Below are 136,797 nucleotides of genomic sequence, written 5' to 3'. Positions count from 1 at the left end.
ACTGCTGTTCTAAACTCCTGTGAAGGCTACAAGCTATAACAAAATGTCACTGAGAAAATTACAGAGATTAATTATATTCAAGCAAAGGAGCAGCCCTTTGATTGCGTTACAGGCAGAGCCCAGCATACGCCAATTACCGGGAGCGGTGTTGCCTTTTTATTTTAGTTCTATAAAGCCAAAATATTAAATCAAAATGTTCAAAATGAAAAGAGGAAGAAATGCTTCCAGGGATGCCAGACTTGCTGTTCTCCGTCTCACTGACTCTTTCCAGTGGTGGTGAATAGTGTAGTGACGCCTCCTGGATCAGCTTGATGTGGCTTTTACATTCAGCACAAGAGCATTCTGACAGAAGTAAAACATGTCACAAATATTAGTCACCTGCTAGTTCAATGCTTAGATCCCTATGTGCTGACTACCAGCACAGACCATGCAACTTACAGAAAAGCATGTGACAAGTCAGTCTCCATACACTTACCTCAGACATGCTAATATCAGCATTTGCATATTTAATACCTAGCAGGTGAGGCAGAGGGATCCCTTCTTGCAGTGCCCCTGAAATGCGCAAACAGAAACCAGGGTGAGAACTGCCTTGGGCAGTTGAAGACACTAGCAATGTCTACAAAAAGAACAGGAGTACTTGTGGCACCTTAGAGACTAACAAATTTATTTCAGCATAAGCTTTCGTGAGCTACAGCTCACTCCTTTGCATTCGAAGAAGTGAGCTGTAGCTCACGAAAGCTTATGCTGAAATAAATTTGTTAGTCTCTAAGATGCCACAAGTACTCCTGTTCTTTTTGCAGATACAGATTAACACGGCTGCTACTCTGAAACCTAGCAATGTCTAGTCACTTCTCCCCTAGTCGCCTAGAAGATTTTTTATGTGCATCAGGAAAGAAAATTCCTCAAGATGGACTATTCTATTATTCTGATGGCACATTTTCCATTCTAAATATCGATCTAAAACCCAATAGCTAGAATGGGCCTTCTGTGTATTTTGTGATCAGCAAACGTAAGGAAAGCTAAGATCAGATGATCCCACTGGTGTCTGGAGATTTCCAAAACGTACTGAATTTATGAAAACGATCTCCAGTTTCCCATGGGATCTAGTTTTTATTTTGCCAGCAGGTACCATATTCAAAGAGCTTCCAAAAATGCACCTGTGGTGTATCTGTTTTGCATGCATAGACCTCAGGTTTCCATGAGCAACTGCACATGCAAATAAGCATGAGAACATACACACATTACCGGGTCTGAATGCCCAAATGCAAGTTCTGCATGCGCAAAATGGCTGTGTCTGCAATTTGACTGGGCACAGTTATTCACCGACTAGTGAAAGTGAAAGTTGGAAAGGCTTTGCTGGGTCAGTTAGTCCATGCCACTGTCAGAAAAGGTTATTTCAGTCTAAAGAAAGTACCAGTAGTCACGGTATCTGAGAAGGATAAACAGTTTACAAAATGAAACCATCTCATCGCCTTACCATTGATTGCTGGCACATACGCAGCTTCAATAATATTCTCCAAAAATCCCTTCACCGGCAACTCCTGAAAAGAGAGAAGTGATCTACTAATCCTGCCACAAGCAGCATCCATCCAGTCATTTTATATTGGCTCTGATTTCACGGGTGCAGACGTCCAGTTGCAATGGGCCCAAATTCACGCGAATTGCCTGTTGTTTTGAGAACCAGATGGATAAATTTGAAAAATTCAAAATTTCAAAGGAAAATTATCATCCCCCCCATTTTACCACCAGTTCTAGTATTTCCTTTGGCAATGACTCATGGCTCTTCCACGGGTCAGCTAGTAACCGAGAATTAGAGAGCAGTGCAAATGATAGATCTCCTCGGACAAACTGAGTGCTAAGAGCCTGCTGTGATTGTTATCTAAGTACACATCCTGGACATCAACAGCCCCTCTTTCTCAGTAATGAAAGCAGGATTGGAGTGAGTGAGGAACCTTGAACCTGCAATGCACACACTGTTAATGCAGAACAGATTTTCATTGCAGCATTGTTGCAAGCATTGAGGACGGTTATTTATTGACCAAAAGTCTTCCAGGAATTAAAGTGAGTGCATTAACTCACAGCGATCAGTCCAGATTGCTAATATTTCCTGGCAAAAGAGGTGGTGAGTTCTCCAATGAATTTGTCACTAGAACTTCTTACTCGTAATAACATTTTGATTTAGGGGATTATAGCACATTGATTTTTGAAATAAAACTATTACAAGGAATACAAGAAATCCAGCTGGGTTCCCAAAAATGAACTCCATGGCTAGACATTTTAGACCAACACGTCGACACTCCAATTCATAAACACAATTATTCTTCAGCATTTGCTTGTGCCGAGTATCACACACGCCACTGAACTCACAGCAAACGTGCCGATGGACGAAGCTGCCAAGGCCATTCCATACAAGCTGCAGAGAAAGGAAATAGGCGTTGTAATCGCCTCTCCACCCTTTGTTTATTTGTGGCTCCTTTTCCCTGCCACTGGCAGCATTTCCCACAACCCACTCCCTTTTCCTCCCTCCAGCCTCTTCTTTTGACTTGCTGCCCTGAATCAACATCTCCACTCACTACAAAGTCTCCACTCACGTCCAACAGAGCTTGGGCTTGACCTCTGCACTGACTCCATTGATTTACACCCAGGTAAGCAAAAGGAAAAGCTGACCGTCTCTTTACCAGAAAGACAGGTATAGAGATGAATGAACCTCCCCATTAACTCACAGAACCACTCTTCTCCCTTCCCCGACCTACAGCTAGGTAGGAAATTCTTTTCCTGACCCACAAAAATTGTTAAGATTTTGAAATTTTTTCCTGTCCTAAATTTGGAGGGAAAAATCAAAATCTTAAAATTTTTCATAAACCAAAAGACACTGGGAAAAAATTCAAACGAAATATTTTGTTTCAATTTTGACAAGGATGTGTCTGTGTACAGTGGGGTTTTTTGCTTTGTTTTTTAACTATAATTAGCTTAAATTTCTAAGCAAAAAATCATTTTGAATCAGGAAATGAGAATTTTTCATACTGATAATGTCCAACAATTTTTTTTGACAATTTTGAAATTTTTTTCAAAATTCTTTAGTCAAACAATTTCTCAGAACTTTTCAAAATGCTTCCATTTTGACCAACTGGAGTTTCCAACCAAAAAAATGTTGAAAAATTCCCAATCAACCCCCCTCACCTCTCCCAACAGGTGCTGGGATTGGCTTTTCTTGTCTCTAGATGGGTATTTTCTAATTGATAATTTTATAAGAAGTCCCCTGGAAGAGGTGGGGAAGGAAGAGAAGCTGATTTCCTTTTGTTCACTTGTCATTCTGATTTCTTCTTGGGTCTTTTAACTCCTTGGCTCCAGGGCTCCCCACAGCTGACTGACCCACCTTGCTCTGCCATTCTCCATGTCCACACGTAATACTTTTCTTTATTGTAACTATGGATGCGACTGGCCCTAATCAAGATCAAAATTCTGCACGTTTCCTCTTATTCACAGTTCATGCACCTCAGAACTGGGGTTTGCAAACAAACACTATGTGGCCTCAGCCCATCCTGCTGCCCGGCGGGGGCTCAGCACCATTCCTTCTACCTAATTCATCCTACTGGGACTCTACCCAGCGACCCCTCCTGGCACCCTAGCAATACCCAGGCACTGTTTCTCAGTACTTGGCCTTTCCAATGGACAGGAATCACCACACTCTTAACAGTAAGAAACAATGGAAGGAGAATAGCGAATGTCTGACCTGTCCAGAGCTAAGGAGATCCGCAGCTTCTCTTCTTGAATAGAGAATTGGGTATCCAAATTGATATGCTGCAATGAGAAAACTGAGTCAGCATCAGAAGTCGGTTCAGTCCTGCATGGCAGCATGTGTGCATGGAGCCAGATCTTTGGCCCTGTGTCACTCTCCATTGACCCATTTTAGCGACGCAAAGGGGTCTTCCAGCTGCCCCACAGGAACACAGAGGAATCCCCAGGGGATGCTAAGCAGGGCCCGGCCTCCTTCCTCCCATCTAGGACTGTGTGTTGGGGTCAGGCTGGGAGCTGCCTCCCTGGGGACGATGTAGCTGTTCCTAGAGCAGCCCCCTAACTGATCATTTCAACGTACAATGTTCAGGACAAAGAGGGATTCCCGAGCAGCGTTGGGCTGTGAAGTGAGGAACTCTGCGGTGCCGAAGAGATGCACGAGGCCTTTTTCCTGCCGAATGGTGAGCACGGGCTGTTTAGTTATTCGGATTTCAATAACCATCGGCTGAGACAGAGACAACGATTCAGAGAGCTGGAGAGATTCCAAATGCAAAGATGATAAAGTGACAGGCCCACCCAGCCACCTCTCTGATCAGCCCCAACAAAGGCTCTGGAAAACAGCACCCACAAGTCTATAAAACTTCCAGGTTACCAGAAAAGCGATATCCTGAGAAAAGCATCACACTGGCATTGAATTGTGTGTTGATTTGAGAATGGTACACGTCCCTTTCATTGGCATTTCCTGATGTTCCTTGGGCAAGCAAAACCTCTTCTTACATAACAGACACCCTTCCTCCTTGATCAATTAACAGGTACAACAGCTGGTTCTCATTATTCTTTTCCCCCTACAATTTGAGGCGTATCCTACAAGGGATTCAGCACCTGTGACTCCCTCCAAAGTCAGTGGAACTACAGATGCTCAGGCACTCTTGGGATAACGCTTGCAAGAAGCACTAGTACCAGTCCCTCAACTTCCGTGAGCACCAAACTCATTCATTTTTGCCCAGATATGCAGAAATGTGCATGCTTCATTTGCACATGCAATTAGCTCGATAGTGACTGCATGCACCAGTAACCAGCTAGGCATTTAGCTGACTATACAAAGCCACTGTCATCATCATGGCACATGCAGTCAGGGCCGGCTTCAGGCACCAGCGCAGGAAGCGGGTGCTTGGGGCGGCAAATGGAAAGGGACGGCACATCTGGGTCTTTGGCAGCAATTCGGCGGCGGGTCCCTTGGTCCCTCTCAGAGGGAAGGATCTGCTGCCGAATTGCTGCCGAAGAATGAAGTGGAGCAGTAGAGCTGCCACCGAAGTGCTGCTGATCGCTGCTTTTTCTTTTTTTTTCTTTGCTGCTTGGGGCAACAAAAAAGCTGGAGCCGGCCCTGCATGCAGTCACAGTAATTATGCAGGCAAATGTATCCACAAATCTGAAACACTGGTCTCAAAAATACCTGGATCTAAGTTAAACCTGGTGAGACAAGTCATCATTTTACTGAACGCCCATGATCTGTCTTGTTGATAAAACGAAGAGAAAGCAATGCTGGGTTTGGGGAAAGGTCCAAAGCAGGATCCTGGTGGAGGAGGCACCATGCTGCCTGCTTCCACAGGAACTAGAGTGACCAGATGTCCCAATTTTATAGGGACAGTCCCAATTTTTGGGTCTTTTTCTTGTATAGGCTCCTATTACCCCCCACCCCGTGTGTGAAATTACCCTGATTTTTCACACTTGCTGCCTGGTCACCCTAACAGGAACCCTGAGATGCCTCAGAGGCCAATGGGATAAATAAATAAAGTTCACCAACCGTGGGGATCAAGATGCCAAGTGTTGTCGTCATTAATGGAGGAAGCCCAAGAATCTGCCAATAAAATGTTAGGAGGCAGTGAGACAATAGGCTCACATTAAGAAGGGTGGAAGAGCAAAGAGAAATAGGCAACGGTTATATAGAAAACCTGAAATCAATGGGCCACAGCCTCAGGTGCATTGGAAAGAGGGCACAGGTAGGTTTCTACCATCTTTCTTCTTCCTCATCCCCTGGGCAGCTTTGGCCCCTGATCAAGTTAGAGCAGCATCAGCTAGAACTGCCCCCACGAGCCATTCTGGGGCCCAGCATTGTCACAATGCAACAAGCTCTTTTCCTCCACCATCTGGCATCCTGGCTCCAACACCCACACTCTGCTGGGGGGAACTTGGGGCAAGTGGCATTAAACTAGTAAGCCAGGTTTGTGCCTAATGCCACCTAGAGATGTCCTTCTACAAGGGAAATCTGCAGCTGCTCCATTTGGCAGCTTTGCTGTAGCATCCAGGTATATGGTAGATGATGAGTTTCTGAATTTATCTCATGGAGTAAATTTCTTTCCTGCTCCAAGATATTACAGCAGTTGGGAATTTATGCTCATGACGCCTGCTGCAGGGTCACTGCAGGGGAATGATGTCACGGAGTGTAGGGGAGTCAGGGCCCTGTACCCCTCTTCCTAAGATTCACCGTGACTCTCAGCCAGCCAGTAAAACAGAAGGGTTGTTAGATGACAGGAACACAGTCCCAAGCGGAGCATGTAGGTACAACCAGGACCCCTCAATCAAATCCTTCTGGGGGGTTCAGGGAGCTTAGACCCCCAGCTTGGGGTTCCCTGCATTGCACCTCCCAGCCCAAGACTGAAAACAGAATCTCCTCCAGCAGCTCTCTTCCCCTCCCCCCAGCTCCTCCTCTCCTTTGTTCAGTCTCCCAGGCAGAAGGTGTCACTTCTCCCAACCCCCCTCCCGGCTCAGGTTACAGCTCAGGGAGCTTCCTTCAAGGGAAGTCCCCCATCCCCAATGTAACCCCCCTGCGACATTCCCAGGTCAAATCCGCCCGGCTTCCTGCTCCATCACAAATGATAAACATATATGGATGGATCTTGCCTGAATAGGTGTTTAGGTTTCCTTATTAGCCCCAAAGGAAAAGCCCCAACTTTGAATTGCTCACTATGGTCTCCGTGACATCAAGGTTGAGGGATGTTTGCATGAGTGTGAGCTCGGCGCTCAGGAAATTCACTGACAGGGCCAGCTGGGTAGCGGAGTCCATTTTCGGCGGCAGGGAAGTAAGAGCTGGGGGGTCGGCAGGAAGGGCAATGAGGTTTCCGCCCTCTTGCAGGACCGTGGTCTGAAAGGAGAGGTAAAGAGACACATTCGACCATTTCCAGAGAGGGGCGCAGCGATCCAGAGGTTTTGCATTTGGACAATACGCAGGCCACGCTGACTCGCCTTGTCTTGTTGCTAGGATTTTATGTTAAGCAACAATGTCAGTATAGAACAGTGGAGCAAGACCACTGGCAACTGGGGCATGAGACTGAGCAGCTTCCTCATCCACGGAGCCCTCTGCCTAAGGCCATAAGGGCCCAGGCAGCACCTATAAGAATAAGGGCCCCTGTTATCCAAATCATCAGAGCCCCCCGCATCCCCTCACACCCAGCCCAGCAGTGGCGCTTACATTCAAATCCAGTTCTATGAAAACGTCACTCGTCACTGGTGGGCTCAGCAAAGCATAGTAGATGCTTCCAGCGGTGCCGACTGAGCTCGGGGCTGCAGAGAAAAAGCGAGAAGCCATTTAAACAGCAGCAAATGCTCTAAGTGCTGCAAACCCTCCAGCGGAGGGAATGGGATGCCCGATGGAAGCAGAGCAGGGTGCCTCCCAACGATGTTAACCAACCAGTTGGCACAGGAAGGCAGTAACTTGAGTGCCTTTGCCCTCACTGCTGCTGAATGCTTGGGCCTAGTACAATCCGGGGCTTCCAATGGGATTTCCCTGTTGCTCTCTGCCCACATGAACAAGGCCTGCCATCTGGGCTCTGTAAAGTAGCCCACGCATGCTCTTTGGAGTTCTCTCCATCAGTTTCCCCACAGACCCTTCTGCCACCCCTGCAATGGTCCTAGTGGCCTGGAAGGCTCCATCTGAAAACTGAGCCAACACCAATACACAGCCCTCTGCACTAGCCAGCCCTAGGAGAGAGTGAACTAGACCAGGAGAGGATTGGGGATTTGTTCTCGAGAGGACCCTTAATACCCAACTATCTCGATGTGCCTTGAAGAGCAATGACTTGTCTCCTTAGGTCCCACTTCAGGAAAGCACTTAAGCACATGCTGAAAGTTAAGCACATCCTTGAGTCCTCAAGGGGACTAAAGCACCACTCAGTGCTAAGCACCTGTTTCAGTGATGTACTGGAGAGGGCTGCTTTCTTGAACTGAGCCCTGTGGGAGAGGCGCGAGGAAACAATTGTGTGACCACCCTCCACCCCATTCCCCCCATTGTGGTACCAGGCCTTGTTCTGGGGGCGCCCTGACAGAGCAGCCCCAGAGCTCCCATGAGTGAAAGGACAGCGGCTGTGCCTGCAGCAGCACCCCTTGGCCTGCCCGCTCTGGCATCGTCCCTGGGTTTGTTCCGTGCTCTGGGACCTACTGAGAGGAGGACAAGATGAAGCCACAACTTACAAACCAGGGTGGTGAACTTTTGGTTCACGAGGGTAAGCACAGCATCCACTGCTGGGCACAGCTACAAGGTGAGAAGAGATACAAAACTCCAGTGAGGCACAAGCAGTAACAAGACCCAGAGCCAGACATTTCTCCTGCTGCGAAGCTTTTGGATTCGTCGGTGCAGGGCCAGATTCTCCTCTAGCTTCCAGCAGTGTCCCAGTGGGGTCACTCCAATGGAGCTACTGCCCAGGGCAAAGCCGAATCTTTGTGCGATGGGCATCATGCAGCTCAGAGCCTGGTCTACAGGCTCAGGCTCACGCTCCAGCACTAAAACCAGCAGGGCAGATGCTGCAGCTCAAGCTGGAGCTTGGGCTCCGGAGCTCCTCCCCAGAATGCCTACGCCTGCGGCAATGTTTAGCGCCATAGCATGAGCCCAAGTGCGAACCCTGGGCTGAGACGCTCTGCTTGTTGTGTACACGTACGCTAAGGGGCACAGCACAGAACTCACAGCCCATGGGGCTGGAGTTGTGAAGGCTTTATGCACCTTTCTGCCCTCACAATCCGGGGCTGTTTCTGGGCCTGGAGAGCCTGTGGGGAACCTGTCTAAGTTACAGCAGCCTCCCCAAAGTGCCCTATGCCCACAGTCAATAGAACCCTGCATGCTGTCCCCACACACACACACACCTACCTGGTCCGGGGGGGGTAGAGGGGGCAGCCTATGACTGTGTGTGCAATGCATGCACTGGGGGAATCCTCCCTGAGGTGGGTGCAGGGATTTTAAGACCCCTTTATGCCACGCTGGCCCTTTTCCATGCTGCAAGGGGCCAGAGCAGGGGCAAGTATCTCACAGTACAGATTAGCTGCCATTTCTTCCGGTTCAGTCCCAACAAAATCAAAGTCCTCCACACAGAGGAGACGGGTCTCAGAGAGGGACCAGCTGTGGTTTATTTAGGATCCATCTACACACAAACGTCCTCTGGTTTAATTGAAGTACTTTAGGTAAACCAGTGTAAAGCCCTGTGTGGACACTGACTCCGATTTAGCTTAAAGGTGTTTCTGATCAGTTTAAGCTGAACTGAAAGAAGTCTGATTTAAACTGAAGTATAAGTGTTCACACAGCATAGTGCATCAGCAAAAAATAGGAGTGTAAATGTGATGGTATGTGTCAGCAATGCAGGTATAAACCCAGGGTCCCTGAAGCATTGGAGAGTTGCACTGCTGCATCTACACTGCTGTTTGCAGCTGTGCTAGCAAGGGTATGTCTACCCAAGCTGCAATCCCAACTCCAGCTGGCAGTGTAGACGTGCTATCATTGGTCAACAACATATCTCCAGTTAAACAGCTGCAAACGTGTGTGTAAGCAAGTCCCTAAATATTGAAGAAGAAAAAAAGGGTTATCGAGACATGGTCATTCACCATCGTGACCACTGTAGGCAAATGTGTCCGTGTCACTTTGTCTGAGATTACAAGCTCTTTGGGACGAGGACTGTGTCCTCATTTAGATTCATACAGACCCCAGCACATTGCGGGTGTTACCAGAAACAGACAAATACTAGAGCACACTCACTGTTACCAAAAAGTGTCCTACTTCAAATACCACCAGTACGAGAATTGTTTACTGACCACCACCCCCGGGCAGTTGCTCTCTGGAGGAACAATGGGTAGTGGATGAACTACATGAACAGACTTACCATGTCTGGCAAGACTTTTTGAAGGGTGGTATCCAGGAATTTATTCACAAGTTTGGGCAGCATGCTGGGCAAAGGTGGCAAAGAAAGAAATCAACAGAGTAAATAAAGAGATTCAAAATGACAACAGTTGCTATGAAGCAAAAGGTCAGAGGCTTAGCACCGGAAGAATCCAGTTGGCAAACTAGTCAGAAGTGTTTTGTGCTGGCTTTATACAATGCTAAGAGGTTCCCAATCATAGAAGAAGCTCGGTCATTCTGGAGACCATTTCAGTGCACATAGATCAATACCACATGGAAATACAGTCAGTTGTCTGTGGCTGAAATTTACTTCAGTACCAAGGGGCCAGCACAAGGCTGTTGCTCTTTTCTTCTAGCACTCTGTGCTCTGGTTTTCACTCTGCCAGCGCTGAGCTGGGGATCTGCCCTCGTGGTTATAAGCGTTAAGTATTACAGATAGTGGCAAATCTAGTGAGCATTGTCCGCCATAGCAGAGGCTAAATCTCAGGCACTCACCTGCTGGGGAGATTGGTTTTAATACTAACGAGAGAAATCTGGCAGTCGCCAACGCTGAATTTGGGACAACCCGAGTCATCTTGCAACAGTTTATTCTTGGCGGTCATGTTCGCAACCACTGTGATTTCCATATTTTTACCTATAAAGCTGCACAGAGCAAACTTCAGTTACCTCCTGGTGAATTATTTACTTACATCCTCCTCCAGGGAGACCAGCTAGCATCCAGAAGGAGCTGATTGGCTCAGGGTCCATGCCAGCTGATCTCCTCCTTCTGATGTTTTAATGTAGGGCTGCTCATCCTGACCTTCCAGCTTGCTAAAGGGAGGAGGGGTCTTCTGGGGTGGTCCCAGGGAGTTGCCTTAGGGAAATGGTTAAGATATCACTGCCCTAGAGTCTGTGTGCATTGAGTCTAAGGCGACATGTCTAGCGCTGCTCTGGACTGTTTATCTCATGGCAATAAAACCCCTTAAAACTCTCCTACTTCTTGCTCATCTTCTGGCTACCTGATTTTAAGGAAACCTCGAACGTGCTCTTTGGCTAGGGACATAGAGCTAACGCTATAGCCACACTGGCCCACACATGCTGAGTTGGTGAGAGAGGCAGGCAATGCCGAATGCTGGGGTGGTGAGAGCTGCTCCCCTGGAAGAGATGGTTCTCCATCAGATCAATGCACTGTGCCTCTGGAAAGGTAGGCAGAGGAGCCAGAACAGATGCTGGATGCACCAGGAAGGGTACGAGATACAAGTCCAGCCTGGTGGTCTTTGACATGCCAGGGGTGACTTACACATAGTCCGTTTGATAAGGTGCAGAGGCCCCCCACCAGCACCTGCCACCCCTTCTCTTCCTTACCATTGCAGCTCTCGAGCCCAAACTAAGCCCGTGTTTGCCAAATGCTCTCAGCTCTAGCTAACCCATCTGCAGAGCATGCCACATGCTGGCCACTGCACTTCAGGGGTTGGACATTTCTGCAGAAGATGGGAAATAAATGTGTTGCATTCCTTGCTGTCCTGAATATAATTGTTTTTAATTCCTTATCAGCTTCCTGGGATCGTTAACTCAAGGAATTTGGGAAACAGTTTACCCAATAGATCTGCTCACACAGTGCATTTTCCCATGTTCCCCAGGGAGATCTTATTTGTTTTCAAATATTCTCAGTTCAATACAAATTGTTTAAAAGGAACGACACCTTCTCACACCCCAGGCAGGATTGCACTCACCTCTTCCCAGTGATGGTTATACGAGTTAACACAGCCATGAAGATCCCAGTCCCTGGTAAGAATGTCAGAGTTATCTCAGGGGGTTGCAAATCTTTAACTTTGACCCTATGGAATAAAACCAGGTGAGTAGTTAGGAGAGCCGGTACCTGCACTGGTGAGACTGAAGTCTAAAGGGATACAAATCCTGTCAGGATTATTCCATTTGTCATTGCAGCTGCATCTAAGGGCTCCGGTCAGGGATCAGAACCCCAAGTGCTGTAGAGACACAGAACTAAGATGTGCCCCTGTCGTGAAGCACGCAGACGAAACAAAAAATCTAGAACCCTCAGTGACTGGCAGACCACGTCTCCATGGCCTATGCAGAGGTTTCGTATGCAGGTCAAAAATTCCTAAACAAATGGGACAAGTTATAGTAATCATAGAAGTGTAGGCCTGAAAGGGACCTCGAGAGGCCATCGAGTCCATCCCCTGTGCTGAGGCAGGACCAATTAAACCTGGACCATCCCTCACAGGCGTTTGTCCCACCTGTCCTTAAAACACTCCAAAGCCAGGGATTCCACAACCTCCCCGGAAGCCTGTTCCAAAGCTCAACTACCCTCAGAGGGAGAACATTTTTCCTAACATCTGACCTGAATCTCCCTGGCTGCAGATTGAGCCAATTACTGCTTGTCCTGCGTTCAGTGCAGGTGAAGAACAATTCATCACCGTCTTCCTTAAAACAGCCCTTCACAGATTGGAAGACTTATCAGGTCTCCCCCAGTCCTTTTTTCTCAAAACTAAATATTCCCAGGGGGTTTAAACCTTTCCTCATAGGACAGGGGTTCTCAACTTGTAATCCTTTTTGTTACTTTTTCCTGGACTCTCTCTCCACATCTCTCCCAAAGTGGGGTGCCCAGAACTGGGCACAGGACTCCAGCTGAGGCCTCCCCAGTGCTGAGCAGAGCAGGACAATTACCTCCGAGGTCTTGTCTTGTTAATGCACTCCAGATTTCTATTGGTCTTGTCTGCAACTGCATCCCACTGTTGTCTCATATCAGTGGCAATGGAGTTTTCCTAAAAGTGGCAGGGCCAGGAGGCCCCATCCCTCCTTTTCTCCACAAGGTCCCGCCCCTCAGTCAAGCCAGAGCTGGGCCAGGGAACCTGGGCGCCTCTATCTGCCTGGGGTGGGGAGCCCAAGAGCAGCCCCTGGCTCATGTCCCCAGGCCCCAGTGGAGGGTCCATGGTTCCTCACAGCTGCCCAGGCTCCCTGGGCCGCTCTTCCCTAAGCTGGGCTCCAGCTTCTGGCCTGGCCAGGAGGCAGAGCCTCTGGGGGAAGAGAAGGGGCAGGGGTCAGGCCCATCCACTTTCAAAAGTAGGAGGGCCATGGCCCTTTGGCCCCCTCTGTTCTGGCACCCCTGACTCATATTCAATTTGTGATCTGCTACCCCTCCCCCAAAATCCCTTTCAGTGTTACCACCTAGCCAGTTATTCCCCATTTTGCACTTGATTTGTTTCTTCCTCAGTGAAGTATATGGCATTTGTCTTTATTGAATTTCATCTTGTTGATTTCAGATCAATTTTCTTGGTATCACCCATGGATTCTATAAGCGTACTTGCCACTCCATTATCCAAGCCATTAATGAAAATGTTGAACAGAACCAGACCCAGGGCAGATCCCCCGTGGGACCCTGCTAGATACATCCTCCCGGTTTGACAGCAAACCATCGATAACTACTCTGAGTAAGCGTCTTTCAACTAGTTATGCACCCAACTTTGATTAATTTCATCTAGACCACATTTCCCTGGTTTGTTTATAAGATCATCATTTGGGACTGTCTCAAAAGCCTCATTAAAATCAAAAGTTTCAGAGTAGCAGCCGTGTTAGTCTGTATCTGATAAAAGAACAGGAGTCTTTGTGGCACCTTATTAACTATCACATTTATTTGACCCATTCATTCCTAGTCTTTATTTAAACCTAATTTAACGGTGTCCATTTTTCCAATTCAGCAGTCTCTCATTGAAGTCTGTTTTTGAAGCAATACTCCAACAAAAAAACTGCAAACATAGAATTAATTTGCAAACTGGACACCGTTAAATTAGGCTTAAATAAAGACTGGGAGCGGATGGGTCACTACACAAAATAAAACTGTTTCCCCATGTTTATTTCTCCCTCCCCCCCTCCTCACAACTTCCTGTCAACTGCTGGAAATGGCCCATTCTGATTACCACTACAAAAAGTTTTTTTCTCTCCTGCTGGTAATAGCTCATCTTAACTGATCATTCTCCTTAGAGTGTGTATGGTAACACCCATTGTTTCATGTCCTTTGTGTATATTATATATCTTCCTACTGTATTTTCCACTACCTGCATCCAATAAAGTGGGTTTTAGCCCATGAAAGCTTATGCTCAGATAAATGTGTTAGTTTCTAAGGTGCCGCAAGGACTCCTGTTCTTTTTACTAAAAACTAAATCATGTTTTCAGAGCCCCTCCATCTACAGAAAGATATTAGGTTGACTTAGAATGATTTGCTCTTGACAACTCCACATTGGCTTTTACTTATTTCCCTATTATCACCAGCTGCTTACAAACATTGTTTAATAATTTGTTCCAATATCTTTCCAGGTGTTGAAGTTAGGCTGAGTGGTCTGTAATTCCCTGAGTCCTCTTTGTTCCCATTTTTAAAGATCAAAAGTATTATGTTTGCCCTTCTCCAGTTCTCTGGCTAAATGCAAACAGTGTCTCCTGATGTGGGTGATGCTGTATCTTCGCTTTAACTTCAGCCTCTAGTCTCTTCTGTATCTATTAGTGAACTTCTGATCTACGGCCACCCTGTGTTACAGAAATTTCCCGTGTCTACAACAAACTCCCTTGCAAAGTAAGCAAGAATTAACCTCTGATCTGCTTTGAAGCAGCAACTCACATGCTGTGTTGCCTTCAGGTGATGGCATCTCTGTATGTTTTGTAAGGTGCCACTAGCATGCTGCTTTCCATTAAAATCACACTTATTAATGGCTCCAGATTCATTTGCTGCTCCTCTGGGCTGATGCTTCCACACCTAATGCAAATAGCTAGCATTTTTCACCTGCAGAGCATTGACATAATGCTTGACAGGTCGTGTTCAACTCACCCTGAAATGCCCTTGATGGGTTTGACACCTGGCTGCTTTTTAGTTGCAGCTGCTGCCAGTTTCTGAAGAATGTCGCTCTCAGTCATTGCATCGGAGACAGCTGGAATATTTCCACAAGACAAGGCGTGGTTAGCACAGATGCCTCATCAGCAGGGATGGAGATAAGTGGGGAGGGAATCTTTTGTCAGGGAATTCAGGAGAGCATGCTGCGTAAATCATTCAGCTGCATGGCATTCCTATGCCAGTAAGCACAGGTGTGGCTGAGAAGTCTATGATGACCGTAATATGGCAAATTACAGCAATCTTTGCAGTTACTTCAGTGTGGTTGACTTTTGTGCAGGGTGTTCCACCTGAACCACCATCTGTTGTGTGTGCGCATTTTAATTCTAGACATAAAATAGATTTTACTCAGCTGCTCACAGGCAATGCCCTCCCCCTTCATTCTACCCATCAGGCCATCACGTAGCTAGAACCTGCAGTTCTCCCATCTGTGGGCATTGGTACATTGTCCCACCTCTGGAGAGCAGAACATGCATTTCTCCATGTGAGCGACTTTTATTGCAGATTATGGAAAACAACAAACAAAGGAAAAACAAATATGAAGAGTTGATTCTCGGGCCTGCTTGTGCTGTGCTCTGCACGCCGTGTCAGGTGGCTTTATACCCCTTTAGCACTTTCACCTTCCTGATCCTAGGGCTAGCTTGGCCTCTAGCACGCTTAAAGTAGCCGCAGGGCTTCTCTGCATTATGCTCAAGGGGCTGTTCTGGCCTCTGGGAACTGGGGAAGCTAATTGGTGCTTTGGCCATGTGCCATATACTGTGGGCTGCGCAAGGGAGCAGCACTGGTTCTACACCTGGGGATTTCCCCAGCGCCCAGCCGGGAATTCTCAGCCATCTAGACAAATGGGCTTTACTACCCTTTGCACCACAGAACAGCACACAGTTGCTATCTTGAACCCAGGAGTCCCCATATCAGAGAACCCGGGAATTCGCTGTCACATTCTGCAGCTGAAGTTAAACATGTGGCTGCAGCCTCAAGGGGACATTTCAAGGCTGTGGGCACAGAAAACAGGATGGCAGCAATCTCCTCTTTCCCACAGCCACCTGCGCCAGCCACACCAGCCTGATGCTCTGCACAAATGTGAGGGGTTCACTCCAGGCACAGCTGACTCTGACTCATTGCGTGACAGGCTTATTGACTCACCGCGATCTATTGTTCCAAGATCAATCTTCAGGATGGCCCCAGGGGCATCTGTTCTTTGAGACGTAGCCAGCCAACCACAGGAGAAGAAAATGCACCAAATCCTTAACATCTTTGGCTCCAGCACCATGGTGCCCAACCTTCCAACGAGCAACGTGCGAACAGATGGGCTGAAATGAGACCCTCCGCTAACATGACCAGAAAGACACTCTGCTAGGCTGAGTTCATCACTGCAGCAGAGCAAACGCAGCAGCTCAAGAGGCAGATTCTAAACTTACATGGATTGTAATCGGGGGCAACTCCACTGACGTCAAAAGAATTACCCAAGGTTAAAACAAGCACACGCAGAGAATCAGCCCCGAGTGATTTTACCTACAGAAATACAGTTTGAGAGCACAGTTTAAGGTGCATTTGAATCAGCTCTTGTGAGGGGTGGGAGAAGAGACTCCTGCAGCATCTATTTAACTTGCCCCATACAGACCCAGGTTGTAAGCGCATGGACTCACTCCGTGGCGCCTCCTTCTGGTCTCTTCCAGAGTGCCCTCTGCAGGCCGGTGATCCGCCTTACTGCTGGCCCGTGTCCCTCCCAGGACCCCAGCGCCCCTTTCTCTGGGGTGCTGCCCCTCTGGCAGTAACCCCTCAGTCTCGGGGTCTCCCCACCCAGGGGAACCCCCACCCCCTATCCCCCACCTCGCCTCAGTCGTAGGCTCCTGCCAGTCACCAACTAGCCCCTTTTCTCTGGGGCCAACTGCAGCATATGCCACTCATCACTGGCAAGGGGGGTTTGACCTGCTGCCTTCTTCTACCACCTAGCACCTCTATGGGCCTGGAACCAGGCCCTACAGCCAGGGCAGTCGCCAGCCTGGAGCTCCCCTGCTCCTCTGTTTTTTCCCCAGCCCTGCCTCACTCCCAGGTACCTCTCAACCTTCCCGCAGCCAGGCCTGTCTCCCTCCACAACTAGAGGAGAGACTGCTGAGCTTCTGGCTACCCTGGCCTTCTTATAAGGCCCGGCTAGTCTGTTTGGGGCATGGCTCCAGCTGCAGCCACTTCCCCCAATAAGCCGGGGGTTTGCCCCCTTCCCCAGCCCGAGCCCTCTGTGGGGCTTTTCCAACCCTTTCTGGCTGGAGCAGGTGCTCACCCCGCTACACAGGTACATAGGCTGAGGTATGCGCTGTTAGCTTCTCCTGTGTTGCAAGTATCAGAGTCACTCAGGGGTTCCCTGTAAACAGAAGAAAGGCAGTTAGTGGAGAGAATTAATCCTGGGGGTTCCTTGAACGCTGCATGGAGCAATGTCTACATCTGAGTGTGGCCGTCTACGTTTAGGTGCCACCCGCCTGCCCCACTGAACACTAAAGGTGCCAAAGGCCCTTTGGTGCAACCATCTGAGGAGCCTTTATTCAATCAAAGGATCTGTGCTCGAGCAAGGCTATAGCCACAGCTAGACGCTCTGTGCCAGTCTCATTGCTACCAGCGCAACATGGGTGTAAGATGCTACCAAGTCTGACCAATGGTAGCAGCAGCATTTCACAGCCCCATGGGGCAGGTGTTCCTGAGCACATGAGGTACAAGGCAGTGGAGAATCAGGCCCTGAAACTGATTAAAAAAATATTTTTCCTAGTGTTGTAATAGCACTAGAGACATTTCATTGGGATGTTTCGTGCTCTCACCTGGCCAGGCTGTTGTCCAGTGGTAGATTTCTCAAGAGTTGCCAGAGCCTTTCCCGGCAATATAGATGGGGCAGCCTTTATATACCACAATTTGGAGCAAAAAAGGAGGAAAAACGAAAGAAGTGATTAGACTGGAGCCAATTGTTGGGATGTAAAACTAACTCCCATGTGGTTTCTGACATCTTCCAATGTAAATAATTTTGCTAAGAAATGTGAAAGTCTGGGCAAGTCGTTAAGTCTGAGGTATCAAGTGAATGTTCCTCGTGTGCATGGAGCCAACACTCTTACTCAACAGCCATGCAGAGCTGCCTGGGAGATTTGCAAGCAAATCCAGAAGAGCAAGGTAAAAAAAGAGATGCTGGAATTGGCCAAAAAAATGAGATGAATAAGTGTAGGGAAGGAGGGAAGTGGAGACTCAAAGGATAAATTCTGCTGGGGGGGAAGGACACACGTGCTTAACTGTGAACCTTTCCCATGTGATTAGCATGGCACATGTTCCTGAGCGATGGCAGAGGTTACACCAGCATCCGGGTGGAAACAGGGCCCGATCCATGGTTTAGTGAAGTCAGGGGAAATGATTTCAATGGGTTTTGGATGAGACCCATAATGAGGAGAGGTCTTATGGACAGAGCAATGAAATGAGAGCCAGGACTCTTGAGCTCTGCTACAGCACATCGCTGGGACAGCGGAGCTCACAGCTGATGTTCTGGGTCAGTCACACCAGTGTTTGCGACTTGATATTTATGACCTGCTCTCAAAGGAAGAGAGTGGAGAGAGACTCATTGCAGGAGAGCAAGGGGGGAACTAGCATGAATCTCTTTAAGGGGCTGAAGATTCAGTTTGTTAAAACAATCTCACCTGCCTCCCTCTCTCTTCCCTGTCATTTCTAATTCCCGTCCTTCTCGGACCACATCAGGAGTGGAAGTGGAGCAGTGTTTCTGTGATACTGCCAGTCCGGACAAAACCCAGAATTGCAAGAAAGTGCTGTTTTTACTCTAGTTCTAGCCCAATTTTGTCATGATTGACATAAGGTCTGAATGAAAGAACCACCCTAAAACTGGATCATTACATCTTCCATACTGATTTCTCTCTATCCAGCTCTCTAAATCTGGCCAAGTAGTTACACCTTGCTCAGACCTGTGGCATCTGAGAGCCTGCTCAGCTGACTGTTTGGAGGTTTACCCATCATTCCTGTCAGACGTGCCATTGACTTGGCCATGTGCACCTCTGAAATTGGAGTTGCTGAATTATTTCTGTCCTCTGCACTATTTTTATGTAAAAACGTGTTTCCTGAAGCTTATCTCAGCATCTTCCTCTGAGTGGCAGGCCTGGCCTGGCAGCTTTCTATCGCTGCTAAGCCCCGTTTGGGAGGTTTCTCTCTTATCTATTAGGAATTTATGCTTAAGTGCCCATCAAGTCAGAAAGATGCTTTTGTGCTGTTAACTTGATCAGTCCTTAACTCGATGTCATCTTATAGGGTAAGTCCTCACTTGGACAATCAGGTACAGAACGGCTCAACAATAGGAGAAAATCCACATCTAAATAACAGAGAGGCGTCTTATCCCCTCAGCTTACCCCTCAGCCAGACTCTTTGCACAGGTTAAAATAACAATATGCATGTGACTAAGTCGTAAGTGCAGCTTTGGAACTTGCCACTGGTATTAGCTACATGGGCCGACACATTAAGCCAGGGCCATCCTTCCAGGTGTCCCTCCCCCACACAATTTTTGGGCATCGCTTCACTTGCCAGCAGTTTGAAGTGGAGGCAGAGAGGACAGAAACTGAACACCACAAGGAAGGCTTGTCCCAGTATTTCAGCCCAGACGAAGTAGAAGTCCTGGAATTCTCGGAACAAAGCCTGTTGCTTTGTACGAGATTTCAGATCTACTTCCAAGATCAAAGATGATGGGAAACGGTTCATTTCAACAGTTTTACAGGAACGGTTATGATGTTTTTCATTTTTTTTTCAGCTGAAGTTCTTTGCCAAATTCAGCTCAAAATTTGCAAATAGATTTGGTGCACCCCCTCCCCCAGTATTTTTGGATAAAAATTTACTATTTCCTGGAAAACATTCAGCTAGCTCTAGCCTGAATGCAGCTTAACTGTGTCTGTTCTCAGTGAGGAAGACTGACGTCCGCTAGGAGGAAACGGAGGCTGCCTCAGTTGTTGGTGGCTTTCAGCAAATGCTGGTCCCTGTGTCCTGGGGCTCTCTCGATGCACCCATAGCAATCTCGTCGCAGTGCACAGCTGTACTCCAGGAAGTGCTGCTGCTCATAACCTTGGCGTTTTCACTGGGGCAGATTCAGCGGGTGCTCTGTTGTGCTTGCTCAGACAAAATGCCCATTGAGCTTAATTGAAGATTTCCCTGAGTGTAGGATAAAGCCATGACCATGTGCTCACGCAGCAGAACAAGGACTAACATCAGAGGGAGAGCCAGGACTGGATGTATCTCTCTACAAAATATGCTCTAAGTCAATCATAATGACCAGTCTTCACGACAACCACGTGGTGGAGATCAATGGGCTGTGATTATGGGGGGTCCCTTCTAGCCTTAAAAATCTATGCACTAGCAGCCAATCAGCAAAAATAAATCAAACTCTACCCTGGTTTAGGATGAAGGCTACAAATGCCTTTGAAGGTGTGAGGTTGGATTTTGCAGCAAGATACCAGCAGTAAATGAAGCCAGTAGTGAAGGGGTCAGTAGAAACCCTCCTGACACCTACTTGAGAGTAATCTGTACATCTCCTAGAAAGGACTTGCAGGCAGAAATGCTCCACTCAGGGAAGCCTTTGACACTTCAGAGAACGTGGATGTTCCGCTGGACGGATGATCCCAGTCTCAGTTCTATTGGAGCCATGATGCTGAACAAACAGAAGAGGAAAACCCGACTGAGTGATTCCTGGCTTCCCAGACAGCCCAGAACCTCAGCCACTGGCACCAGGAACCAGTGAATTGGTTCATTCCATTCAGTGAGGCTGCACTGACAAGAGTGGGTTAAACAGCAGCCTTTGGCCATTAACGTTCTCATCCATCAAATCCGTGGTTTGAGCATTGGCCTGCTAAACCCAGGGTAGTGAGTTCAATCCTCAAGGGGGCCACTTAGAGATCTGGGGCAAAATCAGTACTTGGTCCTGCTAGTGAAGGCAGGGGCTGGACTCAATGACCTCTCGGGGTCCCCTCTGGTTCTGTGAGGTAGGTATATATCTATTTACATCCTATTGTCGTGCTGCTGAATACCAGTAACTTCCACTGACGTTTGTGCGCTTTGGTCTCTAGCTGTTTTAGAAGTGGGAAAGCTGTCGGCCTTCAGCACCCAAATATCTTTGCCTTAGAGACCCATTGCAAGGGCCTTCCACAGTGTATCAGTCTCTTGAAATGAATTAATAGGAGCTCTTTGAAGCAGGTATGCAGCACCTGGCACACTGCAGCCCTGGACCTTCACTGGAGGCCTTGGGCACAATCCCAAAAACAATACCTGAGCCCTCAGCCCTCTGCACTCCCCACCCAACATAACAGCCCTGCAATGACACAAGGCAACACACTCACATTTTGGCTCGGAGGTGGAGATCAGTGAGGAGACACAGTTGAACGCCAGTGTGCGAGACGAGTTTCACTGAGAGCTGAAGGAGCTGAAAATTCAGAATATTTATCCTGCAGGGATGAGACTGGCACCACTAAGAGAAAATCTCAGCTTTCCCTTAACACAATACGTACATTTCTAGCCCTCGTGGCTGCAGAGAAACATCTGAAAACCTGACCTTTAGAAGCTCAAAAGCCAGGAGGCAAATAAAAATAACCCAACATATATTCTGACAAAAAATCTCCTGATTTTTAGGCTAATCTCATGACATTTGAGGGGCCTGACTCCTGCTCTGTGCATGCCTAGGGCTGGCATTAGATGACCCTCCATTTTAGAGGTTTGGTGCAGTTTGTGCAATGCCGACAGACCCTGGTTGTCAGACGGTGGAATTGAACCTGGGACCTTGGGAGCTTAGTGCATGAGCCTCTGCTGTGTGGGCTAAAAGGCAACTGGCTGTTAGGTAAGGCTGTAGCGCAGACTCATTAATTGCTTTCTCTCTCTCTCTAAGTGTCACTAGATGGGACAGAACCCCACACCCAGAAGGTGTTTGGGTTACATATGCGCATCCTTAGTAATCCCCTTTGGCCTAGAACTGGTTCCTGAGGTCTGGTTCCAGAGGCTGGAAACCTTCTGGGAGCAGCAGGCCTCATGTTTATGCCACTGCATGGGAGTGAATTTCACCTTTAGCGAGCACACCTGCAATGAGCTGTTCAGGGGCTTGCCTCACACTACAATATTCAAGACTGATCCAAACAGGCCTTTTTGGCCAAAGAAATCCTGGATGTCTATGATCAGAATAGCCTGCTGCAGGGGGGCCCAGCCAGTCTGACATACTCTGGAAACACAACACACTTGGTAAGGACACTCCGTAGGAAGGAGGAGGAGTTATGTTGGGCACCACTTACCCAGTGCACGCAGCATCTCTGCTCTCAACAAAGACTCGCTGGAAACCAGCTCTAGGACAGCATGCACTAGAAATCAAGCCCAAACGAGTGGCTAGAGAAGAGCAATGGTGACAGTTTTCATCATGAATAGTGGCTGCTAGAAATGCATGCCCTTCTTCTGGCTGAGAATCATTTGGAAATCGAGTCAGATTTCTTTGAATAGATTCAGCATCAATAAAAACTTGCCAGATGATTTGAGACAAATAGGCCCAGACATAATCAGGTAAGCTCCACTGAAGTCAGTAAAACTACACCAATTACACTGGGCAAGGATCCAGCCCCTAACTTTTAGACAAGCGACTGTGTGTGAACTGCTCACTGTTCTACTAGGAGCAGCCTTGGTCCCGTGAGGTGGTTTCTGCTCGTTGACTAGCTGATTGCAAGGTTTTAAACATGAAACTAATTGTGGTGTTTAGATGCTGCTTGTGATGATTCGAACTGGGAGCTCTGGCTGTTGGGAGCGTGAAAGGACAGGAAACAGGGAGGAGTTGAGGAGGCAGAGTGAGAGTTACAGAGGGTGCAGCAGCAGCTTGGTAAAGAGGTTTCCACTGTAAAAATCAAGTCCTGTTGAAGCTTGTTTGTACCTTGCCTGGTTGACACAGCACTAATGGACGACACATGGTGATGAGCACATTTTGCAAAGTGACACATCACTCAGGCTGAAATCTGTGAAGACGCTGGGATTTGCAAACACTTTCCCATGTACCCACTGGCTGTCCAAATGCTCCCAATAGCCCCTAGCAAGACCCCATTGATCACCGTGAACCAAACCCCGGGTCCGACTTTGCCAATACTTTTGGGAATTTAAAGTTTTCAAAATCGGCTCAGTCCCAGCATGGCACAGATGTCAGAGTGCAGCGAGGCAGATATTTCAGTGACCCCAGCCCTTTGGAGGCCACCGCGGATGGGCCGTTCCCAGTGCTTGGCAGATGAACGTAACAAGATGATGTAAAGACAGGGGCAGCACCAGACGATTTGTGGGGGTCCTTTTAAAGTAGGATTTGCTTTGGGTTTAAAGCAAGCAGGAGGCTTCCCTCACCACAATCCAGTGTCTCTTCATTGACTCTCACCACAGTCCCAGGTATGGTCCCATGAGATGGGACAAGGAGACAAAGGAATACTCAAGGTACAAAACAAACATCTTTCCTCCTGGACGGCACAGCCACCTGGGGACAGGGAGCCAGAGTTAATCATCATGCAGGTCTTGGAGGCCACTGAGACTCTAGATCCTGTGGGACAGGGTCTGTGACTTCCCATGCAGGAGCCCGGCACTGCAGGGCAGGTTCTGAGGTGGGGGGGTCCTGACACTAAGAATGATACCAGAGAGTGAGCGAAATGTTGATTCTCCAAGGGGCGGTGTTTAGAGGAACACCGGGCTGGGAAAGGGATTGAGCTGCACAAAAGAGCCTTTCAAAGGGAAGCTATTGAAGCAGCTGCGGAGAGAAGAAAAGAACAGGGGGGCCTGGGGCCTCGCCCAGTTACACTGAGCACATGAACATACCGTCAAACACCAGCTAAGACCAGTGCGTGCCAATAACTAGATGAATTAGCAGAGTTTGTGTACCACAGGTGAGGTTAGGTATGTAGCTGAATGGCTAAACTCTGAAAACCTGGCACCTGAGGGGACAGTGTCCCAGGTGATTCTGAGTTTTACATGGGAAAACACAGGAGATTTAGAATAATGAACACGTGGTGTCCGTTTTGCAGTTTGCACCCAGAAATAACTGTGTGAAAGAGAAATTGTTGGTACAAATATAGTTAAACATTAAACTATTTGCTTTATAGGTGCAAAAAGGCACCATAGCTAGACCTCTAACTACTCATATTCGCACCTGCAACAAAGCACGGGGTTATACGTGAAAGCAAGCGAGTGTTTCCAAAACCAGAAGTCCTTCTCGGAAAATCAGCTCCAGGGCAGCATGGCTGCATGTTCTGAGACCTTTAACCAGCACGAAGAGGGAGCAAGCTGACAGGCACAGTGCGGACATGCTTTAATAGACATTTATTTAAAGCAGCTGTCCCCGGTAGAGGGAATTGCCAATTGCTTAGAGCAGGGACTTGCATCAAGGTTCACATGTTGTTTTCCTGCTTTTCTCAATGATTCACACACATACTTTTTTAAAGTCACTTAAGCTTTTTGTGTCTTGATTTGCCCAGTTCTCTGTGAAGCTGGAAGAGTTGTATGAACACATGAATGTTTGTGAAGCACTCGGAGAGTTGTGGACGAAGGGAGCGGTAACAGTACAGATAGAAACAAGGTCATTTACTCAGTCATTTCACAAATAGAGAAATTGTTCCTTTAACAAACACTTTATTTGCTTTTGGAATAATTTCCCATCTTGGCCCGTTGTAGCCATCTTACCCACCAATACAGCACAGACTTACCACAATGAGTGCACAGCCCAATTGCTAGTTCATTGAATTATTTGCCTTTTTTGATCCAGACCTCAGGAACCAAATTGTTCTTATGGAAACAATGTAACCCCAACTTACTCACTACGGGATGCTCTCAAATGAGTTGGGAGAACTTCATGTTGGGGTACCTCCGACAGCCCCAGTTCCAGATATTGCACATACACTATATTGGTCCCTAAAGACGACCCTTGTGTTGAAACTCAGAAGCAGATATTGACTCCCCCTTTTGTTTATAACAGTCGTGGCTCCACACCAAACAGCAGTCACAAGATACTTACTTCTGTTGGCAAGAGACAAACTTTTGAGCTACACAGAGTTCTTCTTCTGACCTGAAGAGCTCTATGGAAGCTTGAAATGTCTCTCGCACCAACAGAAGTTGGGCCAACAAAAGAGATACCCTCCCCCACCTTGTCTCTCTATAATGTCCTGGGAGCAACACGGCTACAACCACCCTGCACACACCCAGGCAATGCTGATGAAGACGAGCTGTACAGGACTCAGGATCAAACTGCTGTTTTGTCCTGAGGTTGCAGCTGCTACCAAAGATGGAAGAGTAGATTCATCCCGTACAGTAGTGCTGCCTTCAGGCCTTGGAACCCATGAAAAGGACATTCACGGCTTCCCTTTGGGATTTCACAAACCAAGTGAATTCCTCACGGCAGACCCTGTGGGAAGCTGTGTTCTTTAACTAAACCTCTCTTTGTATAACCTTCATGAGCTCAAACAGCACCAAGAAGAGGACAGAGCACAGACCTATTTTCTTCCGCATGTCAAAGTCAAAGATACTTTAATGCAAACAGGATTAACTTCTCCTTACAAACCGCAGGGGACACAGACGTACTTGCTAAAAAGCAAATTGAAAAGCCTGAACTTCTCAAGTTACACCAGAGAGATTTACCCTCCCCTCTCCTCCCCATTGATGAAACCCTTCCTGCCAGCCCATTTGTAGCAATAATGCACCCAACAGCCAGGCTGCCATAAGTGAGAGATTTTTATCCAGTTTCATAACCCTCAAATAGCAGAGCTCAGTCACTCTATAAAATCCATATTGTCCCCACATAACAGTCGCCAGATAGAAACCAATGGAGACCTGAGCATTACAGCAGCTAGTGCCAGCCAGTCGGTCCGCAGGAGCTGTGGGAGCTATGTGACTAGGAGCTGAAATTGACCATAAGAAGGAAAAGATTGGACACATCAATATGGCAAAAAGAGCAGGAGTCCTTGGGCCACCTTCGAGACGAACAAATTTATTTAGGCATAAGCTCTGTTAGTCTCTGAGGTGCCCCAAGGACTCCTCGTTCTTTTTGCTGATACAGACTAACACAGCTACCGCTCTGAAACCTGTCAATATGGCAATCACACAAGGTCAGAAGGGTAGCACAAAGCAGGACAGGAGAGCAGCAGAGAGCACCAAATAAGGCTTTTTCTACCCCAGAATATTAACCCAGTTTAACTAACGGTGTGAATTTAAACAGATGTAGTTAACCAGAGCAAAAACCTGTATGGACACACTTTTTCTGGTTTGGTTTAAGACAAGTAATGGTTAGTTTAAACTAAACTGAAACATGCCACACTAAACCGAAACATGCCACACTAAACCCAGCTAAGAATGTCCACACAGGGATTTGCATCAGTTTAACTAAACTGATTTCATAACCAATTTAAATTAGGGCTTGTCTACATGGAAACTGGCACCAAAGTAATGACATGGGCTGTAATTCATATCTTTCATTATTTCAGTGCAAGTCTGTGTGTCAACACTTAGTTCAGTAGCTATGTGACTGACAAATTATATCAGCCTACTCATGCTAGAGTAAAATAAAGTGGGGAGGGCATTATTTTGAAAATATTCATGTAATTCTTTCAGGTCCAGTTTTCAGACAGGCAAAAAGCCTTTAACCCAGTACAACTGCCTCCCATAGACAGGGCTTAACGCATCCAGTGCTCCAGCAATGCTGGAGCCAGGCGGTTTGGCAGCATGGGAAAGGCAGGATCCAGCCGAGTAAGAACTCACCTGAAGGGAGGCAAGTGGGAGGAGATTTGTGTGTGATGCTATGGCCCTGTCGCACCCAGTAGAATGGCGAGAGACAGACAGGGACAGCTGGGCAGCCACAGCCGTCACTGAAGCACAGGGGGAGCGGGAGTGTATTTGTACTGTAAAAAAAATAAAATTCTGTTTCCATGGGTTCCTAATCTTGTGACTCTCTTGAAGCATGAGCTGACCCCTCTCTAGCAACACAGGCACTCCTCCCTTCAATCTCTAGGGTTACAGACAGAGAAAGAAATCCATAAAACAAGGGGTTCCCCAAGCCCCTCTTGCCTCCCCAACAAGCCCCCTGAACCTCATCTGGCTCCCTGATTTCAGAAACAAACATCTCCATCTTAATTCAATTGCTCTTGCTTCTTCCAGGCCCAGTCCAGTGGGAGATTTCTCAGCTGTGCAGATCCTTCTCATTTCTCCCATGCTGCTGCCCTTACAGCAGAAAGAGTCTTTGAGTCCACAGTGTTCCCGACCTTAACATGATCAGATATGGGAGCCCACTTCAGAGCCCAGTTATGGTGTGTCCCAATTCTGATCCTCATTCTGCAGGCTGCTTTGAAATTAGTTGTTCAAGAACATATTTCACTTCTAAAATTACTCAGAAATTGCAGAGAGATTCAGAAAAATCCCCCACAAAAAGGTGTGGGGCCCATAGCCAGAGAACTGTCTGAAACAGTTTCAGAGTAGCTGCCGTGTTAGTCTGTATCAGCAAAAAGAACAGGAGGACTTGTGGTACCTTAGAGACTAACATTTATTTGAGCTGTGTCACTCCGGTCCGTTTCCTCATTCTAAAGTAGGTTTGTTTAGGAATAGAAGAGTAGCATGGCCCAGATCAGTCTCAAAGAAACAAACGGCAAAGGGTCTGGGGCCAACAGCTGATAAACCTCCCATGGCATGGCACATAAGAACATTAAAGGCCAGAATAAGCCATACAGGCTGTTCTAACTTGGCGTGACTGATCTGCTGACCCTCTCCCGCTCTCTGCTCAGCAATCACTTGGGTGCATTCGACGAGGTGGTTCTATTGCACGGTTGCCATTTGTCCTCTATCTGCATCAACAGTTTGGAGAAAAGAAACCTGACTGGCCAGATCTCATTCCCTTTTGGTTTTACAATGTCCGTGCATGTCCGGGGCTGTGGCCATCATAGGAAAGGTCAAAGGAAAATATGGCAGGAGAGGGAGCAGGCTCGGTTCGGACCTCAGATACAGCTCTTGGGGATGTCCCGTTGCAGAAGTGTTACAGCTTCATAGATTATAAAGCCAGAAGGAGTGACTGCGATTGGCTAACTTTGACCCCCTGCATAGCTCCAGCCATCGAACAGCCCTGAGTTAATTCCTCTTTGAACTAGAGCAGGTCGCGTAGAAAAACACACAATCCGGATTTAAAATGTCCAGTGCTGGTGACGCCACCACAACCCGTGGTGAGTCCTTCCAATGGTTAATCATCTTCCTTGTTAAAAACTGGCACCTTTCTAGTCTGAATGTGTCCAGCATCCACTTCCAGCCATTGATCTTGTTATGCCACACTCTGCAAGATGGAAGAGCCCTCGAGTATCAAATTATGTTCCTCACATGGACATATCAACTGTCATCAAGTCACCCCTTAACCTTCTCTGTCAAGCTGAACAGACTGAGCTTCACTACAAGGCATGTTTTCAATGCTTTAAATCGTTTTCAGCTGGATATTGTGATCCCAATGTGCTGACACAATCACCTATTAGACAAGACCAGATTTTCTGCCCAGGGCCCCAGCTCCGCCTGCTTGTGGGTTTGTCTGTGTTTTTACACACACTGAGCTGGCTGCTCCTGTAAAAAGGAGGCCTACGTCTATTGGTGCATGGAGCTAGCTGTGGAGCCGAGTAAGCAGACGGGCATGACCTGCTCATAGAAATGCAGCTTTGCACGTGCATGCTGGCAGCTTGCCCACTTTGGCAGGACAGCTCGAACCTGCATGCAAATGAAGGTCTCTGAATTGGATGCTGGCACACAGTGTGGCTCCCAAGGTGCAAGCAACACATGCACCTGGATCTCAGCTCCAGAGCGGCCCTCCAGCCATTCTGATGTGATGCTGCTTGCAACCACTGGCAAAGTTTCCAGGAGCCTTTGGCCATTTTGTAATTAAGCAAAACTCGATAGTCTCTGCCATAATGCTAGTTGATGCCTAGCTTGGACACATGGCAAAGCCTCATAGGCTGCACGTTAATTAGTGCCGCTGTAGAATCCAAAGTGCCCTATTGCATGTTACAATAGGTATTTAGAAATAGATGTTTGAGGTATTAGTAATGTTGATTCTGTCCTGTTACTCTCCAGTGTAACTCCACTGCTACCAACCAGTGCAGTGCAGGAGAGAACCAGGCCAAGAACCTATCTACAGATCCTTGCCCTAAATCCTTTTCTACACGTCAGGCTAGAAGAGGCCTCAAGGGGTCATCTAGCCCAGTCCACTGTGCTCAGGCAGGAGTAAACAAACCTAGACCAGCCCTGGTAGACGTTTGTCAAACCTGCTCTTAAAAGCCTCCAGTGACAGGGATTGACTCACCTGCTCCAGAGCATAACTAGCCCTTGCGTTAGAAAGGATTTCCCAGTACCTGCCATACCTCTTCCTTGCTGCAAAATAAGCTGAGTGCTTCGCGTCCTACCCCCAGACATGGCGAACAAAGATCTCCAGCCTCTCTGTAACAAACATTCATGTTTGAAGACTTGTGTCCTCCCTCCGATTTCTCTTCTCTAGACCAAACATGCCCAGTTCTTTCAACCTTTCCTCACAGCTCATGTTTTCTAACTTCATATCTCCCTGCTCTCCTCTGGACTCACTCTAACTGGTCCAGAGCTTTTTTAAAGGGTGGTGCCCCAAACTGGACATGGTTCCTCAGCTGAGGCCTCCCACTGCCAAGTAGAGCAGAACAACTACGTGTCGTGTCTTGCATCCGACACTCGTGTTAATACATCCCAGCCTGACATTTATCTTTTTTGCAATGGCATCACATTGTTGACTCATATTCAATTTGTGATCCACTGTAATCTCCAGATCCTTTTCAGCTATACAACCACCTAGCCAGTTAGTCCCTATATATAGTTGTCAGGGTTGGCTCCAGGCACCAGCGCAAGAAGCAGATGCTTGGGGTAGCCAACGGAAAGGGGCAGCATGTCCAGGTCTTCGGGGGCTGGTCCCTCGGTCCCCCTCTGAGGGAAGGACTGGCTGCTGAATTGCCACCAAAGAATGAAGCTGCGAGGTAAAGCAGCCGCCAAAGTGCCACTTTTTTTTTCTCTCTCTCTCCACCACGCTAAAAGCTGGAGCCGGCCCTGACAGTTGTGCATTTGATATTTCCTTTCTAAATGTCATATTTTGTGCTTGTCTTTATTGAATTTCATCTTATTGATTTCAGATCAATTCTCCAATTTATCAAGGTCATTTTGAATTCTAATCCTGTCCTCCAAAGTCCTTGCAACCCCTCCCAGCATAGTGACAGCTGCAAATTTTATAAGTGTAACCTCCACCCCATCATCCAAGTTGTTAATGACAATATTGACTAGTCCTGGAGCCAGGACAGACCCCTGTGGGACCCTACTTGTTGTGCCCTCCCAGGTTCATAGTAAATCATTAAGAATTATTCTGAGTATGGTTTTTCAATCAGTTGAGAACCCATGGGAGAGCAATTTCATACAAGCCAGAGATCCTTAGTTTGCTTATGAGAACATCCTGTGAGGCTGTGTCAAAAGCCTCACTGAAGACTGGACTGTGGGGGAGGGAGCAGTAGGTGTGATCTATCTACTAGGCTGGTAATCCTGTCAAAGAGGGAAATTAGGTTAGTTTGGGGTGATTTGTTCTTCGACAAATCCATGTTGGCTGGTCCTTATAACCCTGTTGTCCTCTAGGTCCTTACCAGTCGGTTATTTCATCGTTTTTTCCAGCATCTTCCCACATACTGAAGTTAGGCTGACTGATTCTCCTTTCCCCCCTTTTTAACGCTGGGGGCTATTGTTCACCTTTCTCCCATCCTCTGGGACCCCCACGAGTTCTGAAGAGAATCGCTAATGGTTCTGAGATTGCTTCCACTAGTTCCTTAAGTACCCGTGAATGAACGTTCTCCGAATTTCTCCAATTTACTGTAATTTCCTTCCGCTTTTGTGTAGCCAGTGTCACCAACACTGCCAAGGTCTGAGTCTCCTCTCACTTCCACTGGCTTTGGTGAGGTTAGTGCCAATGGACACTCGGGTGAGAGGAGAATCGGGCCCCCAGGTTCATTTTAACCAGTGGAGTCTCTTGTTTTTAACGCAAAATGTGCCAAGTTCAATTCTCTTTTCACAATGGTGGAGTCCAGGACATTTTAGCCTGTACAGGCACAGAACTTGGTGTGCATGAGTCCTCCTCCAGTGGAGAAGGATGGCATAGCCATCTCTAGTAGTCTCCCTCTCTCTCTTTCAGATTTTAGAAACCAGCACTCTCTTGGTGGCCTTTGAAATGCAGTGTCCTCCTGATTCTTGGTCCTGGATTAACATTTGGTCAGGTAGAGACACAAACTGCTACATTGTTACAGATCAGGACGAACAGTCCTATGGGAGTTTTCTGGTGAGCAACTTCTCAAAGATCTGTGTATTAACTACCAAAAGTGAACTCAATCTGCAGTGGAAAACTGAACACAGGGAGTTCTCTGGGAAACAGACAAGAGAAGCACAATTTGGAGTGTTGAAAAAGTAGAAATCTTATTAAAAGAGTTACAAAAAGCGAAACACACCCCTGCCAACCCATAATCCACTGCTTGGCACAGGAAACTCTCCTGACCCTGAGGGTACGTCTACACTACGGGATTATTCCGATTTTACATAAACCAGTTTTGTAAAACAGATTGTACAAAGTCGAGTGCATGTGGCCACACTAAGCACATTAATTCAGCGGTGTGCGTCCATGGTTCGAGGCTAGCGTCGATTTCCGGAGTGTTGCACTGTGGGTAGCTATTCTGTAGCTATCCCATAGTTCCCGCAGTCTCCCCCGCCCATTGGAATTCTGGGTTGAGATCCCAGTGCCTGAAGGGGCAAAAGTCATTGTCAAGGGTGGTTCTGGATAAATGTCGTCACTGATTCCTTGCTCTGGGAAAGCAACGGCAGACAATCATTTCATGCCCTTTTTCCCTGGTTTGCCATGGCAGACGCCATAGCACGGCAACCATGGAGCCTGTTTTGCCTTTTGTCACTGTCACCGTATGTGTACTGGATGCCGCTGACAGAGGCGGTACTGCAGCACTACACAGCAGAATTCATTTGCCTTTGCATCATAGCAAAGACAGTTATCAGTCATTCTGCACTGTCTGCTGTGCCATTGTAAATTGGCAATGAGATGACGGTTATCTGTCATTCTGTGCTGTCTGCTGCTGTCATGGGTGCCCCCAGCTGAGGTCAGCCGGGGGCGCAAAGACAAAAATGGGAATGACTCCCTGTGTCATTCCCTCCTTTATGTTGTATCTAAAAATAGAGTCAGTCCTGCCTAGAATATGGTGCAAGTGTACTAGAGAACCAGAGAGCACAGCTGCTCTGCATCAGATCCTGCAGAAATGATGAGCTGCATGCCATTCTAGGGGGTGCCCCTGCAACAACCCCACCCGTTGCTTCCCCGCTTCCCCAACCCTCCTGGGCTACCATGGCAGTGTCCCCCCATTTGTGTGATGAAGTAATAAAGAATGCAGGAATAAGAAACACTGACTTGTTAGTGAGATAAAATGAGGGGGAGGCAGCCTCCAGTTGCTATTAGCCCAGGCAGGACATTAAGCGGTGCTGGGGAGAGGAGCCCAGCATTCCACTGCTATGATAGTCCAGGCAGGACAGAATCTTTTCTTTACACAGGAAAGGGAGGGGGCTGATGGAGCTCAGCCCCCAGTTGCTATGATGAAGACGGTTACCAGCCGTTCTGTACCATCTGCTGGGAATAACTGGGAGTCATTCCTATTTTTACCCAGGCGCCCCCGGCTGGCCTCACCTGAGGCCAGCCAGGAGCACTCACGGGCTGATGATGACGACGGATAGCAGTCATATTGTACCGTCTGCCACTGGGGAGGGTAGGGGAGAGGATACTGCTGTTCACTGCCGCAGCATCGCGTCTACCAGCAGCATTCAGTAGACACAGGGTGACATTGAAAAAAGTCAAGAAACAATTTTTTTCCCTTTTCTTTCACGGGGGGGAGGGGGTAAATTGACAAGCTATACCCTGAACCACCCTGGACAATGTGTTTGACCCTACAGGCATTGGAAGCTCAGCCAAGAATGCAAATGCTTTTCGGAGACTGCAGGGACTGCGGGATAGCTGGAGTCCTCAGTCCCCACTCCCTCCCTCCATGAGCATCCATTTGAGTCTCTGGCTTCCCGTTACGGTTGTCACACAGCACTGTTCTTGGACTCTGTATCATAGCCTGAAGATATTTTTCAAATGCTTTGGCATTTCGTCCTCTGTAACGGAGCTGTGATAGAACAGATTTGTCTCCCCATACAGCGATCAGATCCAGTATCTCCCATACAGCCCACGCTGGAGCTCTTTTTGGAATTGGGACTGCATCACCACCCGTGCTGATCAGAGCTCCATGCTGGGCAAACAGGAAATGAAATTCAAAAGTTTGCGGGGCTTTTCCTGTCTACCTGGCCACTGCATCCGAGTTCAGATTGCTGTCCAGAGCGGTCACAGTGGTGCACTGTGTGATACCGCCCGGAGGCCAATATCATCGATTTGTGGCCACACTAACTCTAATCCGATATGGTAATACCGATTTTAGCGCTACTCCTCTAGTTGGGGAGGAGTACGGAAACCGATTTAAAGAGCCCTTTAAATCGATATGAAGGGCCTCGTTGTGTGGATGGGTACAGCATTAAATCGGTTTAACACTGCTAAAATCGGTTTAAACACGTAGTGTAGACCAGGCCTGAGATGGTGAGATTTACTTAACCATCTGTAACAAGTTCACTTGTTCATTATACTAAATCTATTGTATTTTCCCATGTAAAACTCAATCACCTGGGACACTGTCCCCCCGAGTCAGGTTTTCAGAGAGTTTAGCCATTCAGCTACATACCTAACCTCACCTGCAGTACACAAACTCTGCTAATTCATCTAGTTATTGGCACACACTGTTCTTAGCTGGCGTTTGACTGTGCAGTCCTAGTACTTACACGGGCAAATTAGGCCTAAACTACCTGAAAATCAGACTCAGTCTTGAATCAAGCTAGAAAAAGGAATAGGACGATATCAGTCTAGACGTTTCATTCTTGTGGGTCTTTCTGGTTCTCTTTCTGCTGTCAGTGCCATCACCACAAAGACTTCGGCAAGCTTTGGGCTTCCCAGGCTCACACACGCACCACAACCAGCCCCTGAGGAAGTTCCAAAAGTGACAAGTTTAAACTTCCTTAGCCCAAAGGACAGGACATTTCATTAAGTCTGTTCCTTTATCAGCTATGGGGCTGTAGGGGGTCTGGAGTGTTCCTGGAAGCTCCTGGTAAAAATTGTAGCACCGAACTTAAAGGAGGGCTGTGGAGCAATTTCCCTGCCTCTGCTGGAGACTGGAGACTCCCCTCTGCGGGTCTGGAGACTCCCCTCTCCGGGTCCTGATCCATAATCCTTGCTGGAGGTCAATTATTTTAGGGTCTCATAAAAATGTATCAGGAGCGTAACTTACCCACCCACCCCCCCTCCACTGCAAGCGGAACACTGAGCCATTCTCTCCAGAACGCTGTGAAAAGTGCAAACGCCCCCTGAAAAGCGCAGCTGAGTGCATCTCTTATTGCCACCTCCCCGGCCTCAAAAATTAGAAATGACAGATTCTTGGGGTAGTTCCAGCAGGAAAGGGGGCCCCATTGTGACAGACCCTCGCTAACACATTGGCAGCACACCCGAGCCTGTCCTTTGCTAAAAGCAGGCTCTTCACTAAAGAAATCAACAATTGCAGCAAGGAGGGACGACAGGCTGTGAGATGCACAGATGTGACACCAACAAGGCAAGGGGCAACTGTGGAATCATCGTGGTTTGAGGGCACAACTGTGTGTGGCCATTGCACCAGTACAGAAAGGGTAATGGCACAAAGACTCCCCCCACCCTTGTGCATCCCATGTACGGATGTGTCACAAGCCAGCCCCTGTGCTCCAGCAGAGGCAGTCTGTGCACACTTCCTGCACACTACGCTGCTCCAGGAAGCAAAGCTGGTCCCTGAGGTTCAATTCCTACAACCCCAGCCAGTGCCTTTAAAGGCGCAATATTCTCCCAGAGGAGTGTCCCTGACTCTAAAGGAAGGGAACATGGTGCAGCACCGACAACATATCTGACTCTCCAAAAGACAAACTCCCTGGCCAGTGACAAACTTCAGGGGTGAGCTGCTCCAAGCTCACAGACGGGAGAGGCAGCAGCGGGGCAGATGGAAATAGCCCTCCTGAATTCCTACCTCCACAATCTGAACAGCGTTAATCAGCTTAATGCCCAGCACGTTTGGCAGTGGGAGTCCGACAGCCAGAGCCTCTGGAAGAGACAAGTAGGTTTATTTCATCCAGCTGGTGAAGCTGTGCAGTTCCATGCACCTGATGAAGTTTCACCCTAGAGACGAGTTTACCCATCAGACCGGCACAGGGTTTTCTGGGTGGGAAGGCTGCAGGCACCAGAGCTGAGTCTCATCAAATACAAACAGTACCTGAAGCTTTGCAGTGCATCTATTTTCATTTCTGAGGTTACGAGGGCCACGAGCATCTTAGCCGGGGCCAGGTGCCTTAGGAATAGAGGGCTAGGTAATGGCTTCTAGCCACAGCTCTGGGGCTTTCACCACCCCCCGGGCAGCACTGAGAGGCCATTCACTAGCTGTGCTGAGGAAGGAGTAACATTTGACTCTCTTTCAAGAGGTGCGGCAGACTCCCTCTCATGCACTCAGCCAGCCAGCCCTGCTAGCTACAAATCTGGGAGTTGGGGGGAGCCCTGGCTCCCTCTACTCCCCCCTCCCATTCTGGTGAGAGGTTCCCCTGGGGAATAGGAGGGGGCACATCTTCTGAGTAGCCCATCCACTTCCCCAGGCATAGGAGCTGCAGCTCTGGTCCCCTGTATGCAGGCTGCTCCAGGAAAAAGGGGGTGCAGGTGAATTCTCTCTCCCCCAGGCAGCTGCCTAAGCAGGGGAAACCCAGAATTATCACCATCACCAATAAGGTTTTAGCAAGACAACTGACAATTTGTCTGCCAGGGCTCCAAAGCAGCTGCCGGCAAGCTGCAGGTTTGGTTCCTGCCCCACCTCAACTCTTCCCATTCAAATTCAAAAAGCACCTAAATGTGACGGTGAGTTAAGAAGCTGGCAGAGATTTACTGTCATAGCAGCAGAGACATTTGTTTTGGGACGTCCCTGGGCAATGTGAGCTCTGAAGATAGACCCGAGCTGGCCTTACCATTGATGAGAGGCACAAAAGTTTCCACCAAAAGTTTATTGATCAACGTCCCGAGACCAGAGACCTGAAACAGAGCAGAGTGATCCATTGAGCTGCTGGCCAGCACATGATAGCCAGGCACGCGCTTTAACATGGTAGCGCAGGCTGGAATTCAGCTGGCCCTGCAGCATGGGAGCAGCCGAATGCTTAATCTCCTAGCAATGCAGCTTATTGCCCGTTTTCTTCACCAAACCTTGGCATCCTCACTCAGATTTCATGCCCTCCTTTCTCAGGCAAAGCTCCCGCTCATTCAGTGGAAGCTTTGCCTGAATCTGGAGTATGGACTTCAGGGTTTGACCCTGTGTCACCTGATGGAGGCAGAAGGAGAATGACATGACAGAAGAAGAACTTCAATCTACAAACTGTGGCAGGTAGTGATTAAGAATGTCAGCCAGCTGAGGCCATCACCACAGGCAGGAGAAAGCAACGTTTGTACCAACAGCAGCCTCTTGAGCTACAGATCTTTGCTTGCTTCCTCTCTCCACAGATATGCGGCGTAGCAGCTGTTTGTTCCGACTGTGTATTTTAAATATTTCTGGGAAAACGAACTTACGCTAACGATGCCGACGCCTGGAGATTCCAAGACTAGAGCCGCACTGGGGGAAAACACAAGTGGTACCTCGTCAGCCAGCAAATTGTCTGATTTAATCTTTTATCTTCCAGAGACAAAAAGTTGGGTGAATATCTTTGGAGCAGTCACACACCCAGAGCACAGCGAGAGAGAGAGAAACACACACACACACAAAATACAGTCCAGTCACACACACACAGATATTTCAGCTTTTAAACCCTGAGCCAGATTTTTCATACACTGATTCCTGACTTCAAATCTCTATGTCCATATTCAAGCCCCTAACAAGTAACTGCCTGGCTTTCCTGAGCACCTGCGGCCCCTCGTCAAATCCCTGGGCACTGCAGGCGCTCCGTGCCGCTGAAAAGCAGGCCAATCCAAGGCAGTGCACTGTGTTCCTTCTTCTGGAGACAGCGCTGCCGAGATGCACAAACAGCGAGACAGGATACCTGCTCAGGGATACATTGAGCAGCAGCTTGCCTCCAGCAACAGAGGCCTGGGCATTTAAAACAAGGTCCTGCAAAGAGAGAGAGTCGTTAGAAGAGTTGGTAACAACCCCACTTGCAATTGGTTCAGTCAGCTGGGTGCAGGCTGTACCAGTTTGAACTTCGGACAGCCATGCTTACAGCCTTCAAGGCAAGGAGAGTCTGGATGGTTCCATCCGAATATTTCGTGAACACCTGAGTCCTGACAGAGAGCTTGACCGTGGCTTTGTTTGCTTCCAGAGCGACGAGTGGGAGCCCAAGCACTGTTATCTTAATGTTCAGAGGAGATACTACAGAGCAGCTAGGACACTGTAGGATCAGAGACACAGGGTAGGTGTGAACGGAACTGGATATTGCCCTCTATTAACACAAGCCAGCTGGAACATGATTCTTTAGCGCCCAGGGGCTAGCAGTTCATAACTAGACCCCCGCCCAGCTCAGAATCCCAGTGAGAGGTCAGTGCAACTTCCAAACCTTGCAGGGATCCTGGGTTTGAATTTCCTGCACCTTGCAGAGCGAATACAAGTTCTTTGGCAGACTGCAGAGAGTTTTGGGAAATACGAATGAATCCTATTCAGGGCAGCTGTCAGGCTTTGGTCTCAATACCAGATGCTCAGTGTGGCCAGAGAAGGGGGGAGTTGACTCCCTGCCCACTGATTCCACTACCCCTACTCCATTCCTGTCCTGTCACTCTGTCCATTCCTGTGAGGTGCCTTAGACTGGGTAGCACCAGTTACTTCTCCCAGCTTTTGAAAGCACCAATGCAGGGAAGTGATTGCAGATCCTTCTGGAAGGAGCTGGGGGCAGTGAGGGCCCTGTGGCAGAAAGCCCGCCCTGAGGGATATCAGAGTGGGGCGAGCCACCCAGGGGCGAGGGGGCAGAGCCAGACCAGGAGGCAGGGGCTGCATAACGGCGAATGCAGGCTGACAGGGGGGGATGTTTCCCAGCTTGCTCAGGGCAGCGGAGACCCTATGGCCAACCCTAGTGTAAGAGAAGACTGGCTGCAATGCCAGTCCCTCACAGGAGGGCAGTGCCTTGAGTACAGGCTGCACATGAACCACTGCCCTCCTCCCACAGACAGCAGGACTGGAGGGAAAGGAAGAAAATCTGCTTGTGGCCTGCTGCTCCCCTCACACCTCCTGGCAGCAGGGCTGTAGGGAGAGGAGCCAGACTGAATGAGCCACGCAGTATGTACTGCGTGGCTGAGAGCAGGAGGCAGAAAGATCCCAGTGCACTAGCATCAGCAGAGCTGACCTGGAATGCTAGGATCATCATGATGCCTAGTGCAGAGAGCTGATGGTGTTTACACAGGCACACCGTGTAATGTGACACGAATACGTCACTCACCTCAGCAGGAATCAGAGCCACGATGGCGTCCATCAGCTCTGTGGCACCAGAGAACTGGGAAAACAGAACAACATTCAGCTGAAAATGCCAAGCTCGGGGGTTAAGTGATGTAAATGGCAGATTTCACCCTCAGCAGCGACCCATTTGCTTCCCAGAGCCACTTTTCACTTTCAAGCCAGTTTGCTCACAGCCTCTTGCCCAGTCCGGCAATCCTAGCTCTGCAAAACTGCCACGGAATGCACGGAAGTTTGGGACACGAAAGCAATGCTGGTCGCACTCCTACATGCTCCTAGCTCCCTGGCCAGAGTAAATGTCTCTACTGTTTCAATACTTCCCAAGCTGTTAAGCACGTCTCAGTGAGTTAGGCCAGGTGAATTAGGAAATGCTCAGAGCATCAGGAGATACAACCAATGCTCCAAACAGATGCCCATGTATTTCTTCTAGCCTGGACGGAAATACCCTGGCACTCACCACATCCGATCTAGAAATAAATGTCTGTGGCTGGATCTGGACGAGGAGGGACGGCGCAGCATTGAGGAAAGCCTGGCTCAGCCCCAGGTTCAGAACATTGCCCTGCAGGGGAGGCAGGGTGACGGGGACGGTGCTGACAGGGAGGGAGATGTTGCCTCCTTCCACCTAATGGATCACAGTCTGGAAAGGGAGATGGTACTGAGTGAAACCATCACCTTCAAACAAGGAGAGTCACCTGCTGGGTTTACACCTTGCCTATTGGTCATCCACTCATGTTCTTATTTAAGAACATTTTGTTCTCTCAACAGTTCTCTTTACATTTAACAAAAAGTTAGTTTGCTAAACTCTATGATGCATAATGAAGGTTTCCCTGTTTTATTAAGTAGGCCTGAAATCAACCCCATGGATTTCATTATTTGGCAAATGACAGGGTTTGGATACGGAGAGCAGGTGGGTGGAACTGGCTGTTTCCTGCCACGCTGCGTGAACAAACATTCACTCAAAGATTGAACCAGTCATTCATGCTACCACGATATTCACTGTGCACGTTTTCATTCACACACGCCTGGGACATAACTAATCCTAACTCTAACACCTGTGTACTGACATGCAAATAAAGAGACCCAGAAACATTTGTCATTTGCTTGTTTTTTACTTGCTGGTCATTATTTGTTGTTCATTATTGGCCATTTGCGTTTGGCTAGTCACTGCTCCTTAGTCTGTGCTCTCCTGGTTAACAAGTGTTAGTCAGCTGTGAAGAAGCAGAAAAAACACCAAGTGACGGCCTAGCTGACAAGTCACACCCCTGAGTAATGGCAGACAGTGACACTGGATGGTTTGCAGACAGCCTAGCAGGAGAGGATGAAAATCGTTTGTCCCAGCCACTGGTGAATAGTTACCAGTAACAATTATCTTTGCAGTAATCAGGAAAGGTTTGTCAAAGACTTGCAAAGAGAAAAGCAAAGTGCTTGATCCAAAGTCCATTGATTTCAATGGGCTTCAGATCATGCCCTAAAAGTGCGGCTAGTATTTTAATAGTAATGAGGCCAGCTGTACTCAAGAGTTATGCTGTGCAGAACATTCTTCATTTATATTAACTGTATCAATGTCCCTGAAGGTAAACGGACTCCCCCTAAGAACAGTGATCAGAGTAAACACCATCAAACACCATAAGGCAGTCTCAGGGGTTTGTTATCCAAAGTCAACACTTACATTTAAATCCAGTCCGACATATAGGTCAGTTATCAGGGGAAGGCTAGCTAACTGATACTGGATCTTTCCTACGGCACCAAGTGGGACCAGCGCTGCACAGAAACAGAGTCCATCACATCAAGAGCAAACAAGCAGCCAACCAGCTCCTTTTCTTCCCAAGTTGCTCTGGGCTCAGTGCTGGGACTGTTACTCATGCTGAGTAGAAAAGGCCATTGGCTTTGGTGGGACTGTTTCATAGAAGAAATGTCCAGCTGGAAGGGACCTCAAGAGGTCACCTAGTCCATGCCCCCATCCTGAGGCAGGACCAAATATACCTAGTTCATTTCAGACAGGTGTTTGTCCAACGTGTTCTTAAAAAGCCTCCAGTGATAGGGATTCCACAACCTCCCTTGGTAACCTGTTCCCATGCTTAACTATCCTTATAGTTAGGAAGTTTTTCCTCATATCAAACCTAAACCTCCCTTGGTCAAGATTAAGCCAAGTAAATGCTACTCAGGGCAAGCGAAGGATTCCCAAATTAAGCCTTCTGTGAACTGAATATTTTTTTAGAATAGAGCCAATAAGGCAAAGAGCCAAATGCAGAGATAGTATGTAAATAGCGTAAGTGGGGGTGAGACTGAAGACACCTACAATGGTTTAAACCCCCCCCCCCCGCCCCGGGGAGTGGAAGAGACGAGTGTAGTAGGAAAAGCAGCTGACGTGAAGCTGGAAAAAGAATCAGTTACAGCAGACTTGGATTTACCCCTCCCTTTTTCTAGCTTTGATTCCTTTACACTCGCCTAGAAACGCTGGCCCTACATCCTGACATACAGCCTGAATGAAGGCTGGGCAGGAAATGGTTAAAAAAACCACACAATTCCCATCCCAAACTGGGACAAAAAGTTGAAATCTCCAAAATTTTCACAAACTGACACGGCAAAGAAATGTCAGTTCCAGTCAGTAAAAATCTTTTGATTTTGCACTTTTCTTTTTTTAACCTTTATGTGGGAGTGTGAATTAAATTACATTTCAAAACAAAGTTAATTTTGAAGCAAAAACCAAAATGTTTCATTTCAAAAATGACAAAATTGGATGCAATTTCAAAAAAAAAAATGTCAAGTCAGGAAATTCATCAGCACTGGCTCATTCCCATAAACAAATTCAAGGAATCTTCATTTTCCATGAAAACACGTTTTGTTGAAAAACTCCTGACCAGCAAACCACCTTTGGCATCATTCCTGAACGTAGCCTCTCACTCTCAGGATGGGTCTGAGCCCACAATGGTGCAGATCTCCCGCTGTGGATTGGAGAGCTTGCACTGACCCCCAGAACGACGACTGCTCTATGTGCTGGGATTACCGGGAAAGGAGAGGAAGTGGGAAAGAAGCTTGTGCAAGATACATACCATTCAGGGTGCCCAGCAGCTGCATGTTCACCAGCTTGACGAAGTTGTTAACTACTGGACACAACTATAAAAAACAGCAAACACTCAGCACCTGAATATCTGCTAGCAGACCCATCACCAACTTCATTGGGAGCCCTTGGGGAAAAGGTAGAGCCAATGGGGGTGCGGAGGGGAAGCCAGTACAAATTACCAGGGCCTGGTGGTCCAGAAGGGGGCCCGGGGCCCGGCTTCCCCAGCTTTGTCGGCCCTATTTAGCCAGTCTGCCCTCGCTGGGGGGCCCCAAAAATTTTTCACCAGGGCCCGAACCTGCTCTCGGCGGCCCTGGGAAAAGGTGTTATCAATGTAAGGGCAGCAGGGGCTAGACTTCTGTGAGGAAACCTTCTGAACTATGGAGAAGAGTTTTCGTTGTGAATTTCCATCTCAGAGATTAGTAATTGTTCTCACACACCCCAGGAGGTCCCAGCAGCCACCAGGCTGCCTACCTGCCCTCCGTACCTTTGCACAGGGTGGGACACTCAAACAATGACAATAAAGAGAGGGAAAAGGAGACAGGAAGAGAGCTGAAATTCCACATGCCCCTGTAACCAATCAGTTCTGATTCTTCAGGGCCTGGGCTAGCAAACTTCATAATGAATCTAATCAAACAACAATCCAGGCCATCCCTCATCCGCTTCTCAATGGCCCTCTGGCAGGATTGGTCAGTCTTTGATCTCACCAGGCTTGGCAGAGTTATCGTAAGGGTGCTAGACACTAATCCAGTCACTGATACTGGCAGCAAACTGCAAGAGAAAGACAACGAAGTATGAAAGCCAGTCCAGGGCCAGGGTGGCTAAAAACACGTCTCAAGAGAGGTACCAAGGGACTAGAACCACCCAGGTTCCACAGTCCAAGGTAGCATTAGCTGCCTTTAGTTTAGATAAAGAGTTTTGGAAGTGACACAGAACGTCATGATTCAGGTTTAAAACCAACTTCAGATTAGGATGAGACTTTCACCAGAGGAGTGAGGGGAGAATTATCCCACATTTGCTGCAATGGGAGGCCCCAAAAAGAAAAATGTATTATTCACTCAGCCCTACTGATGATCACTACAGAAGGCCGGAAAACCACTGGCACCTATCCTGAGAGAAGCCTGATGTCAAAGGGACCAAGCAGGGATTGGCAGTCTTCAGTTACAACTTGGAAGACACCTGCTGAATAGTCGGTCACTCTGACTTTTGCGTTAAGGTTCACGTCCACTGAAATATGTATCAGACCAGATAGCCTAAAGAAATAAACTCAGGTTAAATATAGCTCATCTCAAAGCAAGCTGCAATATGATTCATCTAAGGAGAGAGGTTTATAACCTCCAAAACCATGATATGATGTTCAGATTAAAATTAGTGAAATCTCACACCTTTCTCTATTGAAATTCACTGCAAATGCTATTAACTGAGTTCTGCACCTGCATTGTCAGCACAATGCTACATGTGGTGATCAGGTGAAAATCCATACGAGGTGTAAATTTCCTAGGTGCTGCAGTGCACACGGACGTAGGGTCACTTTGCAATGAGGAAATTGCATAAACAATATGGTGCAGTGCAAAAATATCCACATCTCTGTATTCCTGAGGTGAAGTAACAAGAATCGACTGGGTCTAAGTGGTTGCAGAAGGTTAATACACTAGCCTTTCATGTCTGAACCCTGATTTAATTGTGACAGTAAGGAAGTAATTTACACTTCTTACATTACAGTTTTTTTCCCCCTCTTTAATGTTCTTTAAGTTTTAACCCCCGAGTTCTACAGACCTCGGGTGTAGCAGAGATTTCCTATGAATTGCAGCATTTTGTGAAACAAAAGTTGCGGCAAGCCAGATTATGCCCTCAGATGCAGGTTCATGGCACCCATTGCCTTCAGGGAGAGCCACCAACAGGTATTGGAGGGCAGGAGAGAGTCCACTGCTTTCCTCAGCATTGTCAGGACTCCTCCAAGAGCATCTGACCAACTTATCCATTCATCATTCGGTTCTTTGGGCCAGGGAGAAGAACAAAAAACTGCAGAGTGTCAAACCCCACACTCACAACAAGTTGCCATTGATCTCCAGCTTAGTAGCAATGGTCAGCTGGCCCCCAATTCCAGGCAGCAGCATCACCGACACCGTGGACAGCTGGACATTAACAACTTCTAGTCTGCAGAATGAAAGCAGAGGCCGTGAGAAACGGCTGAGCAGTTACACACATTTGGGAACTGAAATCCTAGATTAACCCTCTGTGACATGCACTTTAGAATTTACCCACAAAAGTAACGTGCCAAATGCAGTGGAGACGTGTAAAACAGTGCACAGGGTGGAGAGGCGAAGGCAGTCTAACATGGCTGAATGCACCTCCCAGAGGAGCAGAAGGAAAAATGGGGGTAGGGAAAAGCAGCTTTCCTGGCAGAGCAATCACTGGCAGCAGGATACATTGTGTAGGATACAAACCTGAATGCTGGTGCTACACAGACCCAGTCCTGAGCAAAAAGTCAAAATGGGGTCCTGGAGTGAGGCTGATCCAGGAAGTTGCATCTGGTTTTTCATTCTGACCTATCATTGACCTCCCCACACACACACTGCTGCACACGCGCACACACAGGCTTCAAAGCTATAATTCTGCATCTGAAACTATAAACCACACCCCCGAGACTGTCATGCTGTTGTCCAACTTGCCACAGTGAGATGCAGCCTGGGCATCTTGCCCACAATGCATCGCACACTCATCTTAGCAACCCGTGGGACAGCTGGAATGACAGCCTGTGGCATGACTGGGGTAAGGAATGGTGTCCCTAGCCTCTGTTTGTCAGAGGGTGGAGATGGATGGCAGGAGAGAGATCACTCGATCATTATCTGTTAGGTTGACTCCCTCTGGGGCACCTGGCATTGGCCATTGTCGGCAGACAGGATACTGGGCTGGATGGACCTTTGGTCTGAACCAGTATGGCCACTCTTATATTCTTATAACAGCATAGCTACAGTCTACATTAAGACTATGTTTGGTGGGGAAGTGATCTGTCCTTTTCCTTGCCCGTAAAGCACCTCTTGCATACATGGAAATTCTTCAAGGCATTGACAGATGAACTAATCTAATCCTGGCCTCTGCACATCAAAACTAGGCATGCACTTACAGGGGTCTACCTTTGCACATGCACAGACCTGCACGTGCGCTCTCAATATCCCAACACCCGGACATCGGTATGTCTGTGAATTTGCACCTGCAAAAACTATTGGGATCAACATTCTTTATCACCAGAGTCTGTCATATTCTGACAAGCCAAAGAACAAGCATAACAACTTTTACAGTCTGGAGAGAGAAGTAGGCATGGGATGTCCTAATGAGTGTTGCCACCTGCAGATGATGACAGAGCGTCCTGAGGGTCAGACGGGGGGAGACTTGGACCCAAAGAGGAAGGAAGTTCAGAGGAAAGGCTAAAACTGGCTTCTTAAGTCATTCCAGTGACTTTAACAATCAATGATTCTTCTATACGAGATGCAATCATGGACCACAAGGGATGAAATCTGAGTCCGAGTTCACAACTGGCATCAGTAGGCACAGCACCAGCTGGGAATTTGGCACTGAGGGCTAGCTCCTCCCCTGGCATAAGGATCCATGAGATGGACTCTGACTGACTATATTCTTACTGATGGTAGCTTGTCCCCTGCTTCTCCCCTTTGGAGTCTCTCATAAAGACCCCATCGACTCTTGTGGGTTTTGGGTCAGGCCCCCAACGCAGAAGCTTTAGCATATTGTTCTCCGCTTACCCTGTGATGCTGATGAATGAACCAAGCAGGCCCCCTCCGCTCACGATGTCAGGGATCTGTATTGCCCGGAGATGCTTTTGGAGAAGCCCATCCTGAAGCAATACACCTGAGACGACTGGAACACATCTTTCCATGAGACCAGAGATCCTTGAGAGTGACCTCTAGTCAAATGGAACTCACGAAGCGAGTGTTACATCAATAATCCATATAACACCATATTGGGGGGGAGCAATATTTTACAATATGGACTGAACTGAAACAGTCCTTGGCTTAGTAGCTCTGAAAGGTAACCGTGAAGAGCATCCTCAGTGTGGTGTAGGGGAAACTGTGTTATAATTACAAGCTATCACCTTCAGTGAGAGGGGTTTCCTGGTCCTATTGCAGGCTACAGGACTTTGTAGGGAAGTGTGCGATCTGGGTCTTGTGCAGTCAGTTTGCAAAGAGTCAGCCTACAGTAAGGCAGGTGATTTGTGCATCTCTGCCTTAGAGAGCAGACTGTTTTCTGTCTCTCTGGCTTTGGTTCTTGTGCGTTAGGGTTCTGGATTCTAAGCAATAAAGTCATGTTATGTTGCAACCTTCTAGAAAGACAATTTTATGTTTTTATCTCATTTCTGTGTGTGCGCCATGAACTTAACACACTATAAATCTAATTTAAACGAGATTACTGTGTAGTTGTGTCTGCGTTACAAACTTGCTCTCACCCTTGCCAGATTAATGCCGAAAGCACAGCTTGTACCATTTGTGTTCCATTGGGGGCATAACCACAGTTGCAATTTTAGTATAATAAGTATGTCAATATATGTTAGAAACATTAACAGTTTATTAAGTCTCACAACAAACTCTGAGGAAGGAAAGTCAATTCCCCATCTTTTACAGATGGGAAACTGAGGCACAGAGAGGCAAATGCAGACCTGGGCCCAGGCCCTAGGATGCTGAGCGGCTGCTTTGTGCTGCATCATCTCCTGCTTCTGACACTTCTGGGATTGCACAGGGCCCTACAGAGACCCATGATCACTTCTGAGTCTCTTGCTGGGACAAGGAGCTCTGAGGAGCCAGGGCTGCCTCCGGTAAGTGAGTAAATACAGAAAAAAGTAGGAACAAGGAAGGTGACAAAACACAGGGGCTGTTCAGAGAGGCTTTGTTCCCACTCATCATCCCACACAGTTTGCAGCAGAAGCGTGACTCATATTTACAGTAAATATGTATGAGTAAACTGCAAACTGTGTGAATTCCCTCTGGACTGACCACAGAAAAGACTCCAGGGACCACTCCCTGAGATAGGGGCAGCAGGCTACAGAAGAAGACAATGCTCAAAACCTTTAACATCCTCAGCTCTGATCCCTGCAGAGAGAATCTCCAGTCAGTGCAACTGCAGTGTAACCAAGGAAAAACAGGCCCCTGCTGAGAGATCCAAGGCCGTGGGCCAAATCCTGGCATGCTGCTCAGTCCTTTCTCAGCCAGAACCCTCACTGGAGCCCATGGGAGTTTCACTTCTGTAAGGGATGAGTAAAAGCTGAAGTGAGGACATCAGGGTTTGGCCCAAGAACAGCATATCACCATTTATTGCACCACCAAAGCATTTTAGACACCTCTCAGAAAAGGCAACCAAGCTGCCTTTCATGGAGACGAATCCTTAATCAATGTTCTAATTATTAATTACTTTCTATAGCCTTTATTCATGAAGAGCAGATTTGTTCCAAGGATCCCTACCAAAGGATTTATCCAAGAGCCATGCTAGAAATAGCAGTAGCTCGAGCCTGACATGCTAGTTTATTCTTTTCAATTTTCACAAGTGACAAAATAATCAACTGAAATAAGTAATGTGAATGATAGAAAAGTCACAGATTTAAGAAACTCAGCATTGAACTGAGCATCCACGTCATTCGCGGATTAGAAATGTAATGACTGCATTATCACTCGCTCGTTTCAAACTCATTCACATCACATGATGAGCAGCGGAGCTGGTAAGGTAATGTCATAGGTGTTATAATTACCTAGATCCGTTCTGGCTCCTTTGGCCGATGCCTGGTAGCTGTCCAGAGGTTCTTGCTTTCTCTGTTTTTGGGTAGCTGAGGTGAAGCAGGGAGCCCTTATATTATCAAAACCTATGTAGAATGAGGAAAATAAAACGAATGATGAAACATGAGCTAGCCCCTTGGGTATAAGAATTCCGTGGGAGAAGGAATTTTTTCCTGTCTCTCAATATAACTGAAGACATTCAAAAAATTGAGCATGTTCTTGAACAACAGGTTGTTCAAACGAAGCTGCAGGATAAGGGTCACCACCACCACCAAGCAGCATTCTCACTCTCCCATGCGTAGTGCTCTGAGGTCAGGAGTGCTGAGGACTTGCAAAGCACACGGCGCTGGAAGGGACTCCTGTCCACCGGGGTTGCTTGCTGGCTGTAGGACAGGTTGTAAGGTCTTTACGTGAAGCTGTGGAAGTCAAAGAACAGCACTACTACGAAGCAGGCACTGAAGAAGGTAGCGTCCCCATGAGTCAGTTGTCAAGTGTCTTCATACTCCGTCCCAGCTCTGTTTCTGGAGAACAAGCATGGATGTAAACTCAATTTTTACGGCATATGCCCAGAGCATCAGTTTACAGTAGATATGTGAGCCAGGTTCTTCACATAGAAGAGAAAACAACATAACTACTGCATGAAGGAAACATCTTAATCTCCTAGGCCTCTGCTGATTTCTGATGTATGGGGAGGTGCATTCTCCCATTGCATATCTTGTGAAGCCAATGATTGTGCATGTGTGTGTGCAAACACTGCAACAAGTCTTAACCTGTGCAATGTCACAGAGAGCTGGGCGCATTCTGCTTTGCAAGTCTGGTCGTGGAGCCAGAATGTATCAGCTCCTTACATCACAGTGCTGACAGACCTGGAACCGAAGAGCCAGATCCTTAATGGGCATAGATAGGCATAATCCTAGTGAACTCAGCAGGTTAGATCCCCATTTGAAGTAACCAGGCAGAGCTCCATTGAAGTGAGCTGAGGGTCGATGTAACCAGGCAGAGCTCCATTGAAGTGAGCTGAGGGTCGATGTAACCAGGCAGAGCTCCATTGAAGTGAGCTGAGGGTCAATGTAACCAGGCAAAGCTCCATTGAAGTGAGCTGAGGGTCAATGTAACCAGGCAAAGCTCCACTGAAGTGAGCTGAGGGTCGGGCCCAGAGATGTTAACATGAAAGATACAAACATGGACACTTTTATACAAGGCCCTAAGAATATAGAAAGCCAGAATAAAGCCCTATAGCCCTTGCTACAGCCAAGTTGCAGCCAATAAGACGCCTTCATTCATCATCCCAATCTAATAATTAGCTCTGCCACTACATTCCTGCTCTTGCAGTGTCCAGCTGCCTCTTGGATTGATTTATACTGCACTGTTTTATTGCTGACATCCCTGCTTGTTTTGTTTGCCTTGATGGCTTGGAAAACCTGCCAGGGCAGCTCTTTGTGTTTGCATTTGAAAGGAGCCTCTTCAATTTAATAAGGCCAAAGCAATCACCATAAATGTCAATGGAGAATTTTCCAAGAAAGGAAAAGGGGTGGCCTCCTTTTGCACAGATCTCAGCCGAAGGATGCACACGGCCACGTATCCAGTAAGGCAAGTCCTTGTGTGGATGTGCGAACAGCATGCCAGTTTTACAACAAACATCACACACACCCCTCCGAGATCCCAATCAAGCCCCTAATAAGCCAGTGGGGATGAGAATCTACAGCAGCTGTCAACAATCCCTTTGGTTCAAAATTTCAAAGGCATTTAATAAAAACAAGGCAGATGAAGGCGGAATGCTAACGAGGCGCTAACAACATGCAGGGGACTTTTGCAGAGCCTAAGACTTATACACAGTTTTATCCATTTTGTCACCATGGGTCCGATCTGGGCAATGGTCCAGTGCTCAGGACAGTGCAGGAAGGGGACATGTCAAGATGGCTCTTAAGGTCCAGTCCTCAGTGTTTTGACAGCGGGGCGTAGGGGAATCACAGCCTTGCTTCCCTTGCCCCGCACACCATTGACTGGGGGTGATGCTGGCGTCAAAACACTATAGCAGTTCTGAAGATTCTCCTACATGGAGGCAGCCACCTGTGGTGGGACAGGTCAGCTACAGGGTAGCTTTGCCCCAACATCTTCAAGGATCAGGCCCAATACCACGTCCTTCATACTCATACAGCAGACATAAGAATCAATGTTTTCAGTTCAATCTATGGGGAGCGTGGATCAGCGGCCACGTCACACTCCCCATCAGTACCAGGCCCAGCCCAGGGAAGTGAATGATCCAACCAGTGGGCCAAATTCAGTGATGAATCCTGGACACGTGCCACCTCAGGCAGGTCATGCGTAGCGAAGAAGTAGTTCAATCTATGCATGGATGTGCACCCATTACTGGGCATTGCCATGGGAAATGGCTGCATTTAATAGAGTGAAATGAACTAGAGCTGCCGAAAGGACTTCCGAACTTTCTTCCTATTTAGAGGTTTTCCATGGGGTTTTAGCTGTAAGTGGCATGCAGGCCAGGAGCTCGCCATCAGCAGGGCGGGTGAATTTCACCCTAGCAGCACAGGTGAGGAGGTGAAGACAACGACAACTCTGACACCCTGAAAGAGACTGAACCCCAGGGCTGGGTGTAAGTGTCTAGCCTCAGCAGTGCACGTTGGCATGTCTCCGCTGAGGTCAATGGGGATGTGCTGATTCACACAGCTGCGGCACTAGTCCCAAGCAGTCCCACTTCACTCCATGGTGAACCTAAGGCTAAGGCCTACTTAGAGGTTGTGTGTGCTCTCAGATACAGGCCTCGGTGGTTTAACTTGATTCTCTCTCCGCTTGGTGTAAGCTGTTGCTTTATTTAAGGACCTGGACAGTTCTTGGGCTACTGACTGTGACATGTTCTCAGAGACGTAGAAAAGGAACATTTGTTCCCGGGGCAGAGACAAATGGGTTAGGCAGGTACCTAACTTAGAGCATCCAGGGCTAAGGGGGAGCCAAACATTGCTGCCAGGAACCTGGCTGCAGTCATGCTTAGAACCGGGTCAGGAAGTAGCAAGGGTCACCCCAAGATGAAGCAGGAACAAGGGACCAAAGATAACACCCCACAAGTGAGGTATCACAGCCCTGGAGCTGAGGAGCTTCCTCACACAACTGCACAGAGACAGTACGGCCCTTCTGAAAGCAAAGAACCCAGGCAGCCAAACTCCCTCATCATCATAACTTTCACATCTGATGATTAGCTCAGCCACTGTGTTCCCGATTTCTTCAGACTGTGTCCGGCTATCTCTGGGATTGATTTATAGTAGCTGGCTTTATTGCTGACATTGCTATTTGCTATCTGCTTTGATCACTTGGAAAAACCTGCCTGGCATGCTCGCTTTCACATGCTGACTTACTCTGTCTTTTTTTTCCAGTGTAAAGAAACCACTTTGAGTTTACAAGGCTGAGGTTACCATGAATATCCAAGGAGAATTCTTCACAGGAGGCCACAGAACCGGTAGGGCTCAACTCTGACCTCATCTCTGGTACAAGAGAGGTTTTTTGCTACGTGTCTGGTAAAGTCAGCCATTGTTCATGTGCAGGGGCTGATGTTCAGATAGTTCAGACAGGCAATTGTGTATGTAACATAGACATGGAATTGTGTGATTGGTCTGTATAGTATGACTGAACATGCAGAAATTGCCCAGGTAATGACTAATTAGTTGCATTTGTGTCTGTATTTACCTGACTTATACACACAGATATTACAATAACAATTGCAAGTCTAACCTGTAGTGACCATGTGTTTTATACACGATTTCAGACTGTTCGTGCTGTTGTGCTGGTTTTCTGATTTGGTCATTTTTAATGCTTCCCAACCTCACTCTAAATCACTAATATTTCATTTCCCCCCTTTTATAAAGATTTGAGTTTTGGTTATCAGAATGCTGAACCCAGCCCTGGAGTGAACAGACTTAAAAATGAAGCATTATGAGAAATATTAGAAAAGAATATGATCTGAGTGCTGAGAAGCATTGAAGTTTATTAGAAGACTAATGCATGGATGGAAAATACCACTTTCCCTCACAATGCAGTGTTGCGAAGTTCCCTGGAACTTATGACCCAGGAAGGTGTTAACTTAGAAAACAGCAAGCCCAGTAAGAGGGTACTATTTATTTTTAAAGAAAGCAATGTTTTCCCCTTCCCCTCCATTAAATGTTTAAATCAGCTGACGTTTTCACTCGAGAATTCAGAATCTCATAGGATTGGAATGAGGCAAAAACACGCAACTGGCCTCACCACTGATGAGCGGCAGAGAGATTTCCACCAGATTACAGATCAGTGTCCCAAGATGCAAGACCTGAAGTGCACAGACATGACTCCGGGAAAACAATGACAAGACACACAGTGAAATACACAAGTATCAGAGGGGTAGCCATGTTAGTCTGGATCTGTAAAAGCAGCAAAGAGTCCTGTGGCACCTTATAGACTAACAGACATTTTGGAGCATGAGCTTTTGTGGGTGAATACCCACTTCCTCAGATGCATGTGAAATACACAGTATAAAACATGTGCACAGCCACCAGGATTACATCTCCCGCACCACTGGCTCCTGATACAGACACATTTTGCTGCTGTCCCCTGTTGAAATCCCCTCAGTGTGGCTGTGGGTCTGATACGTTCTTATGCATCATCTCCTAGCCCTAATGTTTTGTGTGTAGTTGATTCTGTGCTTCAGAGCAGATACACTGGATTTAGCTGAACCTGGAAGAACATTCACCACAAGTGATGTTCACCCCGTGCAGTGTGTTAGCTCCTGGCCTGTGCACCATTTAAGTTCTATTCTGAGAGTGTAAGTTGGATGTAGGGTTTGTGCAGCCCCTCTGCTCTAGGATGAATGTCCTAACTGTAAGGACATTCTTGTACCTTGAGTTTCCCCATCAGTAATGTGGGGATAATGTACACTGCAGGCAGGGTAATTTATTCATGTCTGTAAAGACCCTTGAGGCCCTGAGACAGAAGGTTCTAGAAATGCAAAACCTCAGTGGTGTTAGGAAAGAGCAAACGAGCTGAGTGTCCATATCCAAGATCCCAGTTTTAGCGCATCTCAATTTATGTCAATGTTTGTTTTACAAGTGCAAATCTGTTTTCTGTTATGTGGTGAACACAGGAGAGAGAGAACAGAAATAACTTCCAATTTACAATGCATGGCAGCTACTGATTAAGAATATCCATGAACCGAATCCCATCACTGGAGGTGAAAGAAAACAAATTTGGTATCAAGGACTCCAGCGTGGGATGAAGTGAGTTGTTTTAAACAAACATTCAGCCCCTTCTCTCAGTAACACAATTTCTAGTAACTGATTGCTTCTGAGAGTGTATCACAAACATTGCGAGATTGCTCAGAGACCTGTTTCAGTGATGCCGTGAGATGAAGAAGCCAGGTCGACAGCAGCACTAGCAAAAAAATAAACAAACCACCCAGGTAAGAAAATGCTTCTTGGCAGATTCCAAACCAAATTATACTGCCAATGCAAACTCCAGCCCAGAGAAGAGAAGGGATGAGAAAACTACATGAGACATGATCTAAATGTTCTGACCAGATTCGGGTTGTGAATTTCAGTCTGGCTCCAGAATGTCCAAACCCCCAAATCCAGACAAGCATCCTCTCCTCTCCCTGTTTCTTATGCTGGGGAACATGCTCATTTTGCACAGAAGATACAATGCAATAAGACTTAATACCTGGTCAGGGATACAGGATTCTGCAATTTGCATCCAGGAACAGAAAACAGGTATTGTAATAGAAAAGTCAGAGCAAATGCATGTGAAATTGGTCTCATCTCCTCTGCCATCTCAACCCCTCAGACAGATGGTCCGCTCCAGTAAAGCAGAGACATTGTCTTGCTTGTGCCTGCTAAGCTGCTCAAAGAATTAGAAGAGTGAAACCTTCCATAAATTCCCTGATTCGGTGCAAACTGAGCGCTCTGTGAGTTGATGACAAAGCAGCATGTGTTAAGCTACTGGCATCCAATTTGGACTGGGATGAATGAACCCTACATAGTGCCAGGCAAGAGGGATTTTACAAGCCAGTCCCCAGCCTCCAACAATTAGTTTCCTCAAAACACCATCCTAATGATCACATGCTGGGACAGAAGCTTGAGAATTTTAGTGAGAACCATTAAGGAACTGACAATCCCGTGCCCTGGGATGGGACTTTACCCCCAGGATTTGTGGCTCTCTCTCTATTTTCACCAAGTAATCCCACAAACCACACTATACAGGTACTGGGGGGAGGGAAGGTAGCTTCCATTGCAGACATCCAACAAGAGTGGACCAGTTCAATAAAGCCAATAGCTCTTGTGACGAAGTTCCTCCTCTACCTTGGTGTATCCTGCACTTACTGACAGATTTGCTCGCCTCACAGATTCACCCTGTGGGTCGGGAAACAGCCCAGAGACCTTCCCCTCTGGGAGAAGCCACAGTCCAGGTCAATTCCTCCTGTGTTTGATCAGGAGTTGGGAGGTTTAGGGGGAACCCAGGCCCGTCCTCTACTCCCATTTCCAGTCCAGCTGGATTGCAGCTGTCTATAGTGCCTCCTGTAACAGCTGCGTGACAGCTACAACTCCCTGGGCTAATTCCCCATGGCCTCCTCCAAACACCTTCTTTGTCCTCACCACCGGACCTTCCTCCTAATGTCTGATAACACTTGTACTCCTCAGTCCCCCAGCAGTATGCCTACTCACTCTCAGCTTCTTGCATACCTCTTGCTCCCTGCTCCTCGCACGCACTTTCTCTCCTCCGGCTCCCTGACTCTCCCCAGCCTGACTGCAGTGAGCCCTTTTATAGCATCAGAGGGGCCTTAATTAGAGTCAGGTGCTTAACAGCCTCACCTGACTCTTAGCAGGTTAATTGGAGTCAGGTGTTCTCATTAGCCTGGAGCAGCCCCTGATCTGGTCACTCAGGGAACAGAAACTGTTTATCCAGTGGCCAGTATATCTCCCTTTGACTACTCTGCTGTTCCCAGCTGGCCTGGGTCTATCACACTCTTTACACTGAGCCTTACTGCATTAATTCCAGGCTCACATTGATTGGGGCCCCAGCAACACCTCCTGGTTGTGTCAGCCTCTGAGCTGCATTGCATCTTAAATCGTTCATGAGCGCACAGTCAAAACCATATCCTTTTGTGGGTACCATGCCTCTGATCACACACAAACACACACGGATCCCCAAGTCACAGTTTCAGGGTAACTGCACCTGTATTTCCCATCTGTGATCTCTCAAGGGCACTCATTTAAGGTTTCAGGTTCCCAGCCATCACCTTCCTCGGGCAGAGGCCCATGTCTCTCCTGTAAGGTGACACAGCCCCCTGCCTTGCACTGTGATGTCCCTAGCATGTCAGGCTGGCTAAGACCAGTCCCCGTGCGCTGCTTTCTCGCTCCGAGGGCTACAGATAGTATGCTGCCAGCAGTTACAAGTCACCACACAGCTCTTTCTAAGCAAGCGCCTTTATTGTTAACGTAAAAGCATTACAGAGAAAATACATCAAAACAATAAGTGTTCCTGTGAGCATGCGAAAAGCTCACCGGAGGTCATCTGTCAGTCTAATGGGGCCCTAGCAGACCCAAGTCTTTTCAACCCTCCCACAAGGGGTGGTGACCCCCTTGGACCTAAGGCCCCACCCACTGGAGTCCATTTAAACTCAGGCTATTTATCCAAAAGTCCCACCTGTGTCTGCTGGTCTCTGGAAACCTCATTTGAACCAGGCTAGATAAACCTCCCCAGGGATGTTACAACCTGAGTGATTCACCTTAGTCACCCCTCACTGTTCTGAGTTGCTGGAGGAGTTGATACAATCCCTGGCCCAGAGTGATGCATAAACCTCACATAATATAATACAATATAGTCCCCAAAGACCAGATCTGGTTGCAATATCTGTTACCCCCTGAACATGCTGTACTTTTGTGACGGCAACATTTTGCTGAGCTCTATAAGAACCGAGGGCAACATGTCACGATTGAGAGAAGGGAAGAAAGCAACAGGCAGGAGAGCAGAGCATGTGAAATTACAGCTCAGCCCCATGAGCAGCTGAGTGCATTCGAAGGTGAGAATATTAATGACGGGGCACCTCTGTTACACAGAACAGAAAAGATGAAACTCGGAGTAAAACCAGGGTAATGCGCCAAGAGTGCGCAAACGTCTTTGGGAATTTTACAGCTGTGTTGGAGATGTTAATTGAAGAGCAGTGAGAGGAATAGTCTGTCTGAGGAAGAAGGATGAACTACACTAGCCAAACACTACAGGGATGGGCTCCAGTGTGGGAATCGAGCCAGAAAGACAGACACAGCATTACTATGTGATTTGCAGTGGTGCCTCCAGGCCACAGCTGGGGATCGGGCCAAAACGTGTTATCCTGAAAAGAGGTACAGTCAAAGTACAAAGTGAGCGACACCAGGTGGATACAACCAGATCTAGGGAAGAGGGTGCTCAGGGTGTGCCTTGGTTTCCATGAATTTTACCAAAGGCAGCCTCAGAGTGGAGGTCCTATGGAGAGCCACCCGGATTGGAAAGCTGCCTTGAACCTCACCAGAGCACAGGTAGCTCTCTGGGCTTGGAGAATATTAACTGCACCCACGCGGTGAATCTGGTCCTGTGTGTTACACACACCAAAGCCCTGACCTGCATTCCCAGCACCACCACAGATCTGTGAAACAGGACAACTTTTTAACGCGTTTTCTCATCGCTCTTCCTGCACCCCGTTGCCTTATGTGCACCTCGGGAAATAGGGTGTCCAGCCTCACATTCTGACACAGTGGTTGGGCTGCGAGTATTTCAGGGGAATTTGTAGAATGTCCAGAGGAATGAACAAGAACAACAAAGTCAAGGGCACGTTTCTGTCAGCCTCAGGCTGGGTGAAAACTTGTTTAGAAAAAAAAAAGTTCAATACTGAGCCAATTTGCCTTGACAGTGTCCTTTTAATCCCAGACCAGAAACAGCTGCAGCCATTTACTCCATCAGGTCTCTCCTGCTAAATGAGCAGGCTGCAGGAGCTGACTCCCCACTTTGGGTCATTTTTTCACAAAGCTGCTAAGGCACTAAAGCAGCCACTGAGATATCTGCATTCTGCAAAGTAGTAGAATGGATTAAACCTTCCAGAACCAAAGGTCCTATAGCTGAGGTGCTTAAACACCCCAGGAATGGACAGATGAGTGATTTCATCCTTCACCATTTACACTGACTCTCGCAGTATTAAGTCCTTTACTCCAGAGTGGGGAGCATGGGAGGAAAGCGGGGGGGTCATGTAGGAATGTGTCATGAATATCGATGCACCCACACAATGGGACACAGGCACCAGCTGGCTAGCTAATGGGAGGTAGAAATCACTGGCATCCACCCAGCAAGGAGTTGGAGGTTAGTGGAGCCAGCCTGGCAATCGTTGTCTAGCAAGCCACTGATTTTCATGGCGCTATCAATCCCTCTAGAAAGGCTGCTGACAAAAGCAGAGAAAAACTCATGCTGAACTGTCCTCGTGTTACAGCTCCCTGCAGACCACCTTGTGCAAACACCAGTAAGCCTGCCCAGGGCCCTATCTTCCCCTTCACTGCACCGTGCAGCAGGGAGCCAACGAAAGACACAGAAGACTGGAAAGCCTGAAGAGCAGAGGAATGGAGACAGCACCCCATTCTGCTCCAGGGAAAGCTGCAGCCCAGCTCCATGGGGCTAGAGATCTGGGGTGAGTTCTAGAGTAGGAGACGCAGAACTGGTCTCTCTCTGGTTTTCCCCATTCTCCTTGTCGCTGAAAAGAGCTGCAGGCAACATCTGCCCAAGCCCCTACTCACCATTTACCATCCACGTCTGGGTTGGTGTTAATTGCTGGTCAAGTCCTGATCCCATGCAAAAGCTGCAGGGTGACTGCAGGATGCTTAACAGACTTGACTGGCAGCCTACAAGAGCTGGTATGATGAGGTGAAACCCAGACCAGCCCCACACACTGACTCCTTTTCTCAGAACCTGGCTGTCTCTTTCCTCCCGCACAGGGCCCCTGCTCCCATGGCATGTTCATGCTATTGCAGCTGTTCCCAGGGGCCAGAGGCCTTTTAGCTCAAAGGGTGGGCAGGAGGGAAGGGTTCATATGGTGCAGGAGAGAGAAACGAGTAGACACTGCTGCAGGATTAGCTCTATATCCTGATCCACAAATGACGAGAACATATCACCCTACAGTGGGTGCGGTTGTCACTTATTTCTATCGCGTTAGTGCCTGAATCGGGATCAGGTGCTGAACACACATGGACAGAGACACGGTCCCTGCTCCAAAGAGTTCACAAGCTAATTTAGAGATTGGATTAAACGTATTCATTCTCCATGGCAAACCACCTGCCCCTGAAAACTGAGCCATGTCAGACTAGGAGCAGCAACGGTGCCTCTGAGGAGCACAGCCGTGTATACAGCACAGCTGGAAAGGGCAGGGAGGAGAAGTAGATCCAAGTCCTGCAGCCAGGCTGCTCATCTCTACACTGCACCCCGAGTATCCCCCTCAGAGCTGCTCTCAGGCTCAGAACGCCGCCCTCACCGCAGAAAGCTGATGAACAAAAGCTCAGATCACAAACTGAACAAGAGACAATATGATGGAGTTGCGAAAAAGACTAATATCATTCTGGGATGTATTAATAGGCGTGTCGTGTGTAAGATACGGGAGGTCATTGTCCTGCTCTACTCAGCACTGGGGAAACCCCAGCAGGTGTCCTGTGCCTAGTTCTGGGCAATGTGCTTTAAGATGTGGGGAAATTGGAGAGAGTTCAGAGGAAAGCAACAAAAATGAAAAAAGGTTTAGAAATCCTGACCTGTGAGGAAAAGTTAAAAAACGGGGCATGTCTGGTCTTGAGAAGAGATGACTAAGGCAGGGACCTGAGAACAGTCTTCAAACATGTAAAGAGCTGCTGTAAAGAGGACGGTGATCAGTTGTTCTCCAGGTTCACTGAAGGCAGGACAAGAAGAAATGGTTTAACTCTCAGCCAGGAAGATTGAGGTTAGATAGTAGGAGAGGTTTTTAAACTCTAAGGGTGGTTAAACTTTTGAACAGGCTTCCAAGGGACGCTGTGGAACCCCTGCCCACTGGAGGTTTTTAAGACCAGGCTGGACAAACTCCTGTCAGGGATGGTCTCAGTTTACTTGGTCCTGCCTCAGATGAGGGGTTGGACTTGATGACATCTCGAGTTCCCTTCCAGCCCTACATGTCTGTGATTCAGAACACCCAGAACCACATAGTTACAAGCATGTCCTAATATTTAAAATGTACGATAAACTGAAATTGTCAAGCACAAATTCTGTTCTCAGTCACTCAGATTAAGACAAGGCATTGACAGTGTGTGGTACAACAGAGCACTACTGACCCATTAACTAAACCCACTAGCGATTAAATCAGTATCATACACAATGTCCCTTCCACTGAAAGAAGCAATACAGTTGTAGACCCTGATCCTACAGAAGAGCATATATTGGAGCAAGTGGTCCCATTGAACCCAATGAGATGGCTCACAGAGTCTGCGTTACTCATGTGTGTTTGCAGGATTGGGGTCATTGTTTAATAAAAACTTGTAGAGCCAATTAGAGTCATTTAGGACTTGTCTATACAGGGAAACTGACTTTCATAGATAAAGTGGAATAATTATTCTGGAATAGAGTGTCCATACAGGGGAGTTATACCAGCATAGCTATAGCAACATTATTCTGCTAATAGGTACATTGCACCAAAGGGCCAGTTTCCCCCTGTGCACAAGGCCTTAGCAAAACACAGAGTTTCAATATATTTTGTTCTGTTTCCAGGGCTTGTAACAGAATATACCTTTGTTTCCAAAAGAAAATGTAAATAAGCACCCATGGGTGCATATAGGCTTTACAACTGTGATTGTGTGAGTGAGGTTTCAGCTGGGTGAAATTGCAGAATCATGTTATGCCACAATTAATACGGTCTCCAACAAAGAATTCGATCCTCAAGACATCACCACGCTCCTGTTATTTTCAGTACCACCACCCCTGCGGCAGACGCTTGGACCATAAAGAATCACTACACGTTTTTCTGCCACTGATATTTGATTGCCTTCTGCAGCCATTTGCTCTGCCTCCATGATAAGAGCCAGCTGAGCTTCAAGGAGTTTGGGTACTTTGAGTAGAATCTTCCCAACATCAAAGTCCTAGTAGAGTTTTTAGCGAGACTAGCAGCTGAGTTAAAATATGTAATGCGCCTAGGACCACTAGCTAGGATCAAAGAGACAACTGTCCGCAGGGAGCTACTCTTTAGCAGTCACTTAACTGCATGACCACAGAGCTGAACTAAACAGTTCCATCAGTAGTATTTCCTGAAACTTTTAGTCATGGGAGATATTGGCTCTGGAGATTACTTGGATCTCAGCAGAATTTCTTTCAGAAGTTCTGACTTTTCTGCTAGCCATATAAAGTTACCTAGACATGGACAAGATCTTGAGGTTCCTCTGAGCCAGTGCAACAGCACAGAATAAATATCCTTATAAAACAAGAGGATTTGTGACTTCTCAGACTTCAGACATAGAAATCAAGAGCATTTCTACCAGCCTGGGAGTCTGAAACAGAGAGCCGTGTTCCCAGATCTTTGAGGTACATGTTTAGAGCCTCTGTTATAGCTTGTATGATTTACTTGCTGAAGTCATGGCTAAGAAAGGACCATCTGTGATCTGTGTGGTGGGTACTGAGGCCATGTTTATTAAGTTATCCACACAAGAACTTGGCTGATGCCAGAAGACAGATTAATTCCACCCAGGTGTGGACTCCAAAACACCAACCAACTGTAAATCATTTTCTCCTGTTGCTGCATTTCAGGTACCCCTTAGCTTTGAACATCTTGTCTGTTGGCACTAACTTTTCCACGTGTCTCTAACACGGTGCCCTTGAGAGTCAGCATTTAAGAAGCTTGTGATTATGTACACAGAGCTCCCGAGTCAATGCATTGCCTCCACTGACTTGTATCGGCTCTAGGAGAGTCTATAGGTTTTTCAAAATGTCACTCATGCAAGTGATCAAACACCAAGTGATCCAGGCATGTCCATTTCAGCGTTGACATCACCAGTGGTGGTGCCAGCTGGTATGTTTTGCCTTGCACAAAGAGCGGCCAGACGTGTCAGCCAAAGTTATCTTGATTTTATATCAAGAGGACAAAAAGAAGCCAAGGACAAAAGTGAAGCCTCCATGAGGAGAGGAAAAGCGGCATGTGTCTGTCTTCATCCTTTGGAGCACACTATATCCCAAGTGAACATCAACTGGCTGCTGCCTCCGAGCAGACCAATGGAGATGTAATGGTGAATCACCCAGAAAACAAATCATACCAGTTACGTCACTGCATACCCCATAGTAACAGCTGCAGATCCACTGGCACATCTCGCTTGTTTGAATTAAGAGATCATGTTAATGGGAAGAGGGAGGGATGGTTTGGAGACTGGGACAAAGGCCTGGGAAGATAAGGGGAGAATGTGTGTGCATATGATGTAGGCAGAGTTAGACAGTATCTAGCTCCTCTGGGACGCTGGTCACCCTTCCTTAGTTTTATTTTTCTAATGGAAGCCACAGTCCCAAAGCATCCTGTCAAATATCAGTGGGTAAAATATCTAGGACACGGTGTTCGCCTTGCATCCAAAAGCACCACCGCCCCTTGGGGAAATAGCATTCACATGGGGTGAGATTAAAACTGACCTCTGATAACATTTTTCACCAAAGTATTTCACTTCTGCTCAAGCAGCTTGGTCCCCGCAAGGCCTGGGTGAGCCTCCAACTGCGAAGAATCAATAATCCCATTGCAGCAGCTCTAGCGACCTGAGCCCCATCAGCCTGGAAGTTCTCCGTGAGTCCCCAAAGAACGAATGCCAGGACCCCCACCAGCTGGGTGTTAATGGTAGTGCAGGGCTCTTTTCTGGGAGCAAAGAGCAGGGACTGCAGATTTCTTTTCTGAAGCTTTGATTATAACCAGGGTTTCAGGAACTGGAGGGAGATCAAACTCGCCATCTCGTTCACTCATCACAGGAGAATGGTGTGTTACTGCTAGAACAAGCCTGGAGGAGAATTAGCAACAGCCTGTGTTCCATTACAGGGACTTCATTTCTGTCAGACCAAATACACAAGTAACATTTGATCTGCCATGTCGTGGCTCCACAGAGTGGCAGCTGCTCCCTGGAGGATTTACTGAACGGATGCTTTCTGAATAGCGGAAGTCGGGGCCTGAAGCCAGTCAGAAAAACCTCATCTTCAGTGACCCAGTGAAGAGAGAAGGGGGTGATGAGTCAGATTCTGAAGTGCTGCAAGCTTTGGCATCGACCATTCTTTGAGCTTTTCCCCCTATAAACACAATGCTTGTGCCTAAAGCAGCACGGTGAGGTTATAACTAAGCCTGTGTAACAGGTGGTGTGCATTATACAGGGCACGGCCTCGCCCCTGGTAAGACAAAGGTGGAGGAGGCCCACTAGCCAGCCATCAGAGACCACTGAATCACCTTGCTCTGGAAGGCAAATTGGACAGCCCCTGAGCACTGGGCGGAACACAGAGGAAGGTGTCCTTCCAACACCTCGATCACAGGGATAGCCAGTGCTCCCAGCTCTGCAGTCGTACTGGTGTGCAGGGTCACGGGCCTTCCACGTCTCACTCGCATACTACCATACACAGCAGCTGCTAGCTCTGCCTGAAGCACCCCTGGTCCCTCCTCTATTTGTGCGCCCCAGCTCAGCCAAACTGCCCCCTCTGGGCAGGGAGAAAGGGATCTTTGGGATCAGTCCAGCCTTTAAGCACCCAGCATGGGGGGGGCGCATAATCCAGCCCACAATACCTGCATGCACCAGCATTTAACTCAGGGGTAGGCAACCTGCGGCACGCAAGCTGATTTTCAGTGGCACTCACACTGCTTGGGTTCTGGCCACTGGTCCAGGAGGCTCTTCATTTAATTTAAATTTAAATGAAGCTTCTTAAATATTTAGAAAACCTTATTTACTTTACATGCCACCTAGGCAATTTAAAACGTGCCCATTGAACAGTCAATAGCTCAGACACGTCACCAGAGGGTAAGGGTGACCACTGGCTTCTTGCAATATGTGACCAACAGCATGAGTACACACGCTGGGATTTTCCCTCATGGAGCCTCAGTTTTACCTTAGCCCTATAGGGTGACCAGACAGCAAATGTGAAAAATCAGGATGGGGGTGGAGGGTAATAGGAGCCTATATAAGAAAAAGACCCCAAAATAGCAACTGTCCCTATAAAATCAAGACATCTGGTCACCTTAGCCCTTTATCATCATTGTCTGAAGATGTTCTGATCCATTCAATTATGACTTCGAACACATGAAGTGAAGTTTGTACATTGCAAGAACTAGAGCCCCGGAAGTCTGCAGACTTGTGTTTTATCAGAGCAGCTCAGGAATTCCACACACCCCCTCCACACACACCATGAACATTTTTCAACCAAAGCAACAAATTTCCATTTTTCATCATTTTTTTCTGAGACATGTTCCAAAAATTGGTTTGGGCGTTTTCAGCTAAAACCTGAATTTTTATTTAAGAAAGTGGATTTTGTAATGAAAGTTTCCATTTCATCAAGAAACCATTTACTGCTGAAAGAGTGTTTCAATGGAAAATAAAGCAAAAAGGTGTGTGGGGGGGCCAATATCTTTTCTTGGGCCAACTTTTGTCAGTGAGAGGGACATGCGTCCGTGCTACATAGAGCTCTTCTCTGCAGGAGCTTTTGTCTCTCACCAACAGAAGCTGATCCTATAGAAGATATTCCCTCACCCATCTTGTCTCTAATATCCTGGGACTGATGCAGCTACAACACTGCCTATATCAATAGAAATGGTCCAACAGCTCTATTTTATACCAACATTGAATCTTTTTTTAGTCTGTTTATTTAGCATAGCCCTCTCAGACAGCTTGAGGCCAACTCAGCAGGTCTAGAGGCCGTGGTGAGGCGGCCAGCAGCAACCCTGTCTGTCCCCCCAGCATTGCAAACTCTGCTGCCACTGGGGAGCTGACCTGGTGCTATGCAGGGGTGGGAGATTGCATCCCTGGGCCTTGTGTGACACAGCGCAATCAGACCAGGAAAAACCAGTAGAAAAGAGTGAGGGGGGGGAGCGCTCCTGTCCAAAAGCTTTTCCTTGCAAGTGGAGGCAAATGTTTGTTTTACTTCTAAGATGCTAGAGTGAACCTGCGACTTGCTCTGGGCAGAAGTGAGGATATTTTTACCATCAGACAATTTCCTGCCACATGAACTGCTGTAACATCCAACGACTGTTCTGGGAATTCTAGACTACTCTGATGTTTACAGACAAGTAGAATTTACCCTGCTATAAAAACAGGAAAACTCTGATGTTCTGAGTCAGGAAAAGTTGTCATCGAAGTTGATGGGAGTTTCAACGGGAGCTGTGCCTGAGGAAGGACTGAGTGGGACACACTCTGGCCCAGCGTAATATTTTTTTCTTTGAACGAGAAGAGTTCCTTACAGTGAGGTCACTTTGGGGTATGAAACAGCTTCCCAGGCAGGTGGCTTCTCTACTCTGGAATCTGTGCATGACTCAAGTACTAAAGAAGTGAAATCAGATTAATGGAGGGCGGGGAAAAGATTACTTTTCCAGATCATTTAAAATTGTATGTATTGGTTAATAGCTATTTAACTAAAACATTTTGGATTCCACCTCTCACACCCCTTCAGTTAAGAGAACTCCCACTACACACTTCCTAAGTCCTCCAAGAAGTTCTCAAACAAGAAGTGACGCTGTTATGTCCAAGGAAGAGAACAAGCAGGAAAACATTTTAAGTGTGTCATAAAGAAGCAATAAAGGGCCCAACCCTATTTTCCTCCTGCTTTGCAGATTACCTTTCAGACTAGATTGGACAAAGCACTAGAAAGCATATTTTAGGGCAGTGGTTCTCAAAGCCAGTCTGCCGCTTGTTCAGGGAAAGCCCCTGGAGGTCCAGGCCAGTTTCTTTACCTGCTGTGTCCACAGGTTCAGCTAATCATAGTTCCCACTGGCCGCGGTTTGCCGCTCCAGCCAAAGGAGGTGACGGGAAGCGGTGGCCAGCACATCCCTTGGCCCACGCCGCTTCCCGCAGCTCCCATTGGCCTGGAGCGGTGAACTGCAGCCAGTGGAAGCTGTGATCAGCCAGATTTGCGGACGCAGCAGGTAAAGAAACCGGCCTGGACTGCCAGGGGCTTTCCCTGAACAAGCGGCAGCCTGACTTTGAGAAGCACTGATCTAGGGAGCAATAGATCAGATGACCTATCAGAACTTTTCATTTCTAACATCTGGTTTCCAGGAGGATATCGATTAAAAGCCAACTAACTGACTAGACTTGCGGTTCAAAATTAAGAATGTTCAAGAGACTAGATAATCAAGCTCAAGCAAATGTATTGTCTAAAGACAAAGCAATACAGTACGGGAAAGAGAGTTAATACCTCACCAATCCTTCCCAGGAAGCAAAGTCTCAGGCAGCATTTTCAGTTCACCCAGAAGGTGTGCTTCCCGAATGCCTCCTTAAAACAGCAATCTTTTAAGGCATGGCTGTTTACAAGTTGCAGAACACTGTTCACATACTTAAAGTTTAAGCGTAACTAACCAGCGTTGTCTCTGGTGCCGCCGGTATTTTCCCATCTTTTGTTTCGAATAGTTAAGGGGAATGAAGGCACTCCCTAAGTAAAGCATTCATACAGCTTCCATGATTTCCTTACGCCGCATTGCTCCTATGTTTAGAACATTCGTCCATCTAGCTTTGGATAGTTTGTGTATCCGCCTAAGCCAAGTGCCAATCCATACGTGTCCCAGAGCATTGTGGGACATATGCCTTAGCATAAGCGAGCAAGAATAACACAATTTAGCATGATCACCCAACACACACACACACAAATCAAATATTAATACCATGCACATAACTATTAATGTGGTGTGTGTATAAGTGCATGTATACATGTACAACCTATATGCACTGGACAACGAAGAACAGCAGATGGAATGAATTACTAATACACAACTCTTATGTGGGAGTGGAGAGCAGTATGAATTATCAAATAGGGAACCGAATCCTGCAGTGGGGTGAAATGAACACAGCAGGCATGCTAAGAAGAATGATTTATTAACAGAGTAACCAAAGGAAACTAATAGAACAATAACCACAATCCCAAACCCTCCCTGAAACTCATCACTCAAGACAGATTTGATTTGAAAAATAGTAAATCCAAGTAACAAGGAGACAATCGGATCTACTGCCGTTCTTCAGCTGAAATTCCATAATAGATGTGGCAACTTTTCCCCAGAGTAAAAAGGTTGAATCAAAATTTTGGAAAAAGGAACATGAATTAAACCTTCTCATTTGTGCCACTCTTTCTTCTCTCTCCTCAGTGTCAGAGGTGAATCAGCACCACACTCGCCTGGTATATCACCCTTTACGGAGTTTTTTATGGCACACAAGACAGTGCTAGAACAACAAAGGAGAAATTCTCAGTTCATTTCCAAAGGATGGATTCTTTCACCTAGTAAGTTCGGTCCTAGCTGTTCAAGGAAGTGGGCTACACTGTTATGGATTTAGTATCAGAGCAATGTGGTGAGAGAGTTGGAAACATTTAATCTGACTAGGGTCAGATGTGACTACTGAAAACAAAGCAATTTGAGAGAGCTAAGAATTCCGAGTTTTATTAAAAAAGACTTATGAAGGAGAAAAAATTTTTTTGTTTTTTTTTTAAACCAAGTAAGCACCCTGCACAGGCCTGGAATTCCAAAGCACTTTACAAAACTGAACTGGTAGTGAATACTGCAGCTTTTAAAGGAAATGCATCAGTCACCAAGCCACGTCTACTCAGGCAAAGAGGCTGACTTTTTCAGTTGTGTTAGCTTAATGCAATTGAAGAGTCCTCTTAACATCCACACCAATGCAAGCTAGCACCTTTGAATTCCCATTAGGTGCTCATTTAGTAGCCTATGTGTGAAACTACATAAGGACACAGAAAGCTAACATGCCTTTTAAGAGGTTACCCTGCATGTTCAAGGGTGTTATCGCCACTCAGGAAATCAGCATTTCCAAGATGTGGTTTCCAGGCCTGCAATTTTCTGTTCTCTGTCGGATCCACAAGCTAGTGGAAGCTTTCACATACAAAGCACATGGTGTGAAAAGTCTTTCTCTCGCTTGCATTTTCATGCAGAAAGCAGCAGGTAAAATGCACTGCACATGCAAAGCTGGCTGGGTTGAGATCCCTTTAAAATATGGTTGCTACAATTTGTGCTCTCTCTCTATGGACAATAAGAGCCACACTGGCATGTGGATTCATTTGGGAATTCTCCCAGTGCAAACATGCCCAGAGCCAGCCCAGCTATAGCTTAGGGGCAGGAGATAGCTTCCTAAGAGATACGAGCACTGCAAATTTTCAAGTGTAGTTTTATGTAACCTGATATTTTTGAAAAGAAACCTCCCCATTGCAGATGACACAGAGGAGCAGCAAAGGGCAGTGATATGTTGCCAAAGGAACAGATTTCGCCCCTTTCAGAAACCTTACCTTAGAAGGGTGGCAATGAGTAAAGCTGGGCTTCAATCCTGGTGCTCTAAAGATTGGGATTTTTGCTAAGTGGAGGTAAACTGAAACAAACAAACATATCTCAGCACTCACAGCCTGCAAGGAGCCAGATGCAGAATTTCACGTATCTGCCAAGTTTAGTCAGCCTAGCTTGGAGCACTGGGAGACAATATAACGGTTGGGCGGGAGTGATCAGTGAAGCTCTATGGTGCATGGAACAGGTCTTTCAGGTTTGCAGGGGCCATATGCCTTTATAGTGCTATAGATAATGTTAGAGACGGGTGCTCTTTGCTTGGTTCTCAGTCAGATTGGATTGGTGACCACCCATGCTATGAGGAGGTGAACCTGCTGGGAAACCTGGCACATTTTCCTTTGGGCTCAGGGGGTCTCAAAGTGAATTCAGGCTTCATCCTACTAGTCTCCCTGTGCTGGCTTCACTGGGAGATTCAAGTGGGCAGAGAGCTCGCTGGGTTAGGGGCCCAGAGATGAATCCCATTTGCCCTGTCATTTAAATCTGTCCCATACAACACCAAGGTGGGTCAGAGATTTTGGTATTCTAGTTGAAGGATACCTAGGGCTCTGTGTTAGGGGGAGAAGAACCCAAGCGCGCGGCAGAAAGAAAGCTAGGCTGGTACAGGTGAGTGTCCTCCATCCAGGGCACGTGCACGTGCATGTGTGGCCTCCAGCCAGCCCAATACATGTATTTAGATTCTGTACTTGGATTTTTCAATTCAGTTTTTCTACCTCCCTGATTGGGCTCCATTTTTCATGCTATTTTCTTGTTTTTTCCCATCCTGCCCTTTTTCACAGCACCTCAGTGACACAGGAACTCTATTTCTGCAAATGGGCCCAGCCAGACCCCAACGCTGCATCTGAACAATCCCCAGCCTCAGTTGTTTGACATCCAGACCCCGGTGCCAGGGTTGTGGGATTAGCCCATCTCCACCAGTAATGAACTAGGCAAGGGGACTTTGCCCATCCCTCTCTTGCACACTGGGTTGATTGGAACCTAGGTGTGACAAGTGAGCCACAAGGAAAACCTAGCACATCTTTTCCATTTGCTCCTGTGAGCTTTCTTCAAAAAAAGGCAATGTGGGACATGGCTTTGCATCACTGCTGTGGGACCACTTCACTGCTGCTGCTGCAGATCTGGGCAGAAAGCAACCTGCCTGCCTAGCACATGGAACAGGTGAGCAGTGGTCCAGTGTTTGTACAGGGATTATGGCTCTCTGGAAGCACCTAGAGATCCAGTGGCCAGAGGCAGATAAAGAGGCTGCCTCTGAAAGGCACAAAATCAGAGAAGTTACTAATCATCACGAACACTTTAACTAGGGTTTTGTGGTGAGCGAACATACCAGGATATATAACTCCAGGGTGGTTAGTGAACTCGTATATGGTTTGCAAACTCCAAAGAGCTTGGAGGACAAAAAACCTTGTAAACACCACACCTATCGTCAGAAGAAAGCAGATCAAGACGGGATTTGAAGAGCCAGTTTCTAGGCCCAAATTAAAGGGGCACTCGTGTGTGTTTCTGATTTGGTGCATGCATCTGGGCTTACACAGACTCAGGTGTGCGCCGAAGTGAACTTTGGAAAGTTGGGGCCTCAGTGTTCGGTACCATACACACCCCGTTATTAAATATCTATACTGCAGTAGCACCGAAAGGACACAACCAGGCCCAGGGCCAGGCAGTGCACAAACACGTAAGAAGTGATATTCCCTGCCCCCAAGAGCTTGCAGCTGAAAGATAAAATGCAACTGATGGACGTGATAAACAGACAGGCCGAGACAGGACCTATGTGGAGGAGGGAGGGGACAGAGACCAGAATTCATGTACAAATGCAATAAGCAGCCCATTATGCTGCAGCTTCGTTACTTTTTCAGTGCTTGGGTTTCTGTTGGTTGGAGGAAGCCATTTGGGAGAGGGAAGCTTTAGAGGGCATTTCAGTAAGCAGCATGATTGCAGGAGCTTTTACATTTCTCAATTGGTTTTCCTGTGCGACTTCGGGTTCTCTCTCTGACAGCCCTGTAAAAGGGAATTCCCAAGATGGAGGGCAAGTGAGAAGGGAACTTCACTCCCATAAATGCCCTTTTTTAAAAGAGTCTCCATTTCATAAATCCTTTTCTTACGGTCACTATCTCTTGAAGGCAGCAGCATGTGTCCTACCTACCTACCTAGGTAAGACATGGAGTGCCTTCTGCGAATTACTGCATGAGACATTTGTGATCACTTAACACAGCCCACAGAGAAGTAGACTATGTACTTGGCAGATAAAAAATCACTGAAGAAAACATCTAACTGGACTTACAGTTGATCTCCTTTAGTATAATTTTCAGGATGAAAGCTCTCAAGGGCACCTGAAGACGTACAATCTGAAACACAGGGATGACCTTGTAAGTACATCAACAATGTGCAACATCTACAGACGCCACCCAAACAATCTAGCAGCAACTGGATTTCAGCTGGGCCTGGAAGAACTTCAGTGTGTTTCTTTTCTACGAGAGCAGTTACCAGATCCATTTAGGCTTCTGTGAGTACTTCAGATCCACGCTCCTGTCCCTCCACTGGCTCCCAATCAGACCAAATTTCCATCTATGAACCACAAAGACATTTGCACCCCACTGGGACAATGGAGATCACAAAGATCAGGTCAAAGCATGTGAAAGCTGGAGACAGGGCCTGGGGCAAGAAGTCCCACTTGTGGAATAAGTTCCTAGAGATTAAGTGAATCCAGAATGATACTCACAGCAGAATGACACACTCAGCACTGACCACCCTCTCCTACCCAAACACTTACCCCCAGCAGAGTCTTTTCCCCAAAAAGGAAGAAGTGCCAATGACTCCAGGAAGTCCCCTAGAGACTTTGCTATTGCTGTTCATTTTACCTGAAAGGGGCCTAGACCTCCTGGTGACAGGCAGCGGTATAAAGTGCTAAGACACCGTGATCCATTGATCAAAGCCATGCTGGGTTTGTACGTTTTTCAAAGGAAAAAGCATCATTTGATGAGTGGGAGCAGCAATGTCTTGCCCAGTATTCTAAGACCCACCCTCCCCAGCCAGAGCCAATATCCCTCTTCCTTCCCCTTCTGAAGGGCACCTTCTGCACTCAAAGCCACAGAGCCCAGGCATGCCTATGCAGCGCTATTTCCCATCAGACAGAGGAAAATTGATACAACCATTCAAAATTCCAGTCGGAGCTTTTATAAATCATTTAAAGCCTTTTGTTCTTGATGCAAAAATGCCAAGTTATCCCTCCTAGGTAGATGAACTAGCAAAACATTTGTCTTGTGAGCAAAATAAAATTGTATGAGACTATATAACAAACCTGCAGTGGGTGGTTACTCCCCTCCACCTTCCAACAAAAATCTTTTTTTAAGGCAACAATAACAAAGTTTGGTAAGAACATATAGTTCACTGAGTCATAGATCCAGGCCCCTGGGGAGGGCTGAGAACCCCTAGCCGTGACCTCTGACTTGCTCCTCCATGCCCTATACTAGTGACCTAGTGACTATCATAGAGCCCTCTTTCCATCTCTGAGCTATGAGGAGCAGCCTCATATTCCAGCATTCCCCTAGGGACCAGTATCCTGCTGGAATGATGGAAAGGAGCTGTGAAGAGTCAGGCTCCTGATTTCTAACAAAAGTTTGTTTCTGCTTCCTAGCATACCACAGAGGTTAATAAAAGCGAGGACTTACAATGACAGGGCCCACGACTGAGGAAAGCAGCTTGAAATGCAATCTGTGGAAAAAAACCAGCTCAGACTTATCAATCTCAAAATCATTAGCCCATAGTTTAGGTCCCAAAATATCTAAAAACCTAAAACCCAGGTGGTAAGGGAGCCCCATTGCTCTCTTCATTGCCCATCACTTCTGCTCAGGATCCTAGTCTTTAATATTAACCCATTCTGGAGACAATACTTGGAAGACTTGATACCTGTCCAGGGATGCAGTGAATTGCACCTTTCCTTCAACCAGCTGGAGGGTGGCAGCCAAACCGAGTTCCTGCAAGGAGGAAGTGAGTCACCAAATCAGCTGATCTGAGTGTCAGCACCTGAGCTTGGAGAACAGACCATCAGCTGCAGAATACAGGAGGGACATTTCCTCCCTGCGTGGGTTAAGCTACTTAGAGAAAGGAAACTAACCATGGTCCCTCAGTGAATTCACTGGTATCACACGAACGCTCAGAACTCTAAGCAAAGCCTTCCCTTGCCACCTTGCCATTACTTTCATCAAGGGGTAGAAAGGGAAAATTAAGTGGTCCAAGATCTTTCCCAGAGTAGCTGGAGAATTCTGCTAAATTGATCAGGGAGGGGATAGTTTAAAATGCTTTCACAGGACTTCAATGTCAACACCCCATTGAGCAGAACAGAAGCAGTTTGCTCCTCTCAGAACTGCTGGGCCAAGAGGCCCCCACGGATTCTGTCAGACCGTGCAGTCAGATGGCACTCGTGCTGCGTCAGTTCGCAGTCCGCTCACGTTCGGCAGGTCTGTTCTGCAGCCGGGAAGGCTACACTCAGCTATTATAACAACACACAAGCTTGGATTCTGCAGGACATTATGGATCTGCTAGAAAAGTGCTGCTTCAGCAAAGTGCTGCATCCCAGCTCAGTCCAGCTGCACACCACAAGCACGAAGTGCCAAGGACAAGGTCTCATTTCCTACTGGGATATTGGCCCCTCCTGAGCCAGACTCTGTCTAACCACACGGTTCAAATCTCAGCCCATGCAGCTTGATGGATTCTTTCTGTGACTGTGGATGAAGTTTAAGGCTGGAAAGCAATAATATTTCATTCACACGGATGGGACAATGCTCTGCAAGCTGCACTGTGGTTATTCAATATGGCCTGGAGCAGAGTGCATTTTTCAGAGGTTCTTTTTAACCAGAGCTGGGATCTACCAAAAACCATTGCTTAATGCTTAGCTTTCACAGTTATTAGCAAGGATGCTACTCCTCCAGCTGCAGAATTAAACTTGTCACAGATACAGAGCAAGTGTTCATCAATATGAATGAATGACATGTTGCTGTAAACCCAAACCCATCCGTCAGCCTCTGCATACAGAAAGCCAGTATCCACTGGGCAGCAGCTCCTCCATTTTTCACCCTTTGGAATTAAATCTGATCTTTCTGTCTCAGTACTTACTGCTTTCAAAGCAATGAGGAGCACAGGTTTCCGGTTTCCCTTTTTATCCATTATCTGCAGGCTGAGAGTGAGATTCATGGCGCACAGGTTCACATCCAGACCGACTGTCAGAGGTGTGACCACTTTGGTAACGATGAACAGTGAAGAAGAGATTGGAGTGCAGGTTGGGCACTGTGAGAAAAAAGGAGTCAAGGACTAGATTTAACCTGAAAAACACACACAACGAGATGGTCGTGGGCCCTCCCATGGACCCTGGAGAGGAAAGACAAGGAGACGACAGGTGACAGTAGGGGTATGATGAGGTATTCTGAGCCCCTGCAGTAGGTGCAGCAGTAGATACTGTGTAATCCCCAGAGACACAACAGCAAATGCAGATTTTGACTGTCCTGCTCGTGTGATCTCAGAAGTCCCGTCAACCCCAACACCTCACTGGGATGGAGATTCATGTTATCTTACACTCTCTTCACCCCCTTTTTCTGTAGACAAAACGCTGCCTCCTCTCCCAACAGGCTGTTTCTTTCCAACACATACAAGATGAGCCAATTTTCTTGGAGGGCCTGCAGCTTTCCATTTCAGCAGTCACAGCCCAGGCTGCGGTAGGACAATACTCCCCTCTCTCTAGGGGGACTGCTTTTTTCTCAGAGGGTGCAAGAGCATCAGTTCATGTAGCTGGGACAAAAAAAACCAAACAGCAGCACGGGTAGCAAGAGCCAAGGCCCCAGGTGCCCCGGCCCCTACACAGTCAGGCACGGAATGAACACAGACATCAGCAAGGTCTGTTGTGCAGCAGGACAAGCAATGTGACATTTGGTCTAACAGAGAATTATCACTGTGTGACTGAGGGGGACTCACCTTGGAAACAATCAGTTCAGAGAGGATCAGCTCCAGTGAGAGAGTGTCAAGAAACTGAAACAAAAATGAAAGACACGGTGGATGAAATAAAGTCCGTCACTGGACGAGTGTTTGCTGGCATGAGACAAGCTTTCAGGCTACATGGAGAGCTTCTTCACATCATGCTCTGCATAAGCTCCATAGCTGGGCTCTCTCACCGACAGAGGTTGGTCCAATAGAATGTATCACCTCCCCCACTTGCCTCTCTGATATCCTAGGACCAACACAGCTACCACAACACTGCATTCAAAAATTAACAGTCAGCTGAAAATGCTGCACCTTCCCCAACAGTGTCTGTCTCATCATCCTCCTCCTTCAGGGGATGGTCACTCCACCCACATGAAGCCCCAGTGAATGGGTATTTTTGTTTTGTGTTTTTAAGAGGTGAAGTGTACAGGTGCTGCAGAGGGCACAACCCGTGCTGGGGTGATGAGGCTTGTAGCTCCATGCCCCAGGGCTGCCTCTGAACATGGAGCACATGGTTACCCCAGCTCCAAAGGAAGTTTGAGTGCCAGCTGTTTGAACTAGAGTGAACCATTTAAAATCAACTGCAGTTCATATACAGTTTGACCTCATCTCATCAGACTTTGCCGGAACGTTCTCCTTTGCCATTACAGTAAGCGTGGCGAGTTTTGGAACCAACCTATTTTTCCAGCCAAAACTGCTGGGGTCTGAGCAGGTGAACATAGGGTTTAGCTGACAAGATCTCTGTCCTTGTTCCCACTAAACTCTGTGAACCCCCACCTGGCAGGGTCAGTAAAGGTCTGCAGTGCTATTTGGCTCTTCTCCATAGGCTTTTTTTTTTTTTTTTTTTTTAATTCTAACCATATTCTGTGGGTTTTTCCTCCTAGCCCAGACTTTCTATAGCTTTTAATTTTCAGGAGAATGAAGACCAAATGGCTGCATCAGTAGGGATATAGCTTTGCCCAGAGATCTCCAAACCCCACGGAGGCAGCACCATACCTGATCAGGCTCCAGGCCTAAAAAGCTGGAGATTAGACAATTTCAGTATTTGCATAAAAAGTGCATATTTAGTGAACATGCACTGCCTCCTTTGTATATATTCAGCTTCTTGCCTGTACTCCCAACTTAATCCTCCCTGGTCTTCCCTTGAATTCCCCTCTTAATTTTCCCACTTGTACCTCCTCTCCCTGGTTGATGTCCTGTTCCCTCCCTTGGCTTTCCCCTTTGTCTATGCCCCATGCATCTGATTCTCTCCAACTCCCCTTATACTCTACCCCCAAAAACCCTTCATTCAGAGATCCTTCAAGCAAGTCCTCAAACCACCAGCAGCCACGCCGATATAGCTAGAGTGACTGCAACGCCGCACCGCTCTACTCATTATACCGTCCAGCACTCTAGCCTGGTCACCTGCAGCATGGAGCGAGTCTCCCAGCCCAGGCAGACAGACCTATGCTAGCAGGGCATGCACTAGTGTGCTAAAAGAGCAGTGCGGACATTGCAGCACCCGCAGAGGCTTGGCCCAACTACCCGAGCTCAGATCCAGGGGGATAGGCCTTAAGGTTGCAGGACAGTTGGGTGCTGTGCTCTAACGCACCTTCTTCTATATAGCTCCCTGTGCTGGGCCAGTGAAAACAGGAGACAAGCAGGTGCTTAGGAAAGGGCTCCTAAAATCAAGAGCTTCCCAGGCTGATCCAGGAGGCTGAAGGGTTTGGTGGAGGACCCTGACTCCACAGTAACGCCTTGACGTTCCAGTGACGGCATCGCTCACCGTTTGAGGGGTACAAGAGAAGGAATGGGGTTTATTGAAGACTATGTAGGAGAGGATAGAAGTGATGACATTCTCTCCTATGGCCTCAGAAGTATGATTCATTTGTGGCAATATCACAAAGTCCTCTGAGAGGGGCGGAATGGGGATCTTCTTCCCATTGTCAGCCAGGAATTCCGTCTGAAAGCAGAGATCAGAAAAGCCACTTAACACAACGAAAAGCCCCTTAATTATGAGTCTAAAATAATTATTCTAACTGGCAAAGGCACAAAATGAAGGAGAAAGAAATTACTCATGCAGTACTGAGGGGAGGGATTCATGCCTCCTCTGCACATAACACTCTCCATAGCCTCAGTTCACGATCCTTCAGTACGGATATGAATAATTTCTAGCAACAAAAGTGATAGGTGTGGGCACCAAATCTGTGCAGAAAGGAGCAAAGCCCCTCTAAGTGTGGGCCCTTTGGGAGGTGTGTCCTTGGCATATGGAGCAGAACGAGAGGATTCACCCTCCACCCTGTAATCCAAAATCACTTGCCAGACACTTGATTCACCTTTGCTAGTAAGGGAGGCACAAATTCCACAACCCTGAGCCAGTGGTGGCCACTGCAGGAGGATGAGACCCCCTGAGAGAGCAAAGTGTAAATTCAGTTCAGACTATATGGAAGAGGGGATTGAAACTATGACCTTGGGATGGAAAAGCATGGGCCTCTTCTGCCTGAACTAGAAGACCCAGGTGAGAGTCATACACCTCTATGTGGTCCAGGCAGAAGAGGGGGACAGAGAGCCACCATGTGTAAGGATGAGTTACAGGAGCAATGGCCAGTGGCCATGCCAAGTCCTGCACAGTTGGTTAAACCACATCATCTTGCCTTGCAATCTACGAATCCATAAGGGACCATTGTGATCATCTGTATTGCACAGGCCAGATAATTTCACCTGCTGTTTCCTACCTGAACACCCATAACTTCTGGTTGAGCTGCAGCATCTCTTAGAAAGACACCCAGCCCAATGTAAAGACGTCAAGTGCCAAAGCATCTGCTACATCCCTTGGGAAACTGTTCCAGGGGTTAATTATGCTCGCTGTTAAAAAAATGTGCTTTATTTCCTATCTGGAATATTTGAATTTGCCTATCTGGGTAACTGCAAGCCGTGAATCAATTAAGTTTGTTTATCTGCAGAGCAACCCTCTAGTTCTCACTCTGCTGGGTTGCCGTAGATTTGGTGAGTAAGTCTTTTCAGGATCAGGGCCTAGATGAGTAAGTGCTAACTGACATGAATAAGGGCAGCAGAATGGATCCCTATGTGAGACTGTGGCTATCCTGACAGCTGACAAGTTACCCTGAGGTTTTTCTGTCACTCATTTCTCTGACCAACGTCACAGAAGGTAAGAAAGCTCAGACACCTTTCAGAGTTTCAGGGCTGATCCAGCGTAAGAAAGTTGTGAAATCTTAGTCTCAGAAATATTACGTAGAGTCTACACACTTACCAGTACAGGAATTTCAATGAACTGGTCATTTACTTTTGGAGTTTGAGCCACATACAGGAGCTTTCCCTTCTCAAATGGGAGAACAGCTGCATGGAAAGGAAAAACGTTTACAACATGTACCAGAAACAGGGAGGAGAATCACTGCAGATGGGAGATGCACAACCTTGAGCTGGGATTTCAGCAAAATTGCAGATAAATTTAAAGATAGGAGGTTGGTTCCAATCAATGGAACATCTTTTCCAATAAACTTGTCAGAATTAGATATAAATGACATTGAGACACAAGAACTCCCTCTTTCAAGAGACAGTCACCTTGTTCTCATGCCCAGAACTGAGAGAATGTGCACCACAGTCATTTTCAAACACAGGTAAAGATGCATTCCATGCCCAAAGAGCATTTGATTGAACTTAGACAAAGCAGAAAACCAGACAAACCAAGACACTGGTCAATGACTGAGGCAAGGGAGGCTGTGAGGATAATTTGGGGCAAAAAGCAACATATAAATACATGTTATCTTCAAGCCCCAACATACTCTGCCGCAAGCTGGACCTAAGCTCTGCAGCAAGGTGCTTGGATTGTGCTGCAGTGTAATGAAAAGTCTGTGTCAGCGTGTGATAAGTCTAAAGCATGTGTATTGTAAACTTAAATGTGAGGCTGAGAAGTAAAGTCAAAACAGCAAGCCCTGTGTCATTTATTAGGTATTCTTATTGAATTCCATTTGTTTTAGGATCTTCCCACATATTCATGTTTTGATATGTTGCCAATTGTTGTCTTTATGTTTGTAAGTCAACCACGCACTGAGATGAACGGGGCTGTTCAAAGCTCTCAGATATTGTTTAGGATGGCTGCAGACTCAGGCAGACGCCCCAATATTGGTTACACTTGGCTACATGTTCAAGGTTCTCTCTACAAACATGAAGGATAGAAACCTAATTGTTTTCACTGTAAGCTGAAGATTCTGGAGTCTAGTTCTGCTACAAGGGATGAATTCCACAAACTCCCAGGATACACTGGGCCCTGATTACTATTCCAGTCAAACAGAAAAGGATTCAGTCTTGTGATAAAACGCTGTATCCCCCACCAACACAGCCCCCCACCCATCCCTGAACAGAGCAGAGACAAGACCACTCCACCAGATAATGGGGGAAGGCTGTGCAGACTGCACTCAGATCCGGTAATGCCTCTCCGAGACAACGTTAAGGACAGTGAGGAGGGAACTCCATACAGGCCCCTATTCTAGCTGACCTATACCCTATAGACCTTAAAAGCTGCAGCGGAGTGGCTGAGTAGTAAGACACTTCAAGTACATGGACGCTAGAGGTAGGGGTAAGTTCCAGCTCAAGGAGACATACCTGCACTAGCTCGGATCACGCTAGTGTGTTAAGAATAGATGCGTAGCTGCAGCAATGGAAGCAGCAAAAGGAGCTGGCTGCCCCAAACACAAACCTGTCTGAGACCAGCGGTACACACACAGGGCAGCGAGCCCTTCTGCTGCTCGTGCTGCTATGGCTACACTTCTGTTTTTAGCATACTAGCGGGATGGGAGCATCTCCGCCCTCCAGAATTTACACCTTCCAGCTCCAGTGAAGACACACCCTGAACCGTAGAGATGGGGGGATCCTTTCCTGCCCCCGCCCCAAACACTTCTAATAGTCCCTGACAAAAGCTGCTTTACTCTTACTTTCCACCGGGCTGCTGTGGTGTTTGGGAAGAGGGTCAGTAAGTAACATGCACGTACGAATATTGGTGACATCACAGCAGAATGTTTGGAAGCTTTCTCAGTCCATCACTAGCTTCGAACGCTTGGCAGCTGACCTCCCGGTGATGTGCAGCAGGCCATCCATCCATCCATCCATCCCTTACAGCCATGATCTGTTGTGCTGGGGTGGTCACCCCACACTAGCCTGGGAAGCACCCATGCAGCTCAGCAGGGCTAAGCAATCTGACAGGCCACACCTGAGGGAGGATCAGGCTGACAAACAATCCCTCACGGAGGACGGAGCCCAGCTGAGCAGGAGCAGGTGGGGCTAGTTGAAAGTCGAGCGCTGGGGTCAGAAAGGGGCTGCAGCATGGAAGCCAGCAGTCACTGTCTGGGCTTAGAGAGGGAAAGGCGGAGACCCGGGGGAGAGTAGATGCCGGGGACCCTGTCCCTGAAGGAAGGGTTTACCCAGGTGGTGGAGCAGAAGCCTGAAGGGGTGGAGTGGGAAAAGGCTCCAGGAAACAGCAGCGAGGTTGGGGACAGTGCAGACTTCAGCAGCTGATCTGAGGGTCCCTGAACTGGAACCCAGAGAAGTGGGCAGGCCTGGGTTCCCCGCCAGCCCCTGGGGAAGTGGCACTGCCTTGGATTGGACGACTGCTGGGAACGATACCCAGGCAGCCAGTCCAGGGAGACTGATACCTCAGAATGGGGAAAACACAGTGACTGGCCAGTGGGCCCAGCACAAAGAGGGAGCCTGAGAGGGGCAGCAGTGTGAGCAAGAGACAGGCTGGGGTGTCAGACCAGGCGGAGCTATTCCTCAGATACAGCCCAAGCAGTGAGCAGAGAACCCAGGACACCTGTGACCATTCCTTCCACGGCAGCTTTTCTCATGGTCATTTCCATCTCTGCGCTTGATGTGGCCAAAGTTCGTGCCTGTCACTTTCCGACAAAAGGGTCTGTTGCTCTCCAACAACATTTCTAACATAAGCATGTTATCCAGGACGCTCACAAAAGCCTTTGCCAGCACCACATCGCAAAGGCAGCAATAGGACAGAATTCCTTTAAGAAGTCTGTAAGCTCTCTGGTTGTGCTCTGTGTTACAGGAACTGCCACCCAGAACAGCAGTGTATATAGGCAGGTAGGCTTTGCATGCGGTGTATGTTCAGTAAACAGTGTTCTTTGGACCCTGCTATGCCCAGGTGGTTCCCTCATATTACGTTTGTTGTATAAAGACAAAAGATACAACAGCTGGGATCATCTCACTCAAAGGCAGCAGCGCCAGGAGCAGGTCTCTACATATGCAGAGCTTCTGGATGGGCTGACAAAAGCACAAAGCTTCCTGCATTGAGCTTACTGGACACAGAAAGAAAATCCAAAGGAAGATAGTCCGTGGCACTTACAGTTAATCTCACTCAGCATCTTTGAATGCCCGAAGGAAATACAAGCTGAAAGTATTGTAGGCGTCTGTAACACAAAGCAAGAGACCCAATCAGGGAGGAGGAAATCGCTGCGATGGTCTGGGTGACTTTCACTGACAGGAGTATTTCTGTCCCTGCGATTTTTATGGTGGTTAGTGACATCTTAGGATGGGATTTTTTTTTTTAAGGAGGCAAGTAGAGGTTGGAGCCCCATGACATTGCCTAGCACCATTACCACTGGGGACAGAGGTTCTGTTCCTCATTGGGCTCTACTCTGTGCTCAAGGCATGGAGGGGAAATCCCCCCGGGAGCCGAAGATATTGGGCCAGACGCCTTCCCACCCTTTGCCCAGGGAGGGGAATAACTGGCTACAGGAATGTATTTGCCGTCTCACACCAAGGGCTGGTGTAACAGCTACCATCCTGGTCCACAGTGGGGATTAGAAGCAGGAGTCTCTACAGCATGAGCTACAGAGCCCGGTTTCGTATCCGGGGGTGTGATGGCCTCACTCCCTCTACAGATCAGACACACGGGAAGACGTGTAACACACCAGCCAGCGGGTGATGCTAGAGTGAACCTCTAAGTCTGGAGTAAGAAGAAGCAGCATCAGAAAACCTTCTCTGCTCCGGAGGGAGGAGTAACCCACTGCAGTCCTGACAAAGGTGGTGGTGCAGCTTACTTCTCACTTCACACGGGCCAGCGAATGGAGAGGAGGTCAGAGCCAATGCTCTGCCCCCACCAGCTCATGGTGGTGGATCGGGGAGGTGGGAGAGGGGTCTGGCAAAGCCTCTCCCCTCCCTCGTCATGCCTGGACTAGCCATCCAGAGGTGCTGGGGGGAGGGGCGTATTTTACATCACCCTTACTCCTCCACACACCAGCAACTGGCAGGCTTGGGTAGGAAACTTACCTTGACTTGTAACGCCAGTAGGATGTTGTTCCCTAGGCTGGCTGTCAGGCTCGCATGGATATCGCTGCATGCAAAATTACAGAGAGTAAACCAACAAAACCCAAAACCGGCATCACGAGAGAATAGGCCCCTTTGTGCTAGGCTCTGCACAAGCACAGAACAAGAGACAGTCCCCATTCCAAAGAGTTCACACTGTAATCAAAATCAATGGCACTGTAATATACTGGACCACATGGGAATCTACTTCTCTAGCTACTTGAACTCAACAGAATTCAGCCATTCTGCTGATAAAGACGGACGTAAGATGTACAGATGCTAGGTAGGAAATGGAAATGTATCCAGTGAAGAGTGACAGGGTGATATTGACAGACCCAGCACAGAACACCGGCACTCACAGCAGGTTGATACTGATGTCCTTGAGAACCACCGCACATTGACAATCCTTGACAGCAACGCTGGTGGTAAGCGGCAAATACTTAGGCAGCAGAACAAGCGCACTGCAGTCTACACGCACGTTGATGGTGGTCAGGCCAGACAAGAGGGTAGACCAGCTGCAGAGACAAACACACATGAAACAGACAGTCACACACAGTGCGGCAACTCTGTGATCTGCGCTGTGTAAATGGAGGCTTGTTTCCAAATACAGGGTGTGTACATTGAGCAAAACCAGTTTCCTTCCACCCCTGCCACCACCACTGTTCTTCCCACCAGTCAACTCACTCACTGGCCACCCCACAAGGGCTCCTCGGATTGCGTTCTGTGCAGTAATAGCCCAGGGCCAGATTCTCACACCCTGACTCACACTGCATGTTACCTCACCTCCATGGGTCCCCCCTGATAGCAGTGGGAACAGTCCATGTGAGCAAGGATGGCAGAACCTGGTCCTAAAGAGAGCAATGAAAGCTGCAAGTGTTACATGTGTAGATTTGCTTTGCAGTGAGGAAGGGTTGTAAATACTTTGATCCCCTTGAGAGAAGTCCACTCCTGGTTTTCCTTCAGGGGACGCTGTTTATAGGCTCCAGGCAGTGGCGTTGTTCAGTTAGTGCACTCTACCCTCTGGAGGCCTGGGCTCAAATCCACATTTACAGGAAGTCACAAGGGATCAGTGGAGAAATTAGAGACAAATGACATAGGCTATTTAGTCCATCATCTGAGATCATGGCAGGATTGTTCCCAGCAGCGGATTCACCAGTGCTTTAGGGATCCGGTTTTAAATGACTCATGAAATGGAGCCTTCACTCCACAGAAGCCTATCCCCATATCTTACAAATCTGGTCTAGCCAGTCCAGAGGGAGGAGGAGAAAGACAACCATATGAGAAAGCCATCTAGCAGCAAGCCAAAGGGAGCCAGAGACACAGGAAACAGGGAGAAGCTGGCGGCCAAGAGAGCGAGAGACACAGGAAATGGGAGAAGCTGGCCAGCTCTGCAGATCAGAGACCTGCTTTATATTGACTTCTGTCACTGAGAGATTCTGAAATGTTAAAAAAAATAAGTATGTATATTACCAGGCAAAAAATCTGAATCTGAAGCTAAAGTTGAGAGCAGGGAGTGGGAGTCACTACAGAAGCAAAGAGGAAGTGAATGTTGCAGGTTTTTTAAACACAAACATTAGAATGCTGGATATTCAAAGTTAAATTCCACTTTAAAAAACCAAATAAACATTCTGAAGTATGGAAATGTATTTTTGCCCACACAGCCTGAGCGTGACCTCCTATATCACTGGACCAGCTCCAGAAGCTTGGATCCAATGCTAACAGCAACCCCTGAGCAGGGGCATTTCAGCGGTGACTCCTCAAAGAAAGAACGCAGTTTACTAGACTGCCCTGTTCTTACCTTTAGAGTAATTACAGGCTGCTCTCCCACTGAAGGAAAAAGCTACACTTGTCTAAATCACAAACTCAAGCGATTCCTGGCTTCTTTAGGACCAACTCGTCAATGGAAATATGCATTTGGCCACTTTGTGCATGAACACAAGGCATACTGGGAACATCCCCTCTCAATGATCACCAAAGGGACCCGGGCTTCCAAAGAAAATGTTATTAGACACTAAGTACTGAATCAACAGAGCACATTTCCAAGGCCCAGGACCTGCATGTTAAGAGGTTAGTGTAGTGATGAACAGAAGAAACATGTCTGAAGCCAATGCTTTAAAATACACAAGTGCTGCCTCTCACGTGTGAACTGTAGGAATCCTTTCAAATACCTAAAATTCCTGCAGCCTTCCAAAATTTCATTCCAGACCCTCTTCTGTTTAGTCACGTCTTACAAACCCAGTATGCTGGCTAAAAGATGGGAGGCTGGAAAGAGCATAGAGGAAGAGATAAGGTTACCAGGTAACTGTGGTATCCTTCTGACTGGTGGCCTGTTCTCAGCAGAGTCCTAGTACAAAGACTATCATCCCCAGTAGCCACTAATGCTGCAGTATCCGAGAGCAAAGTGACCAGCAGTACCAGACGTCAGGAGACCTCCCATTACCCTATTAGTGACCTGCAGAGCCACTAAATGGGCAGGGCACAGAGGGTGAGGGGGGTTGGCTCAAAGCCATTTGGTATCAGAGACTCTAGTATCTTCAAGTATCAGAGGGGTAGCCCTGTTAGTCTGCATCTGTAAAAGCAGCAAAGAGTCCTGTGACACCTTATAGACTAACAGATGTATCGGAGCATGAGCTTTCATGGGTGAATACCAACTTCGTCAGATGCATGATCCTGGGAATTTGAGTCATGCATCTGACGAAGTGGGTATTCACCCACGAAAGCTCATGCTCCAAAACGTCTGTGAGTCTATAAGGTGCCACAGGACTCTTTGCTGCTTTTAGTATCTTCAATTAATTGTTTTTGCTCTTTGTCTGTTCTCTGAGCCTTGTGGGCTACAGGGTCTGAGTCTCAACAAGTTTTCATCATGGAAAGGGATCCCAAGAGCAGAATTTTAATTTTTGCAAAGTTTTCTGAAGAAGCAACATGATATTTCCTGCCCCCTCTCCCATCCGCCCAGACAGCTTCCCTCATTCAATTCCCTTCTACTGTGGAAACGAACTAAAAAAATAATCTAGCTCTACTCACCAAGTGCCAAGGATTTTGAGTTTAGCAGAAAATCCCACCTTGACCCCAACTCCAGGAATGTACTTGGATTTCACTGGGAGCACAGTGGCTTTAGCAACATGCAACCTGCAAAATGAAATCAGAGCAGGTCAGAAAGGAATCCAGGCACAGATGTTCAAGGAGGCTGCTTCAGGGCCCCGTTCATAAATATTATCTGCTGACCTGACCCCATCACACAGTGACTAGGGCTAAAAGTTTTAAGGGGGGGGGGTCTTTCTGCTCCTCTTCTCTCCCAACCCCAGCTTTAGTTTGGTCTGAGAGTGGGGCCTCCACACACTACCGTGACACAGATAGGGAACATGCGCAGGGCAGAAGCCTTTATTCTATTTTTCGTTACTCACCCATTGATAGCGATTAAGGTAATTGTTGATCCTGGGAATTTGAGACTCTCCATTTCATGCTTGAAGAGGCCAGTTACTGACTCTTCACAGGCTGTAAAGAAAAATGTTCCACAAGACCTACTGTTTCGGACACTGAGCTCAAGTTGGATACAAGAGAAGGCGGTTTAAGTGGTCACTTTCTCTACGCTAACAGGCCAAACAGGCAGAGGAATCTTAGCCCAGCCTCTGATCTTGTGCTCTCCATCAATTGTAGCTGCAGACCACAGAATTTAGATGTCTAATGAACTGATTTATGTGCACAGCAAAGGAAGCACAATTTCTGTCACCTGCACCTGTTGTTTTGCTCCCATATGTGACTGCAGATGTAAAATTGTAGGTACAATATTACAGGTTTTTTAATACTTGATCCTGGCATGACCACTTGTTGAGAATTCTCAGTACCCTCTTGACTGAGCAAAAAGCATCAGATTTCAGTGCAGTGCACTCTTAGCTGAAACCTGACACAAGATTAGATTATTAGGCCTACTGCATTATTCTGTTTCAGTCCTTTGAAACCAATGGAGACGTACAGCAGCGTAAAGCTGGAGTAAAAACACAATGTGGTGCAGTATCAGGCCCATATCTGTGTTTATGAAAGGGTGCTTCGTGCTCAGGGGCACCATACACAGAGCTAGTGGATAAGGAACCTTGAACCATCATTTATATGGTTACAAGTTCAGTGACCCTGATCCTTCATGACATGCGAGCTGCACTGGAGGGTGGTGGCTGCAGGGCAGATCTGATTCAGGCTCTACCAGCTCTGGTGCTCGTTGGGGCTGCACAGAACCTGCCCTGGTTTACACCACTAGCATATCACCACTCAAGGACCTCTTGCCAGTGGAGGATTGGGCCTCCTCTCTCCAGCTGGCCTTCACTAGCTTTCCAGATGTGAGTGCCCCTGCACATAGTGACTTCTCTACTGCCAGCCACTTTGTGATGCTTACACAGTTCCGAGCGGCTTTAGCAGATTGGAGATTCTGGCACAGAGGCTTGCACAAAGCCAGCAGTGACTCAAAGCAGCCTGTCCATATGCTGTTCCTCTCAGTCTGACACAGCAAATGGCATCATCTCCATCAATGAAGAGAGCAGGATCTGAGTACAGCTCCCAGATTTTGCTGCCAATGGAAACTAAAGCATTTCCTTGAGTCCTTTGAGCAGCCAATTCTTCAAAGGACACGCAACCTGGCGCCTGACATTTGTGCCTGCAATTTCACTTGCACAGCTATTTGCAAACACAAAAACCCAGATTTGCACACATACATCTGGGATCTGCAAAAACACCTGCATCTCCAGACCTGTAGACATGACGTCACAGGCTGCTTTGTAAAGTTTGCCATAATGTGTTCTGGGAACGTTTTTGTTTCACAAGGGACAAGACTGCCATGTTCCTTGCAGGGCAGATTATTCTGTTGCCTCTCTCTCAAAAGGAAGAGACAAATACCTTCCTAACTCATGGGCAGGAGGGGAGAGGAGTGCAGTAGACCGTCTGAATTTCCTAAAGGAGACAGGAGGTCAGAGGACCTGGGACTGCCACAAAATGAATCAGTAAATGCAAGAACAAACAGAGCAGAAGTATTCAATAAGAGAAAGAAAAGGGCCTGGTGAGGCCGGTTTTATCCCCAATCATCCCTGCCCCACAGTGCACAGATTGACATGACCCGAGTCACTTACCCCTTTCATATGAATCTCGAGGGACAAGGCAGCGTCCTGTGCCTGAAACTTGCATTGGCATCAGCAAGCCCCAGAGAACAAGGCCCAAAACCTTCATCATCTTCAGTCCTTGTACCTGCCAAGAGCATTCAGGATCAGGGCAACATCACAGAGCAAAGGGGGAACCCGCCTGCAAAGGAGACTAGGTGTCCAAGGAGACAGGCCCTGTCTATGCTACAGAAACTCATGCTCCATGGACAGTTACTGCAATAAACCCCTAACGCAGTCATGCTGCACCAGCGCAGACTGGCACCTACATCAAGTATGGGGGACTGCAACCAGCTACCGCATCTTTAAACACCTCTGCACTTGTCTACAATAGGTGCTAAGTGGTGTTTAAAAACCATGTTAAACATACCTCAGTTCCTCAGTGTAGACAAGGACACAAGAAAGAGGGAACAGAAGGCTAGAGAGTTGCCTGAATAAGAGCTCAGGCCAAACAGGAATACCAGGAAGGTACCTGTGTGAATTAAGGACCAGGGAAAGAAATTGTAGGCCTGATTCTTCATTGTGTTGCACCTCAGGGAGCTGGATAGCATTTCACACTCACTCTGCAGAGAGGTGACTACTACACAATGTGCAGGGTGGAGAAAATTGGGCCCAGTGCATCTAGTACAGATAATCACATTGGAATTTTGAGAAAGAACATACAGAAGATCACACCAAAGCAGCTTCTTTGCCTGCAGCATGAATTTACCGGTTTATTTTTCAGCTCCTGTTTGACGCCTTCAGGTATCACCAAATTACATCTCCGTAAATGGACTTCCTACTTCCTCCTTGTCCATTGCTCCTTGTGCAAAGCTCAGCAATCACTGAGTAATGTGAACAGAGAGATGGAAGTTCTCAGTGGCCCACAGAGGTGAAACTGAGCAGCCCACATTAAAACACTTTGTTAGATAAAAGCACCTGCCACACTTGGTTCTGTACCCAGAATAATCTTCCCTAATAACATCCATATTAGGATCTGAAAGAGTTTCAGAGACAAACTGGAGGCACATTGAAAATCTCCTTAGAGAACATGGAGCCCGTTTTACTGATCCATAAAAAATTAATTGGCCCAAACTTGAAGTCCTTATGCAGCCAGAGCTGTGTGTGTTTTTCCTGAGTAATGACTATGGAATGCAGCTCTAATAACGATTCCCTTGGCCACTTCCCAAAGCTCAGCACTCTTGGCATGCCACACAAAATGCAACCAACAAAACTCATTTATGCGAGTGCTTCGCTCCTGTGTTCTTGACTCATTATTGCCCTGCCAGGAAGAATGAAAAGATCTTTCTTGGACAAAGTATTAATAATCAATCCATAAAGGTAACAGGTTAGAAAAAATAATTAACCTGGGATAGTGGTCTCCTGTAATTCACTGTGACCAGAAAAATGCAACCCCAACCAAAATACCAAATGGCAAGCGCTGGATACTCAGTAGGGTGCCATGACAACAGGATACGACTGTTAAAGGCCAGGAATTCACCATAAAAATCTTACTAAACCTGAAATCACAGGCAGTCAAAATCCTTCCTCCTCCCCATCTCCATCCCCATCCCATCATTACTGTGTTCTTGTCCACCAGCTCCTCAGATGGACTCCCACTGGCATAGGTTCTATTTCTCACCATTCCCTTTGTTCTCGACTAGCTTTGCCAACCACCCCCAAATTAGACGGAGCAGCCCACCCACACTCAGCAACAGCACAAAACATACACACAATTTGTTACCAACAGCAGACAAATTGCAGGTGCAACAGCCCAAAGCCTTCTCCTCCCTGCTAAACCCAGCAAGCACCCAAACTGGCTAGCAAACTCACTTAAATAGAAACTACTCTACGTGGAGTACCCAATCAGTGACCAAACCGATGAGACTCACAACAGGTCATACTAACCTCCCAGACAACATGTCTAGAACAAGCCGTCACTATCGCAATGCCAACAGACTGAGGCGCCATTTCAAGAGATGGGCAAGATGCAGTGCTATTGTTTGGATTTGGCCACAGTGGGAGCTAATGCTTTACAGGGGAGGCTGACAGTACCTCCAACCCAGGAAAGGTAATTGCAGGTAGTCTGGAGGCAAAACAATTGCTCTGTAACCTTAGTACATGTGAAGTGAGTTTTGCTTGACATGTTTTGAGGGCCATATCCTCTAAGGAAGGACGCGGAGCACCCTTTGGCCTGTGCACACCACACAAGTGCTCAGTTTGCCTAAAAAAAAGAAAAGAAAAGGCTAATCAACAATAGCTTCAAAAAAGGTGGTTTTCCATCTGCTATCCCTGCCCAGTCCCCTGGGCTCTGAGTATCGGACTAAGCTCTTTCTGGACCTCACACCATCGCTGGCGACAAATATTCCACAGTTCTCAGTGTTGCTGGAGAGGATAACAATGCTTGAGCCAGAAGAAAACTCCAGTGGCTGCATTTTCCTTCGCAACACAGCTGAATTTCTCGGCAGTCATCTACCATCCACCGAGCACTTGCCCATCAGCCTTCTTCTCTGATTTCAACGCCTGTTTCTCTCTTCTGTGCATCAGTCTCCCACATTCATCCTCACTGACAGGGCCGGCGCTTCCATTAGGCAACCCTAGGTGGTCGCCTAGGGCGCCAGGATTCGGGAGGCGGCATTTTGTGCGCTCCCCACAGGGCACACGGGGAGCTTCTGGTTCCGCTCCCGTCGTGCCGTTGAAGAAGGACCTTCTGCCGACGTGCCGCGGAAAACAGCGGCAGGCAATTGAGCAGCTTAATGACTGCGGCTGTCACCTGCAGCATTTTGGCAGAGGGTCCTTCTTCAGCAGCGCGATGGGAGTGGAACCGGAAGCTCCCGCATGCCCCATGGGGAGTGCACAAAATGCCGCCCCCCAAATTCTGCCTAGGCGCCGCTCCGGCTCACTAACTTCAATTTCTACGTAACCTAGGCCGCATCTTCAACTCGGGCCTCTCTCTAGGTCCTCACACACTGGCTATGTCTAAATCTCACTGGTTCTTTCAGCACTTTCCTATCCATCCCCACAGCTAATACTCTTACCCAGGTTCTCCACATCTCATGTCTTGAATATTGCAACATCCTTTTCTCCGGTCTTGACAAATGCATCTTGCCCCACCTGGATCCATTCATAATGGAGAGATTCCAGAAGACTGGAAAAGGGCAAATATAGTGCCCATCTATAAAAAGGGAAATAAAAACAACCCAGGAAACTACAGACCAGTTAGTTTAACTTCTGTGCCAGGGAAGATAATGGAGCAAGTAATTAAGGAAATCATCTGCAAACACTTGGAAGGTGGTAAGGTGATAGGGAATAGCCAACATGGATTTGTAAAGAACAAATCATGTCAAACCAATCTGATAGCTTTCTTTGATAGGATAACGAGTCTTGTGGATAAGGGAGAAGCGGTGGATGTGGTATACTTGGACTTTAGTAAGGCATTTGATATGGTCTCACATGATATTCTTATCGATAAACTAGGCAAATACAATTTAGATGGGGCTACTATAAGGTGGGTGAATAACTGACTGGATAACTGTACTCAGAGAGTAGTTATTAATGGTTCCCAATCCTGCTGGAAAGGTGTAACAAGTGGGGCTCCACAGGGGTCTGTTTTGGGACCGGCTCTGTTCAATATCTTCATCAACAACTTAGATGTTGGCATAGAAACTACGCTTATTAAGTTTGCAGATGATACCAAACTGGGAGGGATTGCAACTGCTTTGGAGGACAGGGTCAAAATTCAAAATGACCTGGACAAATTGGAGAAATGGTCTGAGGTAAACCGGATGAAGTTTAATAAAGACAAATGCAAAGTGCTCCACCTAGGAAGGAACAATCAGTTTCACACATACAGAATCGGAAGAGACTGTCTAGGAAGGAGTATGGCAGAAAGAAATCTAGGGGTTATAGTGGACCACAAGCTAAATATGAGTCAACAGTGTGATGCTGTTGCAAAAAAAGCAAACGTGACTCTGGGATGCATTAACAGGTGTGTTGTGAGCAAGACACGAGAAGTCATTCTTACACTCTACTCTGAGCTGGTTAGGCCTCAACTGGAGTATTGTGTCCAGTTCTGAGCACCGCATTTCAAGAAAGATGTGGAGAAATTGGAGAGGGTCCAGAGAAGAGCAACGAGAATGATTAAAGGTCTAGAGAACATGACCTACGAAGGAAGGTTGAAAGAATTGGATTTGTTTAGTTTGGAAAAGAGAAGACTGAGAGGGGACATGATAGCAGTTTTCAGGTATCTAAAAGGGTGTCATCAGGAGGAGGGAGAAAACTTGTTCACCTTAGCCTCCAATGATAGAACAAGAAGCAATGGGCTTAAACTGCAGCAAGGGAGATTTAGGTTGGACATTAGGAAAAAGTTCCTAACTGTCAGGGTGGTTAAACACTGGAATAAATTGCCTAGGGAGGTTGTGGAATCTCCATCTCTGGAGATATTTAAGAGTAGGTTAGATAAATGTCTATCAGGGATGGTCTAGACAGTATTTGGTCCTGCCATGAGGGCAGGGGACCGGACTCGATGACCTCTCAAGGTCCCTTCCAGTCCTAGAGTCTATGAATCTATAATGCTGCTGCAAAGATCGTTTTACTAGCCCATTGCTGTGGCCTCATCACCCCTCTCTGTCACGTCAAACATAAGCTGCTTGTCTTCACTCCCAAGGCCCTTCATGGCCCATCTCCACCTGTCAACTCTCATTCACAATCGAGATCTGAACTCCACCTCCAGTCGGCCCCATGACACCAGCCTTCATTGCCCACTTGTTACATATTCCAACAAACACCTTCATGCTGCTCCCATGCGTAGGAAAAGCTGCCTTTAACTGTCTGCAAAGCCACCTCATTATCCTTCAAACTCTCCTCCGCCACGCCTACAACAAAATTGACAATGGCTAGGCCACTACTGTGCAGAGACCAGCACCTACTGTGCTGACCAATATTGTTTCCCTGCACTTCCCTCCTCTGTCTGTATCCATCTGTTGTCTCATCTTCTACTTAGTTGGTCAGCATTAGAGGAAAGGACAATCTTTGTTCTGTTTGTAGAGCACCTTGCACCATGGGGTTTTGGCCCGTGACTGGGGCTCCAACGCTCTACAATAACACAAAAACAACTCCTCCTTAAGGTGTGAGCTTTCTCCAATTGAAATAAAATACTAACGATGATAACCAATAGTAAATAACAAAGAAATCAAACTCTTCATGGAGTAAAGCACGGCCCATCACAAGGATGGAAGAATTAAATTTTCTGTGTCTAAGACAGCAGGACAGGACCCTCTGAGGAGATTAATGGGGGGTGGAATCAGAGGACTTCTCCTGCCCGTCCACCATGGTCCTTACCGCTCTCCCACAGCACATATATGTCATGTCTCTGAGGAACTCCTCTGCCAGTACTGATACAAACACATCAGCTAATTTTTCATGAGACAGGGGATATGCCCCATGTACTCAGATCCTAAGGAACTGGTGGCTGCGATGTTATCGGCAGCCATTGTCCAAGCTCCATTCAGTGCCACGGTTCAAAGCCACTTCACAAACAATGGGACGCTTCACCACAGGAGGTACAATTGTGGGCTAATGTTACCTCAACACGTTTTGTACAGCAAAAGGCTCGTGCACAGCTCTATTAGCCACTCACATCTGCCACTGCATGGTAACAACACATGCTCTGCAGATGGCCTTAGGAGAGGGTATGTGAAAAATCTATAAATCTCATGTAGAATAAAGTGACCATACGATTCGCAATTCCCTCTGCAGTGAATAAACAGTTCCACAGAGGGAAAACAAGGAGTACTGGCAAAAAAAAACAACACTATTTAGGGATGGGGATTTGTGGGAATCAGCCCCAGCCCCACCCTGATCTGAACACTACGACCTGCATTTTTGGATCCACCTATAAACTCCTTGGGTGGCTCTGTTTGAAGAGTTAATTCCACCAAAATCTCAGTTTTGAGACACCTCAAACTATAGGGACATTCAGATCTGAATCCAGCCCCAAACTTCACAGGTGAGACTTCTCTCTCTCATGTACTTGACTCCTCTTCTCCAGCCTCATCCTAAACATGGGAAAGCTCTGGATCCAGCTTTGCATTCAGAGTACATTGAGCCAAACCCTCGGCTAGTGGCAAGCAGGACAGCCCCTTGATTTGAGTGGAGTTATGCCCTATTTACGTTAGCTGAGAATCTGGCCTGCTGTAATGACTGTACTCTTTCTTGATAGAGTGAAGGGGAAAAGGAATTAAAACAAATACAGACAAACCTCATGGGCCCATTCCTCTTTCTTTCATTCTATCCCCTTTTGTTTCCTACAAAAGAAAATTGAGCTCAGATTGATGTTTACCTCTCAAAATATTAAGATCATTGAACAGAAGCTGTTCCAATCCTAGCTCAGCTCTGAGGTTTGCCTACACACACAAGTTGCACCAGTTTAATTTAAACTGATTTTAAAATAGACTAAGTCCAAACCCTGTGTGGACTCTCAGGCTGGTTTAAAACTGGTTACCGTGGTTTAGTCTGCGAGTCAGGTTTAAACTGATTTTTTAAGAGTGTGCACTAGTTTAACTCCATCATTTTAAAATCAGAGCTTTAGATAAACCAGTGCAACCTTGGGCACAGACCAGTCCTAAGATTTGAGGATCTCAGTTCAAGCTCGGTACTACAGATTATACCGTTTCTGGGCCTTGCACAGATGCTCAGGGAGGAAGAGAGGACAATGAGGTCAATGGATGCTGAGAGCACTCTAGGAAGCATTGTAAGTGTGGTTAAGGCACAGTTCTATTTCTGTCCCTGCCACAGGCTTACTGAGCAACCCCCATTACCTTCACTATAGCTCTGGAAGAGGAGCAGCAACATAGGGAGTCAAGAAGCTAAATCCATGAACATTTGGAGAACACTTTAAGACCCTTGGATAGAAGGTTATAGAAATGCCAAGTACTATTATACTGCATTGGACAGACTTGCAGCTCAGCTCAAGGAGACTATTTGCATGACAGCCTATACAAGGGTTACCAAAAAGTGTAAGAAAAGGAACAGGCTTCAGGCATCTGTCACAGGGAGGTGCCCTCAACCCAGGTGCCATCTGCAGTGCATGCACGGTGTTATCCCCTGGTTCCCTGGGTCCGTATTTCCCCATTCCTGATCTGGTGGCAGTGCCCTCTCTCTCCTTTGTCAATGTCCTGCCTGGATTCTTCACTGCTAGCCCCATCCTCCTAGCACCCCTTCAACAGAGCCACTGGATGCGTTCATGGCTGGAGGCCACCCAAGCTTTTCTGAGAGGCTTGTTCTATATTTACTTTGATAAGCTGGGAAGCCCTGCCTGGCTAGCTCCCTTTGTTTTATATTCCCCGTCCAAGCTCTGGGAGTACAAACGGCTGACATGAGTGCCACAGGGGTGTCCCTGTCACACAGCAGGGCCCACCAAAGACTGCTCTGATGGGATTTCAGCCAGTGGACTAGCCCCCGGTCTGGCTGTAGTACACCTTACACCTGTATACAATAGTTTACTCAGTCTCCACTCAGGGGTCTAGCTTTGGGCAACCATCAGAGGCTGAAATCCCCAGTGTGGCAGGCAAGGCCTAAATCGAAGGCTGAAAGTGTGGGTACCTGCTCACATACTAGGCCCAAAATAGCTGCATCTGTCCACACAAAACAGGCAAATGTGTACTTACATGGATACATGGATTAAGGCCACAACTGCTCACCCACCTCTCATATCCTGGGACCAACACAGCTACATCAATGCTGCAAACAATTTCTCCTGCAATCCAGCCATGTTATGGATTTCAGCAAGAAATTATGGATGCAATTTCCTGTGGGCACCTATGTTTTACACTTAAAATTAGGTCATAAAGACCAATGGATCATTCTGTATGGAAAAAAATTAAACCCTTAGGGCTTGTTTCTGCCGCTCCCTCCCGTTCACGGGTGTGCACGCTGTGCGCCTGATATAGTCACCTTTGAGTACGTGTACAAACAGCAGCCAAAACGTACATGCTACAGGCGACATGGCCCGTGCACCTGGAGATCCTAATCAACCCCCAAATGGGCAGATGGCCTTGATGTTATCAGCAGCCATTGTCAAAGCTCCATTTAGTTCCAGAGTTCAAAGCCACTTCCGTAAATAATCAGACTCTTCCAGGGAGAGCTATGATTGTGAGCTAACAAAATGCCAAGGAGCCCTGTCCAGCGTAAGGCCCATGCATTGTTCTATCAGCTACTTGTGTCTGGCCGTGTCAACACTGGTTCTCCACTTGTGAGATACTCCCTTCTCTTCAGGTGTCAGTATATAACGCCTGCATCTGTAACTTTCACTCCATGCATCTGAAGAAGTGAGTTTTTTACTCACAAAAGCTTACGCCCAAATAAATCTGTTAGTCTTTACGGTACCACCGGACTCCTTATTCTTTCTGTACATTACAGTATCCCATGCCCTGCAGATCTTTGATGTGGATAAAAAAAATTTTAATTATTTATTTTTTTAAGAGTAGGGTTTTTTAATATACCGGTATATATATCATCATTGGATATTTCCTTCCACAACATAACGCCTCTTCAAAAACCAAAGAAGAGAATAATACCCCACACACACACACACACACACGCAGCCTTTTCTCTATCATCTCATCCTTTCTTTCTTACAACAGAAAACAGAAGCCTTCAAATGTTAACTCACCCCAGCAGCCTTTTAGAATGGCCACATCCGAGAGGAGGAGTTTACCCACTGCTGAGTCCTGAAATGTAAAAGGAGCCTCAGGTTCAAGTCAAGCCCTGAGGGTTTTTCAAGCAAGCCGTCAGACTTACCTGAGGTGTATATTGATGATGTAGTGGAAGCTGCCAAATATTATACGTTTTCATAACTGTTCCCTGGGGTGTCTTTCAGTATAATTACCAGATAAGAAGCCTGGTATCCTTAGGAATCCAGTGTCATCGCAGAAGGGTCATCAGTCACTTAGCTTCTCCCACCAACAGAGCTACCACCGCTCACTGGGGGTGGTTTAATTATGTCGACAGGAGAGCTCTCTCCCATCAGCATAGCGCAGCTACATGAGAGATCTTAGAGGGGCGTGGCTGCAGCTGTACAGCTGTGCTGCTGTAAGCTCTCTAGTGTAGACACAGCCTAACTACCACGGTTGCGATTGGATTGGACAAGGCTGATACTGTAGGCATCCTGGTGATCCACATCCTGAAAAGGGATTACCAAAGCAGAGAAGCGACTGTTGGCTAGTGGTTTGATCAGGGAATGAAGAGGCATAACTGCTGGGATCCATTCTTGGCTCTGTCATTGATGTGCTATCCGACTTTGGCAAGTGACGTCACCTCTTTTGTCCCAGTCCCCTCCAACTGGAAGATGATTGTGATGAGTTACGCGCACTCCACGTAGCAGGGCCGGCTCCAGGCACCAGCCGAGCAAGCTTGTACTTGGGGCTGCAGATTCTATGGGGCGGCGTCCACCTAATCCTAGGGCGGCAAAGTCGCTTTTTTTTGTTTTGTTTGCCGATCGGCCACCCTGTAGGGGACGGTGGCACGGAGGAGGGGAGCGCCCTGCTGGGAGCGGGCTGCACGCTCCATCTGCTCCAGCCGGTGCCAGGTCTGTAGCAAGCCCGGCAGGGCAGCCCACATCCTTCCTTCCCGGCCAACCGGAGCAGCACGGAGTCCTCCCAGCAGGCGGCGTGGCGGTCAGGGCCACGTGGCAAGCGCCCCGCTGAAGCCCTGGCTGCCCCCTCTTCTCTCTTTCCCCCCACTCCCGCCGGGGCACGTCTGCAGTGCAGGGGGACTCTCTGCACCCTGGCTCCAGCCACCTCGCAGGGTTTTGTTTGTTGTTTTTTGCGCTTGGGGCGTCAAAAAAGCCAGAGCCAGCCCTGCCACATAGGAACAGAGTTACAGTTAGGTGCTATCACAGTTACAAATACTGACTATCACAAGGTTTTTCCATTTTATAGTCTGCAGGACTCTCACTTAAAATGGATTGATAGCAGCAAACTAAATGCAAGAGAAACCCTTCACTTATTTTCAGTAAAATTCCTTTTTCTGACAGCTGGTCCATGGGGAGTATAAAAATAACTCATGTCACCCCCTCTTTAGATTTCAGTCAGAATTTTTTTTTAAGATCAGAAAATGCCTATACATGGCACAGGAACCTGGAAATATTGAAGTAACTTGCAAACATTTAATGGAAAAAAAGAAGGATTTTCCCCAGTCAGTTTTCAAACTAAACTGGTTTGACTTGGTTCACTAGGAGATCTTGAAATGTAAATAACCTGGTATTTCCCAGTGTGCACATATTTCTGCATGTGTCTATAGATGAGCTGAGACACTCAGCATCAGTATCCAGAGGGGAGGAGTGAAAAGGGCTCTAAAGTTAATATATTGAGCAAGTTCATGCAATTGGGCACCTGTAGATCACGTGTCCTCTGACCTTTGATGCCTACCAGATGGAATCAATATCCCATTGTAGTCTTTGGTTTACCAGATTTATTCCAGAGCTGTTTTTATCAACTGAACCACATTTTTATCTCATGATTTACTGAGGACACCACTTGCATTACACCTATATGCACGGAGACATCTGCTCCCTGAGTCATAAAGATCTCTTCAAAGCTTTTTTTACCACTTTGCCTAGTCAACGTCGGCAGAATATTACACTTCTTTGCAGAAGGAGCTAATTAAGTAAGGGAAAGCATTGTCTAATGGCTAAAAGGTGAGGCCATTCTCAGCTCTGCCTTTGGCCCACTGCAGCCCTGGGCAAGTCACTTACCCTCTACCTAGCTAGGAAATGGAAACTCTTGCCTGTCTTACAGAGACATTGTAAGAGTTTACACAGCTCTTAGAAAAGCTGCTGCAGGGAAGGTATTAGTATTAAATACTTAAGACATATGATGATAGATGAGACTTTTTTCTTGTGATTATAGATTACATTAACTGTAGGGAGCAGAGGGGCACCTCCCTACATACCCAGGAGAATCCTGCCATTGACATGTACTTATCTAGAAGCTGCCAACCCTAACTTCTTTATGAAGCCTGCTGCATTCTGGTATTGAGAGCTCTGTGAAACATTCCACCATGGCTTCCTGCGGCTCTTCAACAAGGTGCATTTAACAGTTGGAATTACCCCAACTGGCAACATTTCAAGGCTCCATGTCTCATTCACTAAGAAAAACATGCAGTGCATTAAACTCCAAGCTAGCACATAAAATAAATGTTACCTTTATTTGCAAGATCCAGTGTTTTCTCAAATACATTACCTGGTCAGAATTTGCTTCTAATACTTATAAAAACAAATGGCTAGAATGTCTAGGACTATTACAAACTATACATGATGCATACATATTGTATGACTCTAGCATCTGTTAAGAAAACAGAGTTCAATTTTTCACATTTCCTACACATTTTTTTCCTGTTACAGGTCAATCTATTTCAAAGGACCAGATGAGCTTCTTTCAGTAAAGTTCAGTCTTGTGTGTGTGAAGACAGTTTACTTTGTTTTCAGATTTAGCTTGTGAGAAATGGCAGCAGATAAGTTTTTTCCTGACCTTGATTTTCGCCTAAAGTTTAGTTGACATTGTTGCATCTCTACCAACATCTCAGGAACTGGAGGAGGAGTGACATCCTGCAGATCAGCATACTGGATACAGTGATAGATCCTGGCCTGGACCAGACAACAGAAGTCTTATTTGGAAATTTTTAGAGGCGTATTTTGCATTTTTAGGCCTTGTTTTGTAGCAGTCATAGAAAGAAAAAATGCAACAGTAGCACAAAAAAATGACTGTACTGCCCCAGCCCCCATCATCAGCCTCCTGTTCAGGATACAGAAATAGCTGCCTTGCTTTAAAGCCTCTGCTCCATCCCAAGTCCTGCCTGTCTCTACTCAGCTTAGTCTTTTCACATTCCTACCATTTGCCTCCTTTCTGCTCCCATCCATCTTACCATTTGTGCAAGATCCTTCTCCTCTGCAGTGCCTACATTTGAAACCACCTTTTCATTGTCAAGGACAAAAGACATCTCCCTCAGACATTCAGGCCCTGAGGGTCTAGCTTCCGGTGGAAAGACATTAACTAACCTGATCTTTGTGAGTAACACAGGCCTTTACATCTGGGAGGAACTCAGATAAATGACGTCTCACTTTTTGCTTGTAGGAGGAGCCCAGGATCTCACTCTTCTGTGATAATTATATTAAAAAGAAGAATCAGGGGGTAGCCATGTTAGTCTGTATCCACAAAAACAAGACGAGATGGGTACCCAGAAGTCACCTACTACAGGACAGGCCTAACAGGGAAAATAACAGAATGCCCCCGGCCATCACATACATCCCCCAGCTAAAACCTCTCCAGCACATCATCAACAATCTACAACCTATCCTGGAAAACGATCCCTCACTCTGACAGACCTGGGGAGGCAGGCCAGTCCTCAGAGACAGCCCCCCAACCTGAAGCAAATACTCACCAGCAACTACGCACCATACCACAGAAACACTAACCCAGGAACCAATCCCTGTAACAAACCCCGTCGCTTACTCTGTCCCCATATCTACTCTAGTGACACCATCAGAGGACCCAACCACAACAGCCACACCATCAGGGACTCATTCACCTGCACATCTACTAATATTATATATGCCACCATGTGCCAAAAATGCCCCTCTGCCATGTACATTGGCCAAACCAGACAGTCTCTACATAAAAGAATAAATGGATACAAATCGGACATCAGGAATGGTAACATACAAAGCCAGCAGGAGAACGCTTCAATCTTCCTGGACATTCTATAATAGATTTAAAAGTAGCCATACTTGAACAAAAAAACTTCAGAAACAGACTTCAAAGAGAAACTGCAGAACTAAAATTCATTTGCAAAATTTAACACCGTTAATTTGGGCTCAAATAGGGACTGGGTGTGGTTGGCTCATTACAAAAGCAGCTTTTCCTCTCCTGGAATTGACACCTCCTCATCAATTATTGGGTGTAGACCATATCCACCCTGATTGAATTGGCCCTGTCAACACTGGTTCTCCATTTGTGAGGTAACTCCCTTCTCTTCCTGTGTCAGTATAATATGCCTGCATCTGTAATTTTCACTCCATGCATCTGAAGAAGTGGGTCTTTTTTTACCTATGAAAGCTTATGCCCAGATAAATCAGTTAGTCTTTAAGGTGCCACTGGACTCCCTGCTTTTATTAAAAAGAAGGCACTTTACTACATTTGTAGGATTCTTCCTCCAGCCCTCTGTACATTGTCCCTTTTAAACAGCATGTCAGACAACAATACTGGTTTCCTCACCAGCTTCCCCTTCTCTTCCCACCGGTGCCACTCAGCCTCAATTTGTTCATCCATGTAACGGGTGAGTCGCTTCTCTTTCTGGATCATTTTTTGAATGTTCGGATTAACATCTGAGATTAGGCCTGATTTTCCTTGCAATAAATTCGTCATCATGGACTGCTGCCGCCTCTGCTGGTTAAACGTGTGCATAATGCTTCGAGTACCTCTGGGCACAAAGGCATAAGGCGAGGATTAAATTTCCACAGCAAACTAATAGCCTTTCCCCTCTTCCCTAATGCAGCAGAATGGAGCCCAGCCTACTCATTGAGCTAGGAAATATTTAAAGCAGACGCCGCATTAGGACTACGCAAAATAATTAGGATAAAATAAGAGAGGACTTGAACTGGACTTTCTTTGGGTTCAGAAAAAGTCAGCCTCATTTCCCATTCGCCCCTCCCAGCCCTCTTATCTATTCTCTCAGATCTCTGCGATTCGTAGTTCATGGTGGGACTTGGCCCTTCTGTTTCTCACGCTGTCTGCTCTCCTGAGCCCAGCTCGGCACTCACTACTCAGTGGTTTCAATCAGAGCTGATGGGGGTATGTGAGGACAGGACTACTCCTCTGGCATTCAGTGTCCAGTCAGACTTAGAACAAATATTCTCAGAGCGGCCCTAGAAACACAGACCTATCAGGTGCTTTAGAGAAGGCTCCACACAATTTTCTTGTGAAAGGAACCTTTGCGAATGGAAAAATTGATTGAATTTTCTCAAGTCTAAATATTACAGACCCTCAGGTCTAAAGCTATGTCTACACTACAGACCTTACAGCTGTACCCCTGCAGCGGTGCTGTTGTAAGGTCTCCCGTGTATGCTGATGGGATAGCGCTCACCTGTCAGCATAATTAAACCACCCCCCATCAAGTGGCGATAGCTGTATTGGCAGGAGACTCTCCACACCAGCACTTTTGTCGGTGAAACTTGTGTCGATCAGGGGTGTGGTTTTACTGACAAAAGTGCTAGTGTAAACACAGTCCGGGAGAGACAGCCCGAAAAATCCAACTTCGAACTGTGGAGAAAGAGATTGAACACTTGCTGAACAGAGATTTGTAACAGATCATGGCAGCTACTGGGTTTACCCCGCACCCCGCTGACAAAAAATGAATGAGTTTATCACTTCCTTTAACCATCCCTGTCCATTATTTCAAGTTCAGACACAGACTGTCCCAGCATACTGAAACCACACGTGACAAAGACAGAGGCTATCCTATTTATCCTCCACGCTGGAAAGGCATTTGCTTAAATGTGACTCTTCCAAGATGTATTCCAGTTCACTCACTCCCAGTGAGGGAACCTGCCCTCATTTAGCACTTTCAGGGTTTGAGTGGAACCAACTCTTCGGATTTCCAACGGCACCTCAGCTGGCCTCAGATACTGGAGCCCAACATTCCACAGCGACTGCCCAAAGGTCCCTGCCATTTAAACCAGCAGAAAAGAAAGGTCAGAATGAGGGCTGAATGGACAGAGCAGTTTACACCTGCCTACAAGCAAACCTCTCATTCTTGTTTGCCTTTGGAATGGCTGGCGAATCCCCATCTCTGCAGAAAGGAAGGTTTTTGCAAGTGAAACTGATGATAACCCCAGGACTTTATGGTTGTCACTATGCTACAGATCACTAGAGCTGGGTGGAAATTTATCAACAAAATGTTTTCTCATCAGAATATGCCAATTCATCAGAACTGAAGCTTTTCCATGGAAACTTACTGGCTTTGACTAAACTTTCATCGGGAAGACTTCTCAGATCCAGGATGGAATTTCCATTCAAAGCCAGAAGGGGGCGGGGAGAGGGAGAGAGAGAAAGAGACACACACACACACACCTATCCTAGAATAGCCCTTTGTAATGGTTCAGACTTGATCTGAGTCTCCTACATCCCAGGTGAGTGCCCTGGCCACCGAGCTATTGACTATTCTGCGGTGGATCGCTCTCATTTTATCACGAAACACTGCAAAAAGGTCTCAGTTTTGTTGTGAAGTGCAACAAAAACTAATTGTGAAACCTCAAAGTTTTTCACAAAATGGGACCTTAGTTTCTGGCCAACCCTACACACCACAGCCTGGCTCCAGGGCCATCGCCGGGACAGAACTCTCAGGGCCCAGATGAAGAGAGGAGCACTCTCCGTTCCCACTGAAACCAGTAGGAAGTGAGAGCCCTCCGAATCGTCCAGGCCTGAGCCCTAAAGAACAGCCCCCGACAGCCTGAACTATAGGAGAGCCGTTGTGCCAGCCAGAGATCACTAGAGCACAGCTGCACCTGAGTCACAGATGCACCCTTTCTTCTATGTTTAGGTTTCAGCTCTTTGGGGCTGGGTCCCTCTCCACATATCACAACAGGGACCCATTTCAGTTAGGGCCACTAGGTGCTACCATATTACAAACAACAAACAGCATCCCACACCACCCCCTGCCATGGGCATGCCCCTGATAAGCCCTCTGCTCTCTGGGGGTAGTGTAAAGCCAGCACCATTTGGGAAGCTTTATGGTGCCATTCCACCACCAGGGCAGTGAGAAGAGACCTTCACATGGGCCGGTATCTGGCCCTGAGTGTTTGGGACAGACCTCTGTCTAATGGAAATGGCATGACACCAGAGAATCACCTACCCCCAGCTTCCTGGTAGTCATGGCTAACTTGAATGAGATCTGTTACCAAAATAATTTTATTTCTCTCAACAAATGAGAATTTTTTAAAAAACTGACTAACTGGATTGAAATGTTCTCTCTCTCTTTTAAAGTAAAATTTACAGAAAAGGGGGAAATCCTAGAAAAGGGAGTTGTATGGCATCATTTTTCTTATCTGCAATACTGTACACAACAGGCGTCATTTCCACAACATGGGGGCTTCCAGTCAAGCCTGTACTACAGACCAACCTTGCCTTCGCAAGGGCTGTCATGTGTTTATCTTTGACGTTTTAGTAAGAAATGGCACTATGCCTGGGATGGCTTCAGGCAGCAGCAGGGCATTGGTAGCTCAGCCACAGAGGTTCATTCCCTCTGGGGCACCCGGCATCGGCCACTGTCAGAAGACAGGACACTGGGCTACATGGACCTTTGATCTGACCCAGTCTGGCTGTTCCAAAGTGCAGTGTTCTCCCTGAAGATTTTCAGCTGGGTCCTGAACCATGAGACAACATCCTTGTAATTTCATAGTCTTTGGTGAGAGTTGGCTGACACTCTTCTGCAGCACTTTCCTCACATTATAACCAAAACTGCATTGATGGGCTCAGAATATTTCTAAGGATGTAGTTTTTGGTGGGGTCAGCTGTGGTCTAATTTAGACTGAGCTGAGAGCCAGTCATCCTACCCAAATAAAAATCCTTTAGAGTTAACAAATTGCACATAAGTTAGGAAGCCAGTTTTATCTAACAAGCCAGCAGAGTGACACGTCTATTGGTCTCTTCTGTCTCATAACAAAGGTGGATCTCTATAAAACACCAGCTTGTATGAATGGCTTTAGCAATCCGAACAATTGTACCTATGTGCCTGCCTGAGAGCAGCCAGAGTTTGACGTTGCAATCATAGCTGGACGTGACAATCAGTTTGAGCTTTTCCACATACACAATGTGGGAAACATTCTTCAGATGACCCCTCCAAGAGTTTAGAAGATCTGGGGGGACAAGGATGGTACTCCAGCCCCCCAGGACCTGCAGAACAGATGACATGAGAAATTAATTGGTGAAGATGCTCACTTGGGAAAAGGTCAACAGCTTAGTTTAAACATGACATGAACCTTTATAATCTATAAATCATCTCCACTCCCTATTTAAGCTATTTTTATGTCAGTTAACACCATGGTATTTAAATACCATGAGAATGTAATCTACCAAGAAACAAACTTTTATCCCTTCCAGTTTGTGGACAGCAATAATAATGGTATAAAGCCAGTAGGGTTCTATAGTTCTGACACCTTTTCAAGCATAATCTGTAACTATCTTGATAGCAGCATGCATCAGCTGGCAAAGTCTTCCTTTTGTATCCCAGTTCCACTGGGAATCTGCTAATGGATTGTGTCCAGTATAACACTAGGGAGTCTACAAAGTCAGGATCTTCTTGGCCCATATTTCTCAATTCAAAGAAAGCAAGTGTATTTGTTTTTCCCTCTTGCTATGAAATCACATCTTGCTGAGCCAGGAAGGGCTCACTTCCTCATAGAGGTGGTGTGAATTTAGTGCAGGTCACCTCCAAGGGTGAGGAGAAAGGTATGTTTTCATAATGTCACTCCAGAAAGAAAAATTATCCTGATATTTATATTGAAAATAATGTCATGAATCAGCACGTCTATTGATACCTTCCCAAAAGCAATGAGACCAATCCACATAGCCTAGTTAATCTACCAAGTATTTCAAGAGGTGGTCATTGACACTGGCAGACCAAGTGCCAGCTCACACCGAGGCCTGTAGGTCTCACTGTAAAATGACAAATGCATGGCTGGAAGCCAGTCTGACTCACCCGTGTGTTAGTATTGTTAAAATAGGTATCAAATTCATAAAAATGTGTTTAGTGTTAAGCATTTCATAAACTCTAGTGAGTTGCTGCCTGCATTAATCTCACTTGTAATGTCTGTATCCCAGGTTATAAGGTAGTATTTAAGTGTTTACTCTGAACATGTAAACCCTCACAGTCAGGAGAGAAGCATTACCAAGTGAAATACTAGTTTGCCACAAAGGGTGTCATCTCCTGCCCAACAAAAGAAGGACCATAGACACCAGACAAGCCATTGGGGAAAATCAGGGGAGACAAGACTTTGCTAATTGCTCCCCCCACACTCACAAAGAGGAGATGTGCACAAGCACTCATCCCATCAGCTTGAACTCTGGGAGGAAAGCAATAAAAATCCACCAAGAAGAAATTGATATCTCTGTGCGGCTTGAAGTCTGAGAGGTGAAGATTTCTAAGCATAAGCAAGGGATCTCCAGCTTTTTCACCCGGGTCAGCCCTAGAGGGCTTACAGAGCTTGCATATTACAGCAGCTTCTATTGCCTTTTAGAACCTAAGACTTACTCATTCATCTGTGTTTATCTGCTTTAACTTCGTAAATTACTCATTTCTTTTTCTTAGTTAATAAATCTTTAGTTAATTTATTATAGGATTAGCTACAAGGATCTAAGGTGAAGCTGATCTGGAGTAAGTGATTGATCCTTTGGGACTGGGAAGTTGTGATTTTTGGTGTAAGGGAGCCTCTACCATGCAAAGGCAAGTTTACCAGGTGGCAAGACAGATCGGAGTACCCAAGGTGACTGACTGTGACTCCCATGTTAAGCCTGTTCTAAGTGCTTGAGGAGTTCACACTTGATAAGTGGTTGGTGAAATCTAAGTATAAAACTCACAACCAGTTTGGGATTTGTGCCCTGCTTCTACACAGTCTGCCCTGAGGCTGGTACTCATGTCTGAGCACCACTTCAGACATCTTGAGAGTCATACTTCCAATAACCTTCTAAAAATGCATGGGCAATATTTGTGACTATAGGCAGGTATTTTCGAAAGCACCTACATTATTTAGGAGCATAAGTCTATTATGCAGGGACATTTTAGAGGCCTGCAGAAAATTCAGTCCATTATAAAAACTCTGAAATGCCAACCCCTTCCTGAAGGTGATGAGGAGAGCTTAAAGGAAACAAGGCTGTGCCACTGCAAATTAATATAACGTATAAACTCTTTACAGCACAGATTCTGCAATGCACTACCTCAGTTTCCATAGATGGATTTTTTCTGGCAGGAACTCTGCAGTATTTTGGGATTAAGTCACGAAACATGTTCTCATTTCTACGAGATGTTTCTGTCTTTCCTGCCCTGGAAACTTTCTTTACCTCTTTTGATTTGCAGTAATTCTCGATATCCCAGATCTAAGGAGAGACTTCGTTAGTAACTTTTTAATTTTCATTTACAGAAACCCCATATTGCACATTCCCCTGAAACTGGCTAGGAAGTGACCAGTCACACCGCTCCCATTTACAATAGTACAGGTGGTGCACATAACTCATCCTCCAGTTTTAATTCCTGTGACATCTCTAGGGACAAAATATAGTCTCATTTGCTTTCCAGCTTTGTTTGTTCATTCACTAGATTTTAAATTAAGGTCTCACGTTTTCACACAGCTCATTACTTTCCAAGCCTTTAAAATGGAACAAACTGTTTGGTCTGTTTTGAACAGCAGACAAGTTAAAAATCCTATGACTTTACTTCTTATCTTCAGAGTCAGACTCTCAAAGAGGCTGTTTTTCAGACATCATAAAACAATCACCTTAATATAACCTAGGGAATCTCCAGTCAACAAGATGAAGTCCTCTGGATCCGTGGACATGGTACCGACTACTGCATTTACATCATCACCATGTACTGCCTGAAATTTGCCCAACATCCCCCCTTCACTACTGACTGACCAGGCATAGATGTAGCCACCTGCAGAGCTGGTTAGCAAAATGGCTGTGTCAGGAGACTGCTCACGTGTCTCCAGGAAAAGTATCTGCAAAAGAGAAAGCCATAACAACATGTGCCCTGTCCGCTCTCACATCCACTCTGATTGCTGGGTAGGTCAGAGAGAAATGTAGACATCTAACCTTTTCCACAGCAGCTGGGAGGCCCTTCAACTCTTCCTGCCAATTTGGATAGTTTTGCTCTTGGTTGCTGGTTTCAGCAGCATCTTGGTCTTTGGGAGAATCACTTTCTATGTCAGTATTTTCCCCTCCTGGAGGCTGGACTGCCTACAGAATCAAAAACATCACCACATACCTATAGCCAGGCCTTACATTGGAGGCTGATTATGTTCTGCTCTTCTTGACAGCAGAGTCTGCAGGGTGGTAAGACTTTTTTGAAGGGCCAATATTTCTTTCAACCTTAACTACAAGAAGTTCTCTGTTATAAGACCAGGTCCTGAGACCCCCTTACAGAGGTAAGTAAAGGCCAAAAGAAGCAGAGAGCTGTGTAGGAAACATGCGGCAGAGGGTGGGGGGTGAAAAGAAGCAAGAGAACCAGGAAACCACCTTGAATGTTTACCATTTGTTGTTTAGGGCATGGTTAACTGTGTAAAAGACAACAATGCTTATGCTGCGACATGTCTTCACCCAGCCGGGAACAAGCCAGAGATTGTTGTGGGTTTAGTCTAAACCACAAGAGCTTTCACAGAACCATACCTGCTGCCCTTTAGCGTCATCCAGCTGCTTTTCTCCGGACTGTCTTATAACAGATGGAGCAGGAGCCAAATTTCTGCATTGGCCAAAAAAGGAAACAGAATGATTCTCAGTAGTTGAAAGCCTAGTTGCCAAGCTAGTCCTCGAGTCTGCCCAGCGCTTTTTCCCAGACTCGGCATAACTGCTGAGCTTTACTGATACTGATGGTTTCTTTGGGATATTTCCTCTGCCGGGATCTTCCTTGCTCTCAATAAACACCTAAGCAATGGGAACAAAAACTGCATTTCAGTGTGAAATGGTCCCATGAGACTTTTCCCATCTTCCTTCTTCAAACTGCTACATCCCATCCCGTCTGCTAGGCTGAATTACTAAAGAGGAAATGGGTTCTTCACTTGCAAAGCAGACCCAGCCATTCTAGTCAGCAACATCACTTTTCTGCTGTAGTAGCTTAAGGAGAAGTAGAATTCCTGTTTCTATTGAGAAGTAGCTCCCAGTGTGACTAAATTAGGGTCTGATCTCTCTCCCATTCATAACGTCTGTGACTTGAGTGAAAGGAGGTTGAGCCTTTAACTTGTGGAACAAATACCAATGTGTATATTTTCAATACAAAATCTAGAGGTTCATAGCGGTCAAACCTTCCCACAATCCAGCCTTGTAAAGCATTGCAACAAAAGGAGGAGGGTGAAAAATTGTTTTTCTTAACCTCTAAGGATAGGACAAGGAGCAATGGGCTTAAATTGCAGCAGGGGAGGTTTAGGTTGGACATTAGCAAAAACTTCTTAACTGTCAGGGTGCTTAAGCTCTGGAATAAACCACCTTAGGAGGTGGTGGAATCTCCATCATTGGGGATTTTTAAGAGCGGGTTGGGCAAACACCTGCCGGGAATGCTCTCAGTAATATAGTCCTGCCATGAGTGCAGGGACTGGACTAGATGACCTCTCAAGGTCCCTTCCAGTCCTATGATTCTATGCAAACATGATGCACTTACAAAGCACCACACAAATCTGTGCTCTGTCCCGCAGTGTGCAGATGCTAATTCTGTTCTGTAAGAGCTAAAACAGAATTCTAGCTACTGACATGCAAATTAAACATCAAGTGATTCCACAATTTCAATTTGCTCCAGTGGTAGAACAGCTGCTGTCTCAACAAGATGTGCACGCTCTGATGGGGACAGGAACAGACTTGTCCTGTGCCTCAAACAACTAGAAACCAAGATATTTATTAAAAACACAATTGACTGTACTTTAAATAACTTGTTTCTGATTGGCTGGAGTATTATTAATATTCATAATTTTATTTGCATAACTTCTCCATCACTCTCAACTTAGTGTATAGAGGATACCTGTCCAAAAGCGCAAAACAACTGTAAAACTCATCAGATTTCCAGGTCCCCATTTAGGAAATGCCCAGGAGTGGAGAGCGGGGACATTATAAATCAGGATTGCAGAACAATCGTAGAACTAAAGGAGCACAGCCTGGCTCCAGCTATCATCAGTACCTAATTTTAGTGAGCAACAAATTAAACTTTTTTTTAAATAAAAATATATTTTCTAACTGTAAATCATAAGAACACTAGAACAGCCAGACTGGGTCAGAGCAATGGTCGTTCTAGCCCAGTGTCTTGTCTTCTGAATGAGGGAATGAACAGAACAGAGCAATTTATCGAGTGATCCATCCTCTGCCATCCAGGCCCAGCTTCTAGTACTCAGAGGAATAGAGATACCCAGAGCATGAGGTTCTGTCCATGACCATCTTGGCAAATAGCCATTAATAGACTTATCCTCCACAAATTTATCCATGAACAGAGTGGCTGAGACCTTGGGAATTTTTGCCTTCCTCTGCAACATGGGGCATGGGTCTGTGACGCCGAAGGGAGCAGGGCGGATTAACCTGGAAATGTCGTTTAGTTTAACTGGAACTGTCTGCATGGAAAATGGAAAAGCAGGGAATAACTTTAGGTAAGGGACAGTACCTAAGCCTGTAACCTGAGCCAGGAAGGGGGGAGGGAAAAGTCGACACCTTTGCCCAAAAAACTGGACAAAGGGAGAGAGAAAAAGAAGAAGAGGAAGAGAGCCTGCAAAAGGGTTTTTTGGTTTCAGTTTTGGGCTGGCTGAAAAAAGGCAGGGAACCCCAAGTCTGGGGTCTAAGATCCTTGCCCCCCCGAGGGACCTGGCTGAGGGGTCCTGGTTGTACCTACAAGCCCTGCTTGGGACTGTGTTCTTGTCATCTAATAAACCTTCTGTGTTACTGGCTGGCTAAAAGTCACGGTAAATCGCAGAAAGTTGGGGGTGCAGGGCCCTAACTCTCCCACACTCTGTGACAGGGTCACTTGCAGATTTAATTAGTGTTAATAGTGAATCCTCTGTAACTTGAAGTCTTTAAATCATGATTTGAGGACTTCAGTAACTCAGCTGAAAACTATGGCTCTATTTCAGGAGTGGGTGGGTGAGGCCTGCAAAGCACAGGTCAGACTAGGTGATCTTGATGGTCTCTTCTGATTTTAAAGTCTATAATTCTTTTTGAACCCAGTTATGCTTTTGGCCTTCACAATATCCCACTAATGACTTCCACAGGTTGACTGTGTTATATGAAGCAGCACTTCCTTTTGTTTGTTTTAAACCTGCTGCCTATTAATTTCATTGGGTGACCCGTGGTTCTTGTGTTATATAAAGGAGTAACTAACCCTTCCTTATTCCCTCTCTCCACACCAGTCATGTCTTTACAGACCTCTATCATATCTCCCTTAGTTGCATCTTTTCCAAACTGAACAGTCCCTGTCTTATTAATCTCTCCTCACTTGGAAGCATTTTTGTTACCCTCCTTTGCACTTCTTCCAATTCTAATATATATTTTGAGATGAGGTGACTAGAACTGCATGGACTATTTAAGGTGTGGATGACCCACAGATTTATAATAGTGCCATTATGGTATTTTCTGTCTTACTATCTATCCCTTTCCTAACGGTTCTGAACATTGTTCGCTTCTTTGCCTGCTGCTGCACATACAGCCAATCATTTCAGAGAACTGGCCACGATGACGCCATGGCCTCGAGTGGTAACAACTAATTTAGATCCCACCATTTCTATGTAGTGACAGAGCAATCTGATTAGCTGTTAGAATGTGGTGCACACATCCCCTCAATTTAACAGTAATCAGAAGGCACATTTACCATACTGAAGCACTGAATTTTGTAGGAAACAGAGCTGGGCAGCTGTTCTTGAACTTACCCTGTTTGGCATAAGGGTCAAAGGACTCTGGGATGCGTTAAACCTGCAGAGTGCCTGTCCCGAGTCTGTACTCCAGATCACTACATCTCCATCGCAAGAGGCAGTAGCCAAGAGTTGACCTTTATAATTAGCTATAGATAAGATGTCCTCTGAGTGGTAGGATTTCCAGTGTTTGTATTCAATTACCTCATCTTCTTTAACATCTCTGGTGAGCAAGATCAAACAGTCATCCAGGAAGAACAGTGTATTTAATGAAGTTAGAAGGAAGTGGACTGTAAAGTACAACAAATCCCTCTCAAGACCATAACCTGCTTCACCTTTCAGACACTGGTATGTTTAAGGAGACATTTGGCACACAGCAGGGTTAGAGATAACGTACCAGCAATGATAACCAAGGAAATACATTTTTACATGGGATCATGTAATCCCCGCCCACTTCCTACTTACAGGTACCATGTAACTCTTTTACTCCAGCCTGTCACATATACCTTCAGATTGATATACAGAATTCCACTGATCTACGGGAAAGACATAGAAACAATGCTAAGGTATAACTAGTAATTGCCTGAAAAACATCTGCTCACATATGCAAAATCCACACTTCTCCATTTGTGCAAAATTTGCACAAATCAGATAATTGTGCACCAAATTACCCATCACTGCTGTCACCGTTGGTCAAGCTGCATGCAGGAAGGCAGGTTTTATATGCACAATGGATGCCTCTGCAATGTTTTCAGGGTTTTTACAGACAGTTTGAAAGTCTGACCCTGAAAGGGCCACCTTTCCAAGTAAAACTGTTAGGGTATGGCTACACTTACAGTTTTGCAGCGCTGGTAGTTACAGCTGTGTTCGTACAGCTGTGTAGGGCCAGCGCTGCAGTGTGGCCACACTGACAGCTACCAGCGCTGCAGTGTGGCCACATTTGCAGCACTTGCAGCACTGTTGGGAGTGGTGCATTGTGGGCAGCTATCCCAGCATTCAAGTGGCTGCAACGTGCTTTTCAAAAGAGGGGGGTGGGGTGGAATGTGACAGGGAGCGTGGAGGAGACAGACAGAATGGATTTTTGGAGTTGACACTGTTCTCAGCTCCCTGCCTTGCAAGTTCTAAGGACTGTGCCTACCTTCAATCATTTTAAAAGTTCTAACTCCCTTCCCCCACTCCTCTCGCATTCACTAAATGCAAATTATGTACTGCTAAATACCCGTCAGACCAGATCAGCAACTGCTGAACACGTACTTCCCCCTCCCCCCCTGCCGTGTGAGCATGCTGTTTCTCTCTTCAAGCAAACAGCTGTGAACATTCCAAAGTAATTCCCCTGCCTGCCTCAGCTCGCTCAGCAAACAGGAGCTGTGTTTGTTTTTTAAATAAGCAGTTTGGCTGAACTCCAAGCTCTCCCTTTCTTCCGGTTTGTTGTGGACAGGAATTCTGGGATACCTCCTTATACCTCGGAGGTCAATAAAAGCGCTGGTGGGCGTCCACACTTGCTGACCAGCGCTGGATCACCAGTGCTGGAATCCCTACACCCGAGGCTCGACTGGGTGTACAGCCAGCGCTGCAACCAGGGAGTTGCAGCGCTGGCCGTGCTTTGCAAGTGTGGCCACATCCTAAGTTGCAGCGCTGTAACCCCCTCACCAGCGTTGCAATTCTCTAGTGTAGCCAAGCCCTCACTGGTATTTCAGTTTGTCAGTCTTCTCCTGCTTACTCATGCTAGGACAAAAAAAACACTATGATAGCACCACCCCCTGCTTCCTGGCAAGCTGAATCAGAGCATAATGAAATGGTGCTTCTACTCCAGGCTGAGATAGAGGAGAGATGGATGTGACAAGCACTGATAAAATACTTCTCTCTTCTTTCACAAGGTGCTGACCTCCGTTTTATCCAAGTGAGGCATCTCAAGCAGACAGGCCCCATTGTTGAAGTTCCAGAACTTGATTGTCCCATCTTTCAAAGCAGTGATGAGGCGTCTCTCCGGCCCATCAAAAGCCATTGCTGTTATTTCAGTGTGCTTGCCCTCTGAGGTCATAAACTGCATCATCTTTTGCCCAGTCATGATATCCCAGACTCTGACCATCCCACGATGGCAACCGCTCACCACCTGTATAGACAACATGAAGTGCATATTGTCAATCTATCAAGTTCTCAGCATTCCTAAGTCATAAGATATAATGGGGGGAGTGCATAAGACATTGGTGTGTCATTACAGCAGTTTTAGTGACCACAGATATTAAGACAGTTTATAATCCTGGCACTCACCTGTTTGAAGTTCCTGTTATACAGGGCTGTACATAGCGGCTGGTCATGGGATGTGACTTCTGAGTTAATGGTTTCCATAAATTCTACCTCTCCATAGAAAATTCCAATCTGGATTGAAATAGATTTAAAAAATCACAAGATGCAAAAACAAACATTTCTGCAAAAAGAACCATCAGGATTTGAATAAAAGATTAATTATATGAATCAGGCAGTGAATGGAACATGGACTAAAGGTATCTAGATGCTTCAAAAACAGGGAAACCATCAAAGACAGCCCCCCAATATTACTACACCTCCCAAGGAAAAATAAACCAGGACCTCAAGAACTTCTGCATTGCTGTGTTACTGATACCAAAGGGCCACTTCAGTCCACTGAAATACCCCGACTATATTAGTTTTTCAGCATGACCATCCTCCTGCAGATACACTGGAAGGAATGTTAGGTTACATCCAGATATTCCTTCTTTTATGGTGGGATATCTGGAACTGAAGTCAGAGCATCAGTTGGTCTGCAGAGCCCTGCATGGATACAAAATTTGTATCCGCATCTGATCTGCAATCCGCAAAGATGATCCACAGATATACGCAGATCTTCAGGGCTCCAGATATAGAATTTGGATCCACATCCATTCACGATCCACAAACATGGTCAGCAAATATCTGCATCTCTATTCCGAGCCTCCTACTGAATAAAAATCCAGCGTTTACTTATACCACCACCATGTATCACTGACAGTATTTAGCACTTTATGTCATCAAAGCACTGTAAAAACACATACGGGCAGGACTTTGCAAAGTGCTGTGTTCATGCAGTTCCCATTGACTTCAATAGGAATTAATGGCACCCTACAGGAAGCACTCAGAACTCTGCAGGATTAGACCCCAACAGAGGGCCAAACCCTGCCCCCCTGACTAATGCGAGCAGTCCCACTGACGCTCTGTTCACATGAATAAGATGAGAATTTCAGTCAAAATCTTGTTTACAATATCCCTGTGAGGTAGCTAAAGAATATTACTGTCCCAGTTTTGGAGATGAGTACAGAGACCGAAGTTAGCTCACCTCCATTAGGCCACACAGCAAGCCAGTGGCAGAAATGAAACTAAAAAGTATGTGCTCCTGAGTCTATCTCCACTAGGCCATGCTGTGTCTCAGTGGGTAAACATTCACCTCAGGTACAAGGTCCCATGCAGGACTGGTTAGGATTTTTGGATTAATTGTTTTTCAGCAAAAATATCAATTTGGTGAAACACAACCTGCTGGTAAAATGGGGTCTGCTTCAGCAAATTTCCCAACTCAACAAAATGTAGAGAAAAAAAACACTCTGAAAAATAGTTGAAACATTTCATTTTAACATTTTCAAAAAGAAAAATACTGGTTTTGCGATTCAAAACAACTTTTCATTTTGAAACTTAAGCTAGTTAGACTGAAAAAGTCAAAAAAAGGGCCAAAATTGACATTCCAAAATTATCAAAACAAAAAACATTTCAATTGACCCAAACCAAGAGCTTACGCTCCATCTGCATTTGAGCTGGGAGGTAGGATTCCTTGCGTGTGTACAAAAACCTGCACTAGTTCTGCTCCAAAGCCAGAATAGCACAGGCAGCATCTCAGCTCCCTGCAGTTGTACTTGTGTAGCTGTCCCCCATGCTACCTCCCACTACACTGCTATTTTTGGGTGCTCGCTCGAGCAGAACTAGCACAGGTATGTCACTGCAAGCTGGGAACCAGACCTCTCAGCTCAAACAGAGGTGTGACTTCAGGTTTTTTTAATTTGTTTATAGCCAACATTTCAATCTTCCATTCCCATTCTGATGGTAAAAATTTTCAAACTCTCAAAAACATTTGCAGGTTGGGAAAGACATTTCCTACCCAGCCCCGGTCCCATGTAGGCCCTAAAGGTTTAAATAGTGCGTACGCCTCATGTTGGCCCTTTGCACAAGAGTGAATTTAAATCAACAAGAACTTTGAACTTCAGTCAAAAATTAATCACTCACTGATGTTTGCTAGAAAGATGAGCAAAGAAAGGAGAGATGTCATCCCAAAAATATGTTTTTCCCTTTTGTGAAAGAAAAGGGTACATTATGTCTTCTGTTAAAAGGTAAAATAACTAACTCACAGAGAAGGTGGTGCAGATGAGCATATTGTTTAACACGCTGTAACAGGCATCAACAATTGGGCAATTCCCTAATGAGATACTCTTGCCAGGAATGGACTGGAGACAGAAGTGATCCAGCAAATCCCAAACACGGATATTCTGAAGGATGCAGGAAAGAAACCAGAAGTCAAAGGGATTAAGGCATTTGTGAGCACATTAGAGAGTTCATGCTGTTTAGCAGCTCAACCCAGAGGAAATAAATGCTTCCCATACGCTCAGGCCAATATCCAAACACATGCACAATCCCAGTGTAGAGTTGTGTTCCCTGCAATAGCCCAGGAATGGAGGCAAAAGACCTACCACATAGATGCCACCTTCCCCAAGGAAACCAAATATCAACATTCTCCAGGAAATTTTTGTTTTGTTTGCAGAATTCCAGAGAAGGCAGCACTAAAGTACGATGCTGCACTAGCTTTAAATTACAATACAAGCTATATGAATGGAATGCGTGGGGGGGTTGAGTCAAACCCACAACCTACGAGGAGATTCAAAGCTAAAGCTAAAATCTGAATATTTGAGCCTTTTCTACTGCCCTGGTTCTTCCTCCCACCAATGTTAGTGAGCTGAGCACAACAGACAAGGACACAATAAAAAAGGCTCTTTGTACCTGACATCTACTCAAGATGGAGCTACCAACAAAGGTAGAATGGCATCACGGAAGATGGCCAGGGACTGAACAGTGTTACTGCTCCACTCTAGGTTTTGATGGGGTTAAGACAAACAGGGCCAGAGGAAGGCAAGGAGGAGCAAACCGCATTTTCATGCTTTGAGGACCCTTAACTAAACAGATGCGGGAGCTTCCCAGGATCATGGCAGCTATAATATTTGACTGACTGATTCTGGTGCCCCTCAGTTGCCTGCTCCTGGCCCAGAGAGGATGCAAAGATGTAGTTTTCTACTGAGCGAAGCCAGTTTCACTAATGTTGAATCTCTTTTGGAAGAGCACACGCTAATTACACCAAAGGCTCCTCTCTCCTGCTCCCATGTCTAGCATTAAAAGAATCTCTCTCAAACCTAATACAAATCCAGCTGGTCATTCAGACACAGCTCCTGCACCCATCATGCCCACAGAAGTAAGTAATATGGATATTTAGATGACACTTTCCCATTGCCCGAGCACAGAAATATATGGCTCCAAATGCAGCAAGCCATTTTTCCTATAATCCAGACTTTGTACTTTGTCTTTGGAGATGCTGAGGATGGTGTTTCTCTTTCCATTCACTATTATGTGAGTCACAGCAGTAACGTGGCCTTTCATCAGCGTTATGGGGCTGTTGGTAACAAATGGATTCCATATTCTAACCAGTGGATCCAATCCCCCGGTCACTAATGTAAAGAAAATACATTTTAGTTAAAAAAGTAGGCAATGACTCACCTAACTTCTCCAGCATCCCATGAAGGAAACACTGGAACAATATATCAGAAGATGCTTCGGTCCATACCTAACCCATCTCCTTGTTCTAATTCAAAGTAATTACCACACCTGACACACAGAGGAGAAAACCTAGGACCATGATATGACTAATGAGGGGATGATGCACAGATTGGGAGAGTTCAGACCTGTAGCCAAACTGTGTGTGTTCTTCCACAATCTCCACTGGATAGTTTTTTTCCCCTACATGTGCTTAAATCTTAAATAAGGCCAAGCCTGTGTGTCATACTAAGTCTCCTATTTCAAGTCTGAAACATCACAGCATTCTAGAACTGACTTAGGGAGTGACAGATTCCACCAGAGAAATACAGTGTCACACGCTTTAGTCTGCAATACAGGTACAAGGAAAGGGAGTTAGATGTGAGGTATCTCACATCTTTCTGTGGATGATGACGTAGGGAATTTGTATTTATTTTTTTGCCGATTGATAACTTCAATGAAAAATGTTCTCAGGACACTAAGAGCAGGAGGCAGAAGAAAATTCTCATAACCCATGCTCCACTTAACCTGTATTTTGAGGGTTTCAGTGGGACTTAAATGGAATACCGTACAGGCTGCGTGCTGGCTTTTACATAGGGGTACATTTCACACATACAGAGTACAATCAACCTATGGAACTCTTGCTAGGAGATGTTGTGAAGGACAAAACTATAACAGGGTTCAGAAAAGAACTAGATAAGTTCCTGGAGGACAGATCCATCAAGGGCTATTAGCCAGGGTGGTCAGGGATGGAACCTCATGACCTGAGAGTCCCTGCTCCACGATTATTATGAGGCCACTGCCATTAAAGTAACCCATTTCTGCTGGCCCTCTACGTGGCTGTTTAAGAGGCGGTTCTCTGTATTTGAACTCAGACTCTTTCTGGGCACTTGTCTTTTTATCAAAGCTTCAACACAGCAACTATAGATGAGTGCAGAGATCAGTGGGGTAAAAATGGGCTTTGATGATGGTGACTTACCAAGCACGTTCATCTCAGGTGAATAATCGAAGCAGAGAATGCCTTTCTTTAAAGCAATCGTTGATGACCTGGAACAGAGAAAATCAAATGAACAGACTTGTGCAAGAACCACAGCTGGCCCTTTTAAAACACATTGCAGATGTGATGGGCAAGGCTGTGGAAACATCTGCTCGTGTGAAGGACACTAGATGCCAATTAAACAGGGGAGCTCCAGAATAGGTGGCATGGTCAGAAAAGGAGGAACTACAGACACGTGTAGAGAAGCAGAAGGAACAGCAAGAGAGCTCTATGAAATTAGCCAAACTCTGTGACCTGCCCCCCAATGGGCTCTAACTGAAGCCCCCAATCCAAAACATCCCCAAACTTTGGAAAAGTTCCCCTCCAAAGGGCGTAGCTCAGACCCATCTCTAAGAAGAAATAGTTAAGGAAGAGAAGGGACCAGGGCTGGCCTTCAACACAAGCAAAGCAAGGGGCTGCTTGGATTTCCACATCCCATACAAGCTCCACAACTTGCTAATCCCACCAGCGGGAGCCCAGGGGAAAAATATTGCAGGCCCATTCACCCTCTGCAAGAATAGGACAGGAAGGGGAGGCTGGCTCACTTCCCGACTGCTAGGACCTCTTGCATTGGGATTCTGCATATTGTTAGGGTGACCAAGCAGAAAAGAAATTGCAAGGAGAGAGGAAGAGCAGGGTAAAGACTCAAGGCAGAGAGATGCTATGGTGGGGAGAGAAAAAAGAGAAGGTAACCAGGAGAGGCAGGATCACAGAGAATGTGCCACTTGGGAAGCCACCTGCTGGCAAAGAGGAAATGCAAAGAGAAGGAATGGAACAGCTATAAGGAAGGAGCTGAACTCAACCATCCTCTAACCCATTCTTATGGGTAGTACAATAGTCAGGAGCAGGACAAGGCCCTGGCTGGGCCTATCCAGTGATTTATTATCTGAGAGCCGGGGATCATAACAGAAAAATAACACCTGTTATATCTGAGTCCTTGGAGCTCCGTCTCAGATGATATTCGGACCCCAGGTGTGACAATTCACCCCACTGACAGCTGTGAATTCCGTGGCCTCCGCCAACCCATTTCAAGGTACAAAACCCATTTCTAAAAGGGAAAGCAGCTGTGGTTAAAAATAATGAGCGGGGGGGGGGGGTGGAGCACAAGGGTGAAAATCATAAAAATGGGGTTAGTGCAGAGCAAGAGGCTCAGCTGCATTAGAGCAGTAGCCACAATGGCCAGCTCACAGGCAGATCATTAAAAATGAAGAAATTTGTCTTTACTAGAAAACAACAACTTGCAAATAACTAGATGACGTCTAAATAGATTCTCTCTTTGACTGTGTCCATTTTATCCCCTCGTCATGAACACTCCCATGAGCAAAGATTTGCCCATACAAATGGTCGCAGAGCAAATTCTAAGCCCTCCATGTGACCCAGGGGTCCGTTCAATCACTAACCAAGCTACTGTTTGAAAGAAAGCTGGAGTGGCGCTCCTAAGAGTTAGGCCACCCTGCCCAGGAACAAAACAATGCCATGAAACATAGTTAACCAGCAGCACAACTTAAATACCAAGTTATGAATACTCAAGGGGTAATGGGCAGTTGGCAAGTAACCCGCAAGCTGGAATTTATTCACCCAAAACTTCCATACAAATAGCATAATAAAAATGCAGCAATGATCCAGGCTAAAGCTGCCAAATAAACTGTTCAGTGGGAACTGCTCACGCAGCCCTCAGCTACATAAAAGCCCACCACCAATAATTCTCTTGTCGCAGGTAAAGCAAAGCCCAATAGCACCACCTGCTGGTAAATCTTCCACACAGCAACCGGGGTTGTGAAATTCTGAAATAGCTATTTTAGCATTAATCCAGATCTTCTTGAATTAAGCAAGAGAAAAAGACAGACACACACACTACCACACAACTCTTCAGAAATTATCCAACATACAGATAGAGCATGGGACAATGTCTCTGGATTTAAGGATGCACAATCTTCAGAACTGCAGACAAATCCATTAATAAAGCAAGTTTTAGTATTAAGTACAGACAAACCCAATTATGTAGCTCTGCACACACCATCTTTACATTCACAAATCACTGGAATCCATTCCTTTAAACCCATCTGTCACTAGAGGAATATATTTCTACAGTAAGAATCCCACGACCAAAAAGAGAGATTGTTAAATTATATGAATTAGCAACAGGAGACTTGGCATTACTCTCTCCTGAGGCTCCAAAGACAGATGAGTTTCAACACCCAGGTGCCAGCAGAATGCGATTGAGATTTTAGACTCTAGTCTTGGAGGTGGTTATTTAGCATTCACATCTTTTGTTATTCCATGATCGTTTGGACAGATTGCAGATGCAGAGGCCTGCAATTTCCAGGCCAACACATAATTCAGCCTTTTCAAGAGCAATAGCCACCGTTGTCAAAGGGACTGATTTCGGAGGAGGGATGAAAAAGATCTGGACAGGGTGCCGTTCTAGAGCCAAGCGTTGCACATATTGAGAAAGGGGAGACAAAATGGTGATTACCAGGGGCCAGGGAAAATTGCAGAGAGAGTAAAATTGTAGATTCAACCCACTGTCCGCTATCTGCATGATTTACAGTGAGCCAGCTGCTGAAATATGTATTTGGCCCATTGCCAGGATGCTAGCTAGCGACGGGGCTGTCTGCTGCACCCCATTAGCTTTCAGGAGGCAATGGACTGCTGCCAGTCCTAATGCACTTTGAAAGCAGAGAAAGGGACAGGGACAGAATACAGAGCTGAAAAGGGTTGGGAAAGAAGCAATGAAAGAAGCAGAAAGGATTGAGGAAGAAAAGAAAGAGAAGGAGGAAAGAGGGGGGATATGGAAAGCAGAAGGGGAGAGAAAGAAGCCGGGAAGGGAAGGGGATTAAAAGAAAAGGGAGACGAGCTAAGGCTGCAAAGAGAATAAGCAGAGGAAGGAGTGAAGAGTAGAGAGAAATGAGGGAGGTGAATGGCAGCTGGGGTACACAGCAGATGCAGCTTGTAAACACTAGCCATGTATGCAAGACAACCTCGTCTTCCCCTTCCTCAAGCTTTTCACAAACAGTCTTCACCCTGTACTTGTCCTGCCGGATGTGTATTACTCTAGATCCAATCCCTGAAACATTTTAATTGGAGATAGGCCTGAACTGGAATCACTGGATTCAAACTCCCCTCCCCATCTCGGATGTTAACTCTGGGGTGAGCTGAACTTTGGATCGGAATTTTGCTGCCCAGCTCCATCCAATTTACATTCACCTGCCCATTCCCCCTACAACCCGCTGAGCCTGCCCTATTCCCACCCGCTCCTCCTCACAACACAGAGTCCTACTTGTGCTGCTCAGCTCTGGTTCAGCATCACTGCCTACAAACAAGCACGGCACGCTCGGGCCCAGCAGACCAGGAGCAGCAACAGCAGGATGGGCATCCACACCCAGAAAGTGGACCAGAAGGCTGTTCCCAAGCTTCGCTACACTGAACCCCACTTCACCTTGCCTTGCCTCTTGAAGACGGGAAGGGAGAAAAAACAGGAAGTCAGACACCATTGCGGCTGCATTTTGCTTATTTTCCACTTCAGCAAATCTAATAATTTCTTTTTAGCTAAAAAGAAATACGTTTAAGAGACTTGCATTTGTTTGTTCACTTTTCCTGTGGAGTAAGCTTCCCACGCAGCACATGAGGGTTACAGGACATTAAGAAGAAATCCAACCCAAGCAAAATTTAGATCCAAAAACCCACAGTTGCTAGGGAACTTTGGACCAAGATTGGGACTTCCCAGCTAGACCTTTGTTCTATGATGGGCTGAAGGGTTTGGTTTGACCTATCAGCTCTGGAGACATCTGGGTCTAGGCTAGACTTCTCAGGTCAGGCCCATCTCTACAGACGACATGATGGAGCTGGAGCAGTGTCTTCCCATCTTCTCTGATATTTTCCTCAAGAAACTGTGCCGTGTCCAGCAATTTTCCCACTGCCCAGAGGCCCCAGAAATTACTGTACTTACAGCCTGAAAAGTCTGTTGGAAACTTCATCTATTTACAGGCCACCGAGTAGTGTCAATTATGGGCCCCTTTACCCACTTTCTGTAATTTAGGTTTCCTGAGCCCTGCCTGAAATTTGAGTCCCAACAGGATTTTCCTGGAGGAAACGGAATTTTAAGAGAATTGTAACATTGTCTGCTACCATTGTGTGATGGATAATTTACAGAACAGACAAAGAGACCTGTCTTACTGGGGTTTACCCATGATATGTAGTGGAAGTGAAGTAAGCACCATGGCTCTCTTATCAGCTGCTGAGCAGGAGGCAACAAGATTGAGCTGAGGAATGAATTTTATCTGGTGGCACCAGTCCCCATGGAGAGCCTGGAAGAGAAAGGAAAGACTTTGCTTAGTAACACTGCAGGTCATAAACAAGAGCACAAGGAGCTCATTCTTCGTTAATGGGGGCTCAGCAGTGCCACTCCCATTCCAACATGCCTGGGTTCATGTACAGTTTGAAGAAGACAGAAAAACAACAGCGAAAAACAGAGTGAAATGTGAAACTGAGGAACAATAAACACAGGAAAAATGGGACAAGGAGCAGAGGCAGCAGAAAGAGGGAGAAGAGAAACATTAGAGTGATGCACACAGCAGGACCCTGAAAGGGGAAGGGCATGGTATCTGATTGGATGAGTGCAGTTTTGAATTAAGAGGAGAAGGTTCATTATGCACATCAAGAAACGAGAAGAGGGTCATGACTTAGACATGGGGATTGAGAGGGTTCAGATCAAAGGGATTCTTATAGACAAGGCTCTTCTTGGACCCAGGAAGCAGTGGGGGTTTGAATGTGCATTAGCCATTGTAGCGAAGGGATGTGGTCTCCCCCTCTGATTAACAGGGAGAGACCCACAACTGCCCCGTGGTGGGCAGAACCGGGACATCCACGGGGGCAGGATAGGAACCGGAACTATAAAAGGCTGGCACTCCAGCTCAGCTGGGGAAGAGCTGCCGGAGGAGCAGGACGTCTCTCCCCGCTGCTGAAGCCCGACTGCCATACTGCCAGAGACCTGGAGGAGCTGCCAGACACCTGGGACACTGAGGAGCTGTTGGGGCTGCCACTAGCTGTCTACCCCAGCGAGGCGAATGATGACCCCAGGTCCCCCCAGACTGGGAGGGTAAGAAGGAGCCGGGGAAGCTGTATAGTGTTCAGCTGTGTGACTGACTGCAAGATGGTCAGCGTCTTGTGGACAGATTTCCCCACAGACCCAGTGGCGGACCACTCCTCCACTGTTAGGGCTCTGGGCTGGGATGCAGTGGAGTGGGTGGGCCTGTGTCCCTCTACCCCTTGCCACTCCACCATCAGGGTGGCAACCTCCCCACCTTTAGGCCAAGCGGCCTGCATTGGTCTGACACCCACCCGAGCTAGGACGCTAGATGGTTTTGCTGACTCTCCCAGCAGAGAGCTAATCTTTCCCTAGACTGCTGAGTTGCTCTGCCTGACAGAAGGCCAGAGCCCTTTCACTGATTACGACCCTGTCCTGATTGAAGGTGCCAGGCCTAGAGATGTGCCACTACCATGCCTGACTGTGGGCCAGAACCATTAACTATGTGCTGCCCGGCTCTGGCTGAATGTCAGGGCTACTAGCCCCAACTGCTGCCTCAGGACCTATTAACTGTTGGCTAATTCCCCCGAACAGAGCCACCCTAGGAGCATTACAGCGACTGATGGGGAGACACCCACGACCGCACTACAGCCATCCCAAATGGTCTGAATTGGCTGCTTGCTGAGCTGCAAGATCGTGAATGTCTGGCTGATGGAATGATACAAAACGACCCATGGTAGGTCATTTTGGTTTGCAGAGCCAGCCTTCGGGATGTGTAAACAGTGCAGCCCCTCGTGGCACTCCGCAGCCCATACTCCACCCCTGAAGGTGTGTCTACACAGGGAGTGGCAGCAAGTCCTAGAACCCAGCTCTACAGATTCAGACTCACAAAACTTGCACTACAGCACTAAGAATAGCTGTGTAGGAGTTCAGGCTCTGAAGCCCACCCCCTTCCTTAGGCTAAAGAGTCCAAGGTCCAGCCCAAGCTGCAACATTTATACAGCCATTTTTAATGCGATAGGGAAAACCTGGCAAGCCAGATTCTGTTGACCTGGTCTCTTGGACTCACCACTGTGAGCTGCTACTCAGTGTAGACAGACTCTGAAAGGCCACAGGTCTTGGTCTACAAGCATCAGCAGTAAAGTACACTTTGCCTTTTTATGTAAGACTACGGAAGGAATGAGAGCAATGGGCGTCCCACAGACCTACTATTAGTAATATTTGTATTATGGCAGCACTCAGAAACCCCACTGTGCCAGGTGCTGCACACACACAGGTAGATGAGGCCTCTGCCCCAAAGAGCTTACAGATTAAGGCGGTGAACAACATACAGAGGCTGTGGGAAAGAGACAACTCTGATAGACATTGTACATAATTGCTTCTGAGTATTTTAGTTTGTAATTTAATAAATATCAACTTTCCCCAACTTTCTTCAGGATAGGGGAGCAACAGGAATCTAAGGAGGAGTGGGGTTTGTCTCAAAATGTAACATTAGACAGAGAAACTCACAGGCACTCGGAAATTTCTGTATAGGCTGGCCTTTCCTTTCAGGAGAAGATGTACTGGGATTCTGGCTAAGACACCTGAGGGAGAAAAGCTATATATTAATCCTGACCCAATACTTGCCACATTTCTCAAAAGAAGTTATTTTAATTGTGTTGAAGTGACCTAAGGCAATAATAGTAGCCTAAACCCCATGCATGACCTAGGATATATAGTGTACAGAATAGCTAGTCACAAGGGACGTTCATTAACACCTGGAATGATTACATGGTATTTTCATAGATCCACCTTAAATGTCGAGACACAAGCATGGCACTAAAAGCTTTAAAGTGTTAGCTACAATCTAGGCTTAGGAGAAATATTAGCAAATGCATTCAAACAAGATATGAGATAAAAGATGAGGATTTGGATCCAGGTCGCATTTTATCCAACCCCTCAAAGTTCACAGATGTTCAGAGAAATGGTTCCAATTTGTTTGAAAACACAAGTGGGGCCAAAGATGGACAAAAAAGAAAAGTTACTTATGTTACTGTAACTGGCCCTCTGAGATGTGTCATCTATGTACATTCCGCTCTTGGAGCACATATGCCCACGCGCTTGAGATCAGTCTTTTGGCCAGCAGCATTCACTGGGGCCACATGTGCCTAAGTGTCCTCATGCTCCTTTATCAAAGGCATAAGGGTGGAGCAGGCCCAACTGCCCCTCAGTTCCTTCCCCACTGCAGAATCCAAGTATAAATGGCCTCCGTGGTAGTGGGGAAGGAGGCTGGGTCATGGAAGTATGGCAAGAGACCACCCTGGCTTAACCAAGAGATCTTCAGTAATCTAAAAATCAAGAGTCCAACAAAAAGTGGAAACTAAGTCAAATTACAAAGGATGAATATAAACAAACAACAAGTATGTAAGGACAAAATTAGAAAGGCCAAGGCACAAAACAAGATCAAACTAGCTAGAGACATAAAAAGGTAAAAAGAAAACATTCTACAAATACATTAGAAGAGGAAGAGCAAGGACAGCGTATGCCCGTCACTCAGTGAGGGGGGAAAATAACAGAAAATGGGGAAATGGCAGAGGTGCTTAATGACTTTGTTTCAGTTTTCATCGAGAAGGTTGGTGGTGATTGGATGTCTAACATTGAATACCAGTAAAAATGAGGTAGGATCAGAAGAGACTAAAATAGGGAAAGAACAAGTTAAAAATTACTTTGACAAATTAGATGTCTTCAAGAATAGAATATTATTACTATGAAATGTATCCTAGAATACTCAATATGCCGACTGATGAGATATCTGAGCCATTAGCAATTATCTTTGAAAAGTCATGAAAGATGGGAGACATTCCAGAAGACTGGAAAAGGGCAAATCTAATGCCTACCTATAAAAAGGGAAATTAGGACAACCTGGGGAATTACAGACCAGTCAGCTTAACTTCAGCATCCAAAAAGATAATGGAGGAAATAATGAAGCAATCAATTTGCAAACATCTAGAAGATAATAAGGTGATAAGTAACAGCATGGATTTGTCAAAAACAAATAGTGTCAAACCAACCTGACAGCTTTCTTTGACAGGGTAACAAGCCTTGTGGATGGGGGGAAGTGGTAGATGTGGTATATTTTAACTTTAGTAAAGCTTCTGATATTGTCTCGCATGACCTTCTCATAAACAAACTAGGGAAATCAACCTAGATGGAGCTACTATAAGGTGGGTGCAAAACTGGTTGGAAAACCATTCCCAGAGAGTAATTAGTTGTTCACAGTCATGCTGGAAGGGCATAACCAGTGGGATCCCACAGGGATCAGTTCTAGGTCCGGTTCTGTTCAATATCTTCATCAATGATTTAGATAATGGCATAGAGAGTACACCGATAAAGTTTGCAGATGATACCAAGCTGGGGGGAGTTGCAAGTGCTTTGGAGGATAGGACAATGATCTGGACAAACTGGAGAAATGGTCTGAAGTAAATAGGATGAAATTCAATGAGGACAAATGCAAAGTACTCCACTTAGGAAGGAACAATCGATTGCACACATACAAAATGGGAAATGACTGCCTAGGAAGAATTATTGTAGAAAGGGATCTGGGGGTTATAGTGGACCACAAGCTAAATATGAGTCAACAGTGTAACGCTGTTGTAAAAAAAGAGAACATAATTTTGGGATGTATTAGCAGGAGTATTGTAAGCAAGACACAAGAAGTAATTCTTCCACTCTACTCTGCTGATTAGGCCTCAACTGGAGTATTATGGTGTCCAGTTCTGGGTGCCACATTTCAGGAAAGATGTGGACAAATTGGAGAGAATCCAGAGAAGAGCGACAAACATGATTAAATGTCTAGAAAACATGACCTATGAGGGAAGATTGAAAACACTGGGTTTGTTTAGTCTGGAAAAGAGAAGACTGAGAGGGGACATGATAACAGCTTAAGTACATAAAAGGTTGTTATGAGGAGGAGGGAGAAAAGATATTTTTCTTAACATCTGAGGATAGGACAGGAAGATAGGGCTTAAATTGCAGCACGGGAGGTTTAGGTTGGATATTCTGGAAAATTTCCTGTCAGGGTAGTTAAGCACTAGAATAAATTGCCTAGGAGGTTGTGGAATTTCATCATTGGGGATTTTTAAGAGCAGGTTGGACAAACACCTGTCAGGGATGGTCTAGATAATACTTAGAGCTGCCATGAGTGCAGGAGATTGGACTAGATGACCTCTCAAGGTCCCTTCCAGTCCTATGATTTTATGATCTTAACAGTAATCATATACAATTACCTAGAGATTAGAAAAAGTGGTGCATCAGGACAGACACCAAGGAACAGATTGATTCTGGTTTTGCAAAACCTGCAACAGAGTTCGTTTTTTCAAAACTGAAACCAAGGTGCTTTGGATCTAGCCCTGCTTAGGGAATCAGGATGATTAAGGAGCAAGCAGAGACGTGAGGGCCAGGACTCCTGGATTCTACCCCGACCCTGTGAGACTTTGGATGAGTCGTGGAGGGTGCCATTTTCAGAGGGGCGAAGCTCTCTGGAGTCAATAAAATCTCAGTCAGTCTCAGAATACCTCTGTGTTTGTAAAATGGGTAACACTTGCTCTTTCTCCAGGAAGGGCAATTCAGATAAATGCTCAGTCCTCACTCCCCTCTCCAGTAATACCAGACAGGAGAACATGTGATTATAGCTAAGCTTGGACAACATATCTGTACCTGGCTTAGTTATATAGTGACGGACGTTGAAGATCCCATTTGCTACAACATCCAGCGAGGTGAAGATCAGAATGTTTCCTTTCACATCACCAACACAAAACACTCCTTTGTACCCATCTGTCCTGACTCAGGGAGAAAGGAAAGAAAACAGATCAGATCCCATGTACATTGCCATTTCAGGCTAGTATTACACTAGAGGGCGTCACAAATAGAAAACCCAGTTTTCAAACAGGGCCAGCTTAACTGAACATTTGTGCTCCAATTGGCTCACAGACACATGTAGTAAAACACCCATTTTATGCACCTAAGTGCCAATATGAACATGCATAGGCAGGATCTGGAGAACCTATTTGAGAACTCATCTTTAGAAAGAGAACACCTAAATACCACAGCCATGCACTGGGCACAAGACAGATGTAGGAAGGAGGGCCTGTCATCTCTGTGGCAGCAGCTTTTTTTTAAGATTGGCTGACATTTTTTTTCTAGGTAGTATCTGAAAGCTGAAATGTTGCTCTATCATACACAGCTGCAATTCAGATACAACAGTATTTATTTATTATAAGCATGAATTTGAATTAATAAAAGTGACTATCCCAAACTCAGCCTCCTTGACAAAGTTTTAAGAATACATATCCTAAAACAGACTCCAGCAGTTATCCAGTGATAAACTACACCCAGGCAACTCAAATATGGGGAAGAGAGAGGATTCAATAGATTTTGCACTTGGCCATGTTTTTGGTAGACTCCAATGCTCATTGAAATCCCATGAGCAACTAAAAGAAAAACATTCAAGAATAATACTCTGTCCATGATATTCACTGTCCCCTGGACATACATGACAGCACAAGCAGTACACCAGAGACAGTGACATTGATTCCTCTGGGAGTCCTTGGAGGGACACAGAAGTGTCAGGCCTACTGGAGGAGTTGCACAAAACATATGACCCTTGCAAAACACATTATTGTTTTTAAAAAGATTCATGTGCAGTTGAAAAAGGTGTGTGTAAAAAAGCAAAAGAATAGGGTTGAACATCCCTAAACTCCTGTCACTACACCATTTAGTAAGAAAATAGAAAAGGAGAGAGTCTCACTATGTAAAGTAAAAGAATGTAGATGACAAATCTGTGGTGTCTCACAACTTGCCATTGTCTCTATAATATATACGGTGGCCACTCAGAGCATCACAGGAGCAGTAGATATAGAACTCAGATCTCTTCTGCTCCAAAGAGCACGGATCCATGGCCTTTAAGTGTTAGCGAGAACAGGGGCTGTGATTCAGTGAGCAGTTCTCTCTCCGTCCGGTAGAGGGTATCTGTGCACATGAACATTCCCCAGTTCATTACAATATAAGGATTATTCATTTCTCAAGTACCCTGCACAGCAGAGGAGCCATGGGTCTGTGATTCTAGTATCTATGTATTTTAGAATCGATAACAGCCTCTTGAGAGAAGCAGGTAACCTACCAGTAATCCAAGGCCGTAACGCAGCTGTCAAGCTCAACAAGAGAAAAGAGCCTGTCACATTTGTTGCCACTGATATCAAAGAATTCTGTGCAACAGAAAAAAAAGAGAAATCTCATGAATCTCAACATTAGCATCAACATCTTGATGTTTGGTGTTCATGCAAAGATAGACCTTTTGAACCTGTCACATGCATGTGCGTTTATTTAGACATTCTGCCATGCAAACATGCCTGTTGCTGAACAGGTGTTCAACTGACCGACGCTACTACATCCATACGTAGCGGACCTCATGCTCACTTCAGTCAATGGCAAGGCTTCTATTAACATCAGTGGTGCAGGTTAGGGACCAGATCTTCACAATGGGGAATGATTTGTCTCTATTTACCAATACTCTGATCAGTAGATGCTATTGCCAACAGGTTGATATTAGACAGACACACCATGTCAGTGACCCACATCTGCTGACTGGGCCGTCGTCCAGACTGGTCAAGCTACACAAAGAGGAAACATACATTGAAAAATCAAGTAACCTCAAAGTAGTTGCAAATCCCACTCAAGCTCACGTAATAAAAGCACTACAATGCACCAGGCTTAAGCAGGATGTAAGCAATGAATAGGCCTTGGGCTCACTATCTGACCCAAGGAGAATTTCCCCCTAAGTTAGCAGCAGCTCTGGTATTTTCCACCCTGAATGTGAGCTCCAGACCCGCATTTATTTTTAAATAGGAAGAGTTTTACTGCTGAAATGGTAGAAAGATGCAGTGATTCAAGGGTCTAATTGGTCTTGTCCTATTGTGCTCAGCCCTCATTCCTTATCTTATGTTCAGTTTATAAGAAGAGAAAACTTAGCAGATAGATCAAAACTTGAGCTGAAACCAGATGCTTCTGTTTAAAGAGATTCTCCAGGGAAATTAGTGCACAATATCCCTTCCATGAGAAATGGTACATTTTCCCCTTATATGCCCTCAATATTAGGTTTTCTGAGAGTGCTTGCACTCCAGAAGAGAAGGCTTTGACCCCACCCTCTGTGCTATCAGTGTCCAGTGTAGCACAGCACTGCCTCCCCACTGACTAAAGTGATTTGGTGATTTAGAAATACTTCATATGATGGGCAAAACTCTCCCCTCCGAGCCACGCTGTGGGTTTCTCATCTGCAGTGGTGGGGGGGGCTCTGTGGTGCATCCACACTTGTGGAATCGCCACTCATGGCAATGGGATGTCACCCATGCAGAGCGAGCACTACATATGCAAAGGAGACATCTGCACTGTGAATACAAGCTCCATGAGGGCATGGGTTCAGACTCCCAGGGAGGCCACATTGACCTCATTTCTAGATGTCTAAATGGGAGGGTGTCATGGTCTGGGAAAGGTTGAGAGCCCTGCATTGTGTGGATTAGAGAGAATCTAGCCCTTCATTTCGGTCAGGTTCATGAGCTATGTACCTGGACAATGCGGAGCAGTTTGAACGTGTCACTCCAGTAGAGTAAGATTCCATCCCTGCTGACCGTCAGGAATCGCCCTGACAGATTCCAACCACTACTTTTCTTGGCCTTTTCATTCCTGTCCGTTACCCGGCCCTGGCTTGGGAAAAACTGCACCTTGATGATTTCCTGGCCTTGGATCCTGAGCAAGGGGAAGGAGTGAGATAGGAGAAATGGAGCAGAACAGTCAGGAAGCGGAAGGGTAAGGTGGGCCTGTAAGAGGGCGGGAATAGAGCAGGGGGGAACACAGGGACTGAAAGCACTTTGCAGAATTTAGAAACTCAGGACCCTGAGCTCAGGAGCATTTGATGCGAGTTAAGTAAGTCTAAGCCTCACCCAGGGCGAGAGACACAAGGCAAAGTGGTGGGAGTGGGAAGGAGATTTTCACACTATAAGGTGGCTGGTGTCCACGCTGTGATGTTTCCAACCCCTTAGCACAAAGATACATGACAGCACATACAGAGAAGAAAAGACTTGTGGGAGGGACTGGCATGTGTGGCAAGAAGTTGAAACCCGGACACATCACATGGGATGTTTTTTTAAGCTGGCCACAAACTCTTAGTGCAGATGGGCCGAGCCTTTGCGTGCAGCTTGAAACCCCCTGTATTACACAGGACAGACTAGATGATCACAGGTTTAAGATCAGAAGAGACACTACGACTGAAGTATTTACAGTGCACCCATTTCTGAGAGGCCTGGACAACAAAAGATCACCTGTCCCTTTATTTTACACCCTAGAAACTGAAGTCAGCCCAGAGTCTCCATGGCTCTGAAGCATGCGTCCCCAGTCGCAGAATTTGCTAGCCTTCAGTTCATGCTGTAAAGCTCCTCTATTCCCAGGCTCTATCCAGGTAGGAAGGAAAGGGAACACATTGGCTGGGGGGAGAGTTCTGGCTGGGCTGGAGAGGATCTGAGTTCAAACAAAATTGAGTCAGAAGCAAGTGTGCAAGAGAAGTCAGCCATATTTCACCACACTCGCTCCCAGGTATTCATCATAGCATCAACCCCCAGTGGTGTCACACTGGCAGGTCTGAGAAAGAGGCAACACCTCACTTTTAAGTGACCCCCAGAGAAGTGAGTGTTGTCGTTTCTCATGTTCAGGTTTGTTGCTATAACAGCAATAATCTAATGCGTCCCTAGTTATACTCACAATATCCTACTGAGACTGATTAATACTGATGGGAATTCACCTCAAGCAGACATTTCACCTAGGCTATCATCTTTAATAGAGGTTGTTCCTTATATGATTAGAGGCTAGTTTATTAAGCCAATTTCATATAGGAAGATGCGCATGTTTGCCATTTGCTGTTAAATACCTGATTTTAAAAAAAGAAATTTTTCTCAGCTAGGATGTCGTCACAAGAACACACTAAACTGGAAGACTAATACAAGCAGCTTTAATGTGGATCGCTCCTCTTCAGACAGTAATGGCTAAGAGCTTACACTGGAATGATTTTCAGGGGTGTCTGAAATAGCAGAGGAGATTTGCTTTTCAGCATGTCATCCTTTCCTCTGTACTCTCGCAATATATAGTTCAGATATTCTTCCTGTGAAAGAGAACAATTTCATTAGCACAGTATAAAAAGGAGAGCAGAATTAATTATCTCAAGTTCTATGGTGCTGACAGATACAGCAAAAACTATGGCAAAGATAACAGGAATAGCAAGAAACACAGCCTTCCCCCAACATTAAAGCAAAGTAAATAAAAATCAGGAAATTTTTGCAACTGCTACACAACCACCATTTTCTTTGATTAGAGCACAGTATTACCCAGCCCACGGAGCCATCACAATCAGTGTCAATTTTCATAAATATGATATCAATATCTTCTTCTGTAATATTGTCCATTATCTTCTTCATTGCCTTGCGAAACTCCTTAATATCCAGCCCTGGGAGAAGAAGAACAGTATATTTAGCCCTAAACTTTTCCAGATAATTATATCTATTGAAAAAATACACTGCACAGAGCACATCAAAATGGCAATTAAGCATCAAAAGCAATCCCCCCCAAAAAACAATGGGGGCAGATTTCTCAACAATTTGTGCATACAAAAACGCACACATGGGTATCAAATTTGCTCATACAATTTATTGCAACTGCGTAAGTAATGCATCGATGTGTGCAAATGCTTATAAATTAGCTGTTTACATATGCAATTTCCCAATCTGCATGCAAATCTGCAGTAGTTGCGAACACTGGTAGGTACCTAATAAGTGCAGAACTTCTTTGAAAGTCTGGTCCTCAGCAAATAGATTTTTGAACAGGGGCCCCTAACTAAGATTTTCCTTAAGTGTCTAAACCTGAGTCAGAACTTGAAGCAATGCAAGGCTTAACTTATGCTCATAAAGAAAGTCAAGATTTTCAGCTGGAAGATGCTGTGGAAGTGTTAGTGTCATTATTGTAATATGTGATTTTACCCTGTTTAAACCAAACCTAATTAGAGATCGGTACATTTGTTCTCTTGACTTCTTGAATATTAAGCTTGACTTCTGTACCACAGAACAATGGGACACAAACCTACATCTAACAACTGAGGAAGAGGAAATCTGTGTCTGCTTCACCATACAGAAACCCAAAGCTATCACAAAGAATGGATGATATAGACTTGCTGTGAGAGGTAAGCTGGAGATCTCTTCAGTGGAAAAAAGCAGGTCCAAAGTAACTGATGAAGCCTGAAGGGGCTAATTCTGATGGATGCTGTTGTGTAGACGGCATGCTTCTTAACAGCAACAGAGATAGCTATGAAACTAAAAAAGTGACCAAAAGAGCAGAGTTATCTAGAAACTGAAATGCTCTGGGAAATGCTGCATTATCACCTCCACCCTTGTCTAAGTCAGCTTCCCGGAACGATCGCTCCAATTTTTGCAAATGCTCATAATTGATCTTGTCCTCAACTTGCTGCGCACGGGAGGTATCAGTGGATTCTGGGAATCTCGGTATCTGTTTGGGAGATGAGCAGCTCGAGACAGATTTGCTCAGAAGTCCAGTGATCTGAAAAAACAGTTAGAATCAAGAACAGCATGTGCAGAGCTTTTATTACACCCAAGAGAGTCCTTTTTACTCATGTCTTACATAAATGGGGCAAGAGCAGGAAGATAGTAAACATCTTACAAGCAATAACCTTATGAAAGCATATACAGATAAGCAGAGAAATGGCCCCTGCCCAAAAGCACAGCACAGCACTTAGAAACTGAAGGCCCAGTTCTGGAAACTCTTGTTCATGGAAGTAGTCCTCACTATTGATAGTAACCCCATGGACTTCAAGAGGGGTAAATCAATGACAGTGCAGAGATCCCACACAAGGTCTTATGCACCACAACTCTCACTTAAGCCCCATTTCATTACTACCATATGATTAATTTTAAATCACTTAAGAAATACAGGATCCAATTTATAGCGGCCACCAAGCACTCAGGCTGTTTCAATCTGTGCTGCAAGCTGAATAGGCCCTTTGCTGGTCCAGGATAGGAAAGGCGCAAAATGAGCATAAAGCCAACATTTCCTGCACCCGCTCAGCAACTGCACAGAATTTAGCCCCAAAGTCAGGATGAACTGGGCACATTGGGGTTTCAAAGCAGGAAACACTGCGATAAGTTTCAACTTTAAAACAAAATATTTTCCTTGCCCACCTGATACCTTAAGGTAAAGGTATAACCATTAAAGCTTGCTTTAAAAAAAAAATTTAACACATGACGAGCAGTTCTTAAAGTAATTTAAATCTGAGAAAAAAAAATATAGCTGGATGCAGGTACTAAAGGGGTCACCAAATACTGCACTTCAGAGAAGCAAGGCTATCATTTGGGGGAGGGATACCTCAGTGGTTTGAGCATTGGCCTGCTAAACCCAGGGTTGTGAGCTCAATCCTTGAGGGGGTCATTTAAGGATCTGGGGCTAAAAATCTGTCTGGGGATTGGTCCCTCTTTGAGCAGGGGGTTAGACTGGATGACCTCCTAAGGTCCCTTCCAGCCTTGATATTGTATGATTTAACCTTCCAAAATATGGACATGTACAGTTAAGAAAATAAGACCACCAGATCAATCTTGCTCCATTTGCATTTTAGAAACACCTGATAACAGCCCTTTTTCATATAACACTGTGTCCATCAATACCATTACTGCTCATTTACCTTTTGCCCCATTTGATATTGTTTAAAGCTTCCTTTATCTTCAGAATCGTTGTCTACCCTAAAATTTTAAACAGATAAAATGTTGCTTTATTTGCTTTGGGGGTGGGAGAGAGATTGTAATTATTAATAAGGCTGCAAGTCTTTCAATCCTTAAAATGGCTATTCAGGTATTAATATTTGTATTAAAGTAATTCCAGCCAGGGCCAGCTCCAGGCCCCAGCGCGCGCTTAGGGCGGCATGCTGCGGGGGGCGCTCTGCCGGTGGTCAGGAGGGCAGCAGGCAGCTCTGGTGGACCTCCCGCAGGTATGCCTGCGGAGGGTCCGCTGGTCCCGCGGCTCCAGTGGAGCATCCGTAGGCATGCCTGCGGGAGGTCCACTGGAGCCACAGGACCGGCGAGAAGCAGAGCGCCCCCCGTGGCGTGCCACCATGCTTGGGGCAGCGAAATGGCTAGAGCCGGCCTTGCTTCCAGCATAAATTAGTGTAACCTGAAATAGGAGATGACACTCTCTATACTGCCTTAGGTACTATGATGTCATTAGTTCTTACTGCAGAACTATGTAATCCTGAACTCGCATCCTGGTAGTTATGGAAGGCTTTGATCATGAGAGGTGCAAAGTACCTTGAACTAAAGTCATTTAAGGCTGATTTTCTGACCTATGCAGGAAGTCCAGCTAGTCAATTGGAGCTGCATGTGCAGGCCCTTATTGTTTTACCAGTTTTAATTAACCCTTACAATGCCCAAAGAAGGTAGAGACATTTTTATTCCCATTTTGCAGATGGGGAAATTAGGAGAGAATTTCAATGCACTTACACATTAACTCACTACATCATCCTAGCAAGGAGGAAGGATGGATTAAGAGAAGGGGTTACTATACTGGAGGGTGGCTCAGAGAAGCAGCAATAAATTAACTAGGTATTGTGAAAAGGAAAGTTCCTTGGGTGTCGTGTCTTTCATCACTCACCATGCCACAGAGGGATGAATACTGATCCTATGAGTCTCTGAGCCCATCAAAGAGCTGCTCAGCTTCTCAGAGGTAGACATTCTCCCTGTTCCTGCTGTGTATCCACTGGCGACTTCACCCAAGACCATCAACAGACTCAACTATGATGTCACCTTTGGATTTGTGACTTCATCCACAGAACTTCAGGCAGATTGCTTTCCCCAGTCTCTGTGGGAAGGGGTTAAGGGGTCCTCTTCCTTAGAAAGACTAGATGGAAGTCTCCATGCCGAGAAGCCACCAAGCAGCCCATTTCTATCCCTCTCCCTCAGAGCAGCTGGATGGTGACAGGGAATTCCTTTTCAATTGCTCCATAAGGAGCACATACATGTGCACGTTTGCACCAGAGATGACTTGAGGCAGGGGCTCTACAAAGGATCCATAGAACACAAGAGAGGAACATTTCCAGGGATTTATGGCTAGAAACTCTTTCCTTTTCCTGCCCCTTTGAAGGGCTGATAGGAGAGCAGTCTCTGCAACAGATCCAGAGGTAGGACTCCCACAGGTCTTTGTCATTAAACCCGCCCCTCACCTCCAAGTGACGGGATGATTGAGAAAGCCAAGCTGAAATGAGGTTTGTATTTAGATTTGTTGAGATGATCTCACCTCAATTGTCCCTCCATTTTAGGCCAACCTGCTGCTTGTTTATTTAATATAAAATATTGAATCATGAAGTTGAGGTTATGTTAAGATGTATGTGAATGTAATCCCACATTATTTAAAGCTTCCTGGATAACTGTTCTTGTAGCTCCCATTAGAACAGCAGTAGATTCAGAGAGCTCCTGGAAGATTAAGAGGCAACCAGTTTATGAAGCTACTTTGCAAAAGCACATCACTCTTCCGGGGTCTTGCTGAAATTTCTCACAGACCTCAGAAAAAGCACCCTCAGTTCCTGTTTTCTACATTTCCTGACAGGTTAGCCACAGATTTTCAAAAGGCTGCTGTTTGAAAACTAGCCAAGCTTACTAAATGACTGAGAAAAATTTGCTTTGAAGAGACAAGCATGTGTTCTGAAAAACACCAGTGTCTTCCAGATCACATCACTATGGCCTGCAGGCAAAGAATAGGTTTGTGCCAATATTTTACTTCTATACCATGTAGAAATAAGATGGCTGCTTCAACCTTAAACAAAGATTTTTTCCCTTCACCTTAGTAATATCAATATTTAGCTTTGTACCTGTTTGGGTTGAAGCCTTTCTTGGACAACGCCAACTTGTGCCTTGGAAGTTCTTAGCCTCTAGATAAAGATTCAACACCCACATCCTTTTCACAAAAGATTTTTTTCTTCCAACTATTAATTCAGCTATTTGAGTGAATTAGGGGTTTCCAAAATGAGTTTTAAAGCTCCCATTCCCTTGTCTAATATGAAAGCTATCGGTTTTACCCAGGCTCGCTCCAATTTTTGGTAGGTATTGCTATTGAGGACATCACACATACCCCACTCTCCAGCTCCAACCACCAAATACCAAGGTCTTCACCCATCCCAAATGGAGAATATACTGTTCAACATATTCATACATGATCTGGGAAAGGAGGTAAAGAGTAAGGTGGCAAAGTTTACAGATGATACCATACTACTATCTTGAGTAGTTGCTGACTGCAAAGAGTTACAAAGGGATCTCATGAAACTGGGTGACTTGACAACAAAACAGCAGATGAAATTCAAAGTTGATAGGTGCAGAGAACATACACTGGAAAACAATCTCAACTATACATATAAAATTATGGGGTCTAAATTAGCTGTTACCACTCAAGAAAGAGATTTTGGAATCTTTGTGGATAGTTTTCTGAAAACATCCACTCACTGGATGGAAGGCAAGCAGAAAGTTGGGCATCATTAAGAAAGGGATAGATAAGACAGAAAAGATCTTATTGCCTCTATATAAATCCATGATAGACCTACATCTTGAATACTGTGTACAGATATATTGGAATTGGAAAAGGTTCAGAAAAGGTCAACAAAAATGATTAGGGGTATGGAATGAGGAGAGATTCATAAGACTGGGACTTTTCAGCTTGGAAAAGAGATGGCGAAGGGAGGATAAGATTGAGGTCTAATAAAATCATGACTGGTGTGGAGAATGAGTAAATAACACTCTCATAACAAGGACTAGGGGTCACCAAATGAAATTAATAAGCAGTAGGTTTAAAAACAAACAAAAGGAAGTATTTCTTCACACAACGCAGTCAACCTGTGGAACTCTTTGCTAGAGGATATTGTGAAGGCCAAGACTATAATAGGGTTAAAAAAAACTGAAATTCGTGGAGGATAGGTCCGTCAATGGCTATTAACCAGGATGGACAGGGATAATGTCCCTAACCTGTTTGCTAGAAACTGGGACTGGGTAACAGGGGATGGATCACTCTATTGAATGTCCACGTTTTGTTCATTCCCTGTGAAGCATCTGGCACTGGCCCCTGTCAGAAGACAGGATAGTGGGCTACATGGACCATTGACCATACTGGGTCAGACCATTCTTAAGAATGAACCGCTAAAGCAGACTGGTCTGTGTCAATGTTTTATCCTAAGTTTTCAACACATACTAGGAAGGAAAACTGCTCCGCTGTGAGACCAAAGGGCTAACAAGTCAATAGAACAGTAGGATCACCAGATAACTACTAACATCAAGCTTCCCCCTCTCAGGGCAGGAAGACCACCAAGGTTCACCATTGAGAATCAGGAAATGAAGCCCATAAAAAGAAAGCTAGAATGTCAGGAGGACAAAGTATGCTCTGAACCAATCCAACAACAAAACAAAGGCTTTTCATAGGAATATGCCACCATAGTAAAGGAAGCAGAGAAATTTCTATTCGGTCATCACAGCTGGCAGAAACTACCCCCATCTAATAAAACAAGTGGCTGCAGAATCCAATCGTGGGCCCCCCAAGCACCAATCCTAACTTCCATTCTAACTTCACAGGAATTGTTAATGAGCAAGAGGTGTTGCTAGACCAGCACCTTTCATAAAGGTCTTCCACTATAACACAGAGAGCACAAGACACAGACACTGCACTAATCCTGAGAAGAGTCCTATAACCAGGGAAGGGAGAAAAGCAGTAGAACGCATACAGGCCATTAGGGATCCTCCACCAACACACAATTTATCTGGATAAGAACTCAAGTTTTTAAGTCCTTTCGAATCTTCATATGTCAAAACCCAAAGATGATATGCAAAGGGAAAAATTAAGTTGTCTTTCAAAGATGGAACTCAGAATAATTTTTTAATCAATTATACCACCCAACTTGTAAGAAAAAGCAGCAAAGCAGAAGGAAAAAAAACACCTCAGCCATGATTTTATACTTG

General features: G+C 46.3%; 2 protein-coding genes and 1 long non-coding RNA gene across 3 annotated transcripts; all 3 read right to left on the bottom strand.

Moving 5' to 3' along the window:
• Window positions 1-65,470: 65,470 nt before the first annotated feature.
• LOC127031055 (uncharacterized) lies at window positions 65,471-69,127 on the bottom strand. Its single transcript, XR_007768489.1, has 3 exons — window positions 69,073-69,127; window positions 66,746-66,825; window positions 65,471-65,673 (listed from the first exon to the last, which is right to left on the bottom strand). It is a non-coding gene; the product is annotated as an uncharacterized LOC127031055 (long non-coding RNA).
• A 1,311-nt stretch (window positions 69,128-70,438) lies between these two features.
• LOC127030997 (uncharacterized) lies at window positions 70,439-80,861 on the bottom strand. The gene is made up of 10 exons (XM_050917674.1): window positions 80,851-80,861; window positions 80,432-80,587; window positions 80,037-80,100; window positions 79,111-79,174; window positions 76,012-76,097; window positions 74,527-74,703; window positions 72,756-72,809; window positions 71,904-72,074; window positions 70,698-70,765; window positions 70,439-70,502 (listed from the first exon to the last, which is right to left on the bottom strand). Exons 1-10 carry the CDS (start codon window positions 80,859-80,861, stop codon window positions 70,439-70,441), a joined length of 915 nt encoding a protein of 304 aa, XP_050773631.1.
• A 15,602-nt stretch (window positions 80,862-96,463) lies between these two features.
• On the bottom strand, window positions 96,464-133,573 carry EFCAB8 (EF-hand calcium binding domain 8). The gene is made up of 27 exons (XM_050917762.1): window positions 133,457-133,573; window positions 132,495-132,552; window positions 131,185-131,359; window positions 130,138-130,256; window positions 129,811-129,914; window positions 128,329-128,509; window positions 127,272-127,377; window positions 126,888-126,972; window positions 125,426-125,547; window positions 122,240-122,313; window positions 119,881-120,011; window positions 115,648-115,715; window positions 114,435-114,583; window positions 113,219-113,356; window positions 111,102-111,209; window positions 110,716-110,943; window positions 109,296-109,366; window positions 108,849-109,053; window positions 105,625-105,879; window positions 105,052-105,195; window positions 104,736-104,957; window positions 104,179-104,337; window positions 101,970-102,138; window positions 99,778-99,910; window positions 98,464-98,668; window positions 97,248-97,346; window positions 96,464-96,836 (listed from the first exon to the last, which is right to left on the bottom strand). The coding sequence occupies exons 1-27, from the start codon at window positions 133,534-133,536 to the stop codon at window positions 96,663-96,665; spliced, it is 3,762 nt and encodes a 1,253-aa protein (XP_050773719.1). The 5' UTR covers window positions 133,537-133,573; the 3' UTR covers window positions 96,464-96,662.
• Window positions 133,574-136,797: the final 3,224 nt, after the last annotated feature.

Source organism: Gopherus flavomarginatus, chromosome 11 (genome assembly GCF_025201925.1).
Source record: "Gopherus flavomarginatus isolate rGopFla2 chromosome 11, rGopFla2.mat.asm, whole genome shotgun sequence".
In the NCBI taxonomy this organism is placed as follows: Eukaryota; Metazoa; Chordata; order Testudines; family Testudinidae; genus Gopherus; species Gopherus flavomarginatus.
Note: the sequence above shows the minus strand (reverse complement) of the source record. Positions and strands in the feature narration are given on the sequence as shown.

Excerpts from the sequence above, each read along its gene's own strand:
- LOC127030997 (XM_050917674.1), bottom strand. Across the intron at positions 72,810-74,526 it reads TCTCTTGTACCCCTCAAACG|TTTCTTGACACTCTCTCACT; the intron begins GTGAGCGATGCC and ends TTTTTGTTTCAG. Across the intron at positions 70,503-70,697 it reads TTCACTGCATCCCTGGACAG|ATTGCATTTCAAGCTGCTTT; the intron begins GTATCAAGTCTT and ends TTTTTTCCACAG.
- EFCAB8 (XM_050917762.1), bottom strand. The coding sequence starts at position 133,536 with ATGTCTACCTCTGAGAAGCTGAGCAGCTCTTTGATGGGCTCAGAGACT. Across the intron at positions 128,510-129,810 it reads CCCCTGAAAATCATTCCAGT|GATCCAAGGCCAGGAAATCA; the intron begins GTAAGCTCTTAG and ends CCCCTTGCTCAG. Across the intron at positions 109,367-110,715 it reads CTCACTTGGATAAAACGGAG|ATCAGTGGAATTCTGTATAT; the intron begins GTCAGCACCTTG and ends TCTTTCCCGTAG.